The 106,381-nt window shown below is 29.8% G+C and overlaps 18 protein-coding genes and 1 non-coding gene across 31 annotated transcripts; 9 read left to right on the top strand and 10 right to left on the bottom strand.

Moving 5' to 3' along the window:
- The first annotated feature begins 4,937 nt into the window (after window positions 1-4,937).
- On the top strand, window positions 4,938-6,639 carry LOC127240707 (uncharacterized). The gene is made up of 2 exons (XM_051259519.1): window positions 4,938-5,223; window positions 6,142-6,639. Exons 1-2 carry the CDS (start codon window positions 5,037-5,039, stop codon window positions 6,396-6,398), a joined length of 444 nt encoding a protein of 147 aa, XP_051115476.1. The 5' UTR covers window positions 4,938-5,036; the 3' UTR covers window positions 6,399-6,639.
- A 2,710-nt stretch (window positions 6,640-9,349) lies between these two features.
- LOC127240117 (MLP-like protein 28) lies at window positions 9,350-10,743 on the top strand. Its single transcript, XM_051258591.1, has 2 exons — window positions 9,350-9,608; window positions 10,337-10,743. The coding sequence occupies exons 1-2, from the start codon at window positions 9,422-9,424 to the stop codon at window positions 10,594-10,596; spliced, it is 447 nt and encodes a 148-aa protein (XP_051114548.1). The 5' UTR covers window positions 9,350-9,421; the 3' UTR covers window positions 10,597-10,743.
- Window positions 10,744-12,969: 2,226 nt separating this feature from the next.
- Window positions 12,970-16,893, bottom strand: LOC127240254 (uncharacterized). The gene is made up of 10 exons (XM_051258816.1): window positions 16,489-16,893; window positions 16,170-16,211; window positions 15,936-16,080; window positions 15,520-15,749; window positions 15,180-15,237; window positions 14,931-15,008; window positions 14,723-14,811; window positions 14,037-14,118; window positions 13,617-13,796; window positions 12,970-13,354 (listed from the first exon to the last, which is right to left on the bottom strand). The coding sequence occupies exons 1-10, from the start codon at window positions 16,617-16,619 to the stop codon at window positions 13,211-13,213; spliced, it is 1,179 nt and encodes a 392-aa protein (XP_051114773.1). The 5' UTR covers window positions 16,620-16,893; the 3' UTR covers window positions 12,970-13,210.
- A 3,437-nt stretch (window positions 16,894-20,330) lies between these two features.
- LOC127240255 (probable calcium-binding protein CML18) lies at window positions 20,331-20,992 on the bottom strand. Its single transcript, XM_051258817.1, has one exon. The coding sequence runs from the start codon at window positions 20,944-20,946 to the stop codon at window positions 20,464-20,466; it is 483 nt and encodes a 160-aa protein (XP_051114774.1). The 5' UTR covers window positions 20,947-20,992; the 3' UTR covers window positions 20,331-20,463.
- A 1,211-nt stretch (window positions 20,993-22,203) lies between these two features.
- LOC127240347 (polcalcin Nic t 1-like) lies at window positions 22,204-22,881 on the top strand. The gene has a single exon (XM_051258976.1). It carries the CDS (start codon window positions 22,426-22,428, stop codon window positions 22,678-22,680), a length of 255 nt encoding a protein of 84 aa, XP_051114933.1. The 5' UTR covers window positions 22,204-22,425; the 3' UTR covers window positions 22,681-22,881.
- Window positions 22,882-23,393: 512 nt separating this feature from the next.
- Window positions 23,394-23,467, bottom strand: TRNAN-GUU (transfer RNA asparagine (anticodon GUU)). The gene has a single exon. It is a non-coding gene; the product is annotated as a tRNA-Asn (tRNA).
- A 1,426-nt stretch (window positions 23,468-24,893) lies between these two features.
- Window positions 24,894-30,698, top strand: LOC127240345 (pyridoxal kinase-like). 3 transcript variants are annotated; one of them, XM_051258972.1, is made up of 14 exons: window positions 24,894-25,144; window positions 25,297-25,399; window positions 25,754-25,847; window positions 25,958-26,062; window positions 26,312-26,395; window positions 26,658-26,731; window positions 27,874-27,938; window positions 28,322-28,385; window positions 28,743-28,808; window positions 28,999-29,055; window positions 29,360-29,404; window positions 29,497-29,550; window positions 30,133-30,261; window positions 30,669-30,698. In XM_051258972.1, exons 1-14 carry the CDS (start codon window positions 25,077-25,079, stop codon window positions 30,681-30,683), a joined length of 1,023 nt encoding a protein of 340 aa, XP_051114929.1. In that variant the 5' UTR covers window positions 24,894-25,076; the 3' UTR covers window positions 30,684-30,698. The 3 variants fall into 3 exon arrangements, with proteins under 3 accessions (XP_051114929.1, XP_051114931.1, XP_051114930.1); XM_051258974.1 differs by having other exon boundaries at window positions 24,895-25,079; XM_051258973.1 differs by lacking the exon at window positions 30,669-30,698 and having other exon boundaries at window positions 24,895-25,144; window positions 30,133-30,489.
- Window positions 30,699-31,167: 469 nt separating this feature from the next.
- On the bottom strand, window positions 31,168-34,606 carry LOC127240346 (protein COFACTOR ASSEMBLY OF COMPLEX C SUBUNIT B CCB1, chloroplastic). The gene is made up of 5 exons (XM_051258975.1): window positions 34,451-34,606; window positions 32,744-33,078; window positions 32,528-32,655; window positions 31,619-31,771; window positions 31,168-31,520 (listed from the first exon to the last, which is right to left on the bottom strand). Exons 1-5 carry the CDS (start codon window positions 34,509-34,511, stop codon window positions 31,334-31,336), a joined length of 864 nt encoding a protein of 287 aa, XP_051114932.1. The 5' UTR covers window positions 34,512-34,606; the 3' UTR covers window positions 31,168-31,333.
- A 672-nt stretch (window positions 34,607-35,278) lies between these two features.
- Window positions 35,279-37,912, top strand: LOC127240039 (uncharacterized). Its single transcript, XM_051258454.1, has 4 exons — window positions 35,279-35,536; window positions 35,964-36,307; window positions 36,492-36,534; window positions 37,294-37,912. The coding sequence occupies exons 1-4, from the start codon at window positions 35,416-35,418 to the stop codon at window positions 37,746-37,748; spliced, it is 963 nt and encodes a 320-aa protein (XP_051114411.1). The 5' UTR covers window positions 35,279-35,415; the 3' UTR covers window positions 37,749-37,912.
- A 793-nt stretch (window positions 37,913-38,705) lies between these two features.
- Window positions 38,706-41,907, top strand: LOC127240653 (uncharacterized). The gene is made up of 5 exons (XM_051259452.1): window positions 38,706-38,941; window positions 39,630-39,748; window positions 40,873-40,930; window positions 41,038-41,115; window positions 41,406-41,907. The coding sequence occupies exons 1-5, from the start codon at window positions 38,779-38,781 to the stop codon at window positions 41,597-41,599; spliced, it is 612 nt and encodes a 203-aa protein (XP_051115409.1). The 5' UTR covers window positions 38,706-38,778; the 3' UTR covers window positions 41,600-41,907.
- On the bottom strand, window positions 38,860-45,246 carry LOC127240652 (zinc finger CCCH domain-containing protein 14-like). 3 transcript variants are annotated; one of them, XM_051259450.1, is made up of 3 exons: window positions 44,587-45,246; window positions 43,654-44,014; window positions 38,860-38,961 (listed from the first exon to the last, which is right to left on the bottom strand). In XM_051259450.1, exons 1-2 carry the CDS (start codon window positions 45,241-45,243, stop codon window positions 43,691-43,693), a joined length of 981 nt encoding a protein of 326 aa, XP_051115407.1. In that variant the 5' UTR covers window positions 45,244-45,246; the 3' UTR covers window positions 38,860-38,961; window positions 43,654-43,690. The 3 variants fall into 3 exon arrangements, with proteins under 3 accessions (XP_051115407.1, XP_051115406.1, XP_051115408.1); XM_051259449.1 differs by lacking the exon at window positions 38,860-38,961 and having other exon boundaries at window positions 43,199-44,014; XM_051259451.1 differs by lacking the exon at window positions 38,860-38,961 and having other exon boundaries at window positions 43,199-44,011.
- Window positions 45,247-51,502: 6,256 nt separating this feature from the next.
- On the bottom strand, window positions 51,503-55,754 carry LOC127240580 (LEAF RUST 10 DISEASE-RESISTANCE LOCUS RECEPTOR-LIKE PROTEIN KINASE-like 1.3). The gene is made up of 5 exons (XM_051259321.1): window positions 55,447-55,754; window positions 54,211-54,690; window positions 53,562-53,606; window positions 53,109-53,456; window positions 51,503-52,504 (listed from the first exon to the last, which is right to left on the bottom strand). The coding sequence occupies exons 1-5, from the start codon at window positions 55,658-55,660 to the stop codon at window positions 51,624-51,626; spliced, it is 1,968 nt and encodes a 655-aa protein (XP_051115278.1). The 5' UTR covers window positions 55,661-55,754; the 3' UTR covers window positions 51,503-51,623.
- Window positions 55,755-64,356: 8,602 nt separating this feature from the next.
- On the top strand, window positions 64,357-65,017 carry LOC127240569 (uncharacterized). The gene has a single exon (XM_051259302.1). The coding sequence runs from the start codon at window positions 64,516-64,518 to the stop codon at window positions 64,924-64,926; it is 411 nt and encodes a 136-aa protein (XP_051115259.1). The 5' UTR covers window positions 64,357-64,515; the 3' UTR covers window positions 64,927-65,017.
- Window positions 65,018-71,086: 6,069 nt separating this feature from the next.
- Window positions 71,087-80,036, top strand: LOC127240704 (LEAF RUST 10 DISEASE-RESISTANCE LOCUS RECEPTOR-LIKE PROTEIN KINASE-like 2.5). 2 transcript variants are annotated; one of them, XM_051259513.1, is made up of 5 exons: window positions 71,087-72,014; window positions 74,880-74,945; window positions 75,855-75,896; window positions 78,082-78,226; window positions 78,768-80,036. In XM_051259513.1, the coding sequence occupies exons 1-5, from the start codon at window positions 71,144-71,146 to the stop codon at window positions 79,798-79,800; spliced, it is 2,157 nt and encodes a 718-aa protein (XP_051115470.1). In that variant the 5' UTR covers window positions 71,087-71,143; the 3' UTR covers window positions 79,801-80,036. The 2 variants fall into 2 exon arrangements, with proteins under 2 accessions (XP_051115470.1, XP_051115472.1); XM_051259515.1 differs by having other exon boundaries at window positions 71,088-72,008; window positions 78,768-80,035.
- Window positions 80,037-80,585: 549 nt separating this feature from the next.
- On the top strand, window positions 80,586-84,028 carry LOC127240074 (chloroplastic group IIB intron splicing facilitator CRS2-B, chloroplastic-like). 5 transcript variants are annotated; one of them, XM_051258519.1, is made up of 9 exons: window positions 80,586-80,779; window positions 81,034-81,253; window positions 81,374-81,458; window positions 81,571-81,638; window positions 82,715-82,765; window positions 82,905-82,978; window positions 83,415-83,473; window positions 83,542-83,618; window positions 83,710-84,028. In XM_051258519.1, exons 2-9 carry the CDS (start codon window positions 81,038-81,040, stop codon window positions 83,824-83,826), a joined length of 747 nt encoding a protein of 248 aa, XP_051114476.1. In that variant the 5' UTR covers window positions 80,586-80,779; window positions 81,034-81,037; the 3' UTR covers window positions 83,827-84,028. The 5 variants fall into 5 exon arrangements, with proteins under 5 accessions (XP_051114476.1, XP_051114477.1, XP_051114473.1 ...); XM_051258520.1 differs by having other exon boundaries at window positions 80,586-80,824; XM_051258516.1 differs by having other exon boundaries at window positions 80,586-80,846; window positions 83,710-84,027.
- Window positions 84,029-87,827: 3,799 nt separating this feature from the next.
- Window positions 87,828-89,396, bottom strand: LOC127240047 (uncharacterized). Of its 4 annotated transcripts, XM_051258472.1 has the most exons (3): window positions 89,249-89,395; window positions 89,096-89,159; window positions 87,828-88,933 (listed from the first exon to the last, which is right to left on the bottom strand). In XM_051258472.1, exon 3 carries the CDS (start codon window positions 88,866-88,868, stop codon window positions 88,086-88,088), a length of 783 nt encoding a protein of 260 aa, XP_051114429.1. In that variant the 5' UTR covers window positions 88,869-88,933; window positions 89,096-89,159; window positions 89,249-89,395; the 3' UTR covers window positions 87,828-88,085. The 4 variants fall into 4 exon arrangements, with proteins under 4 accessions (XP_051114429.1, XP_051114428.1, XP_051114427.1 ...); XM_051258471.1 differs by having other exon boundaries at window positions 88,983-89,396; XM_051258470.1 differs by lacking the exon at window positions 89,096-89,159 and having other exon boundaries at window positions 89,249-89,396.
- Window positions 89,397-93,037: 3,641 nt separating this feature from the next.
- Window positions 93,038-95,358, bottom strand: LOC127240645 (40S ribosomal protein S7). The gene is made up of 6 exons (XM_051259441.1): window positions 95,235-95,358; window positions 94,622-94,703; window positions 94,461-94,534; window positions 94,262-94,385; window positions 93,419-93,601; window positions 93,038-93,330 (listed from the first exon to the last, which is right to left on the bottom strand). Exons 2-6 carry the CDS (start codon window positions 94,694-94,696, stop codon window positions 93,214-93,216), a joined length of 573 nt encoding a protein of 190 aa, XP_051115398.1. The 5' UTR covers window positions 94,697-94,703; window positions 95,235-95,358; the 3' UTR covers window positions 93,038-93,213.
- A 335-nt stretch (window positions 95,359-95,693) lies between these two features.
- LOC127240668 (uncharacterized) lies at window positions 95,694-98,338 on the bottom strand. The gene is made up of 8 exons (XM_051259469.1): window positions 98,024-98,338; window positions 97,367-97,411; window positions 97,165-97,276; window positions 96,925-96,988; window positions 96,799-96,847; window positions 96,502-96,599; window positions 96,126-96,264; window positions 95,694-95,991 (listed from the first exon to the last, which is right to left on the bottom strand). The coding sequence occupies exons 1-8, from the start codon at window positions 98,336-98,338 to the stop codon at window positions 95,848-95,850; spliced, it is 966 nt and encodes a 321-aa protein (XP_051115426.1). The 3' UTR covers window positions 95,694-95,847.
- A 255-nt stretch (window positions 98,339-98,593) lies between these two features.
- On the bottom strand, window positions 98,594-101,442 carry LOC127240669 (protein ABA DEFICIENT 4, chloroplastic-like). The gene is made up of 6 exons (XM_051259470.1): window positions 101,195-101,442; window positions 99,614-99,842; window positions 99,265-99,365; window positions 99,041-99,169; window positions 98,842-98,930; window positions 98,594-98,742 (listed from the first exon to the last, which is right to left on the bottom strand). Exons 1-6 carry the CDS (start codon window positions 101,246-101,248, stop codon window positions 98,616-98,618), a joined length of 729 nt encoding a protein of 242 aa, XP_051115427.1. The 5' UTR covers window positions 101,249-101,442; the 3' UTR covers window positions 98,594-98,615.
- Window positions 101,443-106,381: the final 4,939 nt, after the last annotated feature.

Raw genomic sequence — 106,381 nt, 5'->3', positions numbered from 1 at the left:
CTTTGATAGATAATTACTTCTACAGTTCACATCGAATCCAGTTCTTCATTGATAGGTAATTTTTGTTCAATTATAGGGAAAATAATTAAATTAATTATTATAAAAGGTTTTCATAAATTTATTGTAGAACGTCTTTATTTTAGAAATTCCATATTGTATAATTTTAATTAGTACTATGGAAAATAATTTTTATTTTATTTTATTTTTCAACGATAGTCTCCAATTCAGGTGTCCATTCATAAATAGATCAGGCAGAATTTAACACTTTGTCAAAAAAATTCCCTTTTGATAGAATAAAACAAATAATTCTTTAACTTCTTTAAATGACAAAGCATTAAATAATTCCCTACAGTGCAAAAAAAAAAAAGATAGACAATATATGAACTTAGTTTAAATAGCTCACAGTTTTATATATAAAGTATGTTGTATAAACATATTTTATGCGATAAATTCAATTATAGTACGTGTTAAGTTAATCTCAAACCTAAACATTTATTCTTGGCACAGTGACAAAACCACTTTATGCTTCTGTGGTCGTTGACTTTAAAAACAACTACTCTGAACTTGCTAGTTGCTTTAGGTTTGGTGGCTGCTCAAATCAAAATGGACATCCTAAATTTGTCATTTAGTGATCAGAACTGATATCATTCATTGGTTGGATAAAAAGGGAATTTATTGCATGTCATTTCACGGCAGTTGTAGTTGTATTTTTTACATAGCTTGAAGTTTTGTGGAAAGTTAAGTGTGAGAGTGATTTTGAGAGATTGGGTAATAAGAGAATTATTGTGTTTATCTTCTCAACCACTTCCCTTCCACTTCCATGAGTGAGTGATTCACACTGTATTCCTGCCAGAAAAGCCTAGAGATTGAAGGAAGATCGGAGTTCCGACCAGGCGAACATTCGAACTCTGTGCAGCCCAGCTATATGTCAATTGTTAGTACGCGTTTGTAACAACTTATGCCTGTGGAGGGAATTTCCTAGGTAATTAATTTGTAGTTTGGGTTGGTGGAGGTTTGGATGTTTTGTTATTAATATCAGCACTGATTAATGAACATCTTCTTGATTGGTATTCCCCGAATGTAGGATAGTTTATATCCGAACCGGGTAAACAAATAACTTGTCATTTATTGCTTTGAAATCCTTTCATTTATTTCATTGACAAGTTGGTGTTATAACTATGATATAACTACGCTTCGGGAGTTGGCCCATTAGGATAAGTGTACGAGGATTTAATGGAGTAGCACTTGTTTCCATCCCAACAGTATGTTATTTATGGATTTTGTTGTCCGTTTATATAATTTATTTGTATTATATTAATATATATTATATTATTTATTTATATTTTATGTGTTGTTTATTAATAACTCATGTAACGTTGGCATTGTAACAACAATTATTGATATAACTAGGTATATTCCATTATAAAATTTATGTTCCTTTAAGTTACATTGGTGTAAAAAAAAAAGAGTAAACATCCCACAAAAATTTAAATAAATTAAATATGTAGTATTATTATTATTATTATTATTATTATTATTATTATTATTATTATTGTTGTTGTTGTTGTTGTTGTTGTTGTTGTTGTTGTTGTTTTGTCTCATTCTAAGGGTGTATTTGTTTTGTGAAATAATTTGAAAATATATATATTTTTATTTATGTAAGGTACTGATAATTGTGGAGTTAATATAAAAATAATAAATGTATGTAATTTATTAAAAATTTTTAAGAAGTGTGTGTGTGTATTTTTATTTTTATTTGCAGAACACAGAATTTTATGAACAAATCATATATATATATCCAACTTTTAATGTTGGAGCTTATTAAAATTCATTCTTCTCGAATCATAAATTTTGTATTGTATAAGCAGTCATTTTATTTGCCGTTCAATTTTTTCGAATTTAAATAATCTCGAGTTTAATAAACTGTGTTTCTTTGTCATTTTTTGATTATTTTTATTTTTTTTTTACAATTTTTTTTAAAAAAATATCAAATCAAACTCATATTTATTTTATTTTTATATTACATTAAAAATTAATAATGCATTCAAAACATCACACTAACAAACAATACTTCAAATAATTATTCTTAGTCAAAATCCCAAACCTAACTCCAAAATCCATGAACAAACACACCCTAAGATTTTTCATATTCAATTTTGTAATTTGTTTTTCAAATCTTATATTTTAAATAGTGCAACAAAAGCTTGATGCATTAAAATTCAGATAATTGGATAATAAAACACATTTGCCAGCCTAGCAAATTGAAAAAAATTTCATTCAAATCTATGTTCACTTTCTTTTCTGTGGGTTGTCATCGAAAAATATTTTTATTTCTCTTTTTAAGTATAGAAAATATATATATATATTATGACATTACTTGTGATCTTTATTGATAAATACATTTGATATTTTTTATGGTATTTTAGATTTAGACATATGTACACATATATACATAGTTAGTTACGCTTGCCTGTCTATAAATAGTCAGACACGTGGAATAATGCTCTCTTGATAGTTGGTAGTTTCCAAATTAATATTCAAGAGAAATATATATGTATATATATATAATTAATGTGTTTACTCGTCTTTTTTTTAATATTTATTTTCTATTAAAAATTATTATTATTCAAAACGAGATGTTTTTGTTATTATTTATAGTTTTAAGTACTTTTTTTAGTGAGTTGTATGGTATTATGAAAATATTATAGAGCTAGAGTGATATTTTGTGTGTTTTTATTTTTTTTAAATTTTATTATTAAATACACATATTGTAATTTTTTTAATAAATTTTTTAGAAGTCGCATATCTTATAAACACTTAACACACTAATAAAAGAAAAAAAAATAGAAAAGTAAACACACTCAAAAAGTATATATATTTATGGACAAACAACAAAAATGTCACTATTGAGAGGTATCATATAATTCAATATATATATATATATATGTGTGTGTGAGAATCAAATTATCTTTTGATGCATTATGTTGAACACAATTTTAGATATTATTTAATCAGTTCTTTTATTTCAACGATGCTTGGATAATATAATTAAATTATTATATAAATTTATTAAATGCTTACTTTGTCTTACATAAAAATATACTATTAAGTTACATTATTTAATATTATTAAATAATTCTATTAATGGTTAATTCAAATTTTATATATATATATATATATATACATATTCCTGCTCCACCCTTGATGAAAAATAACTTTGATACAAAATTTGCATTCATTGAAAAAAAAAAAAAAAAAAAAAAAAAATCAATCCGCTGTAAAGATTGATTCTTAATTAGTTCAGAAAGAGACAACACCGAATCAAGAATTTGTTTATTTGTGATTTTTTACTTTTATTTTTAAAATAGTATATTTAATATAATATTTATTTTTATTTAAAATATTATATGAAATTATTTTTTATTTTCAATATATGTATATATATATATATATATAAGTAATAATCTTGATCCATTGTAACACTACCGTGAAACAAATAATAATCATACAATTTCTTGAGTTGAGAAAATTGTTGGTTATGATTAATTAATTTTGTCTACGCTAAAAAAACAATAAAAATAAAGATAAAAAATAAAAAATAATAAAAAAAACCCAATTCAAGTTAAGCTAGCTAATTACTTTTTAAATTTATTTTAATTTAGAATATTGCAATTTTAATTTGCCAAATAATTCATGAATTAATATATTTAATAACTCCAAGAAATGCACACAGTTAATTAATACTCCCTTAGTTCAATTTGTTTTGTCCTAAATCATATCTACACGGTTTTTTTAGGTAATTAATTTTTTGTTCTGAAAAATTTGTCTTTTGCGTCTAAGATATAAATAATGTATGTTCAAATAAAAATAATAAATGAATAAATGGTAAACAAGTAAAACTTCTGTATAAAAATAAAAATAGGACAACAGTTCCTTATAGTTGCTTATTGTATTTCTTTTATTTTTTTTTACTATTCAACATCTCAATTTTCATTCAAAAATCAAGATATTATATGATGCTCATTAATTTTTATTCAAAAGACATCATTTAAACTATTATTTCACTTTAAAAACAATCAACATGTACAAGAAATATCAAACATGTACAAGAAATGTACAATTGAATTGAGGTTGTCTAGAAATGATGTGTGCTCACATTATTTACTAGGCAAAGAACAAAAAAGTTAAATTTGAAGATCAATTTATATCCAACTGGACTCATATACAATCTAAATAAAATCCACACATAACCTATGAATTTATTGTTTAATTTTATTTATTTATTTATTTTTATAGTCAATAATCCCAAATATGACCAAAAAAAAAAAAAGTAAGATAAAGAAGACGTGTAGCATAATATTTGGTAAGAACCACCCGTCCTCAATTAAAACTACACCGGTAAGGATCTCATGTTGAAATTATAAATTCAGTATTGTTGAATCTAATTACAATCTTTGATTTAGATATTGTTATTTTAATTAAAATTATTAAAAATAAATTCAGCATATATTGAATCAATATAAACATCCACGTATGATCTCTTTTCGAACTATTTAGAATTAATTACAACTTTGAAGCCTAGTTCAAAATTTACTTATATATATATATATGTGTGTCTTTTCATACTATTTTTTTTCCTTCGCCAAAATACAATTTTTTATTTTTTTTGGGTAAAATACAAAGCTAAACATAACCAAAAAATATATATATATATACACACGAGACAAAATGGTAATTGATCATAGATATGACTAAATTTGCAATTTTTCCGGCCATATTTTACTAGCGCGAAATCCTACTTCAATCTTAGCCGGACAAGTTGCATAGAATTCCTTTAATCATCGAGGTATCAATTTCAATCCAATGCTAAAGCTAACAACAAGATCCCCACTTACTAATATTCTTGGGCACACAAAATCGACACTATAAATAGCCCCAAAATCGAGTCTAGGCTTACCACACCAGCAAGAAAAACTACTTTTCTTTAGCTACATATAAACCCCAAGTGTTAGCCAAAAAAATCTCGTTCGAAAAAAATGGCTCAAATGTCCGAGATGTGTGTAACAGCTTCGATCAAAGCTTCCCCACAAAAGTGGTATAATTTCTTGAAATATGAGGGCACCAAAATTGCTGCTATTGTTCCTGAAATAGTGAAAGAAGCCAAGTTGATTTACGGACAAGAAGGCCATGTTGGAAATGTCAAGCTCTTTGTCTATGCATTTGGTAATAAAATTCTTACACAAATTTATTTCAATAACGCTATCCGTTATCAATATACATTTTTTTGTTATCATTTTTGTTTTATAATTTTGCGCGGTCATATTTTGACTAGATAAGTTGTAATTGTATTTTTTTTTTAATTGTTCTACTGTTCAAACTAAATTCAAAATTAGACTTCAAAAGAACATGCAATAATGTGTATAAATGAAATATACTCCTTCTATTCTGGTCCATAGTGTTATTTTGGGTTTTTGTAGCAGATTAAAATATAATACTAATATTTTATTGGACAGATGAATTGTTTTCGTTTCTATTTTATGTATATGTGTAATGGTATATTTTTAAATTATGTAAAAGTTAATAGTATTATAATATTAGTATGTGATTTCTTTTTCTATAATATAAAATAAATACTTTTGAGTGAGATAAACGAAAATGATAAAATGTTCGTTACTTTCAAGACAGAGGGAGTACATATAAATATATATATAGAGAAAGAAAATTGTAAAAAATATCTCACATGTGTATCTCAATTATCACTTTTGTCTTGTATTTATATATCCTACATATTTACAAAAGTCACTATTTTTATCATTTGGTATATAAGAAACGACTTTTACAAATATAAGTGATAATGGGACATACATGTGGAATATTTTTTGCAATTTTTCCTGCGTATACACTATAAAAAAATAGTATATTTGTAACGGAATTCCGTCACTAAAGATCACGTAGCTAACGTAATTTCATCATTAATTTCGTCTCTAATATCATTAGTAACGGAAAAAGTGAATTTAAAGACGAAAAAATCTCGTTACAAAAATAATATTTTACTGTAGTGATATATATATATATATGTGGAAGATTCTCGTCATGCATTAATCCTTCGAAAGCTAATGTAATATCCCTCTTTATTGGTAGGCGCGGTCAAGGGGAGTGCGCAACTGGAGACCACAGTACTTAACGACAGCGCGACAACTGTTGGTGTTAAGGTCATCGCCGGGGATATTCTGCAGTTGTATCCTCATTTCGCATTTACAGCCACCATCAAGCAGGGGTCGATAGTCTGGTCAATCGACTACGAGAAAGCTAGCGCTCTGATCCCGGATCCGACCATTTATGCTCAGCTTTTGGTTCAAATCACGGCCGCCTTGGATGCCTGGATCCTTATCCATTGATCGCCATTAATGCAACTGCAAATTGGAGCTCAAGAATGAAGCAATATGAATAATGAAGCATATATATATATATAGTTGTGTGTAATGTGTGTGTGTATGTAATAAAGGGCATGCATATATGTTGTTTGTCTTGCTATGGACAAACAGCGTGTGTGTGCGCCCGCGCTCTACTTTAATTGTCTACTTTCTCGGTGTGTATCGAAACTTAATTTTAATTTAAATTTCTACTCTTAACTTGCTATGTTTACTATGTTCGATCTTTTCTTTTTTAAAAGTTTTGTGTGTGTATATATATATATATATTCATAAACGATATTTGAATAATTATTTTTACTTAGAAAATATTACAATATTAAATATAAATTAAAGTATTTAATTGTGGACATGTTTGAAATCTATTAAAATGACGTTATAATTAATAAGAACTTATTAAGGTTCCGTTTATATAGACAATTTTGGAGTTTTGAAATGAATTTGTATTTACATTTTTCTGGAATTAAAATGTGTTCGATATAAATTTTGAAGATATTTTGAATAATTTTTTATTGTGATATTATATGTAGTAATAAGTAATGTGATTGATTGTGTGGAAATAAGATATTGATTTAATATAGTATTTGATTAAAAAAATTAATTAAAATTATTTTATAAATATATTAATACAAATATAATCAATATATATTATTTGTAATGAATAAAAGTTTACATAATAAAAAATATAAATTATTTTATTATTACTATAAAATAAAAATAAAATAACATAGGGCATATGTAGTATATATTTTATATAATATAATATATTAAATATAAATAGTTAGCCCTAATTATTTGAGTGAAATTCACCTTATTAATGCAACATAGTCACTTTTTTTTCCGAGTCATTCTTTTTTTTTTATTACTATATACTAATATTCATAATTTTATATAAAAATTTATACTTTTTATATTATAAAACATTAAAATCATTTAAAAAGTAAAAATTAAAAATTAAAAATTACTAAGTAAATACAAACAATCCATTGTTTCATAGGTTTACTTATATATATATATATATATGTATAACCCCATCAAAGTATGAAACAATATAAAAGAATGAATTTAAATTGGATAATGATTTTGGATTACATGCGCTGATTTGTTAAATTAATTCATCATGTACTCAATTAATGCTAACCATTGATCAGAGAAGGATAATTTAGTCAATTCAAACATTTATTGTTACTCAATGATGCTAAGTTAATTCAGTCATGTTGAATCGGTTGTATAATTATAACTATGTACATATATTTGTATATTCACTTATTGAGAATATGTACCTATCGATAACAACATTTATTTGCCTGTTTATATATGGTATAAGAACTTTGGAAATTTTTATAGTATATTAGATTTATATAGTTAGAGATAGTTTGAATATTGTCTGTTTATAAATATGGAATCCAATGATCACTTGATGATAGTTTCCAAATTAATACTCAAGACAAATATATATATATATATATATATATCTGAGTATAATATGTTACTTGTCTTTTGATTATTTGAGTGGTTTTTAAGTTTGATTTTATTTTTTGTTTTAATAGTTTGTGTGACCAATAACTTTAATTTTATTTTTTAGAAATAATAGAATCGTGTTGGTTAAACAATAAAGAAATTAAAATGAGATTTCAAAAGGCTATTTGGTTTTGGCTTGAGTTTAACTTGTTTATTAAGTTTTAGTTTATACAGTATTTTAATTGATATTTTGTAGAAGAAAATAGTCATTTTTTACTGGAAAAGTATGGAGTGAATTATGATAAATTTGATTTGAAATTAAAATCAAACAAACTCTAGTTTTGATTTGAGTTTGAATTTATTTTATTTTATTTTAACTTTGATTAAATAGTATTTTAATATGATATTTTACAAGTAAAAATAACGATCACAGATAGCCTATTGATTGAGATTAATCAACAGGCCTAATCCATCGGATTATGTTCTAATCAAACAGCAAAGATGGGTCACGACGGCAAAATAAAACAATAATATTGGACGGTTTTTCTAGATGATGAAGAAGTACGAGAAGCATTAACATATGCTCCTCATTCTTCTTTCAACAATATTACGAACAAGATGATGTCCAAGATCGGAGGAAGAACCTAGAGAAAATTTTATTTCATGTTTTTCATTATGTTGGTTTTATTTGTAAAGTACTGTGTTCTAACGATAATAGAATATATCTTCAAAAAACATTCTTTTATTATTTGCATATGTATTTTTTGTATTATTTGCATATAATATATACTCAAAAAGCACTCTCATAGGCTCTTCTTATGTTCTAATGAGTCTACGCTTTCGCCAAAAGAGAATTAATTATTTTGATTTTTGACATGAATATTATAATTGCATAATCAGATTCTAAAATATATACATAAAAAGCACTCTCTTATTATTTGCATAGATTCGTTTTATGCTCTAACGAATCAAAATATGTGTTCTCGCCAAAAGAAAATTAAATACTTTGATTTTTTTATAAGAGTACGATGATTGCATAATTAGAGCATGAATATATTACCATAAAACACCGCATTATTGTTTGTATAGATTCTTATTGTGCTACAACGAATCAAAGTTTGTACTGTCGTCGAAAGAGAATTAATTAAATTTGTTGATTTATTATAATTAAGATTACTATCATTGAATAATCAGAGTATGAAATATACTCACATTATTATTTTCATTGGCTCTTCTCCACCTTATATATAATTTTAGTACCGTAATATATATATATATATCGTACTCCAATCTTGGCCAGACAAGTTGCATAGAATTCCTTCAATCATCGAGGCATCATCGGTCTCAATCCAACGCTAAAGGTAACAACAACGTTCCCACTTACTAATATTCTTGCGTGTGCGCACAAAATCGACACTATAAATAGCCCCAAAATCGAGTTCAACTTCCTTACAAGAACAAAAAAAAAAACTAGTTTTGTTTAATAACATAGCAATTGTTTGCACAAAATCAAAACTTGTTGAAAAGCTATGGCTCAGATGTCTGAGATAATTGTATCAGTAAAGACCTCAGTTCCCCCACAATACTTCTATAATTTCTTGAAATATGATGCTACCAAAGTTGCCACTAGGGCCCCTATGATAGTGAAAGAATCCAAGTTGATTTCGGGACAAGAAGGCCAAGTTGGAAATATCAAGCTCTTTGTCTATTTTCATGGTAATAATATTAATTCTTACACATTTATTTTCATTCCCCTATTGATTATCGGATATATATGTATATATGTATATTGTGTGTGAAATCCAAATATTTGTCACATAGGTTTCATGGGAAAATATATATATATGAATTTTTTTTAATGTTTATTGCATATATAGATATATATATATATATGTACGTGGCTAAAAATTTTGCGATCATGGTTCATGCATACAAAAAATAAGTTTGAAAAAATAAATAAACATAGTGAAAAATGTTTAAAACATGAAGTGTTTTTTACCTTTTCTTCTCGGTTTTCTAATATTTCGATCTTTTATTAATATATATTTGTGTGCGTCCATATGCTATGTATCATTAAAAATTTTGTGATCACGATGGTTCATACATACAAAAAAAAAAAAAAAAAAATTGAAAAAAAATAAACAAGAGTGAAAAATATTTGAAACTTGAAAAGTGATTTATTTTTGCTTTCTCTTCTCGGTTTTCTAATATTTCAACCTTTCTATATATATATAACAATTCTATATTTTTCTTACTAAGATACCATATTAGTTATTACTCGATAAAAGTTAACAATTACACATATACAACAAAAGTCTTCAAACAGACAAAACGTCGTTCTCAATAACATCATCGCAATTCTTCATATCTAAGAATAAAAGCATTTAAAACTATAAACACAAAACAAGCTAACAAACCGTATGTAATGATCCTTGTGTTGGTAGGCCCAATCACAAAGACCGTGAAGCTGGAAACCACAGGACTTTACGACAAAGAGAAAATGTTGAGCTTTAAGGTGATCGAACATGAGGAAATCCAGCAATTGTATCCTTATTTCATGGTGACAGCAATTTTCAAGGAGGGGTCGGTCGATTGGAAGATCAACTATGAGAAAGCTAGCCCTATCACCCCCAAACCGATTGTTTATGCGCAGCTTTTGGTTCAAGTCACAGAAGCGTTGGAACCATACCTTATCGGCCATTAAAGGCCATTGCAATCTGAGCTTGAAGCTCAAGAACAATCGAATACGAAGCATATATATATATATATATATATTCTTATGAATATAATGTAATGTAATGTAATGTTGTATGGAATAAAGGGATTGCCTTGAGTTTGTCTTTGTTGGAAATTGATGAATCGAACAATACACCTTCGAACATTTCAAATAGGGTTAATTCCCAAAGCGTGGTTAGTCACAGTTATAATAGCATATTGTCAACGAATTAAACATAGAAGTTCAAAGCAATAAATGAGGCAAGGTGTTTGGTAACCTAGTTTGGTTATAAGCCAACTTACATTCGGAAGATTCTAATTCGGAAGAAGTTCTACTAATCAGTCCTGATTACAGAATATAAAATAATCACAACTCCTTCAACTCAACCTCCTATCATGGCTTATCTTAGAAAATATCTTTACAAATTCAAGTTGTCACAAACACGTATTGACAACCATCATACAACAAAGCAGCTCAGGGTACGGTCATCTCCACACTACAAGAAAAAATCATTTTTGTAACAAAACTTTTTTGTCTCTAAATCTACTTTTTTCGTTACTAATGATATTAGAGACAGAATTAGGAACGGAATTACGTTAGCTACGTGAACTTTAGGGACGGAATTTCGTTACAAATATATTATTTTTTTGTAGTGCCACCGGTCGAACCTCTTGTAACTCCGATCTCCGATAAACTTTCCGGCAGAATAAAGTGTCAAATACTCATTCAAAACATGGAGAAGAGATTAACAGATGGTCACTACAAGAAAAAATCATTTTTGTAACGAAACTTTTTTGTCTCTAAATCTACTTTTTCCGTTACTAATGACATTAGAGACGGAATTAGGAATGGAATTACGTTAGCTACGTGAACATTAGGGACGGAATTCCGTTACAAATATTTTTTTTTTTTGTAGTGGGTGAAAGCGTTACACAATATTTCTCTTTCAAACAATACATTCTCAAACCTTGCTCATAACCATTATGCGCCTACTCTTGCTTCGTACAAATCCAAGTTAGTTTCCCTTAGCACTGAAATGGGATGAAGTGAGTATCCATACACCTGTCATACTTTGACATTTTTTAAATATCCATTTTATCTTTTGTAAATATTTAAAGGATCGGACAAATTGATTAGATACAAGCCCACACAACATGTCTTCGGATATGGGCTATATAGGGTTTGAGTTCCGAGTTGGGCACGGGTTGTAGGGTCGGGTGGGGTTGAGCCAAACAATATTGACACTCATGATTTTATTACTTCTATTTTAACAAATAGTATTAAAATATTTTTTGTGTTGACAAACGAAATAATAACAATCGTACTTTGGATAGTGGATAGGGCAAAATGAGTATATAATTTGAAAAACAAAAATTAAAATGAAACTTTAAATAGGAAAAAAGGAAAAATACATCTTTAATTTATTGGTGCAAATTGAAGGGTAAAGCTATATAAGTCCATTTAAAAAGAAATTTTGAAATTTATTTACATTTGAAAATTTTTGGATTTGAATTTTTTTTAATTGAAAAAATAGTCTTGTAGTTTAAAATGCCTTTAGATAGAAAATTTTAGTAACATATTTTGACATATTTTTTTTTATCGAAATATTAATAATAAATAAATTGTGTTTCAAATAGACAAAAATTTTAAGTATTTTAGGAACCTTTAACAAAAACAACACACATCTTTTAAATAATTCAGAATATAAATTTCAAATGAAAAATAAAATATTTCAAATTTGAACTCATGTCTACCCACCACCAACACATGACTCACCGGCCACACATGTTTCGTCTAATGTTACTTTGGGTGTGTTTGTTTGGGGAATTAGATTTAAATTTCACTATTCATCCAATTTTTTCCTCCAAAAAATATTATATCAAACACTTATTTTTTTATTTTTTATATTATATTAAAAATAATTTTTACATTCAAAACTTTTACTATTCAAATCTCAATGCAAAATCCAAACCTCCAAACAAACACACCCTTAGAGTATTAGGTTCGGTATTTATTAAAATAAAAATAATAAAATTATAAATAAATAAAATATACTATGGGTGTGTTCTTTGGAAGATTTCTCCAAATTTTTACTATTTATTCAATTTTTGTTCTCCAAAAATATCAAATCAAATACTTATTTTTTATTTTTTATATTATACTAAAAATTAATTTTACATCAAAACATCGTATCTGTTTATATCACTATCTCAATTCAAAATGCAAAACCCCCAACAAACATTGTGTATAAATTTAAAATATGGCAAAAGAACATAATAGTACTAGTTGACCTGGCACGAGAATAAATTCACAGCCCAAATAACTTGAAAATTCAGCAGTAATTTCTCCGAACCCACAAAATGAAAGATAGCTCAAACTCACATGTATTGCAAATGCAGTAAAAACTCAAATCACTCCCCAAAAAATGTCCAAATAATTTCAGCAGAAACAAAGCCAGGGCCATGACATAATGAGAAAACATCCATTTAAATTCTACAAATCTACAAAGGCTTCCGCGACAAATCTATCCTATAAAGATTGCCTACGGTCATGCTATTTAAGGGCCATTGTTCCCATTTAAATGTGGACTGTCTCACCGTCGTCAAGAGAGCCAAGAAGAAAAGGCGACAATAGGTAACATCATAATCAGTCCATAGTTCACCAAGTAATCATTTTGCTTCCCAGTTTCCATCTTCTTAAGAAGTGTATTCCAAGTACACGTAAATGGGCAAGCGACCTTGTTATCCTGCAATATTATATACACGCCAGTATCATCTTAAACAAAACTTGATCGGACGTGAATCTTTAAAAGCAAATACATAACTAGACCATATTTTATAAAATATTTAAAACAAAGCTAAGGCTTTTGCACAACCCATAGCAACCTAACGTATTGGATCCCATCAAAACTTCGAAGTTAAGCTGGGTGATCTTCCGGGAAGTGCTCGTGTTACACCCAAAAATAAAAAAAGAAAAAGAAAACATTTATATATGAAGTTTATGGGTACCTGAGAGGAATGAGATTCTTCTAAAGTGTTTGAAACCTCAAGTATTCGCCTGTCCTCGCTTGGTTGATCCGAAGGAACTTGAATTTTTGGTTTTCTTGCATTTCTTCTTGAGAAAGCTCGATAAGGTGAATCAGTATGGATTGTTTCCATGACAGAACCGAAGAAATTGGTAACGGGTACCTTATATTGTCAGAAGCAAAATTAGAGGGTGCATTTGAGAAAGTATGTAACACACATTAAAGTGTAAAACTTCAGCTAAGCAATAATTTATCAGACACGAGTTCATAAAAGTTCATTTCTTTTTTCAACCGCAGAAGGGTAATTATACACCAAGCTAGGGCAGAGATATACATTACACAGAACGACGAGATAAAAGCAAAGCATATGTGTATAAAAAAAATAAATAAATAAATTGTGTACCTCCTTCAAGTGCCGTTGGTATAGATCAGTTCGATAATATGCCGTTGACATCAACATATTCGGATTGTAGGAGTTGAAAAGGCTGCACATTGAAGGAATTTTAATTGTGAATAAAGGTAAGAAGTTCTGTTCATCTAACGAAAAAAAATTCAAAAACTGGGCCAATGTCATGTCTGAGCAATACTTGTCAACAAGCCTGAATGGATCATTGAAACAATCATTCCAGAAGGCCTAAATCTTTTTAGGAGGATAAAATAATAATACCCAAGAGTTTCTACTTACCCCTCTTAACTACTTACGTACCTATGTTATTATCGATTAAACAATCTTAAATTAAATTAAGCACTTAATCATTAATCTTGAGTGTTAAATAGTCAGCAAAGAGGACTAATATTTTAGTTTCTTGTTTGCACCTCTTAATTACATATGTTATTATCGATCCAATGAAGATGAACAAGATCTTGTTTGATATGAATATGGAGTATGTTACAGGTAGATGAGAATTTCGATTGAATTGTTCAACTAAGTGGCTCCACTTTACACAAACTTAGGCCACAAAAGTAATTGTCAGCGCACAATTTATAATTTGTCTACGGATAAAACAAAATATTTAAGAAGGTAATTATTACATCATATAACTATAATGCAACTTTTAAAGATATTAAATACAGCTTTCCTAAAATTACCTGCTTAATGAGGCATTGTCGTACATATTTAACCTCTCAAAAAATGCAAGGGTGTAAAATGTGAATCGATCTACAACTGATACACCAACCTATATAAGAGCATACAAAGACAGGAAACTGAAATGAGTGCAGGAGAAAAATCAACAATATGAGCAATCAATGAAACTAATGAGCCAGAAGATCAATTAAAATAAGCAATCGAACTTACATCAGAATCCAAATGATGTGAATACGAGTTCTCCCCTTTCATGCTACTTCCTATGGCCAGCACACCGGGTGATTGAAGCTGCCATATGATAAAGATGCTACACATTTTATTACTACCCGGATGCAATATAGTTAAGGCTAGTATTCCTTGCAAAGTGACAATATTAAACTGTTCTATCTTTATCAAAGGAGAGAGAGAGAGAGATTTTCATTTCTCAATTAATGGAAAACAGAACTAAAGTTCGCTCACTTGAGAAAAAAGGGTGGCGGCTTGGCACGTGTCAACCATGATCAGCAGCTCCTTAAATCTGATCATTAAAGCAGAACAACGATCAATTTTCCATATCAATTATTTTAAAAAAGAAAATGGTTTGTTTATCACCATACAAAGGAATCTATTACATAAAATTCAGATTCAGCGCCTCAAAGTTAGCAAATGCGTTTATGGTACACACAATGTACAGCTTATGTGGTTCTTGCATAGATACGACAAAGACATATCACATGTTCCGCATCCTTATCTTATATAAAACTGTGGAAAATAAAACATCCAACTACTACAAAACATTCGGGCACTTACACAGTCTTACCTGTGCTTTTCCTTCATTTGTTTAACAGCATCAGCTAGATCGTGGCTTTGAAGCTCCTCGGAGTCCTGAAATTTTAGAAATTCATCCCCGCCATGCCCTGTCATGTATAGAAGTATATGACTACCTTCATCACTCAAAAGCCGTTTTGACCTAGGTACAGCTGGCTCATGCCTCCCAGTCAGCACCCGAAGAAAGTTTTCGACAGTGACCTCATATCCACGGTAATCAACCTATTATAGAGCATAATGTAGTCAAAGAAACAACCAGAGCAGTAAGCACAAACACATAAAAATCAAAATCAAATAGAAGAAGCACAAACAAGAAGATTAATGTTAACATGGATTGAAATTTACACCGGATCGCTCACTCTTGCATAAAAGCATATGATTTTAATCGAAAAAGAAACCTGATCTCACCTCAACATTGTCTCCATACAAATTAAGATGGTGATTTTCATTGTTGAAGACTTGGGCAGGATACTTGTTTCGAGCATTGCAGGCCATATCATCAGCTAGCATAAGAATTATCCTCTCATCGGGTATTCCCAATCGCTTCACAGTCCTGGAAGACATTACCATCATATACAAAAATAAGAACACTGTTTTCATATCAAATTTTCTCAAGCACCTAACGAAATAAAGCACATTTACCTATACAGCGATAAAGTATTGGCCATGTGCCGATAATTGAACCTGAATGCAGTGATGAGAGCAAATTGCCATTAGAAATCTAAATGGAACTTCCAGTAAACTAGTCTAGAAATGGAACTAATGTTGATTAGAAAAAATGGGAAATCTTAAGCGATTTTTGCGTCTCCAAATTTTCAAATTGCCTTCAAGACATAACGTCGAACACTTGCTGTGCAGTCTTCTGAACCCCAAATTTCATTCAGAATGTGCAAATTATCATCGATTAAAGGAGCTGCGCAGATTGAGGAAAACGGGAGGAAATCGAGGGAGCATTACGAACCAGAAGCGGGAAGTGCAAACAAGCACAGCCCAGTTGTTTGTGTGCATCGTGGAAGCAGTAGAAGACGCAGAGGGGATTACGTTGCAGAGAAGCGCCGCCCAAATCAAGATCGGCAAGAAGAAACCCTTCATCTTCAATTTCAGGCGATAATCATCGACAGCCTGCAATTTCGAAATTGAATTCTGGTTTCTAATTGCAACTTTAAATGGGTATTTCTTGCATCAAGCTTTACGAATGCCGCCTGTCGGGCTGATTTCAGTTTTAAAAGTAACGGGGGTTCGGTTGCGCGTGGCTCGCAAGACTGAGGTAGCTCGGATCTGCTTCGCGGCGGTCGAAATTTACTGTTCACACATCAAATGTACAATAATTTAAGGTGTGTTTGTGCGAAGGATTTTGAAATTTTACGAGTTTGTTTAGATAAAAAAAAAAAAAAAAAAAAAAAGCCGTACATTTTTCATTCGAATGTTATTATGTTTAAATATCAAATTAAATACTTAATTTTTTATTTTTTATATTTTATCAAAAACTAATTTTATATTAAAATATTACATTAATACTTATTTATACAATTGTTGAGTAAAAAAAATCCAAACGGCCCAGAAGTCGGGCGAAAGAAAGTCGGACAAGGAAGGATGATCGGCCGATACGGAAGTCAGACAAGACAAAGTCAGGCACAGAGATTAGGTGTAATAAGGTCGTGTGCGGAGCCCAGGTGTGATAAGGTCGGGCAAAACAGAAGTATCGGCAGACGCGGAGGTCTATCAAGACAAATGTCTATTTAACCAGTTGTCCATCTAAGGAGATAAGGCAAACAGAGCTGGTCGGTTGGTTCGCTGTCAGATGGTTCATAGTCGGTTGGCCCGAGGTCGGACCAAATGAGGTCGGGCGAAGAAAGGTCGGCTGATACTGAGGTCGGTCGAAAGAGGAAGTCGGGTGAAAAAGGTCGGCTGATACTGAGGTCAGTCGAAAGAGGAAGTCGGGCGAAGAAGGTCGGCTGGTACTGAGGTCGGTCGAAAGAGGAAGTCGGGCGAAGAAGGTCGGCTGGTACTGAGGTAGGTCGAAACAGAAAGTTGGGCGAAGAAGGTCGGATGGTACTGAGGTCGGTCGAAACACGGTATGTTAATTGGTCGTCTATTTAAGTAAACAGTAGTTCAGTCACTTGGTTGGGGCGACCATTAAATTGTCTGGATGATTCGTTGTTCAGCCGATTGGAGAAATCAAATGGTGGTCACTTGATGGAGCGGCCGATGAGTCGTTTGATCTAGCGACCAGTCTTAGAAGCCAGAGGTTATTGCCTGGGCGGTTGAGTAGTCGGTCGGGACCAGCCGCCCATTTAAGGCGGTGAAGTCTTCAGAGGCGGTCGGCCGAGACAGTTGAGTGCTGTAACTTGCGCGAGCGGTTGGTGAGTCGGTTAACACACGTGTTGACAGAAGAGGACTTTATGGGCGGTTGTTAGCGGTTGTTGTAACCGACCAGACGGCGGTTCAAACCGTTTCTTTAAAGAGTTTTAAACAGGTTTGTTAAGAAACCATCTTCAATCGACATCAATATTTCTTTTGGAAATCACCATTTTATTTTTCAGTCTTTATTTTATATTTTTCTATTTTATTTATTAATCCTACAGTTTTTAGAGATATCAGGCACTAATTATATCAAATTCGAAAATAATTTTTTATTTTTGAATTTTACTTTTTATTTTTTAAAAAATACATTAACAACAATATTGCTATTGAAATTCGAATTTCTTCTTAAATATCAACCTAAAATCTAAATTTTCAGACACACATCATAATAAATATTTTTAATATTAATCTATAATAATTTAGTAACATATATCCCTTTTGTCTGAATCCAAGGCTAATAGATTATAAAATAATATTTCATTCAGTTTATTACAAAGTTGACATTTGATTTTTTTTAATATTTAAATATTAAAAGTCGATTATATATTTATATTATATATTTATAATATATTTGATATACAAAAATAAATAAAAAAATTGTAGTTTTGTAATATAGAAATTATTTTTTTAATATTAAGATTTTAAGTTCAAATCTTATATGTCTCAAACATTTAGAAATATAAATAAAAATATTTATTTTTTTTAAAAAATAGAAATAAAAAAAAATTTGAGTGAGACAAAAATTAAATGTATGTTCACTTAAAAATAATATATAATTAATTAAATTAATTTATATTTATTAAATATATTTTTATTTAAAAATATTATTTGTTATGGGACAACAAAAAAAAAAATCCATTAAAATAAAAGAAAATGTATATTATATACATTGAGAATTATATTAAAAAATATAGCAGGCAAACAAATGTATGTTTACTTAATAAAAAAAAATTGACATTTTCTAAAATTTATAATATCAAAACATATATATCTAATTTGTGACAAGATATATATTTGTTTTTATATAAAAATTAAAAAATAATACTCCATTTATCCCATTTACTATGTTCATATCTCTGTTTTTATTTGTCCACTTATTTTGTTATTTTTTTAAAAAAGAAATTATATATTTTAATTTAATTTAATTTTTTTTATAATTTTTTAATAATTAATTATCTTAATTTATAATTATTTTTACTACACAATAATTATTTTTATTAATATATTTTTAATTATTTACTAATTATATTTCTACTAAATTATTGTATTTGCAGTATAGTGGACATAATATTCGAAATGGAGAGAGGAGTATTTAAATTATAATTTATTGTAATTTTTATTAAAAGAAAAAAAGCTTTTTCGTATTTTAACTTAATATAATAATAAGAAGTGTAGTCAAATTTACTCACTCTCTGGTCTCACTTTCTATTTTTGTGCGTTCATTTATTCTCACTTTTTTTTAAAAAAAAAATATTATAAATTTTAATTTTATTTTAAAATTTTAATTATACTAATTATTTATTTTAATTTTAATTTAAAATATTTTTATTAATATATTTTTAATTATTTACTAATTATATTTTTTTTAAACTCTCGTGTTTAAGGACCACTACAGAACGGAGTGTGTTTAAGGACCACTACAGAACGGAGTGGTGCAGAAATAATTATAGCAGAATATATGCTTACTCAATATGTATAATAATATATATATATTTTACTATTTATTAGTAAAAAATTATAAATTTAATACAAAATATATTTTTTATATTTAGTATTGGAAAAATAATAATAATAATAAGGACAAGAAGTGAGAATATCCCCCACTTGGGGAGTATGATTCGAGTTTAATCCGAAATACGTATGCAATTTTAAAAAACAAAAAAAAATATACTTAATTGGATGTGTTTTTTAGTTAAATTTGAAAATATTAATTTTAATTTAATATTAAAATAATATTTGATAGAAATATTATGTAAATATATATATATATATATTTTTTGAAAAAAAAAATAAAAAAATAAAATTTAAAAATTTTGGTTAAAGAAGCCAGTGCTAAATGTTGGTAAACAGAGAGCATCTCTGCATATTCATTACGTAGTTAATAATGCAAGGCATTGTCCAAATCAAAATTACAAAAAGTTAAAAGCAGAATATTTAATTAATTACTCTCTCCTTCGTCCCATGTAATATAAGTGTATTACCGTAGCCACGAAAATTTAGGTAAAATATAATTAGTAAATAATTAAAAAGTGTATTAATAAAAATAATTATTATTTAGTAAAAATAATTATAAATTAAGATTAAGATAAGTAAATAGTTTAATTAAAATTAAGAAAATTATAAATTTTAAAATTTAAAATGCGATTAAAGTGCATAATTATATTTTTAAAAATAAAAATAACAAGTTATGTGAGACGGAAAATAAAAATTAGGGACAAATTATGTGTGACGGAGCGAGTATTATATATAAACACTAACGGCAAAGCAAACCCTAGACAGGTTAATGAACTATTAGTATTATTATTATTATTATTATTATTAGGAAAGTTGACCGTTACACTTGATCGTACGGTCAGGAAGCAGCCTTGGTCATCATCTTCTTAAACTCATCGAAGTTGATGCAGCCGTCGCCGTCAACGTCGTAACTTCCGATCATACCCTCGCACTCCTTCGTGGTGCACTTCTCCCCCAAGCACTTCAGCACCGCGTGAAGTTCAATCGCCGTTATCTTTCCGTCACCGTCCTTGTCGTACATCTCAAACGCCTCCTTCATCTCCGCCACCGCATCGCCGCCGCCGCCGCAGTGGAACGCCCTGAATTCGCTCAGATTTATGGATCCGTCGCCGTCGGTGTCCAGCTCCGACATCGCGCGCGCAACCTCGTCCTCCGCCGTCGGCGAGCCCAGAGCCGTCAGAACCGCGCCGAACTCCGCCGCGCTGATCTTTCCGTCGCCGTTAGCGTCGAACTTGTTGAAGACTTTGGAGACTTCGTCGCCGGCGTCGTCTTGCGCCGTCAACGGCGGCGGATTCGGGTTCGGATTTAGATTTTTCGCCATTGGTGGTGTTGGATGAGAGTGGGGTGGGGCTGGGGTGGGGTGGGTTGCAATTTATTTATAGGGAAAGCTTTACGCGTTCCCGACGCGTGGAGTGAAAACTCCGCTTCCTTTTGTGGTACGGACCACGTGGGCGATCGGCTGCTCCCGGAGCAGTGAACCGTGTCGGTCAAAAGCCTTTTATTGGCAGGAGTGCGTGTGGCTATTTTTAGAAGCTTCCGGGATCTGAACACCAGGTAGATCTGTGCCGTTTGATGTGTACGATCGACGCGTGCGATTGTTGCCATGGATGGTGCGGATCATCTTGGTTTCATAGGACCCTGGAGCTGCAAGAAAATACACGGTTGAGAAGGTTAAAAGGGAGTTTTCTACCCACTAGTCCGCCGACACGTGAAAGCAATTTTATTTTTTTCTTTTTTCTTTCAATAGTTTTCTAAAGGCAGGTTTAGGTTATTTTTTCAAATTTTTATTATTTAATAAATCAATTTTATTTTAAGATATTACATTTAAAATTATTTTATTCTGTATCTTATACTTCCTTCATCCAATTTTTATTGTCGGCATGATTTTTTAAGTGATTGTTTTTTTGTTATGAATTGACAAATTTGTCATTAATTTTATGATAAATATTAAAAGTAATAAATGAATGAAGGGTAAAAATGTATATTTTTGTTTAAAAAATAAAATAAGACAATAATTATTGGACGTCCCAATTAGGAAAGTATGACATTAGTTTATGGATAGAGAGAGTAATATAAAATATATATATATATAGAAAATATTTTTTAATTTCAAAATAAAATTATTGGTGTGTTGTGTGGGTATTAATATATTAATATTTTATTGTACTCTGTTATATTCCCTCCGATCCATAATAAAGTATCTATTTTTATATTTTAGTCTGTCTCATAACAAAGTATTCACTTCCTTTTTTTTAAAATAATTATACTATCTACCTAACATTACAAATACCCTTACAACTTGCAATATATTACACAAATATCATTAACTTTATATCACATAATACTAATAAGGTTATTTTAGTCATTTTTATTTTATTCATATTATATCCTAATATAATACTAATATTTCTAAAATTTCATATAAAAAAACAAATAGATACATAGTTATGAAAGGGATAATATATTAACAATTGAAATCGCATTGAAATGCACAAATATTCGTAACATGTAACTAATCCATTGAGTATTTGAGCCAACCATGTAAGATTAGTTTCTAATTTTAGAAACTTCAAATTTATGCAAAACCTTAATTCTATTTGAAGTAAATACTATATATCCATTTGGATCTTGAGGCACAAAAAGTCCATTCCCTAGTAAGAAGGAGAGCCATAACATCATACGCAGCATCTCCCTTATAACCCTTTTCTTGCACACTCTTGTCCTCAATTTTGTATCTATCCTAAACTTTTTGAATCTTCAAATTTTCTTGTTTTTTTCTTACACATAATTTTTCTTAAAAATGGCTGAGGATCCACAGGACATCGCGGATCGGGAGCGCATTTTCAAGCGCTGTGACATCAACGGGGACGGCCAAGTGTCTGCCACCGAGCTCGGAGAGGCGCTTAAGGTGTTGGGCTGTGTGACGCCGGAGGAAGTCAACCGGATGATGTCCGAGCTCGATAGTGACGGTGATGGATTCATCTCATTCGACGAGTTCACTGAGTTTGCAAGAAAGAATCGAGGTCTCATTCGAGATGTTGCAAAAATATTCTAATATTTAAATGATAAGTAACTAAATTATTATTATTATTGGAAAAAAAGAAGACTTTAGGATTGATTTGTTGGAAAATATTGATAGAAATGCATTAATAGTTAGAAATTTATTGTATGATTTAAATACATATACATACTATTTTAGGTTAGGTGGTTTGTTGTAAGAGAAGTTTTGAGTAGTAAAGTAACACCACATTTTGTAGTGTGCAGGTTCGTATTATACAAATTTATGATTTTTAAAAAATACCAAAACAATAATAATAATAATAATAATAATAATAAATCAACTCTTGAAAATAAAACATAAGTAAATACTTGTTATGTAAATTTATTTGTTATATATTACACAGGCCAAAAGAAAATACCAACAAAAAATAAAATAAAATAAAATCTTGAAAATAAAACATAATTAATACTCCCTCCGTTCCCTTAACATTTATGTTATTAATTGGTATTATTGATGACATTTGTGCAATATTATATAAATAGTAGGATAATTTTATATTTTAATGGAATTACATTTACTAAAAAAAGAAAATAGATACATTTGAGTGGTATTATTTGATGACATTTGTGTAATATTATATAAAGGGTGGGGTAATTTTATATTTTAATGGAATTACATTTACTAAAAAAACATGAATACTTTTGCGATGAACAAACTAACGGACGGAGTACCTGATGTGAATCTATCTGTAAAATAAAATATAAAATCGCTAGAAGGAGGGCTTGAACCTCCGACCTTGTGGTTAACAGCCACACGCTCTAACCAACTGAGCTATTCCAGCTATGCATTCTATTTATATTTTTCTTAATTTTTATTGTAATAATAAATATTTCATGAATGGTTACTTTTGTCGAAATAATACTCCTTCTCTCCCGTAATAAAGTATCAATTTTTTCATTATAGTCTGGCCTATAATAAAGTATCAATTCCCTTTTTTAATAATTGTATTATCTACCTAACATTACAAATACCCTTACAACTTACAATATATTACACAAATACTATTACCTTTATATCACACCATACTAATAAAGTTATTTTAGTCATTTCTACTTTATTCCTATTACATCTTAATATATTACTAATATTTTTAAAAATACGTGCAAAAAACAAATAGATACCTATTTATTGGACAGAAGGAGTATGTAATAGTATTTCAAATGTGTTGTTGTTTGATTTCTAAATATATTGCACAATATTATTACATTTTTTAAAAATTACAAAATATATATATTTTTTTATGAGATATGAAAAATTATGTTGAAAATATATAAAAGTAATACTCCCTTCGGCTAGGTAATATGAGACTATTACTGTAAATACGAAAATTTAGGTAAAATATAATTAGTAAGTAATTAAGAAGTGTATTAGTAAAAATAATTATTGTATAATAAAAATAATTATAGATTAAAATTAGATACTAAATTGTGATTAAAATGTATAAGCATATTTCCAAAAGAATGAAATAACAAATTACTTGGGATAGATAAAAATAGAAAATAGAGACAATTTATATGGGACAGAGGCAGTTTTATTTTTTTTTTGTTGAATATTGACTTTTTGTAAAAAAAAAAAAATAATACATATATACACTCTATTCGTCCCAATTGAAGGTATTTTTACTACCGTTTAATTTTCATCAATCTCATTTAAAAGTATCAATTTTATATTATAATAAAAGTAATTATACATTAATATCAACCTACGATTAATTCTTATATAAGTTATACTGTTACTAACTAGAATACTAGTATTATTTTTAAAATAATAATTATGATATTTTTTCTTTTGAAATTATAAATTAAATGAATATTTTTTAAAAAATTAAAAGTATTTTACTTTCTTCGTCATGCAAATATGTGCTCATTTGATAGAATATAAATTTTAATAAAAGTGAGTAATAATTATTAATTTTTTCTTTGATAGTAAAAATTAATACAAAAGTGAAATGATTTTTTACTTTAAAAAAATAAAAAATAAGTATAAATTTAAACGACGGAGGGAGTAATATTTTTTCAGAAACATGTAAATATTTATTTTATATTTTATAAAATACATGTCTAATAGTATATATTTTTATTATTATAAAAGATTTTAAAAATTTAAAACTTGAAAAATTTTGGTGTAAGAATAGCCTTGAACAGTTGAACCATCAAAAAATAAATAAATAACATCAATTTTAGATACGTCATTCGAATAACGTGAAATCAAAACAAACAATCTTGCTGGTGGGGTGCACCTACCTTCTTGCCAAATACACGTCTTTCTCCCTCTGTCTACAGATTTTCCGAAGATGGGCGGAAGATGCTTTCCACGTTAACAAATCACGCTCATGAGTCCTCCCGGGATCGGATTATTATTTGTATGCCAATCCTTCCTGCTGAATTTTGATGGTAAAGTCTATCTTCGTTGGTGAATTATTTCCCCTACATTTTCAGAAAATCTACTTCTCCGGCAGGTACAATTATTGCTGCTCTAACTACTCCTCGACGCGTTTTATGCATATATATTCATTGATCGTACATCTCTCTACGCGTCTTTAAATACATATAGATGTACTGTATCGGAGTAGGCTCGTTTTAACTTTTAGGGTTGGATTGTTTGGCCCAGGCGGAGCGGGAAGAAGTATTCAATGGCGCCTCAGCCGATTCTGGCTGTGGCGCTTCCTTCGGAGACTGGTCGGGTTATCAGCATTCAGTCTCACACTGTTCAGGTTTTTGCGACTAATTCAATGCACTTCGTCTTTAATATTGGTTTTTTTTAAATTTTTTGGTCTGTGCTGCGCTTTTGGTTTCTGACTTGTGATTGAATTTGCATTGGGCAGTGTAAAATTGTTGTAATTGCTATAGGAGAATAAATTAACTACATCATTTGTGAAATATGATCTTAATAGTAAAAGCAGTTCTTGGCAGATGAATGTTATGTTGAATGATGATAATGTGTGTATTTTTGTGTTTGTGTTGTAAATCTTGTTCATCTTCCATTATGTTTTGGGAGTCAACTTGTTAAATGAGTGCGGAATTATATAGTCAGTCTGCCTTTTACTTACTTTCACATAACAATTTAGGGATATGTGGGCAACAAATCGGCTGTATTTCCTCTACAACTGCTTGGATACGATGTTGACCCAATCAATTCGGTACAGTTCTCTAACCACACAGGCAAGCTGTTCAATATTATATTCGTACAGTCTTAAGGTTTCAAGCACAACTAGTGAATCCGTAGATGTTCATATATTTCTAAGATGAATTAAGTGTGGGAGTTTGTGCAGGGTATCCTACTTTTAAAGGTCAGGTTCTGAATGGAGATCAACTCTGGGATTTGATAGAGGGACTCGAAGCTAATAATTTATTGTACTATACACATTTACTAACAGGTATAAAATTTTGTTTTTTCGATAGCATGGTGAATTCATTGCTTACAGTGACATTATGGTATGTTTGTTGGGATATTGTGTTCAGTTCATTAGTGTAATCAACGATTTCTGTTTATGATATTATCGTGATACCTTATCTACACAACTTCTGTTTGAATATATGATCTTTGATAAATTTAGTGTGTTGTCTGTTTGTCTAGTGCTAACTGCGCATCTTCTTAATATATCTCCATTAATGCTTCCATGTAGGTTATATTGGTTCAGTTTCCTTCTTGAACACTGTACTAAAGGTTGTCGATAAGCTTAGGTCTGTCAACCCTGAACTTAAATATGGTAAGTACTTTATTATCAACTGATATAAGTTGTACAAAGCCGTTGGCAGTAATTTTATCCCTTGTTTTTTTGGCATTTTCTGATGAATCAATGCGTTATACTAAAATGTTTCTTCATTCAGGCTTGTTTCTTTAGTCCTGCTCCGAACAGTGCATGATAATTATATAAAATTTACATTACTATTAAAGTAATTAATGTTTTTCTCATTACTTTTGGTAAGTACTTATTTCTTGCATATCTTTCGATATGATTTTTTTGTCAGTATGTGACCCAGTGTTGGGCGATGAGAGAAAACTGTATGTTCCCCAAGAGTTAATATCTGTGTATCGAGAAAAGGTATTTTAATTTTGCACTGTTTCCACTATTTGTATGGTAGTTTTTCTTCAGTGAAAGCACTAGTTAATGAATCTGAATTTTCTTTGAGTAATTCACTTATTATTAGGCGTTGACAAGGAACTAGTCCAATCAAGTTCTTTGTTCTACTTTTGACCCCCTTGAACTGCCAGATTGAATATTGTATTACTTGGAAAAATTGGATTTGTCAAAGGGAACAGTGAAAAGATATATAAAAAAAAAAAAAAAAATGAAATTGTGACTATAAACTAAGAAAGGTACCTTGTTCGGAATTTCTCATCAGATAGGCCTAGTGAGAAAAGGCAATATGCATCCAGTTCTTTTGCTATGGCAGGGACACCCGCCTCTTTCTTCTTACTTCCTTTCTCAGTTGGAGAACAAATTATGCAATCTTAACTAACTAGCTGCTAGCAAAGGGCTTTCACTAGCTGTAATGGCAGATTGATTCCGGCTTTTTCCTGAAACATGGGCAAGTGCTGGTGGTACTTACTAGTTTGGTGAAGCTACCCTTGCTTGCTTTGTTGACCTTGTAACTTAGAGTGAAAATGTTGAACTTTTTGACCTAAATCTCTCCCTAATGTCTACTCCTTATTTCTAAATGGCCACTTTTTTTGTCTTTTGCTTGCAAATAGTGACCAGCTGTTGGCACCTACTTAAGGAATAATAAATTTAAAAGCACACTTTTGCATTTTAGAGGGCTAGATTTACTTGTTTTCCATATGTTTTAATTTCTTACATGTACTAAAATCATGTCTTACCCGGTAAATATATTGGGTATAGTATACTTGTTAAATGTTAATTTTAATCTATGCTTTAGCTGTTTACAGTTGAATCAAGAGTCAGACTCTACGCAAGTGACCACGTACTATTGACGCCTTTTAAGTTGTAGCAGCAAAGAAGTTTAGTGTATATAGCATCGTGTCGATGAAAATTGCAGTAACTATGCAACTTGGCTTTCATTTATAGAAAGGAAGAAAATGGTTTTGGGGATTTATGATGAAGGATAATTAGAATGAAAAGTTAGTTACGATCACAATACAATAAATGGTTTATATATGTTCAATGATTCGGTCACTCCATGAAAATCTTGCTGAGGTGTAATCTTTCATTTTTCATTTGAGCAGGTTGTGCCTGTTGCTTCTATGTTGACTCCAAATCAATTTGAGGCTGAACTGTTGACAGGTTTGAGGTATGAGACTATGAGAGAACCACACCACCTAAGAATCTTGTTTGTAGAGTATAATTTGTCTGTATCAACTATGAATGTAATCAAACTTGCCATATAAAACGGTTGGTTTCTTACATTCTATATAGAGTGTAATTTGTCTGTATCAACTATGGGTTTTAATCAAATTTGCCATACAAAACTGTTAGTTGCTTGCTTGCTATATTAGATGTGTCTATTCTGCAATTCGCAATATTGATCATTCCACGTATTTAATGATAACTAATATTGTTTGTATTACCATAACTGTCACCAGAAGAGATCCAGCATGTGAATTAGCCATTTTTTTTTCCCATCATCGTCATTATTATTATTTCAAAGCTCATTACATCCTTTTTACCTTTAAGGTTGACATCGGAGCAAGATGGTAGGGAAGCTTGTAATATTCTTCATGCTGCTGGACCATCACAGGTTTAATGTCACACTCAAATCAAATTCATTGTTTCATGCAGTCCTAAAATTTATTTCCTTCTTGATGTATGCCTTTAATCGAATGTTAAGAACTCCTAATAACTAGGTTCAGTGTATCCATGTACTTAAAGTAAAAAATATTATCAAGACGGTTCATAATACTCAATGGAAACAGTTGATACTGTACTGTGGCACGATTTATTTGTAGTCAACAATTAGCTCATCAACATATGTTTTGTGTTAAAGCAGTTGATTATGGTGTTGAGGTTTATAGTTTGATTCGCAATAGTACTTCATTCAGATAATTCTTTAAAGGTAATATTTGCATCTTGAATATCATGATCTACACTTTTTCAGGTTGTGCTAACGAGCATAAACATAGATGGTCATCTTCTTCTAATCGGCAGTCACTTGAAAGAGAAGGTACTGACACATGCAAGCTCGCAACATCTATTTTATTGTTCACATGCTGTAATTGATTTATGGAATATCATATTTTTATCTTTCTGGATGCTCCTTTATTTCGCTCTATACTTCTCAACATTGTTTTGTAAAACTGTCCTCGAATTTTTATGCAATCAAACTTTTATTTGATTAACTTTGATGATGATAGGGCAAGCCACCCATGCAATTCAGGATTTCAATTCCGAGAATTCCTGCATACTTTACGGTATATAATTGTTTGACTACCACTTTATTTCTTATAGTATATTGATCTGATCCAAGCTGAGCGTTTGAGGAAGTAGATGCATTTAATTCCATAAATGAATATTTTTCATCTTCCTTTATATCTGTCTTTCCTAAATGACTGAGTGGATGCTGCTACTAAGCTTTCCTTCTCATTATCAATACTAACATATTAGCATTCCATTTGATTCTGCTTCACGAATCATGATCCTTCATTCAGTGTTTGTTCATGCACTCACTCTTCTATTTTTATATTACCTCTTTTCATTATACATATTTGTTTGCAGGGAACAGGAGATTTATTGACGGCTCTGTTGCTTGGTTGGAGCAATGTAATTTTTTAAATAACCCTCAAATACACTCCAATCATCTTCTTGTTATATATTATATGTCATTCTTTGTCCTAATTATGCCTTGGTTTCAGAAATATCCAGACAACCTGGACAGAGCAGCCGAACTTTCTGTATCAAGTTTGCAGGTATGCTTGTTGCACTATTCATCGGTGTCACAACTTTCAGACTTGATGCAACTTTAATAGTTACTCTTATTCCGAGTATCTAATTGGTTGGGTTCATAGATTCATCACCCTTTTTGAATATTACATTTTAGATGACATTAAAATAGTTGATTTAATTTTCTTTTAAAAATACTATGACTTACAAAGAAGTGATTCAACTGGAGTTCTACAATTGCTACAGCACTTGGGATTTTGGTTTCATCACTCGAAAGAGTTGGAATCGCATGAAATTTAATAGCAACTTTAACGAGATCCTAAATTCTAGGGGTAATGCCGGCAAGCATTTTTGTGTTGGTGTGCACTTTTGAGCGAGCAATGCTTGGTAAATATGGTTGTTTTTGCCATCGAACTTTAACAATAGTCTAAAGAAAAAGCTATCAAGGGTAGCAACTTCAATTTATAGTTCCGGTTGCCAAATTTATTTTTACTAAAGAATAAACTTGTCTTCGTCTACACAAATATTTTTGAAACTTTTGGTACTATTCATCAATCGGTGTACTTCCATATGCAAATATGTGGTCACGATCCCTTATATTGTTGCAGGCACTTTTATCTAGGACATTAGACGACTACTCGAGGGCCGGGCATGATGTCGGGTCGAGCAGTTTGGAGATTCGGTTGATTCAAAGTCAGGATGATATTCGCAATCCTGAAATCAAATTCAAGGCCGAGGTATACAACTGATGTTTATTCTTTATCCTCGAAGCAAAAAATCCAAAATATTTTTTCCAATATAACCACATCATTTTTCAGCGAAAAACTCAAGTTATTTGCTTGGGAACAAAACAATTCTGTGTTGCATGATGATCTTGTCTATCTTATATATATATTTATGCATATGGGGATCTTTTTTTATATGATTTGCATATTTTAAAATTTAAATGAAAACCAGGTATTTTATATGATTTTTTTTTTCTTTTAATAATAATTTTAAATAGCATTGTACCTCAGACAAACACACCCTCATTTAGGATTGTCAATTTGTGTGTGATGTGTTTTAGTCGGGTTGAGCTATTGGCTAACAAAAACACTGTTAACTCGAACTCAAAACTTGACCGGTAAAACACAAATTCTTTCAGGTTGGTTCAAGTTGACTTGACTTAAATTCAGGTCACCCGGAATCCGAATAAACCCGACACGAACCTGATATGGAACATACTCAAAAATTTAAAAAATTTAAATTAACCTAAAAAAAAATCATTTTTATTTACTTTTTTATATTATTAATATAATATAAATATTATAAATTAAATTAATAATAATAAATAATTTCAAGTAAACTCGAAAAACGAAACCCGATGGGATTTTTACATTTCGGGTTACCAGGTCAATCTGAAATCCGACCCGAATACAACATGATTTTTTATTTTTTTTTGTCGTTTTGAATTCGAGTCAGACCCAATATTTTGCAAACCTGAAATATTCAAATTTGAACCTGAAAAATTTCGGGTCGAACTAGTTTAGTTTCCTGGTCGGATTTAATTTTGACATCCCTACCTTCATTCTTCAAATCTTTCCTATGTAAATTAGGATCAAATCTAATAACTTACAAATTAAACTACTATCGAATCTAATAACTTGCAAATTAAACAGGTATAAGTGTCGTCCTTTTAGAATAAACTCAGAAGTAATGTATGCAGCATTTTCGTGTAAGAATAGTTAAGTACAAAGAACAACAACAACTGCAATGATAATAATAATAATAATAATAATAATAATAATAATAATAATGACAATAATTTATCTACCTTTCAAAAATGCCCTTCACATAAACCATACCCTTTTCACTCAGCTGCAGCTCCTTCCTCATCTCCTCTATCTGCTGGTCGTCCCCCTGCACCATAATTTCGGACAGGTTCCCGTCGTCGCCCACCGTCATCTTCACCTTTATCTGCTCCTTCCGGGACGCCTTTTTCCAGTAATACACTCCTCTGGTTTTGCATCGAAGAATAATACACAAATCAATCAATCTTTTAATGTCGAATTCAGAGTAGACATTACTATGGTGCTAGTTATTGTAAGAGCTTACGCGAGGGGGCTCAATATGGTGAGCGAGAACCAGTTGTTTCCGACATCCGGGAAAGTTATTGTGAGAACGAGGGCTACGCTAGCGAGACTGATGCACGTGCAGAAAGTCAGTAGCGCCGCCTGGCCACGGCTCGGCACCATCATCCCTTCGAACCTGTGATCAAACTTTAAATTTGTAAATACTCCCCTCCGTCCCATTCAAAACTATCTATTTCCTTCTTTATTATAAGTAAAAGTACAACTACATTAATACCAAAATACTCTTAATTTTAATTTAAATTACAAATATACCATTACACGTACAATTATTTTTTTTATATAAAATCGAAGGACAAAAATATCAAAACTTTTTACATATTTTTATTGACTACTAAAATACAATTACTTCTTAATCTACTACAAAACTCCAAAGGATCTCTTTCAAATGGGACTACGGAGTACATTCTTATAACTATGTAGACAAAAACGTGTCATTTTTACTTGTTAATGCCCCTATATGTTGTAATGAACAATTGTGATCGGTAAGCTACCAGATAGAATCGCCTTTTAAAACATATCATGGCTCGAAGAACATAAAATTCTGAAAAATAGCAATGAATCGCTAAAAACTATCCTATTTTGAAGGCTACTTATTGTGGTATTAGAGGATTATGGGGTGGATCAAATGTTCAATGATTCTCGCATCGATGATTGAGTTGGAACGACGCCTAAAGATGCATCTTACTTATGTACTAAATTCTTTCTGGTTGAAGAATCTCGTTCTAATTGCTCTAGAATAATCGGGAGATTCTCTAGAAGCGCTATGCAGTATACTATCAATCGCAATACTTCAAAAGAATTCATTTAAGCCATGAAACTGAAATCAGTCGAACTATTTTGGCATAATGATGTAAAACTAATACAGGCTTACGTTATCGTCTCTCCTCTGTCTGCAACTGCAAAATTGTTGCGAGTAAAAAAGGAAAGTATTTCGCCCGCGACTTGGTTGGGTGATTTCTTCCAGCCTGTCCCTTCTCCGATGAACGTCTTCTGCACAACCTGATCTAGCACCAAAACAAGTCGTTAAATATATTGATGTAACATAAGAATGGCTGCGTAAACATTTGTAGCTGTAGGATAGCATTACCTTCGACTTGACTGATCTCTTTATGAGGGACCAAAGGCCGGGAACTGAGATAACAAAAAGACCCAGAGAAGTGTAGTAACTGGCCAACGAGTAACCTGTGGCATCAGCGAGGTGAAAGAGTGTCTGCGGGTGGTGGTGGATGTGCTCAATAAAAGGCGATGAAGTAGATAAGAGGGTGTCATCTAGGGAGGATGATAGTCGAACTACAAGGCTTCTGTCTCTTTTTGGCATTCGATTGTGTCCAATACGGTGCAGTTCTCGAGTTGATAGTGTGGAACAGTGAGTGATAGGAGTGATTAACAGTCTTGTTGTCGCCATTGCTGATGGCTCGAAAGCTGTAAAAGGACTCAATCAGGTTTACAGTTAGCTCTCAAGATACAAAATGAATCGTTTATATAGCCTTGAAAAATATTGGTCCTCCCGAAAAATCTAAGCATTTGAAATTGCAAGTTGAAGAGCAATAAAGATTCAAAAATTCATCGATGGAAATGTTAACTAAACCGTCTCATCCAAAAATTTAAACTAATATTAGTTGCGCCGTATGCCAAGCTTCCTAGGGTGTGTTTGGTCTAGAAAAATAGGGATAGGGAAATAGCAATATCCCATTTTTCTTGTTTGATTGGGTTGGAGAATTCAAATCCGACAGATAATCTCTATTTTCATTTCTCTTCCGAGTAACTCAGAAAAATAGAAAAATGAAGAGAAGTGAAAATTGCGAAATGTATAGAACATGTTTATTTATTATTATTTTTTTGTACTATTTAACTTTCATAGTTATTTTAGATACACTATTTTTAATTTTACAAAACATCATCTAGCATTCAAATTATTATTCAAAAACAAAACCAAAAAACACCTGTTTATTTCTCCAAGGATTCCAATTTCACTAAAACTCATTTGTTGCTCGACTCATCTTAATTGATGCATCAAAGTAGATTTCTCAATTGAATTTTAAAATTTTCATTCGCAATACAATGTGGATTTCTTTTCTCTCCAATTCTATTTTATAGTGTCATTTCTTCCACAATTTTTCTTGTAGTTTCATTCTTTGTATTAAACGACCCTTAATTTTATCTTTATTGGAGACTATGAACCTAAACTCTTTTCGAAAGTGCAAAAAGCTGATGGATTCATTGACAAAAATGTCTAACAAAATCAGAGGACAAACTTGAATAATCAATCTTCTTTCTGGAATACACAAGTTCATTTATGGCTAAACAGCTTTAAACCAGCAATATCTAACAAAACCATTTCAAAATGCACAATGAACAGCAGTATGAAGCCTAATCTGGAATGCCAAATAATAAACCAAAGCAGAGTCGATTCCACATACACAAAGAGTGTTTTAAGGAAAAAGAAGTGTAAATTTACACAAAATCGTCAACAATCAATGGAACAGTCAAAATCCCCAAACGTAAAATACAAACGAGCAGACCAATTCGAGCTAGGGTTTATCAACTCATACTTCTAATTTCTGCCATTTCGTTTATCTCAATTAAGTCAGAACATTAACACAATTGTGATTCACTTTCGCTATGAGACGCGATAATCACTCCCATGCTAAACAAAGAAGACGCGACCGAGAGATTGTGCATGCTTAAAACGAAATTGAAAGAAAAATTACTAGCAGTATGCAGTATGGAAAGAAGACGCGATGATAATCACTCCTATGGCAATATAATTATTTTCAATAAGTTGCAAAAATACCTGGCTGTGGATAAACTTCTGGAAGAGTTTGATATGCAGTATGCAGTATGGGCTGGTGCATTCATAACCGTCTATCGGAGGTGTTCATACAAAGAGACGAAGCCATGGATGAACAAACCAGAGCTTCACAGTCCTCTGGCGTGTTATCTATTTGTCCATTCAATTTTACTTCTCTTTTAAGCTTATATACTTTCAATATTTTATTTAAATATTTATAAATTTATTGTTTTTTTAAATTTATTATAAAAATTGATACATCATCTCTAGACTAATTATATAGGAATTATAAGTATGTTTCATCTATTTTGTTCTTTTTTATTTTTAAATAAAAAATAAAAAATATCATTATTTTATATATTTTAATTTTAATTTTTAATTATTTTTACTTATTAATTATTTACTAATTACACAAATTTTTATATTTAATATAATTTTTTTATATTATTAACATGAATTTTTTATACTTAACATGATTTCTTTTATATTTAAAAAATTATTGTATTTTTTATATTATTGGGACAAATTTTTTATACTTAATATAATTTCATTTTTCAATCAAGACATTAAACAATTTATTATGGAGTATTATATATATATATATATAATAATTAATTAAAACACTAAACAAAACATATCCATCATTATCCTACGGTAAATTAAAATTAAATTAAAAAGTTATACAATAATATTTTTAATGTTAAATTTAATTACATAAAAAAAATATTATTTATTAAATAATTATAACTAAAAAGAATATCAAAATAAGGATATTATAATTTTTTAAAAAAAGTTATCTCTTAAATAAATTACACTGTTCTTGTAATACGGTTACGCCTAAATTAGGTTTCCAATTTCAATTGGCATTTCAATCATTTCACAGGCGAATGTTAATGGAGTAGAGAAACTCCATCCCAATCGCTTTGAACAGGAATATTCTCGTGAATTCGTTACCGAAATCGATAGGGATGGCAGGAATTAACAATTCTAACGAGCCAAGCACAGCTCCTCAAGCCGATCGATGGTATGATTTAACCCTAGGCTCCTCCTTCAAGGATCTGAATCCTTCCAGATTCTGCACTTTTCGCTGTATGTACGCTTCTCTTTTCCCTTTTTAGATCTCAGTGTCCTGAACTTTTGCGATTTCGTTATCAATTGGTTTGATTATTGGCAGATGATGTATTTCGGATGCGTTTCAGATATTTACTAACATGATTCAGTTTTAATTCAATAAATGTGGTGCAGTTCTGATCGATTTTGTTCATGATTCATCTTTCTTCTGCAAATTGGCTCGTTCTGTGAATAAAAGTCATAAATTTGAAACCCTATGGAAGTGATATGATATTAGTTTACCAATTTAACAACCAAAGAATTGCCATACGGATTATATTCATACACATTTACCTCGTGAGGGATTATTGTGCCATTTTATTTTAGTTTTGATATTGGATTCCTGTGAGATATGCTTATGTGGAACACTAGAAGTGATTTATCTTATATATTTTTTGTTTGAAAGATGAGTTCAAGCCAGCTTCTATAGACAAGAATCAGCGGGGCACGTTGCATAAGAGTAAGGACAATAAGGTGACTGTAGAGTTTCATAACATCCAACCGGGGAAGCCCAAGGTGACATTTGAAGGCAGTAGTGAGGATTACAAGGATAATGATGCTGTTCTTTTCTTTGACGGGGAATCCTTTCGGTTAGAACGGTTGCACCGTGCTGTTAAGCGATTGAGGCATAACAGGTCGCTGGGTGAATCCACAGGAACTGCTCTAGGACACTCTGATGCTAGTTCTCCTCCGGTCGGGAAAGTGGCTAAGCATCAGCCTGTGAATAAGGATTTGTTCCCTGCAGTGCCTGTGAGTTGTCTTTCGATATATTTTAGTTTACTTTGTAAAGAAAATTAAGGGATTGAAACATAGATTTGTGTGAAGTTGATTTTCTTAATTTCAGATTTCTAGCAGTAATTTGATTGTATTCACTATGGTTGCTTTGCTGCAGTATTAATCAAATGACACGTTTTGTTTGCTGCAATTTGTGTAGGTTGAAGTTGAACGAATCGAGATTGGGGATTTCAAAAGCTCGGGTATGTTTGTTTGTTTTTTTTTTTTTTTCTGCAATTAGTTTCAGCATGAGCTACAACAGATTTTGCTCCCTTTCTTTTTTAATATAATTGATTCGATCCGTGTATAATTTGTAGTCAAAGAAACTGTGATCTAAATACTGTTTAGCATCTATAACTCCCAATCACATGGGATTGGATAAGCTAATATATATATTATAATAATTATGATAAAAAAATGGCGAGCCTGTCCGTTATGATCTCCAACAGAGTGAATATGGCCCTTCGAACTGTATAGAAGATACAACAATTGAGCCTGACGTTACTAATATATACTTCACCCATTAATCGTTTCAATTTGTGTATTTTTGTCCAATTCGACTTTTCTTACGTCCTTGCATATATGTATTTATATATGTGTTATATTGTAAGATTCTGTGCTGCGACGTTACTTCATCAGTAGAATCAGCCACACTCTCCTGTGATATGTCTATAACTACGAAGTTTATAATCCTGTTTGAGAAGCAAAAATCCTTTTAATTTATTGGGCCGTCTATTAACTTTCTGTGCCATAAGAAACATCTGACATGAACGTAGGCAATCTTGATTCTTGAACGTAATCTTATTGTTGGTGGTTGAAGGCTTTTTTCATTTCTCCTGATTGAGATTATCCGTAGATGCCATTACATACGACTTTTCTTATGTGTTGTGAAAATCTTGCACCGAACATGTATGCTAGTTACGCGGACCCCATTCCTAATATATTTCAATTTTGTTCACCAGATGCAAAACCGCGGCAAGAGAAGACCGTGGAGTATCCTCCTCCACCACCGGGAAACTCATCGAACCCCTCACCATCCCCAAAGAACGACGACCAAGACGAGCATTTGGACATTATGAACGACGACGATGACAATGGCAACGAAGTCGATATTGGTGGTAGCATCGAGGTGAAGGAACTGAATTTCGACATCAACGAACCGCACCCAACTTATTCGGAAGACGAAATCGCCGACGTCGATGTCAGCGACGACGAAGGCGACAAGGGACCGAATGCTGCAGAAGCCCTCAGAGCCCAAGTTGCGGGAGAAAGAGACGGCGGCGAGACTTCGAGCTCCAGCGGCAGCAGCGGGAGCGAAAGCAGCGGCAGCGGGAGCGGCACCGGCAGCAAGAGCGCCAGCAGCAGCAGCAGCAGCGACAGCGAGAGCAGCGACGCGGATTCTGTTACATCGGTTTGAAAATGAAAAAGGTGCGTTTGGATTTTAAACGTTTTAGATGGAAAATAAGTTTTGGACGTGATGTTTTTTGTTTGTGACCGAAAATGCAAACAAACACACATAAACTAAAGTCTCCGGGATCTTTCGGGGGAGTTCTTGTTCATTGGTTTCTATTTTTTCTGTTCTATCTTTCCTCTTACTTTATTTTTTATTTATAAGTAATTATACAATGACAAAGTATGTGTATTTTTTTGTTTATATGAAATGTAATTTTATTAAAAAAGAAATGAAAATTTTGAGTGGAGTACTAAAATCAAAAATCAAAAAATAAGAAAATTTTGAGGGATGAAATATAAAATATACATTCTCCCTCCATTATTAAACATACTTTTATTTTTTATTATAGTCTGTATAAATTAAAATTTTATTTTTTTAAAAAAATAATTTTTAATTAAATATTAAAATACTTATATTTTTTATTTTTACACATTACTTTTTAAAAAATAAAATAAATATTACATTATTTTTAAAACTCGTATCTATAAAATATTAATTTTTCCTAATATATATGTAATTACATTGATAATATATACATACTTCATTGGTTCTATATTTTCTGTTTAGTTTTTTTTTTAGGCATGAAAAATTTTGGTAAATATAATTAATAAATAATTAAAAAATGTATTATTAAAATAATAATTATTATAAATAATTAAAATAAAGATAATTTTAATCTAATTAAAATTTTAAAAAATATTAATTGTAAAATTTAAAATATAATTAAAAGATATAATTAATTTTATTAAAATAAAATGAAAGAGGGAAGTACAGAGTAATATTGTGTCCGAAAATCATAATTTATAAAAGTTAATTTGACAGATAAACCCAGAATGATTGATATCGGATAAGATCTGTTTTTTGCGGGGAGCTGCAATCGTTGGTGTATTTAGCTTCGGAAGTCCTGGCCTTCAACACCCGAAATATTTAAATCCATTTTCAGCTCTGCCTCTCCAACTTCTCGTAGTTTTTCTGGTGCTTTCCAAACTCTTCCATGGCTGCCGTCGCTTACTGCTCGCTTCCACTTGCTCCTGAAACCTCCGAACGCCTCTTCAACGCCTCACCGAGGCTCGGCATCTCTTCCACTTCCAGAAAGCTCAAAGCGAACAGGCTCTCCTTCTTTCCTAGACTCTCGAGACTGCCGCCGCTCCTTCAAGGTAATCCTCGTTCCTCAATTCTGAAAATTTCGATTCCATTGCGTGTAGTTTGATTTATATGCTCCTTGTATCATTCAGTAATTTCTAATTGTAATTAGATGTTTGCTCGATTATCCACACGAAAACTGCAAAACCCTTTACCCCTTCAATATTTCAAATTTAATTATCAACTAAGCATTTTTATGAAGCACAGATTTTCTTTTAACTCAATGATTGTGAGGAAAAGAGGTTATTTGATTATTGGAAAAACTATCAGTAAGATTGGAAAGTAGTTTCAGAAGTTCTGTGGATCTTCCTATCCGTGAAGAATTTAGCTATCTTAAGCCTTTTTCATGGTGTTAATCAGGAAGAAGACGACAAACTCTTGTGCAAATCTTATACTGCAAGATAGCAACCTATGTTTACTAATCATCAATTTAGGGAATATTATCAGAAACATAGCATGATAATATGTGATCGAAAAATTCGAATTCCTGACTTGGATACATCAAATGAGATGAAGACAATGAAATTGTGAAATGTGCTTAAGAACAGCAAATGAATGTTTTGTAAGGCCATCAAAAGGAGAAGCTTCTTGATTAACTATCCAATGCTCCTGATAATGTATTACAGTCATTTTTCGTTAGTTTCATTATCGTATTTATGTGTTTTTGAGGAGTTGTCAATGTAGAGTGTTGTTTTTGATCAGTGAAGTCCAAGCCGGAGGATTCTGACTATACTCTGAGCACGACTACCTTCACCGAGTTCAATCAATTGCTTCTTCCGGTGGTAGATCGCAACCCGTATCTCTCTGAGGGTACAAAGCAGGTATTAATTACTTCATTCTTTTGTGTGTTCTTTTTCATTTCTTGCATAATTCAAATGTTCTTTGAGAATAATGTTGTCTGTCACTTGGTTGTTGTTGAGCTCAACTATTTTATATAACTTATTTCCATGGTACCATCTTAGAGATTATTGCCTTTCGTTCAAGAAATTCCTTCCTCTCTATTAATCTAAGATGTTTGGATTTTTCCGAACTCCATGATCATACCCACTCTGATCAAAACGTAACTTTTACTTGCTCAAATAACAACTAAGGTGAAGGAGGTTTTAGGGTCCCTCATAATGAATTTCGAGATGTGCTTCTTGACATTAAAAAAATAAAAAATAAAAAAATGTTGCCCCATTGCTAATGAAAAACAAGTTACTTGTGTGCAGTTGTCTATTAGTACTATGTAGAAGTAGTGTAATTGGCTAACTGAATAACTCTGAAGTGAACCATTTTTTTTGTTTTTGTTTTTAAGCTCAACTTGTTCATTACTTAAGTTTGAGTCGAATGTTAAGCAGCATCAGCTTGTAAAAACTATTCGGATTTGATTCATTGAGTGATTTTATGTTAAAGAAGCTGAGCTAAAATACTCAACCTAAGCAAGCCGATATAAGATCAAAAGAAACTATATACTTTCGGATTTTTTTTTTGACACCAGTTTACCAAATAAAAAGATTATTATCATCTCCTTAACGAACATTATCAATTGTGAATGAATTTTGAGTTTGTTCATTACTTATTGGTCAAATTGTATGATCTCTCATCTAGTTTTAACTTGCCATTCAAGTCGTGCCTGTGAACAACCTGTTCATATTACTTCATCTTTAAAAACCACCTTGACAAGGCGATTGTTGTGAAGAGATATGTATCGATGAATCTGTGTTAAGTCACTGGGTACATGAAGATATCTAACATTGAAAGAGATCTTTGTGTATTTATGAAATTAATCCTTTACGGTATGCTACTTCAAAGGATTATAGTATATATCTCAATCTTATGATTAGTATTATACTTATCTATTTTAGTAGTAATCGTTCCACTCTAATCAAATCATAATAAACATAGCTTACGATGCTTGTGCGACAATGGACTTGATATGTTCTTGTTTCTTATTGGTTGGTAGGCCACAGCTACTACTGCTGCTTTAGCAAAGAAGTATGGTGCTGAGATAACGGTCGTAGGTATGATTCCAAGTACTGGAAACCTCACTTTTCATCGACAAAGATTGCCTTCCTATTGTGGCTTTTTTATATTGGAATTATTAAACTTCCACCAATATGCTCTGTAGTTATTGATGAGAAAGAAAAGGAAACATTAACCCAGCACGATACTCAGCTAGCTAGCATTCGATGGCATTTATCCGAAGGTCAGTTTTCTATGTTTACAAATACTCCCTTCTCTTCATTTGACGCGATGCTGAAAACTACTAGCAGATTCGATTGATAGACTTTACGTTCAATTTGAATCTACTCAGCAAACAAGTATAGATGGATGCTAATATTGTTGACTATACAACAATTACCGAGGGCTAAAAATGCGTGGAGCTTTAACTGATGTAACTTGGATTCAAATTGAAATCCTAACGTAAAGTGTGGGATCAAAATTCGTCCCGGATTCACTCAGTTAGTTCTTACGTTGAATGAATCGATGATGCAGGGGGTTTCCAAGAATTCAAGTTGTTGGAGCGACTCGGGGAAGGGAACAAGCCAACTGCCATAATCGGAGAGGTTGCCGATGACATGAACATGGATTTGGTGATAATGAGCATGGAGGCAATCCACTCCAAAAAAGTGGATGCCAACCTGCTGGCCGAGTTCATTCCCTGCCCCGTGATACTCTTACCACTCTGATTATGGGGGTTCTGGCTTTCGATTTTTTTTTTTTTTCATCACGACACCAACCATGATCCGGAGACCACCACCGGAGAAACTACTGCTTTGGATTATGATTAAGTTAGAAAGTCGGTCGAGTCGAGGGGGGAATTGAACTGTAATCGTGGTTTGTCTAGACTAGTCATGTGTGTTAGCTATGCCTATGGCTTGATTTGAAACTCCATGGCTGGCTTTGGAAGGGGAGTCGTTTTTGTGTATACATGTTTTGAATGCAGAAATGGGCATGCATTTTGTTTAAAAATAAAATAGGCACTTTTTGAGTTTTATTTTTTATTTTTTTTTTTTTTTTTTGATGATATAGGAACCATTGCAGCTACTTTTCGAGATGATTCACAGCGAACTAGATGTAGCAAGTCTAACTTAAAAGACACAAGAGGCTTGAACTCATAATCTCCGCTTGAGCTCATTTGAGCTTTTAATTATGTCAAAGTTTGTTCCTTTTCGGTGTTTAGAGAAATTTTTACTGGTTGGAATTTTTTTTATTTATAAAATATTATATTAAATACTATTTTAATAGAAAACCTAAACCTTCAAACCTAACCCAAAAGAGAAACACAAACGCAACTTAAGCCTTTTACACAGTATCGATTAAATTTGTACTCTAAACTTACCATATACTCCCTTCGTCCACATTAAAAAAAAAAAAAAAAAAAAAAAAGTAGAAAAAGTAAAAAAAATAAAGTTCAACATTAAAAAAAGTAAAAAAAAAATAATAATAATTAAGAGTATTTTTGAAAATTTGGTTGTAAATAAATATAGAAGGAAGAGTAATTATTAAATATAATTATTTTTTTTTTTTCAAATTAATGTGGTAAATTTAATATACCTATGAAAAAAGTAAAAATAAATTTGGTAGACAGAGGGAGGAAGTTTAAATAAAAACTAATCTCTTTATATATATATATATAAATATTTTAAATATAAAATCATACAAAACATTACATTTAAATTTCGATATTAATATCAAATTCACTCAAACAACTGACGGCCTATTTAATGCGTTCGAGTCAAGTAATGTGGGCTACGCAACATTTGGACCTGATTGTGATCCGTCGCTAAAATAGATTCATGGATGCGTATTTCTATTACTAAAATATAACAATTAAGATACATTTTTTTTTCCATATTAAATAGCATAGTCTCTCTATATGTTCCTTCTTTATACTTATCTTAAGCACAACTGGGCTTTAATTTGGGCATAGTGGAAGTCCCAAGTAGGCCAATATGAAGCACACAACAAGTAAATTCACAGAAGACATATAAATATAAAGAGCAGAGAAAAAGAAAGAATAATAATCAGAAAGAGTTGTAATTTATATTGTAATTAAAGTACTATATTTTTTATTATTATTTATTTTAAACCTGGCAAAGGCATATATATATATAACGCTTGAAGCAACATGGTGTAAGGAAAAGGGTGAATATTGTTAGAAGAAAATGAATGTCAGAACATGAAGACGTGCATTGGAATTCAGTCAGTAGTTAAGTTGACACCAAACGGTTGTTGCAAACGTAACTGGTGCCACCATGCACACACGACAATTATTAATTAAAAAAAAAAAAAAAAACAGATTCAGGCTCTGAGTGACATAAAACTTTCATAAGCAATAATAAGAATACTTAAATCAAATCAGAAACTTTGCTCAAATAGCTACAATAATTTAAGTGATAGACCATAAAGGTAGAAAAGCAATTTGAATGCCAAACAGTGCAGCAGGCAGCAGCTTCTTATCTCAAGTAATATATGTATACTGGATTATTATTTACGTGCTTTGGAAATCACTATATATATAGGTATATATATATATGTCATCGTTTACAGTTGCCATATCTTACTCAATTCATTCATCTATAGCCATTTCTAAGTGACGCTAATTACACTTATCCTATATGTATTCATGGAAAGAATCATATTCAGTTTTGAAATTATCAATTTTAACCAGTTTGAAACCCGAGTTTAATCCCCAAAAAATCAATATGGATTGGAAAGAGGGAGGAGCAGATAAACTCACAGTTTTTTTTTATTAGTCTTAATTCGGTGGTGTATCTTCAACGAGGTAGCGCTGCACCAGCCATGAGACGCTCCTCCTCAGTGAGAGAGTGGCGGAAATGGCAGCGGTGGCCGTACGGGCAGATGTCTCCCGCGAGCACCATGCGGCAGACCTCAGTCTTGTAGCGAGGATGCCTGATCACAGGTCGGAGTTCTTTGATACCGTGAGCGAACTGGCAATTCTCCCCGTACGGACACGCTCCTGTTTCCTGCCACTTGTTGCATAGCTCCGTTTTGAACATTCCTTGGTTGTACACGTCGAGTTCGACTGCCTCTTCTTCCTTTTTGGTCCCTGCAGCAGCTGTTGGTATGTACACTCTCTGCTGCCATCAACGTTCAGCATCAGAGAAGTCAGAATCGCAGTGCCACCATTATTGTGGATGTAATTAGATATGCATCTTGTACCAGAAAACAGTACAAACAACATAAGTTCCGCGATCAATTAATCAATCACCATCAGGCATTATATACTTGCAGAAACGGATAGTAAAGATTAGATGAAATTACGCAAAACTGAATCGATGCCTGATATTAGGCGCTACTTTGATATATGAAAAAAGTCATAGGACATTGGACAATTCCAATTTCTAATTCGGAGGAAATTTATTTATGCTTCAGCAGACGGTTATATCTCCAGTTCTCTAGCTTCAAATCTAGTTGTGATCCATCATGTTCTCTTCGGATTTCAACATTTGAAATGTCGAACTCTGTTAAAAGAAATATTAGAAAATGTGTGTCACTCCTCGCATTTTCTGATAATCGTTTGGAATTTATTCATTCAAGTTTAATCTAACGCGACAGTACAAATAACCACCACTATATGCAAAAAATTTGACGTGAGCAAGTGAAAATTAGTAGTAAAATGGCGCATTAGAGATCAAATTCGCGTACTCACCGATGCAGCAGCGGACTGACACTCTGCTTTATGGCCGCTAGTTTCACGACCGTGTCGAGACATCCTCAGATAATCACTGGAGCGCACCGAGATGCTCTTCGGAAGCGAGATTCGCTCGGAACTCCTCCGCTCCACACGATTATGTTCAGAAAGAGGTTGAGTTCCAGCAACGTGATAGCCAAGCTGACCAGCGGCGGGGGGTGAAGCAGAGGGAGAGGCAACGCTCAGGCGGTTGAGCTCAGACAAGAGACGGTCACGAGAGAAAAGCAACGCGATGCGGCGAGAGAGATCAGCGTTGGACATACGTAGAGACTCATTCTCGCGACGGAGCGCTTCAACCTCCTCAACAGAGTCGTGAAGCCGAGCAATACATAGCTTATAGCGGTTGTAAAGCTGCTGATACTCCAGAACACAGCTAGCATCCTGGAGGCGGCGATCGGTGTCGCCGCCGTCGTCGAAGGACGCTGTCTCAGTCGGAGAACTCGAGTAGCAGTTCTGAAAAAGCGACGTGTAGAACGAGGCGCCGGAGTTCACATAGCTCGGAGACGTCGGCGACAGGAACGGATTTCCGTCAAAAAATTGCAGCGGCGCCTCCTCCTCGGCGGAGGACTTATCCCCCGCCGCGAGACCGTCGTACGAATAATCCTCCTTCTGCATCTCTGCCGCACTACTGGAGACGGACGCCGCACAGTCAGTGCGCATATATACACACAAAAGACGCGCGCAATCCCCTGCGGTGCGGGTCCACCGTAGCGAATACACCGCGAATTTTCAGCCGTCGATCTTAATTTGCTTGGAGTTGAATCAATGGCCGATCGAGGGCCGAAACTTAGTGTAGGTGGCCCCCCTATACTGTTAGATCTGAAAACCGTTAGGGTAACAGAACGGGTGGGACAGCGAGGTACCTATAGTGCCAGGCTATACACACACGGTTAGTTGAAATTTTTATAAGGAATGTTAAAATTAATTATTTATTTAATTTATTTAATTAAAAAATAAAAAATAAAAAAAATAAAAAGTAACGTGGCATGGAAGAATAGTAAGGTTAAGTAATGAGATAAAGAAAGGGTTTGCTTCAAATGGTCAAGAAAGCATAATTTTATCAACCACAATCATTCAATTTTGTTACATATGGTTGCTTCTTTGGTACAATTTTAACTAATTTATTCATCTCATCTGACTATGAGAAAGGTCAGAATTCAATCAATATTATTTATTTGATATGCTGATATATATATAAGTATGATTTATAATTTAATTTATAATAATTGATTGATTGATTGATTGATTGGATATATATATATATATGTTTGTGATACGTGCATGAAATATTATGTAATTTGGTATTTTGGTTATTTTCATGTTTGTTTGTATGTCGGGGAAGCATTCAATTATTCCACCGAATATATGAGTTTGTTGGAACGTTGCTAGCCCATATATGTTTATATCGCTCTAAAAAAATATATATGGTGTGTTTGATTTAAATTTCAAATCAAAATAATTTTAATAAAAATACATTATTATTTTTTACAAAAATATTATAATAAAGTACTCTTTTCGTCCCACAATGGGTGTCTTGGTCACTGTGGACACGAGAATTTATGATAAATATAATTAATAAATAATTAAGAATGTATTAGTAAAAATAATTAACCTATAATATAAATCATTATAGATTAAGATTAAGATAACTAATTAGTTTAATTAAAATTTAAAAAAAATTAAATTAGAAAATTTAAAATAAGATTAAGATGGGTAATAATTTTCAAAAAGAAAAAGTGGCATGAGATGTGTGACAGACATAAATGGCAATATAGACATGGTAAGTGGGATGGAGGGAGTATTGTTTAATTAGATATTTTTGAAGGAATTTTTAATATAAATTCTTCAAAACTCCTAAATAAACACACTCATGATAGTCAGTTAATATTCATTCTAACCCAATTAAATAATTTATACTTCCTCTGTCCAGCTAATTTGTTGACTTTAGCTTTGACACACAGAGTTTTAGGTATTGTGTAATTAGTATATAATTAAAAATAATATTAGTAAAAATAATTACATATTAAGATTATGACGACCAATTAATTTAATTTAATTTAATTAAAAAAATATATAAATTATAAACTTTTAAAAATATGATTAAAATTTATAATTATATTTCCAAAAAAAATGACATTATATGGGACGAACTAAAATAAAAATAGTAGATAAATTATATAGGACGAAAAGAGTAATTTTTAAATATTATTATATATAGGTATAAACATTACACTATTAATACTTAGGTAGCAATATATATAACCATATAGTTCCTCTATTTAAGTGTAAGATATACATTCAATTTGAAGAAATAATATTATTTTAATTGTAGTGAATAATTAAAAGTAGTGTAAATATTATTTTACCCTTAATTTTTAATATAAAAATAATAATATAATGATAAAATATAAATATTTGTAAAAAGAAATGGAATCATAGTTATTAAATATATATATATACACTTTAATTGATCACTTGTAAAATAAATTGAAATATTTAGAGTCTTATTATATATATATATATATAAACAACACATTGCTTATATTCAGTGACAAAATTAGCATCTAAATTTCGGGGGCAAAATATTATAATTTATTCAATATATAGCTAATAAATTTAAATAAATAATAATGACAAAATTATACTCCCTCCGTCTCATATCTATATATCAATTTGCTTTTTGCACAGAGTTTTAAGATAAAGTAAAATAAAGGTAAAAAGACTAAATTAACCCTATTAATATTGTATGATATAAAGGCAATGACATTTGTCTAATATATTGTAAATTGGAAGGGTATAGATAGTACAATTACTAAAAAAAAAAGAAATTGATACTTTGTTATGGACAGACCAAATGAAAAAATGAATAGATTGTTAAAGGACGGAGGGAGTATATGAATTTACATAGTTTTGGGGAAGGGGGAGCAAATTGTATATAAATACATAAAAATTAATATTTTTAATATTAAAAAAATCATCAAAAATTTGGCTTGGGGTCCAATTAATCCTCCAAGTTCTATTGTAGTTTCGTCCCTACTTATATTTAGTCAACACTATATAGTTATATATTACTCCCTCCGTCCAACTAGAAAGTATACACATTTTTATTTTGGGACGTCCAATTACAAAGTAAACATTTCATTAAATACTTCATATACCAAAAAGTAAGGGCAAAAATGTCATTACACTATTTTTAACTACCCGCTATAATTAAAATACTATTATTTCTTAACCATCGTGCCAAAAGTAAATGTATACTTTATCCGTGGAGGGAGGAAGGACATGATTAATATTAATTTAACATTTAGTTGGTAGAATAATTTAGAATATTTAGATTTAATATTATTGTATTAATTTAACATTTAGTTGGTAGAATAATTTAGAATATTTAGATTTAATATTATTGTATATATACAAATAACACAATGAGTTTGTTTGTTTAATCATGATATAATTAGCAATATATACAATATATATTTTATTATTTAATGAAAAATTAATATTCAATATATAATATTATCTTTTTATTATCGGATTTCATACTTCATATAAAAAACTTACCACAAACTAAAATATTACACAAACACATCCACTGTTAGTTTTTAGTCGAGGGTAAACTGTTTTTTTAGTCCCGTAACTGGACCCTTTTATCATTTTAGTCCCGTAAGTGGAGCATGTCGCAAACTAGTTCCATAAGTGAAAAATTTTCGCTGTTTTAGTCCTCCGGCGCTGGAGACGCCCGCGTGGCTCGCCGGAGGTGACGTGTCCGCCAGGTGTCCAGCCAGGTCAGCGACACCTGGCGGACACGTGCATTTATTATTATTTTTTGTTTATTTTTAATTTTTTTTAATTGGACCAAATAAAAAAATACAAATAAAATTAAAAATAAGTTTTTAAAAATGAAAAAAAAAAAAAAATCACGTATCCGCCAGTTATGGGACTAGTTTGCGACAGGCTCCACTTACGGGACTAAAAAAACAGTTTATCCTAATACATATTACTTAGCATTCATTCAATACATATTACTTAGATACCTTAAAATATTTAGATAACAATAGGTATATAGATATGCAAACAACATAGCATTAACATTTAAGCGTCATATATGGTTCATCTAGTGTAACTTATCTTGTCGGACCTAGTTTGTAAGATATTAGATTCGGTCGAAAATTTATCCAGTGTGTTTCGGATAATGACTGCGTGTTCCCACGTTATAAAAAATATATATATAATTACTAAAATAATTTATTATTATTGGATAGAGGGAATATATTATTAATAAATTTTTATTGAATCAGGTCAGTAAGGTTGTATTTGAATTTTTTTTTTCGTTTGCCATGTAACAATCTAATGAAAATTTGTAAACTCTTCTTGTAAGACATCATATTCAAGTGTATTTACATATATATTTTTCTATAATTTGGGTACTAATTGGGGGTGTTTGTTTGGGAATTCTCCCCAAATTTTACTATTCATCAATTTATTTTTTTTTTAAAAGATATCAAATTAAATATTTATTTTTTATTTTTTATATTATACGAAAAATTAATTTTATATTCAAAACACCACATCAACACATATTTATATCACATCATACCACTATTCTATTTCAAAATTTTTACTATTTAAAAATCTCAACTCAAAATTCAAACCCCCAAATAAACACACCCTAATCAATGTTGGTATTTTTTTTAAAAAAAAAAAATATAACATCAATTATATATATATATATTATTTTAAATTCTATATTAAACATTTTATATATAACATCCGATCCGGTTCATACTACCATATTTATTTTATATTTAAATAGTTATTAAATATGATATATTTTTATAAATTTTCGTTATTCAATTGTATTCTCATTTGAGCACAAATTTAAAAAATAAATAAATAACAATAAAAATTTTATCTTTTAAGATAAAAAAAAAACAATATTTTTTTACTTAAAAAAAAACTTAGATGATAAAAAAAAGTGAAAATAAATTTAAACAATACAAAGAATAATAAATAATACTCCCTCCGTCCCACATACCATGTCCACGTTGCCGTTTTTGTCCGTCCCACGTACTAAGTCACTTTCTTTTTTGGAAATGATTACACACTTTAATCTCATTTTAAATTTTTTAATTTTATTTTTTTTAATTTTAATTAAACTAATTAGTTATTTTAATCTTAATTTATATTATAATATAATTATTTTTACTAATACATTTTTAATTAGTAGTATCTACTAATTACATCCTTCTAAAAGGGAATAATAGTTATATAGTAAATATTTTATTCTAACAGTAATTAACGAACTGGACGGTCATAAACCGTAGAAGCGCGTTTCAGAAACCAGCGTTTTAGAAAAAGCGTAACTGCGGCGGCAGCGCTATTTATTGTGGCCGAGTTCCAGAGAAGGAGCGAGGGATTTGTGTATCTCGAGAATCAGTCGGTTCTCGAACTCACTTCTCGAATACGGCACGCGCGCCTCACGTGCGTTGGGGATCCTCTTCATCCCCAGGACGCCGGCGGTGGCGTTGCGGTTGCGATTGCGATTTCCGGCGAGTCTCAGCATCATCTTCACGTAGGCATTCCTGAATCTGCACCAGAGCCTGCGCGGTGACAAGGCAACCGCCGCCCTGACCCTGAAACGACGTAGTTTTAGGATCCGCTTCCGCGGCCGCTCTGCGCCGCCGAGTTTGATGCTGCTTCTGTTTCCTATGGCTCCTCCCCTCATTATTTATATTATTTTTATATTGTTCGTCGAATATATATTAGGGTAAAAGGAGATAAGCTTTCGATCATGTTGGGAAGGGAATTGGTGTAAATGACAGTTTAGCCCCTGGAAACCGTTAGGGATATTGACTGTATTGATAGTGCTGGTGACGTGGCAGCGCCGCACAAGCCGGAGGGAAGAGGTGAGTGACGGCTTGGCGGCTCGGGTTTTATTATGCTTAACTGTTAGTACATTTTATGGTCCCCATAATTAAATTTGTGTTCTTAAGGATAAGGTTGGAATATGAGTTTTGACAATGAATTGTTAGTTATGGGTTGACATTCAATTAGTTATTATTTGATTTAATTAGATAAAATAGTTATTTGATAGTAATTGTTTAAATATAAAACGATAACTAAAAATATTTATACTTATATATATTATATTAAATATTAATTAATTTATTATTTTACTAAAATTATAACTTAAAATATCTCATTTTATTTTCTAATATAAATATGATAAAAAAAATTATCTATAAATAAATATGTATATAGATATAGATATAGATATAGATATATATATTTAAAATTTATTACTTCATCCGCTCCGAACGAAAGTATACATTTGAGTTTTTATAAGAGATTAAAAAATAATATTTTATTTAGTTAGTGAAATTATGTAAGATAATTTGGATAATTTTATCTTATATATATATATGTAATTGTATACTTGTAATTTATGCAAAAATTAAATATATTTGGTATTGATCGTAATTGTTTTAATTATAATAAAAATAAATATTTAATTATGACAAACAAAAATAGTAAAAATTGTATAATATTAATTTATGCTAATTATGTATATATTTGTATTATGTAGTAATTTTATTTTACAAAATAATATATATTAAATATATTTATTGAGCTATGATTTTTAAAATACTTTAATATATATTTTAATTTTTTATAATCAAATACATATTATATCATAATTAAACCATCAATCAAACAACATTACAATTAAATCAACTTAACTGAACTTTCCACTAAAAATCAAACAAATTTTTTTAATTTCTCCCCGTCTTCAAGAATGTCAATGAGTGGTCAACGGTTTGAACTACATCTCATCGGCCTATGAACCAAATATACTTAACATTTAGAAGTGAGAAATAAAGTATTACCATTCGATCATATAATGTGTGTTCGTTTTTTATTGAGAAAGAACTAAATGTTGTGTACGAACAATGTAATGCAAGTCAGAAAATTTTACATAAAATGCAAATTTTTGTTTACACAATATATTCCGGTGATAGCGGCGATTTTAGTATGCTCTCGTCTTCGTCCATAACCATATCAACGATCTCCAACTTTTCCTCGTTCAATTCCTCATTCTGAATCGCTTTTAGTGTTTGCAACACTTCTTCCATCGACGGCCTCATATCCTTGTCTTGTTGTAGGCACCGAAAGGCCAATTCTGCGACTAATGTGACCGTCCTTTTCAGAACACCACTCGTCTCAAATCCAATATTGGGATCAACTAGCTCGTGCAATTCTCGGTTCAAAATCTTGGACACCGCCATATTTGAAAGGTTTATATCCCGGCGTTGCCTATTGGTATCCACGGCTTGCAGTGATGATATAAGCTCAACCAATACGACTCCAAAACTGTACACGTCGCTCTTCTCTGTGACTTGATAGCATTGATAATACTCGGGGTCCACGTAGCCCGGGGTTCCTTGCGGGGCCGTGGACACGTGAGTGACATTGTTAGGAAACAATCTTGATAATCCGAAATCAGCTACTTTTACGTGAAAGTTTTTGTCCAGAAGAATATTTGTTGTTTTTACATCACGATGGATGATATCTGATCTATGGAGATATGCCAAGGCATCGGATGTTTCGATGGCAATGTTGAGCCGAATAGGCCAAGAGAGTAGGCCTACCTCGCCACGCTTCCCGTGTAAATGATCGGCCACCGTTCCATTAGGTATGTATTCGTAAACAAGCAAGAGTTCTCGACTTTTCCTAGAAGTGTATCCGTACAATGTGACAAGGTTTGTGTGCCTCAATCTAGTTAATATCTCGACTTCATTCGTGAATTGCTCCACGCGCTTGAAACCATGCTCGTATAACCGTTTGACCGCAACCATCCGACCATCGGATAACACCCCTATATTAATTATAAATAGAGAAAGAAAAAAAAAAGAAAAGAGAAAAATTACGTTAAAAAAATATAAATATATTTAAAACATTACATCTCGCAACTATATTTTATTTAAAATAATATATCTGATATTTATTTCCTATTCAAAATTTCACTCTTTCAAAAACAAGAAAATATTTCTAAAGCACAATTAAAATGCACTCTAGATTTTTCGTGTATCATTAAAAGTAACGATGAAACAATATAAGTAAGCATAATCGTAATACCTTAAATTTTTTTTTTTTTAATTTTTTATCTTTCTTAAGTTTAAAAATCCTCATTATATACTCTCTTTGTTCACTAGTAAATTTCTTATTTGTCATTTTAGTTTGTCTGAATCAAAATTTCGTTTTTTCTTTAAAAGTAACACTCAACTAAATATCAAAATATTCTTATTTTTTATTTTTCACATTATGGTCAAATGAATATTATATTACTTTATTACATTGTATATCTATAAAAAATACTAATTTATCTTAATTCGCGTGTAAATCAAATAAAAAATTTACTATTAACCAAAAGAAGTAACATAGTAGCCCAAAAATATTGAGTAAAAGCAAAACATGCCTACCATAATATACGGTACCAAATGCACCATATCCGAGTTCCCTTGAAGGATCAAAATTACCGGTGGCTTGTTCAAGTTGCGCATAGTTGAAAAGTTTCACGCCACGACACGACGACATTTCCGTCCCGCGATGTGGATCGACCAACGATGCGACGCCGCCGGAATTATCCCAAGGGATGGATGATGGTGTTAAGGCTTTGGTTGGAGGTGAAAAGGAAGATATGTTTTCACCCTTGGTAATAATTTGGGGTGAATACGCGACACGACGTCGTTTCTGTTGCTGCTTCAGACACGAGAATATCGACCACCCTACGGCAATAACGCCCAACACTGCTCCCGCTACGTAAAGGCCTGCATATACCCGTACGGCCATACGTACATCCACAACTCGATAATTACGCTATTTAATTTAAATATTAATTATATATATATAATTATCCAATTATTAATTGTTACCGATATTTCTTCCCGTACTGGGATGATGTCCATCGCTAGCTGAAACTGAGACAAAATAAAAATTGGACTTATTATATATATAATTAAAATAAATAAAATAAACTAGCAATAAAGTCAACCAATGATTTATAACTAATATTTTAGATGAGCCGTTGGGAGAAGCTCCTCACTCACCTAATCTTCTTTTTAAAAATAAATAAATTTAAAAACTATTAAGTTAAATATTTATTTTTAATATAAAATATTATATTAATTAAAAAAAATTACACAAAAATAAAGCACTATTCAAATTTTATATTATAATCTGCTCCAATCCCACACAATTAGACATAGTGACAACTACCCGTGGAATGGGTTTAATTTCCATTTTAAAATAACATATCATTGCTTTAATATACTATTATTTAAAAGTTCGAACAGCCACACAAATTAATCAGTATAAATATTTAATTTAATTAAAGATAGTAATTAGACAATTTTATAAATTAAAACTTGAATACTCCTTTATATATATAAGAATAAAAGACAAGGTCTCCAGACTATTAGATTGACAAGCATTTTCGAGTAACAACTGCAGGTTCTACGTAAAAAAAAAAAAAAAAAAAAAATTAAAAATAATATTTTTTTAAAAAAAAATTGTAACACATACCGTCACTGGTATTATTGAGCTCCGGCGACAGCGGCGGCATCGGAGCCGGCAAAGTACGGTACTCCATCCGACAAGTGTTGGCAGTGTACGGTGGATCGGGGCAGAAACACACGGTCTGATTAACGTAACCGCACCGGCCCCTCGACGCCGTGCAGGAGGTGCAAGCCTGGCCGGCGCCGCCAATTTTCCATCTGATCAGGAACCCCTGCCGGAGAATTCCTACAAATTCCGTTCCGTTCAACAGCCCTTCTCTCGGACCGTTCACAGGCCCGGGAACAACGACGCTGGCGTTGCACTTACCGGGGCCGTATTCCCCGGGGACAATGTGCGCAACGATGTTGTCCCCACACGAAATGTTGTGGGGACCACCGAGGCCCAGGCATCCGTACAAGAATGTGTAGTTCATGTAGGGACCGGCATAGTCGAAGACCGAGTAGTCGAGGGTCGTGTTGGTCATTTTCGTCGGGCAAGTGTCGATCCCTATCGAGAAAAATAGAAGTTAAAATGTAACAGAAGTTAATGGCTCGAGCTTTTATGAGTAAAACAAATATTGATTCAAACTCAAATCTAAGTTTCGAGCTGTATCTAATATTTATTAGTTTTTTTTTTTTTTTTTTTTTTTGTTCAAATTCAAAATACTCTTTTTATCACTTTTGTTAATCTCATTTTCAAGTATTCATTTCATTTTTTTAAAAAAATAACTGTTTACTAATACTGAAATACCTTTAACTTTTATTTAAATTATAAAGATACAATTACACATACAATTACTTTGTACGTAAAGTCAAATTATAAAAATCCTTAGGTACTTCCACTAACCAATAAAATATTACTCCCTCCGTCCAATTTTGTCCTAGAGTATATTTACACAGTTTTTTAGATAATTATTTTTTTATTATATATTAACAAATTTATCATTTATAGTAAAATGGAGATTTAAATTGGTAAATGATTGAAAAGGTAAAAAGGTAATTTTGTGTTTAAAAATAAAAATAAGACAATAATTGTTCAACGACCTAAGTAAAAAAATATGGCATTAGTTTGTAAATGAAAAGAATATTATTTTTTAATTTATCTCCAAAAGACTCATTTGAATTGAAACAAATAGTGTATAATATATAATAAAAACATAAAATTATTTGAGTTATCTTCTCTAACTCAACTTTTACGACAATTCTACTCACTATACTTCATTAAACACTCGATAAACAAATTGTTTTGAAATTTCAACTTTACCACCGATCATAATATCCTCGCGGACAATCCTCATAGTTTGAGCAGACGGGTCGATTTCAAGGACTCGGAAATTCATTCCAAGGATATCGATGTTGGTGATGTTTGTCTGATAATTACATGATAGGACGAATCCGGGATAGCCACAATACGAAGGGTCATCGCGACCAACGAAGGGGTAGCCGACGCCGGAAATGGTGGCGCCGCACGTGAACATGTTGCCACACGTGTGGTAGAATTGGTCGGGTCGGGTCGACCCAGTGGAGAATGGAGAAAAAGAGAGAAGAAGTAGCCATGGAAGTATGGATGCAGAAAGATCCATGTTTGGACGAAGACTTACTAAGCATTGATATTGATATAGTAGGAATGGTAGTTGGATAGAATTAATCAAAATTAATATTTAATTAATCTATACTTTTTTTTATTTATTTATTATTGAAACCACTATGATCAAATCAACTTATTATATTATAGTGGTTCTAGTTTAAAATTAATTTAGAATGAATAGTTTATTTGAATTTTTTATTTAAATAATATTTTGATATAATAGTTTATTATATTTGTTTTACTTAATTTGTCTATTTTTTCTATATTTCAGTTTGTCTTTATTTTCTTTTTTAAAAATATAATTATATATTTTAATTATATTCTAAAATTTATAATTTATAATTTTTTTATTTTAATTAATCTTAATTATTTTTATTAAATCATAATTATTTTTATTAATATATTTTTTAATTATTTACTAATTACTCAATAATTAAAAATTCGTGCATAACTTAATTGGGACAAAATAACGACCGGGGAGTAATATATATTTTTTTGTTGAAAATTGTGCAGAATATTTAAATTTAAAATAGTAAAAGGAGAAACTTAATTGAATGTATCATTTAATTAATGGGTCAAGAATGTGTAGTTGTAGTGTATTTGTCAATATATATATATATATATATATTCGATAAGACTTAAAAAATACAATAAAATAAAAAAAATTAAAATATAATTCCCAGAGGTTGTTAGTTCAGTTGTCACTCACGAGGATATTATTAAAACAGGCATTTAAATTTTCTACTAATACTATTATTATTATTACACCAAAATTTACAATATTATGTGTTTGTTTGTTTTTATTTTAAATAAAAAATATTTTTATTCAGTCTATATAGTTTTAATAAAAATGTATTGTTATATTTTATATAATATTATATTTAAATATTGTTTTAATTAAAATTAAAATAAAATATTCAAACTCAAATAAAAAAATAAATAAACTCATAATAATCTACAATTTTACAGTTAATTTTTTTTTTTAATCATATATATCATAACTCATATCTAATATATATTATCCGGGGTGTGTTTGTTTGGGGGTTGAATTTTTGAGTTGGAATTTGAATAGTAAAAATTTTGAATTTGAATAGTTGTGATATAAATAGGTGTTGATGTGATGTTTTGAATGTAAAATTATTTTTTAGTATAATATAAAAAATATTCCCTCAGTCCTGGATATTTTGTCCGCATTACTGTAGACACGGAAATTTATGAGGGGCATAATTAATAAATAATTAAAAATATATTAGTGAAGATAATTATCATATAATAAAAATAATTATAGATTAAGATAAATATAATTGATTAGTATAATTAAAATTAAAAAATATTATAAATTAAATTTTTAAAAATAAGATTAAAGTATATAATTATTTTTCAAAAAAGAAAAGTGACAAAATAAATAGGACGGACGGAAATTGAAAGATAGACATGAGAAGTGGGACGGACGGAGTAAAAAATAGGTGTTTGATTTGATGTTTTTGGAAAAAAAAATTGAATGAATAGTATATTTGGAAGAGAATCCACCAAACAAACACGGGTTTGTTCGTTTGAAGGATTTTAACAAAATCCTACTAATCATCCAAAACTTTTTCCCAAAAAACATCAAATCAAACACCTATTTTTTATTTTTTATATTATACTAAAAATAAATTTTACATTCAAAACATCGCATCAACATCTATTTATATCACATCATACTACTATTTAAATTTAAAATTTTTACTATTCAAATTCAAACTCAAAATTCAAACCACCAAACAAACACAGCTTTCAATGTATTTAGATTAAAACATCATTATTAAAATTCAAATTTTTGTTACTAACTCCAATAATAACTGCCAGTGTCCAAATCAAACTTTTTCTTGAAAATTTAAAAACTTGAAATTTGGGGGAAAAAAAAATGTAAAATTGTGAATGATTGGTACTTAAATTCACGCCTGCCTTCAATCCCATTTATTTTTGCAACAAATAAAATAGCATATGATAAAATCATTACAATTGTTTGGATCCATTATTATTTTGCATCCTTTTCTGCTGACAATTTTTATGCTTTAATTATAACATCATACTTTCTATCTAGCATACTCCCTCCGTCCCGTCCCATATAATATGGGTGTATTACCGTAAACACAGAAATTTAGGTAAAATATAATTAGTAAATAATTAATAAGTGTATTAGTAAAAATAATAATTATTTAATAAAAATAATTATAGATTAAGATTAAGATAAGTAAATAATTTAATTAAAATTAAGAAAATTTAAAATTTAAAATGCCATTAAAGTGCATAATTATATTTTCAAAAATAGAAATGACAAGTTATGTGAGACGGACGAAAATAAAAAACAGGGACAAATTATGTGGGATTGAGGGAGTATTTTTTTAAATTGTTTACTCGAGTTCCATATGTATTATTTGATTTAATTTTTTAAAAAATTAAGTCATACTGTATTGTTATTTTTAATAAAAATATATTATTTTTTAATAAATTACCACTCGAACTATTATTTAAATATAAATTAAATGTATTTAAATGTATTTTCTTTTGTGTTATAATAATAATAATTTTTATTATTATTTTACTAAAGTCACGAGCCATTTGGATTTGAAAAGAGATTTAAAATGTAAACTTGAAATTCATCAAAAATGTTAAAACCTCTCGTTTGACTATATTAAGATTTGTAGAGGTATTTTAAATACTTCTTAAAAATTATTATTATATTTGGAATTTTTTAATTTTGTAGAAATTATTTTAAAACTATATGTTATAAATGTTTAGAAAAATTGTACAGATATGCTGACCAAAAAGAAAAATATACTTCTTCCCTATGACAAAATAAGGTTAATATTCTATTTTTTGGTTTTTGTTTTCTTTTTTTTTTTTCTAAAAATTTATGCATATTTTATTTATAGTAAAATATTTTATCCATCTATAATTTCATTGTCACCCAATTAACTTGCTAATTTAAAAACTAACAAAAAAAAAAAGCAATCAAATGACACACAAAAAAAAAAAAAAGAAACATTTTAAAATGACTTACCATATATTTCAAATTAATACAAAATCAACTTTCAAGTTCCTTGTGGATTTGAAATCCACTTTATCCAAATATTGTACTCCTCCGTCCCGTTGGAAGGGTGGTGTTTGCTTTTTACATGTAGATTTTTAAAATTAGTATTATATTGGATTGTAGTAAAAAAGACAAAAATACCCCTATTAGTATGGTGTAATATAAAAGTAATGACATTTGTGTAATATATTGTAAGTTGAAAGGGTATTTATTATGTAAAGTAGGTAGTACAATTACTAAATTAGGAAATGGTAATCTTGTTTTGGGACAGACGAAAATGAAAAATTATAACATTTCAATGGGACGGAGAGAGTATCAAATTTGGTCAATTGACTTGAAACCATTTGCACCTCAAATACCTTAATCGAGACAAGTTCTTGAGTTCTTATATTCATAATTTATTTTATATATATACAAACTATTATATATATATATCTAAAAAATATCAAAATATAAAAAATAATAAAAATACGTAAAGATTAAAAAAGATGTATTATAAAGTCATAAAAAAGACATAAATGTGTACAATAATTTTATATTAAAAAAAGATGTACATAAAGTCATAAAGAAAATCAAATTGATGTGTTTGTTTGTATATTTTGGTCAGAATCATTACTATTCATAAAATATTTCTACTACATTGTTAAATTAAATATTTAATATTGAATATTTAATTTTTAATTTTTATATTATATTATTAAAAATTAATTTTACACTTAAAATACTGTACCAACATAATATAACGACACATACTTACATAAGAAAAAGTATATATTTTTGGAAAGATCAAAATGTGTCAATACATGGAAACACACACCCCAACCTGTTTAAGTGCAGGTGCAAAGGAAAATTAATGAATCTTTTTTCAAACTATTTTATGAGGTTGTTTATTTAACTATACGACGGATAGAGTATAATTGTGAGTATGTTTGAAAGTGTATTCTTGAGAGAAAAAATATTGTTCGAAACTCTAACCATTGTTCCTCCTAATCTACATGTTTTGAACCAGTATTTTTCATTAAAACTCACCAGAGGAGTTTCTAGAGAGTGGAGTAATCAAAATTAGATAAGATGACCAAGCTCTGAGTTGCCTTACTCTATGGTTGTTGTCGGTACATGTATGTGACAACCAAAGCATATAGAGGTATTTTCCAAGGTTAGCCATTGTAGAAAAATGGGTTGAAGAAGTTTGTGGTTGTTTTGTTATGTACTTAATATTGATTATAGTTGAACTACTCCTAAATTGTAATCCTCCAAATGTATTTATAACGGAACTAGATTGTCAAATACCTTGTCTCAATAACTGCTTTGGATTTCTACATTTATTTCGTTGGCAGTAGGTTGTTGTAATTGTGAGATAACAATACTATGGAGAGTTGACCCCTTTGTTGGTGTTAGACAAAAATTTGGCTGAGCCCTATTTTCCAACAAACACCTACAATATTGACGTGTCACAACAGTTATTTTTATTTAACTTTTGCGTTTTTGTTCTATTTTACTCTTTATATTATTATATATTGGGAAGATACAACAATGACTATTATATATCGATTCTTAATCAGAGTTATATTTAAAATCAAGATTATCTCCGAGGTGTGAAGAGGGCAAACTCCTTGAAAAGTCCTACTACTATGATAGGTGACTGCATGGAAAGTCTTAGTACTAGGATGTATGACCCGCAGGAAAATAGATGCCGTGATCGAGGCGACCATCCGATGGAGGAGTAAATGGCATGCACAAAAACGGAGGATAATGGCCGAAGGCCAAAATGCAGAGGGCAGATGTACAATGATGTTGAGATCAACGGGTACTTGTTGATGTTGCATGCTAGACATGGGTACTCGCTAGATCATTCTTTTTGACATTATTGTAGTATATTTCGATGAAATTAAAACTTTGATGCATCTTTTCTTCTTATAAAATAATTATTCCCCAATTGTCTTGTTTTTTACAGGAAGAATAATTATCCATCAATTTAGATTATTTAGCACACTTTTCGGAATGGACTACACTTGTCTTGATCTTGATCTTGCGTACTCAACAAACATATTGATTCGATGGACTAACAATCCAATTAAGGATCATTAGACTACTATTGTGAGGCTAAGAACTGAGGTTGATAAGATTTAGAACAAATGGGATTGTAGATGGACAAAGTGGAGCATCTGATGATTTATGGTCTAGCAAAACAATACTTGTTCCAACGTATTAAAGTTGTTAACTAGTTGATGTTGATATGAGCCAAGCTCTTCGGGTATGTTTAGTTGTGAGATTTTAGTGCTAGTTTTACTATTCTAATTTTTTTTACAAAAAAAAAACAAAAAAAAAATAATCAAATACACTTATTTTTATATCACATCAAATAATTATTTTAATTTAAAATTTTACTACTTAAAACCAAAACCAAAACCAAACATACCCTTGATTATTGAGCTCGGCTCCTAAAAGACTCAAGCTCGGCTCTAATGATTGAGATTTGCAAGTTCTATTTATACTCCTTCTGTCCCACATAATTTGTCCATATTTTCTATTTTCGTCCGTCCCACATAACCTGTCATTTCTATTTTTGGAAATATAATTATCCACTTTAATCACATTTTAAATTTTATAATTTTTTTTAATTTTAATTAAACTACTTATTTATCTTTATCTTAATCTATAATTATTTTTACTAAATAATAATTATTTTTACTAATAGACTTCTGAATTACTTATTAATTATACTTTACCTAAATTTTTGTATCTAAAGTAATAAGCTCAAAATATCTTGGACGGGAGGGAGTATTAAATTAAAAAATAATATAATTTAAAAATTTTACTATTTTCAAACAATCCCCCCTCCCAAAAAAAAATATAAATATAAATAAAAAATTATAATATAAATATTCATGCCTACCAAAAAATTTTGACAAAATTGACATTTTATATTTTTTTTCAAAAGAGCTGATATTCTATACTATTGTATATCTATTCCAGCCAAAGTCAAATGAAAATTTTTAAATTTGCACAAAATTTACTAGTGTCTTGGAAATATCTGTGTACATCATTAATAAAAATATGTTCCCAACGTATTTTATAAATTTGAATATTTAAAAATTCACCTAAATTTTTATTTATTACTCCCTCCGTCCTATGTAATATGGGTGTATTACCGTAGACATGATAATTTATGTAAAGTATAATTAGTAAGTAATTAAAAAATGTATTAGTAAAAATAATTATAAATTAAAATTAAGATAATTAAATAGTTTAATTAAGATTAAAAAAATTAAATTTTAAATTTTAAAATATGTTAAAGTGTATAATTAATTTTCCAAAAAAAAAATGATAAATTATATGGAACTGACAAAAATAAAAAATATGGACAAATTATGAGGACGGAGGGAGTAATTGTTTTATCACCGAAGCTGGTGTGGCATTTTATATCATTTGTCAACAATGCATTCAGTGCACCGATTGACTTATTGAGGTAAACTTTAATAATTGATAATTTTATTAAATAATAACATGTAAATTAAAATGCTAGTGTGTTTATTTTTTTTTCTTTAATTAATTACGCCATTTAAAATATTTTTATTTTATTTTTAATAAAATATTATATTAGCAATCTACAATTTTCTTCTACGTTTCAGACATATTCACAAAAAGTATCATTATTTGTCTATACTTAAATGATGGAAAAGAGTATATTTTTATACTTTTTTTTTTTTTTTTTATCTCAAATAATTTGTTTATTCTTTTTACTTCGGTCTGTTGTATATAATTTGATATTTTTTTTAAAATATAATTATACACTTTAATGAAATTTTATAATTCATAAATTTTTTTATTTTAATTAAATTATTTAGTCATTTTAATTTTAATCTATAATTAGTTTCATTATATCATATTTTTTATTAATAAACTTGTTAATTACTTACTAATTACATAATATTTAAAATTTTGTACCAGCTAAAGTAAACAAATTTACTGAGATGAAGGGAATAATATTTATTTTGTTACTTAAGATATATAGTACTCCCTACGTCCCAAAAATAGGTATCTATTTGCTTTTTTACATAGTTTTAGAAATATTAGTATTATATTGAAATATAATATGAATAAAATAGAAATGACCAAAATAACCTTATTAGTATGTGTGATATAAAGGTAATGACATTTGTATAATATATTGTAAGTTGTAAGGGTATTTGTAATGTTAAGTAGATAATACAGTTACTAAAAGAGAAAATGGATAATTTGTTACGAGACGAATTAAAATGAAAAAATTGATATTTTATTATGTAACAGAAGGAGTATTATAATTTTAAAAAATAAATATTAATGACTCATACTATTTTATAGTTTAAAACAGCAGTCAATAAATTTTTGTAAGTATAATTATATTAAATGTTTTGTATATGATTCCATTTTTTCACCGTTCAATAATACTTCTTTATCTCAACTAAATTGTTATATTTAGTTTAAGTACGAAGTTTTAGGTATTGCGTAATTAGTAAATAACTAAAAATGTATTAATAAAAATAATTATAATTTAATAAAAATAATTATAAATTAATATTAAAATTAAGATACTAAATAATTTAATTAAAATAAAAAATTTATAAATTATGATTTTTAAAATATGATTAAAGCGTATAATTATACTTCCAAAAATAAATAATAAATTACGTGGGATAGACGAAAATAAAAATATGAGACAAATTAAGTGGGACGGATGGAATATAATTCTATCTTCCGATCAAAAAAATATATAATAAATAATATAATTCTATCTTATTCTAATACATTTTTTATATAACGTGGAATCCGCAGCCACTACTCGACGTGCGTTCTGGGCAAATTTTGGCTGAATAATAGTCTGTAAATTAAATCATCCAATACATCTTCTTAATTTATTTGATTATGATTTGAAATTAATTTTAAAAAATATATTATTTTGAATTTTTATTTAAATAAGTAAATATTTTTGTTTAATATTTTAATTTGATATATATTTTTTTATCGTGTTAATGATATTAAAAAGAAATTATATTAAATATTGACTTTTATAACACACTTAAATATTTCCTCCGTCTAATATTTATATATCTATTTGTTTTTACTTAATATTGAGAATATGAATCGTAAATTATAATTTGGGTGAATAAAATTAAAATTTTGATGTGATTTATTTTTTAAAATAATCATATAATATTTTATTAAAATTAGACTTGAATAGTGATATTTTTTATTTAAAATTAAAAAAAAAACACACCGTCACTCTTTTAGTAAATTCTACATATTATATATATTTCTTCGCTTTAAGTTATTTAATTTATTTTTTACTTTTTCAATTTTTTCTTGGTGTTTTTCAGGGATAGACATTTTGTCTAAAAAGTTAATTATCTATGATATTTTGAAACTTTTAAAAAATAAAAAGTAAATCCATCGTATATTTTTTTAAAAAAAAAATAAAATAATATATATATATATATCTGTCTTATTAAAGACAACCCATCCATCTCTGTTATTATTATTACCATCATTTCCTATACACTCCTCCGCCGGCGGCCGCCGCGGACTGTTCCCAGATCTCGTTTTCCGATCCATTTTTTTTTAGGGTTTACCCTTTAATTTCACCTAATTCATCGCCGGATTTTCACAGCAGTCGATCGGAATCCACCGGAATGGCCACTCTGCAGAAATTCAAGCTTTTAGCGACCCAGTGCGCCGTCGCCGGAAGCCCGACGAGGAGCCCGACGACGAGTCCGGTCATCCACCTCCGCCGCCGGAAAACCCTCCGAATGCTGCTCGGCCGGGAGGACAGGAGGATTCCGGCACCGTACGACGGCGGCGACGGCGAGAAGAGGCGGCCGCCGGAGAAAGGGAAAGATCTGTCTGTGAGGCAAAAGCTGAAGGATTTGTTTGTGGCATCGCCGCCGGCTAATCCTGAGAATTTGAGACAAGGATTTCCGCCGTCCGGCGGCGGCGGAGGGAGGCGGAGCGGTGCCAGATCGATGCGGCCGCTGACGGCGACTTTCCGGCAACGGCTACTTAGGCGTGCCTGGCGGCCGGCGCTTGTTGCCATTCCTGAGTAATATTAATTTAATGTACGGAAATAATTAGTAATTAATTAGGATTTTTTTTTTTTTTTATAGTATTGACAAAATTGGGATTTTCTTTCACTATTATTAATACATTTGATTATTTAATAATTTGTCTTTTTGTTAGTTAGAATTTGTTCTAAACATGATTCTATGGATATTCAAAATAATCAATTGAATTATTGAAAAAAAGAATTATGCCCAAATACTTAGGTTATGTTCACACATATTTTTCAATTAAAGTTTTGATAGTATTTATTAGTATTTTTTTTTAATTACATCCAATATTTCTTCAATATTATATCAAATATCTAATGTTTTAGAAAAACTTTAAACCTTCAACAAATCTTATCTAAACTGGCTTTATTTTTATTAAATAACTTGTGTTTAGCTTCTTTTTTTTTTTCATTTGAAATAATTGTTATATTTTATATATATATATATATATATAAAACATGTGTATTTTTGCTTTGAACGACTATTAAGAAAACTTCAAAAAAAAAAAAAAGAAATAAGCACATCCTTATTGTATTGTATGATGTGATATAAATAGGTGTTAATGTGATGTTTTGAATATAAAATTAATTTTTAATATAATATAAAAAAATGAAAAATAGATGGTTGATTTGATATTTTTAGATGAAAAAAATTGAATAAATAGTGTAAATTCAATCCAAACCTCCAAACTAACACATTCTTAGAGTATGATTTGGCATTTAAATTTAAATAATAATTTTAAATAATATTTTGTGTAATAAAATACTATAACTCCGCTCACCTGTGCTTTTTAGATGAAATAATTTTTTGTGCTATACAGAAAATTTTAAAATATATTATTTTATATTGAATATAATTTTTTATTTTTTTCTAATAATTTTTTTTTACCGTTCGATAATGAATATTTAATTTTTTTACTTTTTATAAAATATTTTAATTTTTTATTATTTTAAAAATCACAATTAAAAATAGTGTTTAAAGAAGAGTATATTTTTATAGAAAATATAAAAATTATATAATAAAAATCTGAAACCAAACTTTAAATTATTAAAAAATAAAGTCAAAATCAGATTCAGTCTTATCCTTTATATTTAATTTTATGTTACTCTTTTTAAATATATACTACTTATTATACTTTTGTAAAAATAAAATGAAAAATGTTGTATATTTAATTTAATTGTGGCAAAATATACAAATCATTGTACTATCCCATTTGGTAAAAGTACTAAAGTAAAAAAATGATACGGTTGTATGGGATGAACTCGTAAATGTGATTTGGATTTCGAATATATATATATATATATATATTAAACGAAGTACTTACATAAAGTCATGCTTACAATAATAAATATATTACTCCCTTCGTCCAGTGCATATAATTTGTTCTTATTTTTTATTTTCGTCCGTCCCATGTAACTTGTCCTTTTTATTTTTTAAAATATAATTATGCACTTTAATAGCATTTTAAATTTTAAATTTTAAATTTATAATTTTAATTAAACTATTTACTTATCTTAATCTTAATTTATAATTATTTTTACTAAATAATAATTATTTTTACTAATACACTTTTAAATTATTTACTCCCTCCGTTCCACATAATTTGTCTCTATTTTCTATTTTCGTCCGTCTCACGTAACTTGTCATTTCTATTTTTGAAAATATAATTATACACTTTAATCGCATTTTAAATTTTATAATTTTTTAATTTTAATTAAACTATTTACTTATTTTAATCTTAATCTATAATTATTTTTACTAAATAATAATTATTTTTACTAATACACTTCTTAATTACTTATTAATTATACTTTACTTAAATTCTCGTGTCTACAGTAATAGACCGTAGTACATGGGACGGAGAGAGTACTAATTATATTTTACTTAAATTCCCGTGTCTGCAGTAATAAACCCATATTACATGTTACAAGGGATCGAGCGAGTAATAATGATGACCATTACTAAATTATTTCTCAAAGCAAACAATTCCGAAGCAAAAATTTTAGATCATACCTAAAATATTTTTTTATTTATATAAATTACAAATGCAAACACGATATTTAAAATAATGACATGCAAGTTGCTGCGAGCAGAAGCAACTGTGTCATCAGCACAGAATTTTGAATTTGAAAATTGTTGGCAAATCTCAACCGTCCGTTAAGGCCGTCACACAGGCTCCATAGCCTCCACGTTTCATCGTATTTCACTTCCAACAAAACAATAATAATAAAGTTTTTATATTTTTCCTAATTTTTAAAATTCATACAGAAATTAATGAAAAACAACAAATTATTATTCCCCATCTAAAAAGTATACAATTATTTTTGTTTTATTATAATTAATATTAAAAATATTTTTATATTTATATAAATTATTTCATAAATATTATTATATTTGTATTATTAAAAATTAATATAAATATATTTATATATTTTTTATTTATACTTATATTTGATGTAATAATTAATAATTAATATTAAAAAAAAAAAACAAACTGTATATTTTTATTTTTATTTTTTTGCTAGAGGAAGATAGTACTTATTTTCTATAGTACTTTTACTATTCTCATCCTCACATTTTTACTTAAAAAAAAAAACAAATAATAATTTTGGTCTCATTAAAATTTTTTGATCAATTTAAATTTAATTTTTTGATAGCTAATTTGGCTGATTACAATCGTGTTGAATGGCTTAAAAAAGCAACTAAATTTTACAAAAAAACAAGTTATTCACATTCTAACATAACATTTTATGGAGTCCGTTCCAAAATACTCATTCGGTCCCAAAGTATAGTCTTATTGTGTTAGACACATGATTTAAGGAATATTGATACTTTCTCCGTCCATACACAAAGTATATATTTACTTTTGACGCAATGTTTAAGAAATAATAGTATTTTAATTATAGTAGGTAATTAAAAGTAGTGTAACGACATTTTTGTCCTTGCCTTTTGGTGTAAAAGTAATAATGTGATATAAAGTAAGTGAATTTTTGGGAAAAAAAAAAAGTATTTAATAAAATATTTACTTTGTAATTGGACGTCCCAAAATAGAAATATATATACTTTTTAGCTGGACGGAGGGAGTATTATATTGATAATTGGTAAAAAGTAAGGACAAATGACTTTTTTGGCCTTGTGAGTATATTAGTGTAAAAAGTAGTGACAATTGTGTAATAATAATGAAAAAAATTGAGATAGTTTTATCATGATATGACTATTTATGGAGATAAGGCTATTGCTTTGGGACGGACAAAAATAGTAAATAACAATATTGTAGTGGGACGGAGAGAATAATAGTTTTATTTTCACTTTTAGTAACCAACCTTTCATATTTTTACCAAATTATTTCTAATTTTTCACAATAATTACACAGGAGCATTTTAGTTTTTTTAAAATATTTTTACATCAACTATCAAATAATATTATTAATTTTTAATTTTCGTGCTTATTTCAAATGTCTCTATTATTTGGGACAAGCAGTATTTTTTATATATCATAATAATAAAATTAAAAAAAAAATCTAAAAACGCTATGAGCACTAGACACATTCAACATTTAGGTGCTCTCGGTACGGCCGGCCCGGCCCGGCCCAACCCGACAAAGAAAGACTGATGAAGTCCACATTGATGTCGAGCTTACGACCCATATCATACATACTTGCTCTTCACCATTATTATTGGTGCTTGCATTTATTTAGGCTGTGTTTTATATTTTCTTAAAACAATATATTATATTTCCTTCATCCCAAAACTATAATCTTAATTAGGTCGGGCACAAGATTTAAGAAATATTAATTTTATATTAATAGTTAGTAAAAAATATAAATAAAATTTTTTTTTGCCCTTATGAGTGTATAGTGTAAAAAGTAGTGACAATTGTATAATAAAAATAAAAAAGTAGAAGTAGTTTTATGGTGATATAGTTATTTATATAAATAAGACTATTATTTTGGGACGGACAAAAATGGTAAATAAGATTATTGTATCGGGACGGAAGGAGTATAAAATATTAATTTAAATTATTTTTAAAAAATTCGAAATTTCAATATTTTCATGAAAAAGGAGTTTTTTTTTTTTTTTTTTTTTTTAAATGAAATTAGTTTCTAAATGTAGTAATTCTACTTTCAAACCTCAAATTTTAAATTTAACTATTAACCACTTTTTTTTTTAAGTATCAAAATAAAAAATAAAATGCAAAAGATCAGCGTCAACTGTCAAGAACGATACAGGTGTAATTTTGTTCAACGTTGACTCCAAGTCTTCGTCTGCACATGCATTAAAATTTAAGCATTAAATTATATCGTGACCAATAATTTGATGGAACATTCAAAATTTGCCTCCTGATATATACATTGTCATGTTTTATTCTTATATGATTTTCTAACAAATATAAATATATAACAACAAATTTAAATAATACTATAGTGTAAGAATTTTGATTTCTCATATATTACAGCACAAAAATTAAAATTATTACATATATACATATATATACCTTAGGAGACAGTTAACGTGTGTTTGTTTAGGGGTTTGAATTTTGAGTTGAGATTTGAATAATAAAAAAATTGAATTGAAATAATAATATGATGTGATATTAATAAGTATTGATGTGATATTTTGAATGTAAAATTGATTTTTAGTATAATATAAAAAAATATAAAAATAAGTATTCGAGTTAATATTTTGAGGGAAAAAATATTGTATGAACAGTGTAAATCATTCTCAATCCTCCAAACAAAGACACCTGTAAATGTTTACTAATTACAAAAAAGATAATAGTATTATAATAATGATGATAGGCAATTGAATTAGATAATTTGTTTTTTCTCTTTCTTTTTTTAATTTTTTTTTTTTTTTTCAAAAATAACCAAATGAATTTTGCATCGGCTTGGTCCGCCAATATTAAAACTTTACTTTTATTTTTTCAAATTATTAAGACATCATATATATATTATATATTTTAAAATCTTAATTATTTATTAAATATATATATTTCTATCTCATAAAAAAAATATATCAATTCATTTTTTATACCATTATATTTAATATTAAATTCGAAAAAAAAGGAAATATTTTTATATTTTATATTTATATTACACAATTCAAATATATATATATTTTTTAATTTCACTTATTAATATTTAAAAATATGCATGCAGAAAATAAATATCTTATTAGTTATTACAAAAGGAAGCAAAAAAAACTCAAAATTTTTTATATATATGAAACACAAATTATATATTTTTATTTTAAAATATAAATCAAAGCTATCTTTTCTTGCTATATTATTAAATTTTACTTTCTTGTCTATTAAATATATATTTTTTAATTATAATAAATAATTTTTACATATTTTTATATTTATATCATTTAATATTAAATTTACACGTAACAACTATTGACTCATTATATTTTTTAAAATATTTTTATTTTATATAAAAATCAATTAATATAATACTATATCGATTAAATCTCTATCTAGCCCATACATATTTTATACGGGAGTATATTTTAACTCATTTTATCCTATTTGAATGGATATTTTATTTATTTATTTTAAATATAAAAGATTGTATAAATAATAGTATAATAATAATAATAACTATGTGTAATATATTTTTTTTTTTCTGTTTCAAAATAATAATTTTATTTTATTATTTTTGTCCGTCTAAAAAAGAAAATAGTTTTATTTTTATTTTTGGTAAGATGTTTTCACTTTTCTACAAAACTATCATCACCTTTTTACAATAATAATTATGTAGAAATATTTTAGTATTTTAAAAACATTTTTACATACATTCAATATAGTAATATTATTATTTCTTAATTCTAGTTAATCCCAGATGGAGTATTAATTTGTTTTAAAAATAATATATCTATTTTTCTATTCATTTTATTTTTTTAAGTAATTGTACATAATCTTTCTAACGTTACAAATACTTTTTTAATTTACAATATATTATATAAATATCATTACTTTTATATAATACTATACTAATAAGATTAATTTAATTTTTTAATTTTTATTTTTACGATATTTTAATATAATACTAATATTTTAAAAAATTTATTAAAAAAAAAAAAGCAAAATGATAAATATATATGGAATCGGATGGAGTATATTGATTTATTTTGATAAAAAGAAGAAATCCAAAATAAACACTTAAAATGAATAAATTAATGCCAAGACCTCATCATCTGAGGTCTTCACCACGATGAAATATCCCAAATTCCCCAAAAAATTTCTCCTCCTCCTCCTCCTCCTCATCATCTTCCTCTCAATTAATTTTCCGGCGGGATCTCTCGCCCAACCCAACGGCGCCGGCGACGGCGACTGTGGGAAGCCATTCGACTGCGCCAACAAATACAACCTAACCTATCCCTTCTATGACGCAACCACCGCCGATCTGCCGAGCATAAAGCTCTGCGGCCACCCAAGCTTCGCCCTCCAGTGCGACGGCGCCGGCGACCCTTTCCTCAGTTCCTCACAGGTAACCTACCGGCTTCTCAACGTCAGCTTCCTCAATCACACTCTCAAACTCGCCAGAGATGACCTATCCATCGACGTCTGCCGGGGCCGGGGGGATCGCGCCATGGACACCATTTTCGACCCCAATTTCTTCCAAATCTCGCCGGAATCCGACGCCGCGGGAAACATCACTCTTTACTACGACTGTAGCTCCGTCGGCGGCCGGAGTACGATTCTCAATCAATTTTCCTGCAACTCGAGCGACGGAACTGAGACCGTGAATTTCTTCTGGGTTAGGAATGGTTATAATTCGTCGGCCGGCGGCGCCGCCTGCAGGCGACGGATAACGGTGCCGGTGGACGGGGCGGCGGCGCGTGCGCTGTACAGGAATTCGTCGAGAGGTGCTTTGCAAGCTGCTGTGCGGGATGGGTTTTTTGTCCGATGGTCGGCCGATAATGACGCGTGCGGCGAGTGCTCCAGACTCGGCGGCGCGTGTGCATACAAAATCAGTCACTCTACAGTGCCGACGGCGAATGGGTTTTACTGTTCCAAGCCCTCACTCAACAAAAACAAAAACGTTAACCCACGCGCCAAAAAACAATTACCAACGGGTTTGTGTAAATACTCCTCAAAGGCTCAATTTGCTCAACTTTTTTTCCCCATTAAATTAATGCGGTGTGTTTTATTATTATTTTTTTAAGTTGGCATTTTTTCAAAATACTTTTTTTTTACAAAGTAAATATATTACACACTAATTTGATTTTTACACGCAAATTAAGAAAATTTAATATTTTATAGATATACAGTGTTAAAATAATGTAATATCTATTTTATCTCAAAAAATAATATGAAAAAGTAAAAACTAGAAGTATTTTGGTATTGAAAGTTATTTTTTCTAAAAAAGAAAATAAAAATTTTGATTTGGACAGATTAAATGAAAAATGAGAAGTTTAGCAGTGAACGGATCAAGTATTTATATAATTTTCTATATTTTATACTCTCTCCCTCCCGAATTTATCTATCCATTTTGTTGATGCATGGGATTTTAAGAATATTAGTATTATATTTGGGTAAAGTAGAAATACAAGTAAAAATACTAAATTAACCTATTAGTGTTGTATGATACAAAGGTAATAGTATTTGTGTAATATATTGTAAATTATAAGGGTATTTGTAATGTTAGGTAGAAAGTACAATTACTAAAAAAAGAAACAGATACTTTGTTATGAGACGGACCAAAATGAAAAGATAGATAGATTGTTAAATATATAAGAAAAATATATTTTAAATTATTTCACTATACAAACAAACACATTTATTTATAATTAAAAAATTAATTTACAATCTTACATTATTCATATTTTAATGGTATGTTTTCGATGGATTTGAAAAAAAATTAATTTGAATTAAGTATTAAGATAATGTATTATAAGATATTTTGTGGAAGAAAAATATATATATATATATTTTTTTGAAAAAATAGAGTTCAAATAATAAAAATTGTGAATTTTATAGCAAAAGAACAAACTTTTAAAATCACCATTATATATATATATTATTCTTTCTGTCCCATGATCTATTTTCATTTTTTAGTCCGTGTAACATAAGATGATTTATTATTATTATTATTATTATTTGGTAGATTTAACAATTTTAAATATTTAATAATTATAAATTAATTTAATTAAATTTCAATTTTTTTTCTAATGAAATTCATTAAAAATCTTTTTGTTTATTTTAAATAAACAAATATATTATTTATATATAAAAAATTTTATTTTTATAAAATTAATTTATATTAATGATAGATAAATAAATATAAATTTTTTATTTATTTGTATTATATGAAATTTTATTCTTTAAATATGATAATCATATTGTATATATATATTAAAATATTTAACACATATTTCAAATTTTTTAAATTATAAATATTAATTTTAATTTTAATAATACTAACAATACTATTTTTATAAAAATAATAAAATAATATCATAATTAATAAATTATATTTTTATATTAAAATATTGAGTTTGTTTACTTAGTGTTTTTAAATGAATATATTTTTTTATATTATGTATGAAAATATTATGTTGGTAATATACTAATGAATATTTTTTTGTTGAAATATCGATTATTATTATGAGTGAATTCAATATTTATACTCAATCCGTCCACTTAATAAATTTATATTTATTTTTTGTATCATTATATTTGATATTGAAAATATCTTTATATTTGTATATTTTTTTGTATAAACATCATTATATTAGTATTATAAGACCCTAATATAAGTATTTTTTTATTTTTTTTTAATTTGTACTACGTTTTGATATAATAATTAATAGTCAAATATTAACACACAAAAAACAAATGTAAACTTTACAAGTAGACAAAGAAAAATTATTTTAATGTGTATATTGTATTTTTTAAAAAATATTATTTATAAGAAATCGTTCCAACTTAAAAATATTTACTGAACAAACTCATTATTCTTTATGTCATTTTATGTAAACGGATGTGTTTGTTCATTTAATTAGTATCTTCTTTATCTTCATATACTTGCAAATTACAAATTTATCCAAAAAAATCATAATATTTTACTATTAATAAAATATTATTCCCTTCTTACTAGTGAAAGATATTCATTTGATTTATGAAAGTGAATTAAAGTACATTAGTAATTTATAGATATATAATGGATATATAGTACTTCATCGGTTCAATTAGAAAGTATACATAAACATTTCATTAAATATCCTATTTTTTTTTTCACAAATACCTTTACTTTACATCATATCATTACTTTTATACAAAAAAAAAAGTAAAGGCAAAAATGTCATTACACTACTTTTAACTACTCACTATAATTAAAATACTATTATTTCTTAAACACCGCGCCAAAATTTTACTTTTGACAAAATAATAGTACTTTTTATTCTAATGGATAAAATATTTTTTATTATAGTAAAAATGAATAAATATATATATACATTTTAAGTAGAATGAAAAAGGTATATTTTGTTTATTTAGATATTCTTTCTTTTTTGTATAAACTAGGCGTGGGAAAGAAAATACCACCGCATATACAATTTCGAAAAGAATTTATGGTGAGTATATAAATTGATATTCTCAGTATATACTAATTTCAGTATATATTGAAAATATTGTGTATTATTTAGATACTCGATATATATATACACTGATAACATCAATATACGGTACAGTATCAATATGAAAAAATATCATTTAAAAAATTTCGATAAAATATACAATATGCAGTATAAGGTATCGACTCACCTCTAAATATAAACTACTCGTTTTCATCTATTTAATGTTTTATTCATAAAATACTTAATTAACAATAATATTTTATGTAATTTTTAGTTATTGTTACTTTGAATTAATAATTAAAAAAAGGTTAATTAGTCATTTAAATTGTTATATATATACATATTATTAAACCGTATTTATTTTTGCAGATAGAGCTCCAACGGCTGCTCCTGACCACCCGTTTCAAAGCAGCAATGCCTCAAATTTGGTCCCAAGTATATCTCAATATATATATATATATATATATTTTAATTATCATAGTGATGAAATTAGTATCTAAATGTTGGAGAAGGGGAGGGAAAATATTATAATTTATTTAATATTTAATTAATAAATTTAAATAAATAATAATAATATAATTATATATAAATTTAGATAATTTTGAAATGACAAATTGTATATAAATATATAAAAATTAATATTTTTAAGACCAACTCCAACCCACTACATATGCAGTGGGTTGAGCAAAAAATGTGGGTGGGGGACTCCAACCCACCCCACCTCCACTCCATTTTTGGAATGGAGATTTTATGATATTTTTTTTTTGTATTTTTTGAGATGTATTGTGTAATTTTATTTTTTAGAATATGATATATAATTTTATTTTTTGAAAAGTAATATAGAATTTTTATTTTTAAAATTAATATATAATTTTACTTTTCGAAAAGTTATATAATTTTATTTTTTTAAAGTTACGTGTACTTTTATTTATAAAAATTTATGTATAATTTTTTATTTTAAATAGTTATTTGTCTTGAAAGCATTAAATTATTTATTTAAAATTATTTTATTTGTAATAGTTATTAATTATAAATGTTAATTTTAATATATGTAATTTTTAAATAAAATATAAATGATATGTGTATGGATTATAATGTTAAAATAATTAAAATTGGGGTGTAATTTATAAATATAAAAAGTTATGGAGTAAAATTACTGTATTTGTATTATAGCAACTGCAAAAATGGAATGACGAATTGGAGATAGTCTAACACTAAAAAAATATATAAAAAATTGGGCTTGGACTCTAGTGTAGTTCCGTCCGGAGTATAGATATTGATATATGCATGTGTGATTTTCGTGGTTAAGCAATTTAATTTATTGGCATTTTCTTTAAATTTCAGGTCAGAAGCACAGACAGCCTAACCAAACGAGGATTAAATTAGGTAGAACTTATATAAATTTGGATTCCTACATATAATTTAATTATTAATTTTTATAACCCCTCTATATATTCATTATATTTTGCTTTAGTACTTTACACGAAACCGAAATACCTACTAAACAAATAACCAAAATACAATAATGAAATATAAAGGCAGATAAATACTTATTACAAACTATAAACACAAATCATATACCTCTTTCGTCCCATAATTATGTATCCGTTTGCTTTTTGCACGAGATTTTAGAAATATTAGTATTATATTATAATGTAGTATGAATAAAATAGAAATGACTAAACTAACCTTATTAGTATGGTGTGATATAAAGTAACGATATTTGTGTAATATATTGTAAGTTGTAAAGGTATTTATAATATTAGGTAGATAGTACAGTTACTTTTTGATACTTTGTTATGGGACAGACTAAAATGAAAAAATTAGGAGAAAGTATATTATATATATATATATATATAAGAGATCAATGTGGACTCCATTTTTTAAAAAAGTTATACAATCCTCCAATCTCAAAATTTTGAAATTTTTTTTTATTTATTTTTTTTACAGTTTTATTGAATTAGACAGAATTACAATTTTTATTATTTGATATAAGTGATAAAGGGGTGATATGGTTAAAGAATAAACAAAATTGTTATTTTAATTGATGTTGTTCATAATAAACAAAATTGTTATTTTAACATTATATTATTTTAGTTATATTACATATTTTATTTCAAATATTAAAGGTAAATCATAATTTTTAAATATTTTTCTATAAAATAATATTTTAATTTATTTTAAATGATAATGTTTTTATTTTTTTTTAAAAAATATTTGTTATTTATTTAATTATTACTATTTCTATAAAAAAAATTATTATTCTTAAACTTATTAAAATATTTAAAAATAACAATAAAATTTATAAAAATTTCTATAATAATGTATTTTGAAATAATAATAAACTTTTGTTGATTGTTCCGTGCGTAGCATGGAGCTTTCCGCTAATTTATATATATTTTACGACTACAATCAGAGTTCATTTGTACGGGAGGATCCATGTTCCTCAAAACTATTTATATGTGTATGTACAGTACTCTCTCTGTCCCAAACATTCTGCAACATTTTATTTTTGGGTATGTCTCAAACACTCTCCAATGTTTCTAAAATAGGAAATAATTAATTATACTTAAATCTCTACCTCACACTTTATCCCCTCCCATCATCTAAATAAAAAAATAAAATATATATTTCTCTCTCCATCACATCACCTAATTTCTAAATTATCATACTTAATACTACTCACCTAAAAAACCCATGCCAAAAGTAAATGCTGCACTTTTATTTTGGACGGGAGAGTATTATTTTAATAATTATAATAAAAATGACCTTTTAATAGTGCAAATTTTATATTAACTTTTTAACCAATAGTCTGTTTAAATTAATATTGATTTAATAATAGTAGTTGATTTTAAAATAATTTTACTAGTAATACATTTGTTTATAATAAAATATAAACCCAAACTATTGTGGATTATAATATCACATCCAATCATTTTTATTTTCGTCCCGAGCTCCATGCATGACAAAAAATATGAGCGTGTTTATTTTGTATTTCTTTTAATTATTTTTTATTTTTTTGTCTTTAAATAATATTAATTATTAGATCAAAATTTAGTACAAAATTTTATCTTATACCATTTTTTCCCCTTTTTTTTTCTTCAAAAATTTGTCATTTTTAAATGTCTATTTTGTCTTAACTTTATATCTCCATCAAATGGTCTCTCTTTCCAATAGCAATTATTGATTCCATCGTATGGTTGTCTTTATACAGGGATTCGAATCTTGAGTTTGGAATTTAAAATTTTAAATTTAAATAATTATTTTATATAATATAATATATATTTAATTTAATAAGATTTTTGCATAAAAAATAATTAAGAGTAAAAATCCCCTAAAGAACCCCAAAAAAATCACAACATTTTTTTTTTTTTTTCCATTGGTGATGAACACATCAAATTTTATTACAAAAAATATTACCGTACTATATTTTCAAGAACTTAGCCTATGCGGTTTTATTTTGTTTGTGCATATGTACTATGATAATATTTGGGATAAATGCAAAATATATATTTTAATTAAATACAAATCTTATAACTTAATTTGTTTGTGACAATTCTTTTTTCATTAGGGTTGGCATTTGGTGCAATTGGTTTAATTTTAGCATTCATTCTTGTTTCAACATGGTGTTGGAAATCAAGATATTTTCCTCATGCAATGGCAAATCCAAATATAGAAAAGTTTCTACAAGAAGATGAATCACTCACTCGACAAAGGTATAGTTTTCGAAACTAAATCGAATTTATATATATAGTTGTTATCTTCTAAAAAAAAAATGTATTTATTTCATAGTAGTTTCTCAAATCAAATCGTACTATTTGAATTAGAAATTTAAAAAATAAAAATAAAAATGCACCTTTAACAAAGTAATATTTCCTCCATCCCATTGACATTTACTTTTTGCACGTAAATATTTTAATATTAGTATTATATTGAGTTGTAGTAAAAAAATGATAAAAATACCTTTATTAATAATGTGTAATATAAAAGTAATAACATTTGTGTAATATACTGAAGTTAGAAGAGTATTTATTATGTTAAATAATATTATAATTACTAGATTAGAAAATAATAACTTTATTTTTGAACGAATAAAAATAAAAAATAGTAACCTTTTAATAGAATGAATGAAGTATATCAATTTTTTTTTTAAATATAAAATTCAAACTAAATCTACTCAATCCAAACAAAAGAACGATTGGTGTTTTTTTCTAGCTCGTTCAAGTTTTGTTTATTTTGTGGGTTATTTTTATGTAGGTATAGATATTCCGAAATCAAGAAAATGACGAGAAACTTTAATGACAAGCTCGGTCAAGGAGGATACGGTAGTGTCTATCGAGGAATGTTGCCCAACGGATGCCTTGTCGCGGTCAAGGTTTTAGTCGAGATGGATAGCAACGACGAAGAATTCATCAATGAAGTTGCGAGCATTAGCCGAACTTCTCATGTCAACATTGTCCGTCTATTAGGGTTTTGCTACGAGAAAAACAAAAGAGCTTTAGTCTACGAATATATGCCCAAAAAATCATTGGATAAGTACATTGGAGATCCAAACACAAACCTCGACGTGGAGACATTGTACAAGGTTGCCCTAGGGGTCGCCAAGGGTTTGGAATATCTACACCGAGGTTGCGCTACAAGGATCATCCACTTCGACATCAAGCCACAAAACATTCTTTTGGACGAGAATTTGTGTCCAAAAATATCTGATTTTGGGCTCGCCAAATTGTGTAAGAGGAAGACAAGTATATTCTCGGTGTTTGGGACAAGAGGCACCATTGGATACATCGCTCCCGAGGTATTCTCCCGAAATTTTGGAGGAGTTTCTGACAAATCCGATGTCTATAGCTATGGAATCATGATTCTTGAAATGGCCGGAGCAAAGGAATTTTCGAAAGTTGATGTGGTCCAATCAAGTGAGAATTATTTTCCGGATAAGATCTATGAACAAACGATACTCCCCGATTGTCTTGATAGAGAACCTATGGATTGTAATGAATCCATGATTGAGGATGTTAAGGACGAGAGATCGAGGAAAATGTTTCGCGTAGGATTTTGGTGTATACAGACAATGCCATCGGATAGGCCATCGATGTCTAAGGTTGTCGAAATGCTTGAAGGAAAGCTTGAATCGATACATATCCCTCCAAAGCCATATTTGTTTAGTCCTAGACAATTGCGACACAAATTTTCGCCTTCATTGTCTGTTCATTTTGAGATCGAAGCATCGAGTGAATATGATCGATTGGGGACTACTACAGAAGCTACGTCGTCCTCTACACTTTCTTGAAATGCAAAGAGATTGATCGAGGGGAAGATATATGGTTAGAAACCAAGGGTTCTGTTCATTTTGGATATAAATACTCGATAATATAAAAAATAATATTTATAAAATATAATATTTTATATTAAATTGTAATTTTTCTTTTGAATAAATTTTATATTATATGTTGTGTAAGTATGTATATATTGTCTCTCTTTTATAATATTTATCAAATAATCGTGTCACTAAGAAATTGTTTGAATGAATATTCTCGTATGTATGCATACGTTGAAAGTCGACAATGTTAAAAAAAAATACTGAATTTGTTCTCATGGTATTTGTTCTTTCTAAGAAAATTTAATAATATTTTATTAATAAAATTTTGTTTAATTATATAATTTATGTAAATTTTTATTAACAAAATAAATTGTACGTCGAAATAGATATAATTATAATAAATTATATTTTTATTATTAATTAATTAATTCGAAGACGATTAGCGAATTGATGAAAGATGTCGACGGACGAGAGAAACAGACTTTGACTTGGTAATTTGTATGGGGAAGTAAATTAGGGTTTATTTTTAAAAATAGCTGTTATTATATTTATATAATTTTAGTAATATATTTTAAAATTATTTTATTTTAAAACATTGTTAATATTTTAACAAATTGGGCTGAGTTTGGCACGGTCTGAATTTACAGGCAAAGGTCTGTCATTGTTTTCAACTGGGCTTGTATCGACTAAGTAATTTTGGGTCTATTATAAAATTCTGATTTTTTTATTTATTTAGTATTGCCCCTAGCCAATAACCAGTAGTATTTATCCGCTGTTTTACTCAACGCTGTACTTTCTTTACCGGAAAATATCTTCTGCAACTTCTCTTCTGCTGCCGCCGGCGCCGGCGTCGCTAAATCATCCTCATCCAATCTAACGAGTGCTGCTCCGAAGCACAATCGACCGACCACAGCAATTCGCATACAGAAAGTAAAAAACGATAGCAACAGTGAAGATTCAGTTACCCAGCTCCATCGCTTTATTTTGCATTTCTGTGTAGTATCCTTGTTGATTAGGTCAATTTATTTATTTATTTTTTTATTATTATTATTATTTTTCAATTTTAGATTCTACAGCATGTTGTTAGTTTCGTGTTCTGTTCGAAATTGTAATGTGTTTGGTTCTCTAATTCAACTGTGTTCTCCCTTGAGAAGTTTGGATTCTGGAACAGGTTTTCTGAGACTTTATTGCGTGATGCTGCAGGTCAATGTTGTTTGCAAGTTTTGCACCTGAATTTTGTCCGAGTGGCATCTCTTATCCGGCGTTCGGAACTCCGCATTCTACTCCGAAGCATTTGCCTCCGTCTCGGCTTCGGGTCGCGGCTTCGTCAGCGGCACCTAATGGAGTGAAGGTTGAGTACACGCCGTGGCTGGTTGTTGGATTGGGGAATCCAGGGAATAAGTATCACGGAACTCGCCACAATGTAATTGTGGCTCGTAATTAGAGGATTTAATTCTTTACTTCTAGCTCCGCTCTGTAAATGAATATCCTCCTATGCATCTGATACTTGGTTTGAAATTTTGGGGCTATTTTTGATGAATAGGTAGGGTTTGAGATGATTGATCGTATCTCAGAGGCAGAAGGTATTCTGATGAACACTATACAATCCAAAGCTTTGATTGGCATAGGTGCTAATTCTGCCACTTCTTTATATTCACATCTTAAATATAGAAAAGTGTTAATGATACAAAGATTTTTGGCTGATATAGTAAAAACTGTGTTTGGATGCAATCAGCGCAGGTTCCATTGGCCAGGTCCCGGTTTTACTGGCCAAGCCTCAGACATATATGAACTTCAGTGGAGAATCGGTATGCCCTCCACTCTATCTCATGAAATCTAGTTAAATCGTGGTCCATTTATTTTTCCGAGATTACTGTGATAGTAAAGATACAATGAAGAGACATTTGCTATTAATGTTTGATGAAGCTACTGATGCTGCATTATAAGAGAGTATGTTGGAACTTGAAACTGTAGATAACATCAGTGGTGCTCTATTTATGAATCATTTGTAATATTTTATGCCCCTTCTAATATGGTGTAATTCAGTTATGAGGATTGAGAAATATTATGTTCACTGAATCTTGGGCAATGGCTGCCTATTAGAATGTTAAATGATAGATGGCTTCGGGGTTGCCCATGAAGCTTCTTTATGTAATATGTTTGGTTCTTACATATTACATTTGTTCATTAGGTCTTAATTTTGAATATTAACATCGCCCACAGGATAGAATTTTCATTGCAATTCATTGCCTTTTGTTATGATCATTTTTTCCCAGCCTTCCGAATATCCATTTCCTAAGTACAGTTAACATGAATAGTGCTATAGATAGGAGCATGTTGCCTTTCTATGCTTGATACTGAACATCAGTTTGTGTTAGTGGCCTGAACTTGAAAATGAAACGTCAATTGATTACATTAGTTTTCTGAATATAATCCACAGACAAAATGTGTTATAATGTCAGCTTCTATCTCATTGCAAGTTTTTTGATCATATTTATTTGAGGTGTCATGTAATATTTCCGTATAATGTATTCAATTTAGGCAGCATGTGACACCTCAATACTATCAGTTTCAAATTTCAATTTGATCTTACTAATTGGTTTAAACCAAAAATATGTGGTTGCCGTTGCTGCATAAGATGATAGCACTTTCAGTTCACATAATTCTACAATGCTTGTAATAGAATCAATATACTAATGCAGCTGATATAAATATTCTATTGGATTCACGCCATGACTAAATTAGACTTTTTTGTGTGTTAGGAATATTAGCAAATTTTTAGCTCATGTTCCAGTTACAGTTATGGCGAGTTGAAGGATGAGGGTGATTTCACTTTCCTTGCTAATGCTTTGTATTTCCATTTTATGCTTCTCTCCAATAACAGGTTGGACCTCTTGCTGCATATTATCGAGTACCACTGCGTCACATTCTACTGGTCAGAATCATAATTTAATTTGGTCTCTTGTTACATTATTTAACCTTTTATTTCGTCCAAAATTTTTTCTGAGGACCAATACTAGAGTCCACTCATAATTAATGCAGACATTCTAACTAGCTTTCCATGTACCTTACAGGTTTATGATGAAATGAGCTTACCCAACGGAGTTTTGAGACTTCAGCCCAAGGGAGGACACGGTCACCACAATGGGTAATGTGTCTTAATCATAATTGCAAACAGATTTTAAAACCCATTTTGGTATGATTGAAGAGAACGAAGTCATAGATGCTTTAGTCACGTGCTTTTGTGTGTTATGTTTGCATTTCTACGACAATAATCACTGATATATCTGAATATATGAGCTGTTGGAGCGTAAAATGTGGATAGTTTAGATTTATTAGTTTGCATTTGAGAGAGGCCTCTACAAGATGTAGAAACTGTCAAAGTAGAATAGGCCCCCCTTTTTTCTTTCTATTTTTTCCCCTTCACTGTCCGTTTGCTCGAATTTCATATTTAACTAACATCAGTACTTTAACATTCATTGTCTTGGGAAATCCTGCTTAATAATCTTTAAATTTCATGCTGCATGACAAACTTTTGGAAGTTTATTCTCAAAAAGAATACGTATCGTTGTTCTTGATTTCAGTGTGAAGAGCGTCATGGAGCATTTAGATGGTCGTCGTGAATTCCCCCGCTTTTGCATTGGTCAGTTCAGTTATATTCTAAACATGCTTTCTGGTTCACGCCAATATTTGATCAAGCACCGATTTCAGGCATTGGAAATCCACCCGGTATGATGGATATGAAGGCTTATCTTCTCCAAAAATTCAGTCCCATCGAGCGACAACAGGTATGTGTATGTTGTCGAGTCTAGACATAGACATTTCGAGCATAAAGATTTCAAGAACAGTGGATTTAAATAGAATGAAATGTTGAGACAGGTGGATGATGCACTGGAGCAAGGTGTTGAAGCTGCAAGAACACTTGTTCAGCAAGGATTCAGCACTCAAATCACCCAATTTAATCTTGGTCAGAAATATAAGTACCATAAGGTTTGATTCCTTTTACTTCATATATCTGCATAGTAGAGGGCATGATCGACTAATATATCTATATCTATATCTATATCTATATCTATATATATGTATAATTAATTCTATGATGCCTGTTCTGATCTCATGTTTGATTAGGATTCACTATAATTAAATCAAATTATCCCAAGTGTGTAGGATAAAATATATGATGAATTCACATAAATGACTCATTAGAATGAGTAAAAATGGATATTAATTATCTTCATAGATAATAGAAATGATTAAATATATTTAAGGATAGTAGAAAATATCTCATTCTTTTGCTTACTAATGCAGAAGAAATAGGGCAGCTTTTATTAGTTTGAATAGTGAATCATTTTCATGTTTGTGAAAAGAGTATTTATATGCAGAGTCAGTCCATGGCAGGAAAAATACCCTCAACAAAAACAGCCATATTGAGAAAGTTTAGGAGAGTATTTAATACGTAAATTTTAACTGCTTTAAAAAATGAATGATAATTCAGTGGGAATAGAGCTGTTTACCTAACCAAGTCGTTCGTGAACTCGGCTCGGTCAAAGCTCGTTCGCGAATGTTAACGAACCGAGCCGAACAACATAAACAAGCTCATTTGATTAACGAACGAGCTCAAACTTTGTTTGCGAACGTTCACAAACGTTAGTTTAAATAATATATTTATTATAAATATTATATATATATATAGAAAATTATAATTTATAAATAAATAAAATATTAATTTAAAATATATAAATAAAATAATTTTAAATTTTCTTTATAATTTATATGTAAATTTAAAAAATAAGACAAACGAGCTCGAACGAGTTTAAACGAACCGAATACGAACACGAGCTCAAACAAGAAAAATCTTTAACGAGGCGAGCTCGAACACTACGAACGAACACGAGCTTTGTTCGCGAACGTTAACGAACACGTAAAATTTGGCTCGGCTCGAATCGTTAACCATTCTAAATGAGAATGTAAACAAGCTTTATATTAATACTCCCTCTGTTCTATAATAAAGTATCTATTTTTTCATAGTAGTTCGTTTCATAATAAAGTATCAATTTGTTTTTAGTAACTGTGCTATCTACGTAACATTATAAATATTTTTACAATTTACAATATATTACACAAATGTTATTGTCTTTATATTATACATATTAATAAGATTATTTTAATTATTTCTATTTTATTTCTACTATATTTTAATATAATATTAATATTTTTAAAATTACGTACAAGTACAAACACATCGATGTTTTATATGTTACGAGTATATATTTTGTTACACCTAAAAGAAACAAATTCTGAAGATAGATTCAACCAACATGATGTGTGAGTGCTGTGCTGTCTAACCTTCTAATAAGTTATTGTGGGCTCCCGGGAGCCCCACTCCCTGACCATCAATTGCGTGGTGTAAAATTGAGAGAGTTGGGCTCCACGGACTCTCCAATAATCCACCCTGTAAAGCTTCTGGAAGCAATAAGGCTGTGTTTTTTTTTAAAAAAAAAACAAAATTACATATACGTTTTCCACTTTGGCCATTTTAGTTTAGACAAATAGTTTTAAGTACGGAGTAATTATTAAATATTTAAAAAGTCTTTTAGTAAAAATAATTATTTTTTTTGTTATTTAATTATGTGCTCATTTGATCGGACGAGTTTTTAAAAAAATATGTAAAAATAGAAATTTTTATTTTTTTTAAAGAAAAATAGTATTTTTTTATTAAAAAAAACGGTAAAAAAAAATGATGATAGATTTAGATGACGGAGGAAGTATAATTTAATAAAAATGATTATAGATTAAAATTAATATAACTAAATAGTTTATTTAAAATACAATTTTAAATGTGGTTAAAATATATAATTATATTTCTAAAAATGAAAGATATGTGGACATAAGGACTGGACTAATTAATTGGGAAGGAGGGAGTAATATATTATATATATTTATTATTTTTACATTTATTATACAATTTTTTCTATTTCACATTAAAAAAATATTTATTCAAATTATCTCACATAATAACACACCTTTATTATTTATTTATTTATTATTTACCCTAATTCACTAAAAAAAATTGAAAAAAATTGAATATTTTGATTTTGTTTATACTATTCACAATTTTAAAAATATATATTAAATCAAATATTTTTTTTTTATATAATGCTAAAAATTAATTTTATATTTACAATATTACATTAGTCCATTCTTATATGATATTAGATAATTATTCAAATTTAAATTTTTGTTATTTAAATTAAAATCCAAAATAAAAAAACCCTCAAACATTAAAAATAAACTCCTTCGTCATGAGTGTTTTTGCTTTTAATCCATAAATATATTATTTGTATCTATTTTTAGTAATATCAATATTAAATATATTTTACAAGTATAAATTAATCTCCAGTCATCCAGCATTATTGGATGAAATGATTTGCGTTTTTATGAAATAATTTATGATTTGTGTCAGAGATTATTATTTTATTGATATATAATAATATATGTTTTAAATTTTTTATACATATATTAATTTATATTTTAAAAATATTAACATAATCATATAAAAAAATAATATAATAATATCATAATTTATTGACATTACTTTTTTTTTTTTTTTTTTTCCCAAATATCTAAATAATCAGAATAAATCTTTTAATCAAATTTCATTATAGGAGTATATAATACTAATAAAATTTTTACAATTTTGCCTTCGTAGGTATAAAGGAAGGGGATGTCTTTGTAAAAGTTAGGTGTTTTTTATATTTGTATATATACTATTTTTCCTATAATATGAATCAAATACATTTGATTTGAGTAAGACAGACATAAATAATAAAAATCATACATTAAATTAGAACGAAAAAAGTATATTAGTGTAAAGTATGTTTCGCTTGATTTCGTGCAAGTGACTTGACTTGATGTAATTCTGTCTCGGTCCCAAATATGATGTTTTTCTACAGTAGATACGACAATTTAAGAGAAATATAATTAATAATGTATTAGTGAAAATAATTATTATTTAATAAAAATATTTTAAAATTAAGATTAAGATAACTAATTAGTATAATTAAAATTTAAAAAAAATTCAAAATTTTAAAATAAAATTAAAGGGTATAATATTTTTACAAAACCGAAAGTGACACAATAAATTAGACAGATAGAAATAAAAAAGTGGACACGGTAAGTGAAACGGAAGGAGCAATAGTTTACTTTGATACTCCTTCCGTCCCATAACAAACTATCTATTTTTTCATTTAGTCCGTCCCATAACAAAGTATTCATTTCTTTTTTTTAGTAATTGTACTATTTACTTAACACTACAAATACCCTTACAACTTACGATATATTATTATATTTATATCACACAATACTAATAAGGTTATTTTAGTCGTTTCTACTTTATTCTTACTACATCCTAATATAATATTAATATTTCTAAAACTTCGTACAAAAAGCAAACGAATACATAATTATGAACGGAGAAAGTATTTTATAAATATTATAAAAATATTTTTATTAAAAATTGTGTGAAAAAATAATTATTAGATATGTTAAGAGGTCAAAGAAAATTGGTGTTTTTCATTTTATATTTTTGTATAAATAAATTTTTTATGTTATATATAGAATTATGTAAGTAATATAAAAAATAATATTTTATATTAATTTTTATTTTTTTATGGTGAATAGAGTAATATATATTATATTAATTGTATATAGTATATTTTTTATATATTTATTAAGAATAGTACCATTCAAAATCTAATGTATTATATATTGGATTTATTCATTAAATTTATTTTTTAATCGGATGTAATATATTATATTATTTTTAATTTTTTTTTTATTATTTTTTAAGAAAAGTAAACAAAGCAAAATTTTCAAGGTGGTGGTTTTGAATAAAAATAATATTAAATTTAACTTTTTTAAAGATTAATTGTTACATTAAATAGTCTACACATATATTTTAATAAAAATATATAATACTATATTTAAATTTTAGTTATTTATTTTTCATATGAAGATACCCAACCTACCTCATAAATATATAATAGGAGTATTTATTTAACACAACGATTATCAAGTTCAACATTAACTTAACCCGTCAGACTAGGAATTTGAACATGACGGGTCGGATCGGGTCGGGTAATAAGCAGCCGCCTTCGGCCTGATTCAGACTGAGTACGAGTGACTGTTGCCCTTTCAAAATTTCAAAATCCTTTAGAGAATGAAGGAATCGGAAAAGAGTTCACAGTCAATTTGATTTAATTAATTAATACTTTCTTCTTGTTCTTATCCTTTCCGATGGAGAAAATGGAGCCGAAGCCGAAGAGATTCGCCGGAGGAACGTTGAGCAGAACTGGATGAATCAATTTCATCCTGTTGTTGCTGGTGTGATATCCATGGCTGTTGTTCCGCTTCAACGGCGGCGGCCAGGCGGATTGGGGTTTCTTCGGCCGACTGTTTGATGAACTGTTCGTCGGGAAACTCTGCGCCATTGACGACGAGCGCTTGCCGCCGGCGGTTGAGCCAGTCGAGCTGCTTCTCGACAGCAGCGGCAATGGACAGAGAGATCCTCCGCCGCCGCCGCAGTTGAAGCTTGAGCTTCGCTTGAACCGCCAGAACGACGACTTACACTTCTCCGCCGCTTCTGGAAGCTTCGTCTCGTCGTCGCTGGAGTTTTTCGCTTTTGGAGGAGGAGGAGGATACGATCGGCGTACTATCGGAGCCGCCGGAGGACGACGTGGAGGCGCAAGCCGTGGATCCTCCTTAGATGTTCTAGGCGGTAGGATTCTTCGCTTGATTTCTACCGGTAGGATCTTCCCATCGGAGAAGAGCTCATCAGCGGAGGACGATTCTAGGTCAAAACTTCCTCGCGAAACGCAGAAATCGAAATCGACGGAGGAGAAAGAGGCGGAGGACGACGACGAGGAGCTCGTACGGACGAACTCTTCGCCGGACGGCGCGGCGGCGTCGGATCCGGGAAGATCGTACGAAAAGGAGATCCTAGGGCTACCAGAATCGTCGGAGAAAACCTCAATCGCCATGGCAATATCCAAACCAACAAATGAACCAATCAATTCAACCTTCAGTTGCTGGATTCGGAAAATACCTAAATGAACAAAAATCAAACAATTTGAACACACTTAAACAGACTTAACTGCAACAATCCAAAAATCAACAAATCAATTCAGCCTCCAGTTGCTGGATTCCAAAAACACCAAACCAAATGAACAAAAATCAAACAATTCGAACACCGTTAAACAGACTTAACTGCAACAATCCAAAAATCAACAAATCAATTCAACCTCCAGTTGCTGGATTCCAAAAACACCAAACTAAATGAACAAAAATCAAACAATTTAAACACCGTTAAACAAACTTAATTGCAACACTGAAAAATCAACGGCGCCAATAGTCGCCTAACCTGCACGCAAATTTGAATGATACCTCCTTCGGAAGGAACAGCTGTTGATGACCAAACAACGAGAGGAAATATTCAAAGCGGAAGAAATTGAAAAGGAAAACAGATGTAGAGAAAATCTGCCAAGTTATTCTCTACAAAATCAAATTGAGAGGTTGGAAAGCGATGGTAGCCTTTATATAGGGACTCAGGCCCTGCGGGACCCACTACCAAATAATATATTATTATTAAAATGGCAATATAATTCTCTATTTACATTTACTTGCCAAAATATTACAAAAATACTAATTTTAATTTTAATAACAGTACACTTAACATCTTTAATTATATATATTTGCCAGATATTATAAAACATATAAATTAATTTAAACAGAAATATTAATGATTAATTCATTCGGATCTCCTTCTATATTAATAATAATTACTTTTTAAAATTTATATATATTAGTTAATATTTTTTTGGTTTATAAATGCATTTTGTTCTAAATACAATGCTCAAAAAAAGTCTGTATAAATAGCAATTTAGAGTAAAAAATTTTATACTCCCTCCCTCCCCATATACCGTGCTATACTATAGACACAGTATTTTAGGAGGGGTATAATTAGTAGATAATTAGTGAAAATAATTATCATATAATATAAATAATTATAAATTAAGATTAAGATAGTCGATTAGTTTAATTAAAATTAAAAAAATAAATTAAAAAGTTTAAAATAAAATTAAACTGTGTAATATTTTCCAAAAAAGAAAAATGATATGGAATGTGGGACGGATAGAAACGACAACATGGATATGGTATGTGGGACGGATATTATTCAATAGTAGTAATTTTTTTAAAAATATCACATCAATCTTTTTTTTTATTATTGCTCACAAAATATTATTTCAAATATTTATTATTTTTAATTTTTTTTCCAAAATTTCTAATTTTCCAAAATATTATAGGTACTTTATATTTTGTTAAGAAAAATTCCACCTTTATAAAATAAATCGAATATAATAAAACTTAATAGGTGTCTTTACTCTTTAGTCTGTGTTTTCTTAAGATATGAATTTTATTGATTTTAAGGTAAAATAGTGATTAAGTGCAATATTTTATATGTAGAATTAATATATTTTTATTAAAAGTAATAAAATAATATAATATTGAAAGTAATAAAACATGAAAAAATAAATTTTACAAAATATATATGTACCTACTTTTGAAGTAGAAAAATAATGTATTCGCATTACTAATTTCAATTTCTATATAAATGGCAACAGCCCCCCCCCCCCCCCCCCCCCACCTAAACAGTGAAAATTTAAGAACTATAATATATATGTATATATATATATATTTCCAGATGATCAAATAATAATTGACTTCTTATTTATATTTTTAATAGTCGGCAGGAATTTTGGAAACATTAAAATATTTATTTATAATTATTATCTATTATTTTATTCAAATATTTTAATAAGATTTAGGCCATCTCCATCATTTCAAGGGTGATTTTATTTCAATCATAAATTTCAATTTTCACTCCCCAATTTTAATTTATCTTATATATTATAATCCATTCCTCACATATATATATATTATAATCCATACCTATATAATTTATATTTTTTTAAAATTTACATATATGAAAATTAACATATATAAATAACTATTACAAATAAAATAATTCTAAAAAAATAAAATTATATCACTTTTTTTAAAAAATAAAATTATATATTATTATTTAAATAATAAATAAAAATTATACAATACATAAAAAATAATAATAATAAATAACAAAAATACACTGAACACCACAAAATACTACAAAAACTATAGAGATAGTGTTACAAAACGGCATAAATAGGGGGATTTGGGGGTGGGTTGGAGCCCGTCCCCCATTTTTGGCACAATCCACTGTATTTAACAGCATTTTAGGGTTTGCTTTTGTTTGTGTATTCTATTAAATATTTAATTTTCATTTAAAATTTGAAATCTAAAATTAATGTCAATTTAAATACTACACCATCTCGTACTTATTTGATTTTTTCTTTTTGTTTTTTCAAAATAATCTCGTATTTGTTTTTTTTTGTTAAAGGTAAAATAATAAATTTATATAATATTTAAAATTAAATTATTACTTTTTGATAAGTATATAAATATAGATTATATTATATTTATATTTGTGATAATATTAATAAAAAGATATATTATACAAAAATATCATTACATTTATATTAATTATTTCTACTTTATTTCTAATATATTTAAATATAATATTAATATTTTACATAAAGGGTGTGTTTGTTTAGGAGATTGAATTGATTTACACTGTTCATCCAATTTTTTTCCCAAAAGCATCAAATCAAACACCTATTTTTTATTTTTATATTATATTAAAAATCAATTTTACATTCAAAATATCACATCAATACAACTATTCAAATTCAAAACTTTTACTATTCAAATCCCAACTCAAAATCAAAACCCCAGACAAACATACCCAAAAAAGGAAATGATATTTAGTTATAAAACTGGTGAATTATTGAAAATTTTTATTAGATATAGAATTAAAACAAATTAAATTAATTATTTTTTCTCTCTCAAATGTGCATGTGATCGTGCAATTTAATAATTGTGGTCGAAATAATCCAAAGAAAAAAAAAATGTAAATATATATATATATAAATTGCAGTCACTGTAACAATCAGGTATTTGACAATTACAAAATAAATTATTGTACTCTATCTGACAATCTATTGCGATATTTTCATGGTGTTATTGATCGAAGGCCAATGGTTCATATTTTATTTCCCTCCAATAACAATAAAAATAAATAAAAATATAAAAATCCCAAATCAGATGATACATTATTGTATTCAGAAACACAGTGAATAATATCACTTCGTATGCGAAATGCTGCAAAATAATGGTTTATACGAACCACGGAATTTTTTTCTTTAAATCATATATAAATATGTTTAGAGTATGAAGTTTTGTAAAAGCCTTTTTTATGCAACCGAATAAATTTTAAATTTCACCAGAAGGATAACCTTATGTAAATATCAGTAAAAAAAAAAATTAAAAAATTACACGTTACACTTTCCCTAATTTGACACTACTCATTTTTCAAAACATATCACATCAAATATACTTTTTCTCTCACAAAATATCAAATCAAATACTACCAATTTATTTTTTCCGAACTTTCAAATTTCCAAAAACCCCTTATCTAAACAGACCCCATATTTTTCGAAAGCTCTTTGAACGTCAAGATAGTCACAAACACTTGAAACAGATGACTTTTAACACCACTACTAACTTACAAATAAGAAAGAACAATGAAACCTTTCACTTCAAATCCATATATATTTATTCGATACAATTTTCAATAGAAATGGAATATTTCTTTTACAAAATCACGTTAGAATACTGATTCAATTAAAATTAAATAAAAGGCAGCCAAACAAACCCTTCGACTATTTATCTATATTTTCATATTTTAACTGTTAATTCCTCAAAAAATATACATAAAATATTTTCTTTACATAAACTCAAAAGTTCTGAATTCAATCAAAAAACTAAAAAAGAAAGACCCCCGGGGGTTCTGAAGAGTAAGCTTGTCAAAATGACTTAAAAGTAGTAAAAAAACAAAAAAACCACTTGATACACACATGTTATTATTCCAATTCACACCTCTGAAATGCAAAACAAGAAACAAAATTGCATCATTCAGCTTGCAAACATTATTAGTTTTCACCAAGAAATATTGCATTTACTCAAGGTAGGATTACGGTAAAACAAAAACCACTAGCAACAATCCAGACTAATATATAAAGATAAGTTAACTAATCAACGGAGTATCAGCATTTCTGGAAAAAAGGAGCAACCCTTGCATGCATCAAAATTAAAACCAAAATCTTCTCAAAACTTCCAACGACAAATAACAAATGTATAATTTCTTAAATAAGACAGGTGACCTGTTCTTCACTCGGTCAGGGGAAATTCAAAGACGACGTCTTTCCCACAGAGCTTCCTGTAGACACCAGAGAACGTCTCCAGCTTGTTCTCAGTGTCATTCTTTGCCTTCGGGTCCAAGAAAACCTGGAACAACAGAAAATTGACATTACATCAGTCAAATGCAAATACTAAACAAATATGAAATCAGTCATCTCCAAGAAGATACTATTACCTTCATAATCTTTGATCCATCGAGTCTGTATCTGACACGCTTGCCAACAATCTCAGCAGGATAGACAATGTCCTCCAGTGTAGCTTCATGCACAGCAGTCAGTGTACGGGTGCGCGGCCTTTGAGCAGCGGAGCCCTTCTTTGGTGGGCGCAGGATTCTCCTGGTTGCAATGAGAACTACTTCCTGCTCATCGAAACAGGGAATGTCAAACATGTATAGCATCACAAATCATCGTCAGAAGTACCATAAATGAATGATTTGCAGTGTTTTCTAGAGGAGAAAATTGGATTCAAAATCATAAATAGACAAACTGCATTGGTACATTTGGTAATTTAAATTCAAATTAGAACCAATTTCAAATTTGAACTAAAAGTAATATACTATTCAAAATTGAATTAGTAACTAAATTGGCAATTTAATGGATTACCTAATAGGCAGAATTCACTTCACTACTCAAAATGTGACAAGAATGAGTACTCAAAACTAATTAGTATTAAGTGGAGTAACCTTCAAGGTGAGCCCCAACATTTCTTCCAATGTGGGGATATATTCAGCACTCCCTCGTGGAGATAAGATCATCTCGAAATCCAAATATGATCACTACCCAATACAGGTATGATGACTCTAATACCATATTAAGAAGAAATCCAAGTTCTAACTTAAACCAAATGGTTTTAAATGGAGTAATACTTAAAACCTTATAAGATAGGATAGTCCCAACATTTCTTCCAATGTGGGATATATTCAACATATTGACAGCTATCATAAACTAATTATTTAGTGGAGCAACAAAATCAACATACAAGTTGAATAAGTAAGCTTCATAACTATAATCAATATTACCTTTCCACTGAACTTTTTCTCTAGTTCTCTCACCAGCCTGGGGTGGATCTTACGGAAGGATTTCCTCAATCTATAGGGCACATGGATCACAACAGCTTTCTTGCCTCCAGGGATATCAATTTGCCTGCATTAGGCGATAATAACTCAACATCATACAATAGTAGGGCAGTCATGCGCAGATCCCCTAAAAAACACTTACACAGCAGAATTGATGTAGAGGTCTTTCAAATCACTCTTAATCTCTTGATTCGTATTTTCCAAATCAAACAAAGCCTGTAAATGCACCCCAAAAAAAGTTAGTTCTACTGCTGCAAAAAGACCAAAACAGTTCAGCATCTTTCAAGAAACCATTTAGATTACCTGAGCCACATTCTCCTCAAACTCTGTGGGCTCGGAGTCCTTGTCTTTGTGAATCTTTTGCAATGCGGTATACATCTTGCAACTGTGTAAGAATAATCACATAAATAGCTTCTTCAGAAGTTCAAGCAAATTAAAAAACTAGTGAATTCTTTCCATGGAACACCGTGTTTAACTTGTTCCACACCCCTTTCGTTCAGACATAAGTAAGTCCCCATAAAAATCTTCCCTTTTGTTAAAAGACTATTGGATTATTCAAAGTAACACAATGATACAGAGAGGTCCTAGCAGGAATTCATATCGGGTATGGCAGCACCCTTGTGATTCTTGAAAAGCAAATCAGTTACATATATAATAACCAGTGGACTTAAAATAGAAAAACATAATCTTGATCTAGATGCTGGTAACGATTAACGAAGGCAACAATCACTCGTAAAAGCAAATACACTAAGAATAAACTAGCCATGAAAGATACAGAGAAAAATCAAAAAAAGAAGAAGAATTCGAACGCATAAAAATTGGACGGATTTCAATTCGAAATTCACAGATCGTCCGGCATCCAACGGAGAATGACTATAAGGTGTAACGCGAAGGATACCACGGCTAGAAACAGTACCTCGGAGGAGATGCTCGAATGCGATTGAGCTCCTACGTCGGCGCCGGCAGCCGCTCTCAAGTCGCAAAGCAAATGGGGTATCACAAGGGCAAGGGTGGCGAGGGTTTTATGCTGGCAACAATGAAAACCCTAGCAAATCAACGGTTGAGATGTACAGAACGTTAATAAAATAATCTGGACCGTCAAAACTATGGGCCTATTTGGGCTTTGGGTAGATATGTTATGGGCTTCCAGAATGTCTTCACACACGAGCCCAAAATCATTGTAGATTATAGGAATTAAATTAATGATACTAATAGTGAAAATACAAATTTATTTAATTCAATGAACTATGTAAAAGACTAAAAGAGTGCATATTCTTCTGTTTAAACAGTAAACGTCCAATATGACATTTTATTATTATTATTATTATTATTATTATTATTATTATTATGTGCAAAAATTATGGCTTTTATTTTTAAATGATTAAAAATGACTCTACCTTTCAAACTAACTCAGCAATTTATTTTTCCCTACAGAACAATGGTTTCGATTATTATTTCTTTGGAATCAAAATCATTACTAAAAATACAAATTTATTCCAAACTTCAACACCAAATTCGAATCGAATAATTTAGTCCAAAGTTGTCAGCCATGAGAGGATAGCTTGTGCACCCTTTTCCCATGAGCAATCGAGCATCATGTCATGGGCAACGCCGTCGACTGTTACAGGCGAGACCCCGTAGAACCTCCCGGTTTCGCTCAATCCCTCCGCATCCTACAGACACCAGAATACTCATGGCGATTCAAGGATCGTTCGCTTTAAAATCGATAACCTTAAAGTAAGTATAACATGGAGGTAGGGACACGAAACATGAATGGATCGAATGCCCGAATCTAATAAACTCTTACCACGATGAAGTCATCAGCTGCTCCCACAACATGAACCTTAATGGAGGCGTCTTTCATGGGAGGAACTGGCAGCGATGCATTCAGCTTGCGTAGATCAAATAAAGGCGTCTGCATGCTTTCGGTCATCAGCTTTTGGTACCTGGAATGCATTTAAATTCGAAAATGGTTTATAACTGTTCAGTGTATGTATCGCGGGTGATTGAAAGCTGAAAGTGCAATGAATTCTACGACTAATGTAACTAGAAATAGAGTCGAACTTGAGATCATACAATATACTTCAATAATACTCTATCCACTACAAAAGCCCTTATATCTTACGACCGAGATGATTAATGCAAATTTACGCCTATTCTAATGTAAATTTACAAGTACTCACCGAGAGACAAGGTGATCATCCATGGTGGAAGAGAAGAAAGTTTCCCGACAAAGTGGTAAGTTAGTTTGGAAAGCTTTCGCAGCCAAACTCCGTGTCACCTGTCCCATATCATACCGTGTGGGTGTAGGAGAAACACATTAGCTAAGAGTGCCAAACACTAGCGTATAGTGATTCAATCACATCGAAAATAACCACAATAGCCTAAACCACATTGGAAAATCATTGCACATGAGCAGACTGCAAAAGCTAAAAGCATAAAAACAGTGTACATTAAACTGAGGCAGCAAGATGTTTTACCTTAAACGCTGCGATTGGTTTGGTGAATAGATACCGCCAAACTAGGCCGCTAATTGAAAAGAATATATCCATTAATCTGGTGAATATAACAGTGTGTGAAGTGAGACTACAGTTTTCGAGACTCACCTGTTTCCGGAAGGAGGTACGGAGCAAACAAGAACACTGCCGGACAGATATGGATTCAGATTCTCTGAAATATAGTAGTAGAGAAGAGATGTCGCATTACAAAATGTCATAGTCACTTAAGACTAGATTACTAGATTTGCCTTTCCTTGTAGTATCTGTAATTTGGTTTTTCAGCATGGCCCATCAAGAAACAATAAAATTTGCGGCAAAAATATAAGTGACCTTGCGATTTCCCATTACCTACATTTGCGAGGTAGTACTGAACAATAAGACCCCCAAAGGAATGACCCAGCAACACTGGCGGGAGCTGAATCTCCTTTGCAATAAAATCAGCCACATCAGCAGCATGAGTCTACTGCACACACGAAGTTCCCGTTTTTAGAAAGCCTCACACCGCAGACCATCTTAGTAAAATAGATAATTTGTAGAAAACAAAAAATACCTGGAGTGAACCTGCTACTGACCCTGCAGGCGAATCACTTTCTCCCTGAAACAAATGATAAAATGGCTTAGAATCAATACCTAATTCGACCCTGTTTTTGGTGCTCAAATCTTTATAATGTTCTATCTTTCTTTGTTTTTGAAATATATCCAATGTATTTTACAGGGGGTGGCAAAGGGCACTTGCAGGCTATGGTCCGGCGCCCCCATTGCCATACCTCCATACAAATATCATTATACTCACGAATCTCAGTTCTTTTAAACCAAATGTCCCTAAACAGCAAGCATACAGCCATACAACAGAAAATGGAAACATATGGAATTCTAAGCTTAACTATTATAGCAGAGGCTATTTTGAGAATTCCTCCACCAAGAACTTATTACGAAAGGAGTTCATGTAAATGCAGCTAATGAATGCAGGAAATAGCACCAGATAAATCAGGAATCGAAACAAATTACCACAATTCAGCAATATGATTTTCTTTTTTTTCTTCGATTAGTGATTAGCATTCTCAGAAATTGAAAAACGACATTTAGCAACCTAATCGAAGAAACTAGGAAGCAATTTAAAGCATAGCCTCGTCAACAACAAAATCCCCAAAACATTAGGGTTTGTCAACTTCCGATCTTAAAGAAATTAGGGGTTGGAGAACAATACCTGACCGAGCAAGCTCAGAGCATAGCAATCAAAACCATGGCCAGAAAAGAAAGGGAACCAATGCTCGGCCCAGCACCAAGCCGCATGGAAGCTTCCATGGACAAACACCAACGGCAGATTCCGAGATTTCTGGTCTCGCCCTTTCTGGACGATGAACTCCATGTTAAGCCCAGAGGGGAGCTCATGGAAACGACGAGACTGCCCCTCCTTCAGCTCGTAAGGGACCTTCATCTTGTAGCTTTCCGGCTTCAGAACTGCTCGGGGCATTACCGGGAACCGTGGGTTAAACATGGTTGCCAGAATCGTGGCCGCCATTGGTGTACTTAGAACTTTCTACAAATCTCTCCTTCCTCTCCTCGGCTTCTGTTCCTGAATTACGATTGAATTGGAGAATGGGTCCGATCCAATTTCACCTGGTCCGGGTCGGGTCTTAATGAATCAATCCAGCTCTATTTCGAAAGTTTAAATCTCAAATAAGGTCCAAATTTTCTTACAGATTATGAAAGTTAAAACATGGAGAAAATTAGATAATGTACAAAGGATTAGTTGTCAATGACGTATTGTATTGATTCAACGTTCTTTTTCAAAAGCTTCAACGGTTCTTGCTTATAGCTGTGGTGATAAAATGTGCAAGAATTCCAATGGGACAAAACATCAGGCACAAAGAAACAGAATGCCTCGTCTCTATGTTGTCTCGTAGGCCTTCGAAATAAACCTGTCTGCTCCAACATAACCACCAATGTTAAATTTTACAGAATTTCAGAACTACATGTTATTAATAATGCATTTGGGTGTGTATAGAGAGGGGGGAGAGTGACCTTGCAGCGAAAAGATCGACTATCAGCAAGTGGATCCAAGCAGAAGATAGAGTCATCTGACTAGAGAACATCTTCGATATACTCGACAGCTGAATAACAAGAATTAGTCAAGTGTTTCAGTCCAAAGTGTAGTGTAGTGTAGTGTAATGAACTAATGTAGATTTTTCAGTTCTAGAGAAGTCGTAGAAAGTAAACAAACCTCAGGTAACCAGTATTTACTTGCGAACATCAGCCGTATTGTATCGGGCGTCCAGGACAGATACAATAGATACGCATATAATATGCCAAGAACAATGTATGGCATGCTGCTCGACACGAGTTTCTTAGTCTGCAGAAACACAGAACCAAAGAGCAATCTAGGCCAATTCACAACTTCAAAAGTTCATTGCTATCAAACAATGAGCAACAGAAATGTAAACTTACAAACTCAGCTCGTGGGGCTACGACCATTGAGGTGTAAAATGGAAGTACTGCTACTGTCCCCAATGTAAAAGCACTGCTAGCTATCTGATAGTTAGGGAGCCCTGCAAAGAAAAAGATACAGAGCCATGATGCAGTTTAAGTTCATTGAATCAAATTATGGGTGCATGCGTGTTTTTTTTTTTTTTTAATGAACACAAGCACCTACAACAAGAGGCGATATAGTAATGGTTAGAGATACACGGTAAGCTATAATTTAGGTAACAATGGAGGAGTGTGAAGTCTCATATCTTACAGTTATAGTTAAGTATGAATTACATGAAGAACCTTAGAGAATATCATAAAGAATTACATGAAGCACATGTCACCAAGCCTTTTCTTCTGAGAATTTTTCTTCTATGTTTTGATGCATCAATGGTTATTGATCCTCCAAGAAAACTCCATCCAATACATGGATTTGCTTCTTTCCCCACAACTCGCCAGCCAAAAATTTTAGTGTTTGAATTTTTACGAGCAGATGAACATCTGGTGTTGTCAATGTTTTTCCATGAGGTGTTCAACGGCATTCTTGGTCGATCAATCTATGGACAGAGGAACTAAAATGATCAAGTGCTCAACCTTGTTATATGATACATTAACAGTAGGAAAAAAAAAAAGGCAACCCTCTATGAAAAAATGATAATTCATTTATTGTTCTTCCTCTATAAACTGGCAATACATCAAATAGCAAGCAAATGAGCCATAGTACATCAACACTACAATCATACAACAAATTTCCTTTCTTTTACACACTCAGAGAGGGAAAAAAAAAAAAAAAAAATCCGCATGCCAGTACATTTTCTACAAAAGTAACACAAAATGACACAGAAAATCAGAGAAGACAGGATAATCTTGTAAGAAAATATAAAAAGGGAACCAGAAAATTATCGAATGAATTCACAACAAAGTAAATATTGCACCAGCTTTTAGTAGATCTTCTCACTCCACTCATGCCACAATAATAGTAAAAAGGATCAGCCTCATAGTTTAAGGAAATTGATGGCAACTAACTGTGTGTTTTGTGTTTGCAAAGTAATTTGATGTAATGTTTTGCGAGAAAAATTGTTTGGGAAACATGAAAGATGCATAGCAACTAAATACAACAAATTTGCTCAAAAAACAAAACCTGAATGGTTGGTTAAGCAATCTAAGGAAATTCCTTATTGGAAAAAACAAAATAGGTTTGCTGGACTATTATTGTGAATAGAAGAAGAAAGAATTTGCAACTGCAATAATTTTTGTAATCGTCTCATATAAGACTGGCTTAGACATTGATCAAATGTAGGCAGGAATTTTGTTCCCTTAAAAAATGTCTGAATTTATAAAACAAGCCTATAGATACATTTTTGGGAGGCAATTTGTTGGAACAGGCCAACTCAGCACTTGGATTTCTTACAAAAATGCCTTCGTACTGATGGAGTTCATTTGGGACTTATGTGGAATTTTCCACACATCTTCCAAACGTGGGGACTTAGATTTGCACCCAACACAACTAACCCTGCCAAATAGGGAATAGAATAATCCCAATTCCAAACCCTAATCCCCGAAATTGCACAGTACAATAACACTTTCCATGCCTATTACACAGCTGATGCATAAGCTATCAATTCACCTCTGCACATTTCATAACGTATGACAACCTATTTGATCTAAAAACAGCAACGAAGCACATTTCTTAACGGAAGGATAAACAAATATCCAAATCAAATGGCCAAACAGCGAAGCAAAGCACCAGTATGAAGCAAATATCTTACAATAAGTAAATGCAGCAACAACTACATTCGCAAATGGTAAATTGGCAGCAAAAATAAATCAGCAAACGCGAATGGAAGTGTCCAAATCCAAATAACCGACAAAGTGAGAAGCCATTGGAGTGGACAGCGCAAATCCTTACCCAAAGAGAAGAACCGCATATCCGCGAGCTGAAAACACAGCTAGATAATTCCATATCCAAAATTTAATGGGAAAATTAAAAATTAAAAAACTCAACACTCTGTGAATCAGCTTGAGCAAGCGTTAGGCTATCCGTTCCGGAGGGAGACAGGAAGAGAACACCATGAGAGTGGGGGGAATGGAGGTTGAATTGATGTCGAAGGCGGAAGTTAACTGAGTAATGAAACTTTGCAAAACTCCAGACAGTAAAGTTCATTGAAGGAAAAAGGGGGAAGTGTCCCGCTGCTGAGTGATGTAATCTAAAGATTCTAGCCAATCTGGATAAGCCACGTGTCGATATGTACACGTGGCTTACATGCCGATTTTGTTGGATGACATTAACGCGATTGTGGGCTGTGTGGCGGATACGACAAAACCAAAAATCCGACTTGAATAATAAAAATAAGTAAAAATAAATAATTAATAAATATATATAAAATATTATTTAATTTGAATATAGTAAAACGAGTTCTAGATCATTTAATTATTTTTTCAGGTTTGATTTAAAATGCGTTTAGTTATCGGTTTAATTGAGTTGAAAATTGGATTAATTTTTTTTTATTAATAATGTAAATATATTTAATTATTTTAATAATTATATTTTTATAAAATATATATCATATGAATATTATTTTAAAAGTAATAGAATTTTATATAATATAAATAAATAAAAATAATAGCATTTATTTATAATTAAGATAATTTAATTTTATAAATAAAAAAATTTAAATATATATAAATATTTATATATTAAAAATAAAAATAAAAGATTTTGAACATGAATCCCAATATTTTGAGAAGAAATTAGAAGAAATATAATGTCAATTTCGATTGGAAAGTCAACCAAACGCACCCTTCATCTTCAAGATTTGAATACTTTTTTTCATAACTTCAATACATCTTTCAAGGATTCGAAGGGCTTGGTATTTAGGTCATCTCCAATCCACCGTATTTTATGCAGTGGATTGTACCAAAAATAGTGGGAGGGGCTTCAATCCACCCTCAAATTCTATTTTTGTAGAAATTAACAGTGTTACTCTATTTTTGAAGTGGAGTTTTTGTGGTGTTTTTTATATTTTTGGTATTTTTTTTATAATTTTAATTTTTTAGTAGATGATATATAATTTTATATTTAAAAAAATTGTATGCAATTTTATTTTTTTTGAAAAATAATGTATAATTTTATTTTTTAAAAGTGATATAATTTTAGTTTTTAGAAAGTAATATATAATTTTATTTTTTAAATGTTAATTTTTATATATGTAATTTTTAAATAATTTATAAATTATATGTGTATGGATCTAATGTAAAAATAAATTAAAGTTGGAGTGTAATTTATAAATATGAAAAGTTATATAAAATAATATAAAAGAGGAATATATAGAGAATATATTTTTAGAGTAAAAATTGAAATTTATGGTTGGAGCTATATTTTTACTGTAGCAACTATAAAAATGGAATAGAGGGTTGGAGATGGCCTTAGTTTGGTTTTTCTGAAATTTGGAGGGATCATTCTTAAAATATACTACGACATTTGATTAATTTTAAATATTTATTTTTTAATGCCGAAGTGCTACTTTTATTAAAAAATTATAGTAACTTAAAAAATTCTACTATAATTTAAATTATATACTAGTATAATATTTTAACTTGTGTTTTATTTTTATTTTATACATTTCTAAAATAGTTATTAGTTTTGATATGATGTAAATATATATATTTTTTAAATATTTGTATTAAATAAAAAAGAAAGAAAATACGAACCAAATTATTCTATATACTCATACAGAAAATATTAAGATATAATAATTTTAAAATTGTTGCAAATAATATTCTCTGTCTCTCTAAAAGTTGTACTAGCTCTCTTGCCGATATAATTTTATATTTTTGTCAGTATATAGTACAATTTTTTTATTTTAATAATTATACTACCTAATTTAATAAATATATTTATAATTTACAATATATTATAAATATTATTCCTTTATAACATACTATACTAATAAAAAAATTTATTTTATTTTTTATTTATTAGGGAGGGAGGAAGTATTTATTTTTGCATCATTTTATTCACATAGAAGTTAAATGAAACTGTTATGACGGGAGATAATGAGATAATAGTATATATTTTTTAGGTTTTTTTATTACTCGTTTTATAATATTCCCTACGTCCTCAAGAGAAAAAAAAAAGGCAACGTGCCCGAATTCACTCTCCCATAAACAAGGATACTGTTTCTCTACGAATTTCATGAAGCTGAATCGATTTCATTCCGCGAGGTAACTTTGATCGATTGAGGAGATGGATGGTTGTACAAATTCAATAGCGATAGGTCGGCTTGTTTGCCCCAAGCCAAGGAGGTCGCCCCGTCCAATTTAACAACCTCGCCAGCGCCAATGAGGATTCGCGGCAGGTAATTTTCTTCAGCTTGCATTTTCGCGTTACTTTTGGTTTCACTTGTTGATGTATGTCCTGTTACGTGAAACAGTAATGACGTTGTAGCGTTTGAATCGAAAGCCGCGGGTGCAGAATCTCTCGATTTTATTCTTCGTAAGGTATATAAAACCTGCATTTTCGAAATTCGTTGTGCGTTTCGATATTCTGATTAATAGGTTGGATTGGTTTGCAGTTCCAGTTCCAGTTGCAGTTGTGAGTTATGAGATTTAGCTAATGTTTATTTGTTTTTTTTATTGATTTAATTCATGAGATTATGCATTGATACATGTTCGCGACACACCACGCACACACATACGTATCTTGAGTTATACACACATGTTTTGGATGCTCAGTAATTGTCTTCCAAGGATTACTATAATTTCTTCGAGTCCATTCACTACCTGCAATTTTGCAGTTTTAGGGATTAAATGTTCGTGCCTGCTTGCACACTTTACAAGGTTACATGTAGTTTTAAGTCAGTTGATTACACAATAAAGGGCAAATGATGCATACACTATATGGTGCATCTGCTTAAATCTGTGTTCAGTTCTGTTGCTGCAGTCAACCATTTCAAGCTGTAATAGACACTTTTAGGAAAGCACATTCATCTTAAGCATACAAGTTTTCGCATCCTTGAAATCGATTTATGATGGAATCAAATATTCATTTCTCATATTGACTTTACTCTTTGGATTTCCATAAATTTAAGCTTGCATCAGATGCTGTTGGAATCTTCATTAATACATATTTTTACTACTGTGATACACCTGATTCTCCTTGGTTTTGATTAATATAGATGTGTTATATATATTGTTTAGTTACTTTGTTGGATTAGAACTTTTGGAAGCTTTTTAATTTCGTCATTTCCATAAAGCTTTAGAAGTTTAGTTATATACATTTTCTTCAACACTATCACTTTATCAGTTTCGACAATTTAAATTACTGATTTCAACAAGATTATCCTAGCTTTTACAGAGTATCAAAAACCATAAAACTGAACATGTCTCCCAAAATGTTATAGTGAAGAAAGAAACCCAGTCACTGAATGAGGAATTCTGTTTAGAAATAATCAAAAAGACTTGAGTATGGTTTGTAATTTCAAGACTCGGTTGTATCTTTATCGAAGATTTAACTTGTAAGATTGATATTCATTCAATAGATTCATCTCATGTTCCCAGCTAAACCCAATCCCAAAAAAGGATATGCATAGTGTTCGAATGCAATGTTCGTTAAAAGCTTTAAACTTTGAAAGATTCACTGCCATCTGTTTCTAGCTGTCGAGTTCTTGCGCTGCATATCCTTTGTATGAATCCATTTTCTAATTAGTTTCTTGTCTCGTTTCTAAAGGAAGACATCGAAGTAGACCACTGCAGGGATACCCCATCATCTCCCCCATTCTTCTTTGGATCTCCGCCTTGCAGAGCATCGAATCCTTTAGTTCATGATGACTATTTCTGGGTTGGCAAGGCTTCCATGCTTTCATCATCTTCATGTTCACCCAAATCTCCAACAGCTTCTTCCCGAGCAAAACAAGCTGTTGTAAGAGTTGAAGGCTTCAATTTTCAAAGCTCCCGTGCTGTTGCAACTGCATAGGTCGATGTCGATGGAGAAGGTAATATAAGGAGCAACCTGAACAAGTAAGTAAAGATCTTCCAATTTTCTGTTTTACTGATTCTGTGAGATTAAAATGCTTCTCTTGATTGTGTAGATAGATTAGTTTTCATGAATGATAATAATCCAAATTTCCTTAGGTATGTTTCTTTTAATGTAGTTTGAAAAATTTTGGTTTGAGTTTAGTATTAAAATAATGTATGATGAAATATTTTGTAAAAAAAATATATATATTTTTTTAAAAACATAGAATTCAAATAGTAAAAACCTGAACTTTGAGGTTAAAAAACAAACCCTTGATATATTTTCAATTTATATTAATAATGAATTAGATGTTTAATTTATCAAAATAAAATAAAATCCATACGAGAATAATTACGTAATATAAAAATTCAAATTCTTCAACTTATAAAAAAAATAAATAAGATGTGAGAAATATAAATATTACATCGTTTACCCACCAAATATAAAATAATATTTTAAATTTTAAATATAATAAATCATATCACATATAAATCATAATTTGAAATCTCAATCCTAAAAAAAAAAATAATAATAAATAAAGATCCATAAACCAAACAACCCTTAGTTCTTTCCTGTGAAATATAATAATCCCTGGTAAGGCTATAAGTATATTATTATTTTTTCTTTTTGTTAGTTCATAAAAGATATTTTTTAAATAATAAATTTATTTATTTTAAAAGTAATTAACAATATAAATTAATTAAATTAAATTTATAACCTCTTATACATGGCATTACTTAATTTTTTTTTATTTTTATCTCTTTTTTTAATAAATAAATATTTTAATTTATAATTATTTTTTTATTTTTTATAAATATATATATTTTTTATTTATTTGTATTATATAAAAATATATTATTTATAAAATGATATCTATATTTTAAATATTTTATTAAAATATAATTATAAAAATATTTAAAATACCAACAATATTATTTATATAAAAAATAATAAAAAATAAACTTAAAATACGGTGTATACTAAAAGTTCAACTGATCGGGGACATAGGAGCATTAAATAATTATTGAAGCAAAAATATAGAATACAATAAATAAATAGAGGCAATGGGCTAGAGTGAGG

Source organism: Andrographis paniculata, unplaced genomic scaffold, assembly GCF_009805555.1.
Source record: "Andrographis paniculata isolate CXL003 unplaced genomic scaffold, ASM980555v1 Contig79END, whole genome shotgun sequence".
Lineage (NCBI taxonomy): Eukaryota > Viridiplantae > Streptophyta > Magnoliopsida > Lamiales > Acanthaceae > Andrographis > Andrographis paniculata.
This window is presented reverse-complemented; position numbering and strand designations above follow the sequence as displayed.

Bases quoted from the DNA above. Each gene is read 5' to 3' on its own strand.
- LOC127240707 (XM_051259519.1), top strand. From the start codon at position 5,037: ATGGCTCAAATGTCCGAGATGTGTGTAACAGCTTCGATCAAAGCTTCC. The intron at 5,224-6,141 runs GTAATAAAATTC...CTTTATTGGTAG, and splicing joins GCTCTTTGTCTATGCATTTG to GCGCGGTCAAGGGGAGTGCG.
- LOC127240117 (XM_051258591.1), top strand. From the start codon at position 9,422: ATGGCTCAGATGTCTGAGATAATTGTATCAGTAAAGACCTCAGTTCCC. The intron at 9,609-10,336 runs GTAATAATATTA...TTGTGTTGGTAG, and splicing joins GCTCTTTGTCTATTTTCATG to GCCCAATCACAAAGACCGTG.
- LOC127240254 (XM_051258816.1), bottom strand. From the start codon at position 16,619: ATGAAGGGTTTCTTCTTGCCGATCTTGATTTGGGCGGCGCTTCTCTGC. The intron at 15,238-15,519 runs GTAAGACTGTGT...TTTAATGATCAG, and splicing joins CAAATGAAGGAAAAGCACAG to ATTTAAGGAGCTGCTGATCA. The intron at 13,355-13,616 runs GTACCCATAAAC...ATAATATTGCAG, and splicing joins AAGAATCTCATTCCTCTCAG to GATAACAAGGTCGCTTGCCC.
- LOC127240255 (XM_051258817.1), bottom strand. From the start codon at position 20,946: ATGGCGAAAAATCTAAATCCGAACCCGAATCCGCCGCCGTTGACGGCG.
- LOC127240347 (XM_051258976.1), top strand. From the start codon at position 22,426: ATGGCTGAGGATCCACAGGACATCGCGGATCGGGAGCGCATTTTCAAG.
- LOC127240345 (XM_051258972.1), top strand. From the start codon at position 25,077: ATGGTAAAGTCTATCTTCGTTGGTGAATTATTTCCCCTACATTTTCAG. The intron at 25,848-25,957 runs GCAAGCTGTTCA...GAGTTTGTGCAG, and splicing joins ACAGTTCTCTAACCACACAG to GGTATCCTACTTTTAAAGGT. The intron at 29,405-29,496 runs GTAATTTTTTAA...CCTTGGTTTCAG, and splicing joins TGTTGCTTGGTTGGAGCAAT to AAATATCCAGACAACCTGGA.
- LOC127240346 (XM_051258975.1), bottom strand. From the start codon at position 34,511: ATGCACCAGCCCATACTGCATACTGCATATCAAACTCTTCCAGAAGTT. The intron at 33,079-34,450 runs GTATTTTTGCAA...GTCCTTTTACAG, and splicing joins AGAAGTTTATCCACAGCCAG to CTTTCGAGCCATCAGCAATG. The intron at 31,521-31,618 runs GTAAGCTCTTAC...ATGCAAAACCAG, and splicing joins ACCATATTGAGCCCCCTCGC to AGGAGTGTATTACTGGAAAA.
- LOC127240039 (XM_051258454.1), top strand. From the start codon at position 35,416: ATGGCAGGAATTAACAATTCTAACGAGCCAAGCACAGCTCCTCAAGCC. The intron at 35,537-35,963 runs GTATGTACGCTT...TTTGTTTGAAAG, and splicing joins CAGATTCTGCACTTTTCGCT to ATGAGTTCAAGCCAGCTTCT. The intron at 36,308-36,491 runs GTGAGTTGTCTT...CAATTTGTGTAG, and splicing joins ATTTGTTCCCTGCAGTGCCT to GTTGAAGTTGAACGAATCGA.
- LOC127240653 (XM_051259452.1), top strand. From the start codon at position 38,779: ATGGCTGCCGTCGCTTACTGCTCGCTTCCACTTGCTCCTGAAACCTCC. The intron at 40,931-41,037 runs GTATGATTCCAA...TATGCTCTGTAG, and splicing joins TGCTGAGATAACGGTCGTAG to TTATTGATGAGAAAGAAAAG. The intron at 41,116-41,405 runs GTCAGTTTTCTA...TCGATGATGCAG, and splicing joins TCGATGGCATTTATCCGAAG to GGGGTTTCCAAGAATTCAAG.
- LOC127240652 (XM_051259450.1), bottom strand. From the start codon at position 45,243: ATGCAGAAGGAGGATTATTCGTACGACGGTCTCGCGGCGGGGGATAAG. The intron at 44,015-44,586 runs GTGAGTACGCGA...CGTTGATGGCAG, and splicing joins GTCAGTCCGCTGCTGCATCG to CAGAGAGTGTACATACCAAC.
- LOC127240580 (XM_051259321.1), bottom strand. From the start codon at position 55,660: ATGTTCACGTGCGGCGCCACCATTTCCGGCGTCGGCTACCCCTTCGTT. The intron at 54,691-55,446 runs GTAAAGTTGAAA...TTTTCTCGATAG, and splicing joins CGAGGATATTATGATCGGTG to GGATCGACACTTGCCCGACG. The intron at 52,505-53,108 runs GTAGGCATGTTT...TAATTAATATAG, and splicing joins ATTTGGTACCGTATATTATG to GGGTGTTATCCGATGGTCGG.
- LOC127240569 (XM_051259302.1), top strand. From the start codon at position 64,516: ATGGCCACTCTGCAGAAATTCAAGCTTTTAGCGACCCAGTGCGCCGTC.
- LOC127240704 (XM_051259513.1), top strand. From the start codon at position 71,144: ATGAAATATCCCAAATTCCCCAAAAAATTTCTCCTCCTCCTCCTCCTC. The intron at 72,015-74,879 runs GTAAATACTCCT...TTATTTTTGCAG, and splicing joins ACAATTACCAACGGGTTTGT to ATAGAGCTCCAACGGCTGCT. The intron at 78,227-78,767 runs GTATAGTTTTCG...ATTTTTATGTAG, and splicing joins GAATCACTCACTCGACAAAG to GTATAGATATTCCGAAATCA.
- LOC127240074 (XM_051258519.1), top strand. From the start codon at position 81,038: ATGTTGTTTGCAAGTTTTGCACCTGAATTTTGTCCGAGTGGCATCTCT. The intron at 81,254-81,373 runs GTAATTGTGGCT...TTTGATGAATAG, and splicing joins ATCACGGAACTCGCCACAAT to GTAGGGTTTGAGATGATTGA. The intron at 82,979-83,414 runs GTAATGTGTCTT...TCTTGATTTCAG, and splicing joins GGACACGGTCACCACAATGG to TGTGAAGAGCGTCATGGAGC.
- LOC127240047 (XM_051258471.1), bottom strand. From the start codon at position 88,868: ATGGCGATTGAGGTTTTCTCCGACGATTCTGGTAGCCCTAGGATCTCC.
- LOC127240645 (XM_051259441.1), bottom strand. From the start codon at position 94,696: ATGTATACCGCATTGCAAAAGATTCACAAAGACAAGGACTCCGAGCCC. The intron at 94,535-94,621 runs GTAATCTAAATG...GTGCATTTACAG, and splicing joins TTGAGGAGAATGTGGCTCAG to GCTTTGTTTGATTTGGAAAA. The intron at 94,386-94,460 runs GTAAGTGTTTTT...CGCCTAATGCAG, and splicing joins CTCTACATCAATTCTGCTGT to GCAAATTGATATCCCTGGAG.
- LOC127240668 (XM_051259469.1), bottom strand. From the start codon at position 98,338: ATGGCGGCCACGATTCTGGCAACCATGTTTAACCCACGGTTCCCGGTA. The intron at 96,600-96,798 runs GTAAAACATCTT...GATATGGGACAG, and splicing joins AACCAATCGCAGCGTTTAAG to GTGACACGGAGTTTGGCTGC. The intron at 96,265-96,501 runs GTGAGTACTTGT...AATGCATTCCAG, and splicing joins GATGATCACCTTGTCTCTCG to GTACCAAAAGCTGATGACCG.
- LOC127240669 (XM_051259470.1), bottom strand. From the start codon at position 101,248: ATGGAATTATCTAGCTGTGTTTTCAGCTCGCGGATATGCGGTTCTTCT. The intron at 99,170-99,264 runs GTAAGTTTACAT...GTGTTTCTGCAG, and splicing joins TAGCCCCACGAGCTGAGTTT to ACTAAGAAACTCGTGTCGAG. The intron at 98,743-98,841 runs GTCACTCTCCCC...ATGTTGGAGCAG, and splicing joins GTCGATCTTTTCGCTGCAAG to ACAGGTTTATTTCGAAGGCC.